Source organism: Leopardus geoffroyi, chromosome C1 (genome assembly GCF_018350155.1).
Source record: "Leopardus geoffroyi isolate Oge1 chromosome C1, O.geoffroyi_Oge1_pat1.0, whole genome shotgun sequence".
NCBI lineage: Eukaryota > Metazoa > Chordata > Mammalia > Carnivora > Felidae > Leopardus > Leopardus geoffroyi.
The window spans coordinates 118,860,102-118,977,730 of NC_059328.1; the positions used below are offsets into that span (position 1 = coordinate 118,860,102).

The following is a 117,629-nucleotide window of genomic DNA, read 5'->3' on the forward strand; positions in this document are numbered from 1 at the left end:
ATGTTAACAAACACAAGCAAAACCAAAGACCCACACAATCAAAAGGTTTTCGCTGATGCGTTCACAGAGCCTCCCGACCCCTTGGCAGTGACCTTTGGCCTCAGGTGTTTCTTAGCGTTTCCAGAGGGATACTTTCCAGTTGCTTCCAAACCAGTCTGCACGCTTGGGTGGCTCACTGTGTCCCCTCCGTTTTCCAGCCCCTGCTCGCTTAGTGCGTGCCGTCCCACAGATGCTTGGGGAGCGAGGGTCCTCACCAAGGCTGTGACACTCAGGGGCCACGGAGGTGAGCAAGCAGCCCTGCTCTGAACCCTCCTACCTCTGGCCCCAGGCACCACACCTCCAAAAAGGCTCTCAGGAATGGCAGATAGCCCCAGCTCTTGGTCTCGGCATGGTGGCCCATGACTTACTCAGGAAGTCTGTGCCAGCACGAAATCTCGCACCGAGAAGCTTCCGACACCGCCATCCCACCCGTGACATTTTATTTTTGAAAGGAAAGATCGTTACTTAAAGATATATACACCGTCCACATTCCGATTTTATCCTCTAGGAAGTTTAATTACAGAGATGGCTGGGATGCAAGTGGACACAGAGGACCACGGTGACGGGGGGAAAGCCGACGGAAGGAACTGACCTCCTGGAGGTTTCATCCTAGAATCAGGTACGAGTTGAGAGCTTTGTTCTGCAGAAGCTTCATCTCCTCCAGCACCTTTTCTCCCGCCTTCTCCTCTGGCTGTGCTTGTTCTTTGGCCTCTCTGCATATCAAACACCCAACAAGGACACATCAGGGCATTTGGTAACAGCTCCAGTCACCATCTCCCATCCCCCCACGCCCTTCTGCTGGCTCGGGGATAGCGCGGTGAAGGCTGGACGACTTGTTTCACATGTTTTTATACATGATTGATAGCATATATGTATATATGTACACACATATCTCAATGTACATAAACGTGTATGTATAACTACATGTATATATAAAAAACTATATTTAGGGATAATTTAGTTACCAGTGAAAACACTTGGCTGATAAGTGATGCAAACCTGGCTCCCGATCTTAGCTACACGCGTTTCTTAGCATGGCCAAGTTCCCTAATTCAGGCTCCGTTTCCAGACGTACAGACAGTGGGAATTCCCACCTCCCAATACCGTCGAGGTGAAGTGAGAAATTACTCCTAGACATCTTAGTATGATGTCTTCTGAATGCTCAGGCAGCGTTAGACGTTTCCTCACGTTTGTGAATGAAGCAGACACATAATATCTCCGACTGTGATGACGGCTCCAGAAGCGGGGGAATCAAGAGGGAGGGTTCTGCATCTGGATCAAGTGATGACTGGTGTGGAGCCCAGACTTTGGCTGGGCGTGGCAAGGGGGTTGTTGGGTAGAAGTTTCCAAATGTCTGGCAAGGAATGACCCAAGTGCATTTGGTTGAAAGGACAGATGTCTGAGGATGGTGAGCTCAGCTGGATGATGTGCCTAGTCAGGAGAATACGATATAAACTCAAGTGTTCCTGGAACGTTTTCTAAGCAGGGTGAAATGTAAAGTTCTGACAAATGCCTGGCAGTTTTGAGAAAGCAGAAATATCTGAAAATGAAGAATTAAAATGTTCCCTGATGCATGTCATAAAAATATTAATTGGTATCATTTAATGGAATCAATCTTAGGGGCGGTGCCTGGGTGGCTCAGTTGGTTGAGTGTCCAACTCTTGATTCGGCTCAGGTCATGATCCCAGGGTTGTGGGATCAAGCCCCACATTGGGTTCCGTGCTGAGCGTGGAGCCTGCTTGAGATTCTCTCTCTCTGTCTCTCTCTCTCTCTCTCTCTTGCTCCCTCTGCCCCTCTCCCCTGCTCATGCTCTCTCTCTAATAAAAAAATTAAAAAATTTAAATATATAAGTCTGTCTCCCTCTTTATTAGTAAAGATATTAATGGTTGAATGATACTATGAAAATCTCAGAAGTGTCAAATGATGTGTCAGCAACTAAAGTCACCCTCACAGTTTCTTGGACATTTTGCATGATTCCCCTTAGGGGGGTCTTGAGCAGGCTGAGATCACCACAAGGGCAGCAAAGAACCTCTCAGGGTAATTACAGCTGTTGAGGGAGAACACATGATTCTTTGCATCCCTGAAAACAGAATTTTCCAGAGACCAAACAGATAGCAGTCCTTATGGGAAATTATACACCACTGATGTGTTCTTTTTATTCTGTCTACCTCCTGGTTATGTGTGTGCGTGACAGTGGGGACGCTGGCAGCTTCTGCCTGAGGTTGAAGAGGTGAGGAAAAGGAACAAGTAGGGACAGAGAAGACAAAACAGCACAGGATAATGCTTGATACGAGCTGAAGAGAACCTGTGAATCAATGAACTTTCTAAAACCGTCTATGGGCTATCAACCTGTTGGAATAGTCTTCAGCCAATAAAATGATGATCACGTTAATAATTTTGCCATGTGAAAACATGTACATACAATAACGTAAACATAAAAATAGGTGAATTGAAAATGCCATGATAGGGGCGCCTGGGTGGCGCAGTCGGTGAAGCGTCCGACTTCAGCCAGGTCACGATCTCGCGGTCTGTGAGTTCGAGCCCCGCATCAGGCTCTGGGCTGATGGCTCGGAGCCTGGAGCCTGTTTCCGATTCTGTGTCTCCCTCTCTCTCTGCCCCTCCCCCGTTCATGCTCTGTCTCTCTCTGTCCCAAAAATAAATAAACCTTGAAAAAAAAAAAATTAAAAAAAAAAAAAAAGAAAATGCCATGATATGTCTATTGAAAGTGGGTCGAATGTTCTTGTATTTTTTAAGGTCTTTTTTGAAGTTTATTCATTTTTTTTTTTGAGAGAGAGAAAAAAACGTCTCTCACCCCTACATCTGTGTTTTTTGAAAAAAATTAAAAACTAATGTGATGTGCAGAAATGTTCAGAGGTCACTCTTAGTTTATTTTTGTGGTAAAGCAGCTGAAATATGTAAAAAAAATACCACTGGGTGAATATATAAAGTAATAACTTCTGTTTCATTTAATAATAATTTGATAATCAGGTGGCATTCAACATTTGCTCTGTAGTATAAAGGGTGAAAAACCACACTTAAGAGCACATGAGCAGAGAGGTATTACATATTACTCCATTCGTGTGGCAAGTCATTATTTGTCCAGGGGCAAGTTTTAAAATAGAAAAAAAGGGGCGCCTGGGTGGCTCAGTGGGTTGAATGTCCGACTTCTGCTCAGATCATGATCTCGCGGTCTGTAAGTTCAAGCCCCACATCGGGTGCTGTGCTGACAGCTCAGAGACTGGAGCCTGTTTTGGATTCTGTGTCTCCCTCTCCCCCACTCTCACTCTGTCTTTCTCTCTCTCAAAAATAAACAAATACTAAAAAAAAAAAAAAGAAGAGTCTCTTAAAAAAATAATAAAATAGAAAAAAAAGGGTTTTATTTAAAACCCTCAGTCAATTGTTTGAAACCTGAAACAAATGCAGTGCAAAGAGCATCTGTTTGTTGAGGTACACGAGGTTTGACATGTTGTGTTGTGTAAGATGATATTTCATTGGTAATTGACCAAAGCAGGCTCACTGAAATTCTATTTAACATTTTTCTACCTTAAATTTCCTTTTCCTAGAAACTGCTAAAAAATTTTCCGAGGAGTGTTGGTTTCTGTAGGCCTCTGAAACCATCACAAACAGGCCAAAGGAACCCCATACTAAGACATGTGGGGGGCGGGGTGGGGGTTAGTTCCTTTAAAAAAAGGCAAAGCCTCCCAAAACATTCCAAACAAAGTTCCAAGACAAACTGAGAAACTTATAACATATCTAAGAAAGGGTAATTATCCTTAATGTACAAGAGACACAGAAATAAACGACAAACAGATAAATGCTTCTGGCAAAAAAGGCAAAGCAAGCCCCTCGTTAAAGAAGAAAAATAGGGTGATAATATCAGCCTGGGAAACTATGTAACATCATTCGTACACACAGAAGTTAAAATGAAGACAACGAGAAGGTCTTTTTTAAATCTATCCTATTGCTAAAGAAGAAAAGAAAAATGATAGTTTTCCATGTTATTCAGGGCATTTGAATGTGGGCAGTCCTGACCTCTGCTGATGGAACTCTGAATGACAATTAGACTATATACAGTGATTCTCAATATGCAGTATGGAGTAAGCATGGAAATTTACTACAGCACAATCGCTAGCAGGAAAACACTGACAACTCAGAAGACAGTTAAATAACTTATGGTGGAATACAATGTCTACCTATATTTATAAATATATGTTTATGGTAGATTGATAAATAAAAGTGCAGAAGATGAAACATTATGAATAATATGTTAAATGTTATTAAAACATAAGTATATAATCAATATAATTATGTTAATATATATTAACATATTATATATAATGAATAATATAGATATTAAATAAGTAAATATTTGGAAGACCATACATCAGAATGTACAAGTTACTGTCTCTGGTGGTATTATTGTTTTTATTTTTTGTATTTTCTGATTTTTTAATAATAAAAAGGCATTTTTAAATTATTTATTTTTATCTTTATTATTATTTTTTTTTAAATCTGTCTTTATTTTTGAGAGAGAGACAGAGCACGAGAAGCAGAGGAGCAGAGAGAGTGGGAGACGCAGATTCTGAAGCAGGTTCCAGGCTCTGAGCTGTCAGCACAGAGCCCAACACGGGCTTGAACTCACGGAAGCGAGTTCATGACCTGAGCCGAAGTCAGACGCTTAACTGAGCCACCCAGGCGCCCCTATTTTTATTTTTTAACGTTTATTTATTTATTGAGAGAGAGAGAGAAACCACATTTGAGAGAGCAGGGGAGAGGCAGAGAGAGAGGGAGAAAGAATCCCAGGCAGGCTCTGCGCTGTCAGCACAGAGCCTGACATGGGGCTCGAACCCACAAACTGTGAAATCGTGACTGGAGCCAAAATCAAGAGTCAGATGTCTAACTGACTGAGCCATCCATGCGCCCCAAAAAGGCATTTTTTAAAAGAAAAAAGACATTTTAAACAATATTTTTAAGTTTATTTATTTTTGACAGAGAAAGAGAGCGAGAGAGAGCGGGGGAGGGGCAGAGAGAGAGGGAGACACAGAATCTGAAGCAGGCTCCAGGCTCTGAGCCGTCAGCACAAAGCCCAACTCGGGCTTGAACTCGCGCATGGTGAGAGCATGACCTGAGCCGAAGTCGGACGCCCAACCGACTGAGCCACCCAGGCGCCCCAAAAGAAAAACATTTTAAAAGCATACTTGGAATTTCAAACTTATAAACCATATGAACTATATCAGGTTATTTCCATTACAAAACTGTTCACCGAAACTAATGTTTTGAGGGATGACGATGTTTGCTTAGCTTTTTGGCCCCTGATGGAGAGGTGAAAGGAAACATTGCTGAGCATTATTAGCTCCCATCAAGCAACTGGCGAGACGTCCTCTCGTTGGTGTCTCACTTAATCCTCACGCCGTCTGTGAGGGACACTATGTTCTGCACGGTATAAACGAGGAACCCGAAGCTCAGTTACTGAGGTAAGGGACATGGCTGGAGATCTCACGTGTAACACATGGTGGGGCTGAGATGTGGCTACAGATGCCCCCCCCCCCAAACACACCTGTGAAATGAGATGATAAGCAAATGGAAAAATTGGGTTCAGGTCTTAAGTGTTCACTTACCAACCACATTTGAGGGCACGTAATTGTGCATAAACTAAGATATGTGCGAATCTCTCTTTTTTAAGCCTGAGGTATTTCGATTCGGACAACGTGACAATCATGCACTTCATATAGGACACATTCGATCGGAAGGCTGCCCCTTCCTAAGCATAAATCACATACTTACTTCTCCTTTTTGGTGTCCTTGTGGTCCAAGATAGGGAATTCTGCTTCAATTATTTCTGGAGTCAGTATAACTTCTACATTCTGTTCGCAGAGCTCACTGAAAAGGGAGAAGACGCTTAGCTGGCATGGATTTTCCTTCCCAAAATAAAATAGAGAAATATTCTGATCGTTTAAGAGTTACATAATTCTTGTGGCTTTCAAGGTTAGTTCTACCCACTTTTGTTGAGTATATGTAAAGAGAAGCATAAGGCTGGGGCACCTGGCTGGCTCAATCAGTTGAGCGTCCGACTCTTGATTTCAGCTCTGGCCATGATCTTACGGTCATGAAACTGAGCCGTGGAGCTTGCCTGAGATTCTCTCTCCCTCTCTCTCTGCCCCTCCCCTGCTTGCCTGTGTACTCTCTCTCTTTCTCAAAATAAATAAAGTTAAAAAAAAAAAAGAGTAGCATATAGCTGATAAATTGCTTTCCACCCAAAAACAATGGTAGGAATCGTTATTTATAAGCAGAGAATATAAGGGAATTTTTAAAGTGAGGTTACAGAATTCATATTCTTTTCAAGTGCACGTTTGAAAATGTGTACCAGTCTTGACCATATCTTACACCAAAATGAAAGCCTGAATGATTTCAATCTTCTGATATTATTCACAGTATGTTCTCTGGCCACCACGGAATTCAAGTAGAAACCAATGAGAAGAAGAGAACTAAAAAATCCACAATTGCTTTAAAAATGAAATAATATAGGGATGCTTGGGTGGCTCAGTTGGTTGGGTATCCAATTTTGGCTCAGGTCATGGTGTCCCAGTTCGTAAGTTGAAGCCCCATGTCAAGCTCTGTGATGACAGCTCAGAGCCTGGAGCCTGCTTCGGATTCTGTGTCTCCCTCTCTCTCTGCCCCTCCCCTGCTCATGCTCTGTCTGTCTGTCTCTCTCTCTCTCTCTCAAAGATAAATAAACATTAAAAATTTTTTAAATGAAATAATATATGGGAAGGCAAGCTGGTGCAGCCATTCTGGAAAACAGTATGGAGGTTCTTCAAAAAGCTAAACAGAGAACTACCCTACGACCCAGCAATTGCACTATTAGGCATTTATCCATGGGATACAGCTGTGCTGTTTCGAAGGGACACATGCACACCCATGTTTATAGCAGCACTATCAACAGTAGCCAAAGTACGGAAAGAGCCCAAATGTCCATCGATGGATGAATGGATAGAGAAGATGTGGTATAGGGGCGCCTGGGTGGCTCAGTCGGTTGGGCGGCCGACTTCAGCTCAGGTCATGATCTCGCGGTCCGTGAGTTCGAGCCCCGCGTCAGGCTCTGGGCTGAGAGCTCAGAGCCTGGAGCCTATTTCCGATTCTGTGTCTCCCTCTCTCTCTGACCCTCCCCCGTTCATGCTCCATCTCAAAAATAAATAAACGTTAAAAAAAAATTAAAAAAAAAAGATGTGGTATATATATACAATGGAGTATTACTCAGCAATCAAAAAGAATGAAATCTTGCCGTTTGCAACTACATGGATGGAATTGGAGGGTATTATGCTAAGTGAAATTAGTCAGAGAAAGACAAATATCATCTGACTTCACTCATATGAGGACTTTAAAACACAGAACAGATGAACACAAGGGAAGGGAAACAAAACATAAAAACAGGGAGGGGGACAAAACAGAAAGGTTACAGGAAGGGTTGTGGGGGGGGGATGGGCTAAATGGGTAAGGGCCACTAAGGAATCTACTCTTGAAATCATTGTTGCACTATATGCTAACTAATTTGGATGTAAATTTAGAAAAATAAAAAATAAAACAAGTTAAAAAAAAAGCCAGAAACACTATTCAGCAGTAGTAGACAGAAGAGTCATAGCAAGTTTCTGTTGTGGAAAGTACCCTCAAAAACCACAAAAGCTGTTCCAGTCCCATATGATTGAAAACTCACGATTCCTAAGCAGCCACAGGCGGGTGCTCTGCAAACATCATCTTCTTGTGAGCAGTTTCCTGTCTCTAAGATGCGGATGACGGCGAGACCTCATCGTGGGGGTAGATGAGACTGCGAGCAAAGTGCTGTGCCCGATACACAGGTAGTGCTTTAAATGTTTGTTATAATTACCACCCTCGTCATCGGCATCGGCATTATCACCTGTAATTTTGACAACTTGCGTGAAATAGATACTCTTATTCTCATTTCACAGATGCGGATACTGGGTCACGACAGTCCCCGCATCAGTGCTGAGTGGAGGGTCAGAGAAGTTTTCGCCTGCTGGGCATCTCCCCGTGGCCCCTGAACCTCGGGCAGATGCGTGCCATCCCGCCCTGGCTGCAGCGTCCTCACCAATGCCCGCAGGCAGTGGTTTGAATAGACAAGACTTCAACCTTCCCATTCAGACCTGGGTTCAGTTTCAAATGCTCAGGTATTGCCAAATGTCACGGCGTGTGGGCAGGTCTGAGAACTAGATGCGCGCCTCAGATATTTAGGATTTCACTAATGGATTATTTACATGTAAGAATGTTGACATGGGCACAATGACAGAAGATTCAAGGATGTATTTCTACCGGCTGTTGGACGCTCACCAGTAAAATCAAACTTAAGCGCCTTGGTTTGGGGCCTATAGTTGTATTTTTTTAATTAAAAAAATTTTTTTTTTTTAAACTTTAGAGTGAGAGTGTGAGGTGGAGGAGGAGGGGTAGAGAGAAAGACAGAGAGAGAATCTTAAACAGGCTTCGCGCTCAGCGTGGAGGCTGACGCAGGGCTCAGCTCGATCCCACAACCCTGGGATCATGACCTGGGCGGAATTCAGGAGTTGGATGCTTAACCAACTGAGCCACCCAGGCACCCCCTCTTCTTTATTTTAGAGGAGCCTATTGTTTTTTATGCCTCTCCAAATCCTACCCTTTTTCAAGTACTAACCCAAGTTCACATGACCACTGAAGCCTTCCAAGCCCACTTAGCACCACCTCTACTCTCTGGCTCCTTTGAGCTCCAGGGGCACCTAAAGATCAGCAAATGTGAGGCCGCAGAGACTGTCCATTCCCGACTGTGAATTCAGCATGTTATCCCCTAGGGAGGCCTGAACTCCTCGGGGTTGCAAGCTCGGACACCGTGTGCTCTTCTGAAATCTCTCACGGCACCTGGCTTATTTTTGTGACACAGACCACATGAGAAGCCAAAGGCAAAAAAAGTACCGTTCTGCTGTTTCCAATCTGTCTTCTTCTGGTAGGGCCTCAAGAACGGCGGGGGCATTTATAGGAAGCATAACAGAATTGAAGGGATCACATCTGTGGAGGAATCACACAGGCAGCCAGGATAAATGCTCACATTCACAGTCTTGGAGTGCCGACATAACTTTCTAAAACACTTTTACTTTGCCACAGGGGAGGACTTTACCCTTCTGTCCTTCGCTCCTGAACACCACCCATGTTTCCCTACAGACAAAGGCAGCAGGTGCAACAGGTAAGTAAAATCCGTGAGAATGCGGCCCAACAAGCCATTTCCCAGAGTTTAGAAACAGAACTTTCAAGCTGGTAGTGTCTAAAATAATGTCATTTCCTGGGGAGCCTGGGGTGAAATTTAGATAGCTCACTTTTCAATTCCTAATATTTCCCCCCATCTTTACAGTCTCCCTTTATTGTTCTATTCAATTTCAGACCTTCCCCCAACCCCCTTATATATTGCTTGGTATTATATATTTAGAGCTTTATATAAAAATTCCCGGGTATCGAGCACATTAAAATATTTAAAAGAGGGAGAAAAAATATTGTTATTTTAGAAGTTGACAACAGAATTCTGTTTCAAGATGGTAGCAGAGGCTTTTGCTTTTTTTCTTTCCTTTGGTCTCAATTACTTAAAAACCTTTAAAAATTGAACGCACAACAAAGAGGAAGAGAAAAAACATACGTGGGGTAAACGTTTTCAACAGTTTTCTGGAGTAAGTTTCTGGAGGCTGGGAAGAGTGTTGTCTCATGAACAAGTACACAGTGACAGAGCGTAGAACACGCAGGAAGGAAACCGACCTCCTACAAACGCTAGAGAGGTTGTGGGCTGATGGTGAGGCAGGAGGCAGGCACGGAAAAACAGGGGATTAACTGAAACCTCCTTGGCATGTGCACCTATGTCTTTGAAATAAGCTTTTTTCTCTTTGTTTTTTTTTTTTTCCTGTGCAAAAATGCACCTGCTTGCCAAGTGTAGAGAATGAATAAAACTAGGGCATATAGCTTTGCAGCTGTATAAAAGAGTGAGGAAGAGATCTATAAACTAATATGCAGCAATTTTCAGGAGATATTTTTTATAAGCAAAAAAAGCAACGTGCAGTAGAGCATATCTAGTGTGGCACTTTTTGTATAAGGCAGAAGGGGAAATGAGAAAAAAATATATATTCTGCTTAGCATCAGAAAAACTGCAAGAATGAGTCAGAAGACAGAGCTGGTTACTGACAAGGATGGGAGGGAGGTGGCCAGCATGGATACTTCTCTAAGTGTGCCTTTTTGTGTAGTTTTGAATTTGGAAAGCATGTCATTATTCTACATATTTAAAAAAAAAATAATGAGATTAAATCTATCACAGAGGGAAGCGGGAAAACCCCAAAGTGAAAGCAAACTGAAGCAAATAATATTTCACATGAATTCCACAATCACAGTGGAGGGAAAGAGAGAAAGAAAGAGGAAGAGGGAAGGAAAAAAGAAAGAAAAAAGAAGAAGGAAAGGAAGGAAGGAAGGAAGGAAGGGGAAAAAGGAAAAGAAAGAACTAATCTAAGAAACTTAGAAATATAGTAGTTGACTGTCCGGTCACAGTTTTGGTGGGATGTGGGTATAGGGGAAACTGAAGATAAACCTGAACTCTATTTATGATGCTTGTTTGTTGAAATGGTTATCGGTAAAGCAATTCTGAAACTATTTTGGACGTACTAGGGAACAGAGTAATGAGTAAATATGTTGGGAGCCAAGGTTCTCACAGCAGAAGGGACATACAAATACAGAATGGGGGACAGCAGGCAATAACTTTACGGGTAGGACTGGAGTTACAAGCATTGCTGCGAATCCATAATTTCTAAAATGTGTGTATGTGTGCTTATGCGCACACGTATACGTGTGTGTGTGCATGTGTGTATTTCCCCACCTATACTCCCTGGTGAGTCTGCTGAGAAGGCCAAGAAACAAACCCTCCAAGTAGCAATGTGAACCCCCAGCCCCCAGGTGTTGGGTTTTAACACCATTTCTTACTAAAGGGAGCCTGGGTGCTACCACCAGGGATTAGTCCTATCTACTGACTTCATGACAAAGGTCCTAATTGACAAGCCCACTGACTGCCAGTGTCGCAGGGGATTCCAGACGGGAAGAGGTGCTGAGAAGTAGAGAGCCCGGATGCCTCTCTCCAGAGTGCGAGCCGGTCTGGGAACACAGCCAGGCAAGCATTTCTCATAAGACCAAACGTACCTGATTTTTAAATTCTGAGACGGTGTTTCTTTAACTTTTTTGTGTGTATTAATATGTTCTTCTGGAATTGAAATGGTGGAGACAGTAGATGGTGGTTGGGCTCTTTGTTTTGCTTTGCTTGGTTTTAATGCCTTTCTTGGCAAAGCAAAACTCGGACGGCTCTAAAAACGGTTCTCAGAATTCTTCTGGACGTTTCACTCGTCTATAAAATCCGAAAGTTGGGGGGCACCTGGGTGGCTCACTTGGTTAAGCAACCAACTTCGGCTCAGGTCATGATCTCACAGTTCATGAGTTTGAGCCCTATGCGGGACTCTGTGCGGACAGCACAGAGCCTGGAGCCTGCTTCGGATTCTGTGTCTCTCTCTCTCTCTCTCTCTGCCCCTCCCCGCTCATGCTTTGTCTTTCTCAAAAATATATAAACATTAAAAAGAATTTTTAAAAAATCCAAAAGTTGGGGTGCTACTGGATTAGGTAATTTCTTCTGTTGCTGCTGACTCTCGAGATGTGTATGGAAGTCCTAGAGGCTCAACAAATTCTCACTGAATTTATTAAAGAGCAGAGAAGCCAAGCAAGCTTGTTTTGATTAGTATGAATACAAAAATGACTTGAAATAAACAAACAGTAAATAACCATATCGCATGGTTTGACAACAAACAGATAATTCTCAGGGGCAAAAGAAATATCTCATAAGTAATAGGTCATTTATCGAAGCAAAATGACTACAAAGTTGAAGTATCATTAATGGATTTGTAGAAACTTAAAAAAGAATACCATTATTATTTTGTAACTGCCTTTAAAAATAGAAACACGGGGAGCGCCTGGGTGGCTCAGTCGGTTAAGCGTCTGACTTCAGCTCAGGTCACGATCTCGCAGTCCGTGAGTTCGAGCCCCGCGTCGGGCTCTGGGCTGATGGCTCAGAGCCTGGAGCCTGCTTCCGATTCTGTGTCTCCCTCTCTCTCTCTGCCCCTCCCCCGTTCATGCTCTGTCTCTCTCTGTCTCAAAAATAAATAAACGTTAAAAAAAAATTTTTTTTTTAAAATAAATAAAAACACGGTCCAGAATCTGACATCATGGAAATCCATGATAAGGAAACGTAGAATCCTCTCTTGATTTTATAATCTGTTACGCAATTACGGTTTATTTTCAAACAAACTGGCCCCACAGAGCACCCAGGCACAGAAGTTGAAACTAACAACTCATAGTTGGAGAGTTTTCTTTAATTCATGTAGAGTTCATGTTTAATTCATGGTTAGTTCAAGCCCAAGGTAACTGCATTCTGACTGCTTTTTGAAAGAACAGCCTCTGGAAATTTTTCCAAGGACATGGGTTTTGAAGAAAAAAAAAATGGGATTTTTTTTCCCCCTTAATTCTTGAGACTTCTGCGTGCCAAAAGCTGGTGGACACTTCTTACCATCTATCCATTGGTCATTTTGCTTATTCGGTCTCCTGATGGTACTCCACAGCCAGCTATGCCTGGTTGACTGGTTACCTAGGTGAAGCGTCCCTACCCTACACCAAATGTGTGTCAAGGCGGTGGCAGACCATCGCCATCTGGTGGCGGGAGAGCCACTGCAAGATTTAGTGGCTGGGGGGAGGGCAGGGGGGAGGGTAGAAGGGCCGGGAAGAGTTATTATCAAGGATTGTGCTAGATGCTTCACATCGTCGTTTTACTTTGATCCACACAACAGTCCGGGTAGGACACCACTGCTGTCCCTGTTCACAGGTGAGGAAATTATTGCTCAAAGGGCTTCAGTAATAAGTAACTCGCCCAAGGACACAGAGTAGGTGACCCGCTAATGAGTTACAAAGGCAGGTCTCCAAGGGCTCCTCCAAGGCGTTCATTCTCTCTACAGTGCCATCGCTTCTCCTAATTCTGGAAATTTCAGATTTTAAAAACACGCTAAGGTGAAGAACAAAGATGTGGAGTTTATTTTGAGGTGGCTCCAGGATGGATGAAGTACCGCGGAACCCACAGAAAAGGAACTAATATCTTTGAGCCCCAACCAGGTCGCAAATCCTAGGCTGGGTGTTTTTTTGGTTTTTTTGGTTTTTGTTTTTTGGGTTTTTTTTTTTTTTTGTTTGTTTGTTTGTTTCCTGTTCATCTCCAGGCAGAGGAGAGTAGCTGAGAAGTGCTAATGAAATAACACCAAAGAAAGAGCATGTGGAAATGCCTGGGGAAGTGTGGCTGAACGTTGCTTAATTCAGAACCAGCCTTTCCTCTGGCAATGAAGGAAGAAGTACAATTCAGTGGTCTAGAGTCACAAACTGGCTTTCACCGATCCCCTCAAATACCTGGGGAAGGCGGGTGGACAGGGAGTCTATCAGGGTCACTGCACATCCAGTGACTCCCTGGTGGGAGTCAAGGGGCATAGTGTTCACCTGTGGATCCTGGATAGTGGCAAAGCTCAGGTTTCCCCGGCGGGGGGGGCCTCATTTTGGATCAAAGGACTTGAGCGAAAGGTGACTGCCTGCCGATGGCCATCATTGTGGATACTAGTCACATTCACTCACCAATAACCGATTTAACTATGCTTGTAAGGACAGTGGACTAAAGAAGCAAATCAGGGGCTCAGGAATGGGGTACTGACCAGCCAGAGTCCCAGAGAAAAGGCACCAGACTCCTCGTTTGAGATCTTAGGGCTCTGAAGAGGTGTTAAATAAGCAAACTAGCAAAAAATGTGGCTACTCTAGATTTCTTCTTTCTTTGGCCCAACAATATTCTCATCTACCCATTCTGTTTCTGCAGCTGTGGCACCTCTCAGGGAACGCCAGGCGGCGGCAGAGAGAGGAGTACGCGCTCTAGAATCGGATAGGGAGGGTGTTGAAGGCTCATCTTGGCAATTCAAACATGTTAAAACCTGGCCATGAATATTTCAGCTGAATTATATGGATTGGTTGTCCACGTTTATTGAAATATGGCCAACCAACCGCTTGGGACATTCATTTTTTTTTAACAAGTAGACCTCAATGATGATAATTCAAAATACGTGAATCAGTTATACACATCATATTTCTCCAACTAGCAAACTTCCCTCATGCACTTAAAGTAGGATTTGATACATTATTGGCATTTAACTTTGAGGATCTTAACCTCTGTGATCCGTGGGGCAAACATGCCCCTGGGAGACACACAGATGAGTTGTGGCTTACCTCTGTGTAGTCTCCGTCTTCGAAGTTTCCGGCAGGAATGAGAGGGCCAGGGGCTGGAACTTGCACCAGTTCATTATTCCAGGAATAATGTCCTGTAGGGAGAGCCGGCACAGGATCTGACATGTAAGGGAACTGTGTGGTGAGGTTAAAGTCTGGGAAGGACTTCCGTTTCACTCAACTGGCTTTTTTTGCAGTCTTAGAAGTTAAGTTCCAAAATGTATTTATGTATGCATTTATTTTAAATGTTTATTTTTGAGAGAGACAGCGTGTGAGCAGGGGAGAGGTGGAGAGAGAGGGGGACAGAGGATCCGAAGTGGGCTCTGTGCTGACAGCAGGGAACCTGACGTCGGGCTTGGTGTTTGATATCACAAACCAAGAAATCGTGACCTCAGCTGAAGTCAGATGCTCAACCGACTGAGCCACCCAGGCGCCCCAAGCCCCAAAATGTATAATTTCATGAAGTTTGACTGAAGTGTTCCGAGGTAAAGGACAATTTCTCTAGCAAAGGGCACTACACAATGCTGTATGGAACTTAAGTAGGGGTGAAGGAGACCTTTTCTCCCCCCTGATTCATCAGGCACACAAGAAAATTCTCCTGGTGATGGAGGACAGATTGGACCTTACAATCTGTCTGGTGAATGTGATGCTAAAGCAATATTCAAAGCTATGGGGGTTCATCAAATGGCATTTCGGGCGGGGCAAAGTGCCTGCAAATGCACAGAGATGCAAAGGAGAGCACTGTCAGGGGACCAACAGCTTGGCTGAGTGTAGGACTAGATGCGGCCTGGTGGGAAGTGAGTCTGGACAGGCAGGCTGGGCAGGAAGGGCCTAGCCAATGATCGGGGCTCACTGGGGCCGAGCCAATGAGCTCCAGCCGCGCCCTCGGGCAGCAGGGAGCACTGAAGGTTATTAAACTGGAAAACAAGACCCGATTTGTGTCAAGGGAAGGTTTCCAGGGAGGGCTGACCGCACAGTCAGTCCGTGGGGTGAAGTAGAAGGAGACTTGCCTGTTGTGTGGGGCACACTGGGGGATCCGGTGATGGGTAGATATGGGGCAGGAAGGAGAGGGAGGGATCAAGGACCACATGGGTCACTGCACAAGAGCATGGAGAACAGAAAGGCAAGTGGGCAGCCCAGGAAGGGGAGGTGGTATGAGATCTGACTGGCAGAAGCAGGGCAGAGACAATGATCTGAGTTAGGGACTTCTTGACTTTGAAGGGCCTGAGGGCCCCCTTTAAGAGATGTCTCTGGACATTCAGGTCAGGTTGGTCATCTCAGGGGAGAAGGAGTTCTCTGGAGCCTCTCCTGTACTGTGCACTGGTCACATTGCCACCTTGTCCATTCTGATGTTTCTGTACTTGTTGGAGCCAAAGAAAGAGGAGGTCAGGTCGTGAGGTTACACCAGGCACATGACCATCTTCTACATGGTTGAAATAGGAAGAAAATGAATAGTAGTCACAACTTTCACGGGTAAAAGAGAGTGATAACGTTGAAAGAATCGGCCACATGCTGCCTGAGACGTGGGCATGGAGGGGACAAGAGCGGCGCCGGGGCTGTGGCTGCAAACCTTCTTCTTGACTCCAGCTGTGACCCTCTATCCTTGTCCCCTGCCCTTCCCTGCAGCCCAGGGCCAGCCGCGACAGTGAGCCCACCGTTGGCATTACCGTGTGATGAAGAAACTGCTTTTGGGTGAGAGGAATGCTGGACCCCCTGTGGGACTCCTTGATGAACTTGTACTTGGGGTGAGGGCACAGATGGTAATCTATCAAGGTTTCTGCGTAGGTCAGAGGGTGCATCACAGGAAATAATCCTGGGTTGGGATTCTGGAGGAGAAAGACAGAGAGAAAGAGAGAAAAAAATCTCTTTTGTTTACCAGTTTCTAGGTCAGGCACAGGCCAGGCGACAGCGAGTGTTGTCCATGGCTCCTGCTAGCACTAACACTCTGGGTCCTCGTCAGCTCGTCTGGGAAAGAGAAGCAGCAGAAGAGACACGTCTTCAAATTGGTAGCAGCCACAGTCATTCATAAATGCCACTTTTCTGGTTTAAGAGCCTCAGTACATGCCATGTAGATTTACTAAGTTCTCGTGGAAACAAGTACAACTGAAATCATAGCTTAAAACAGCTTAAAGTTCTGCATTTATTTCTAAATTTGATGAATTAGGGGACTCTATTAGATAAGCAAACTGGCTTTAAAAAGCAAATAAGCTTCTGGGTTTGAAAACAAAAATAGCTTCTTGAAGACTACTTTAAAGACAAGACAAAGAAGAGGATGACATTTGATAGATCAGGAAATGTCAACATTTAACATTGTTTTGGTAATGTTTTTAATTCAGGAAGGCTCCATTTGGAAGCAGTATCTGGTTTTAAGGGAGATCCTGTTTTTTCCTAATTTTCCAACAGAACTAATGGAGGCCCAGAGCAATTATATCACAATAGGAAAATAGAGAGCCTTTTAATGTCCCTTCTGGGGCTTGTCCAACAAACCCTGCTCTTGTCCCACACAACAATGGAGCTTTTGTCCCTCATGGTTGTTTAATTTCAGATGTTTAAAAACCACTAACTTCACACTTGGTTCTTTTTGTATGCTTATCTGATTTTTATTTTTTCTTTATTATGTCTCTCTATATATTTAAAGTTTATTTATTTTTTATAATTTTTTAATGTTTATTTATTTTTGAGAAAGGTGGGTGAGGAGGAAGGACAGTAAGGAGGGGGGTGGTGGAGGAAGTGGGGGACATTTCGTGTTCCATTCAGTGCATTTCAGAAGGAGAACCCAAGGACGGAAGACAGAACGAGCCCCCCAGTCCTCATTGGGCGAACCAGGTCGTCTGTATATTACACCACAGAGATGCCCAAGGAGCAAGGAGGACTTTGGCCACCCCCAGCCAGGAAGCGGGGGAGACCGGCAGGACTGGAGAAGGGACAAAGGAACACAGCCCCACCTCAGGGGTAAAGAGAGCGATTGGAGGGTAATAGTCTGATAACTGCTGACTCCCACCACCAGGAGTCACCCCTGAGGTGACCGAAGGCCAATCGGGAAAGTGCCTGGGAAGGGACTCTAGGGGGAATTGGGGCAGGAGTGACGGAGACCTCAGTGGGGCTGGGTCACAGTGAGACTAGGAGACCGCGTGATGGCGGACAGGCCGGCTGCACCCTAGTCAGGTGGCGAGGAAAGCAACAGTGCTCAACACCAGGGAGGTGAAATTAGCTGCGTGGCCTTCAGGCGCCTCTCCTACCCTGCTTGATTGAGGGCCAGTGAAGTTGTGTGGCCGACTCTCTGGATGTGCCTTGGGGCCAAGGGTGATTAATGAAGGAAATGCTTTTGGAAATGGCAATATCACTATCTTTAATAGTTGTCATACTTCAGATTCCCCTGGGTGGCCATTGCCACCAGAGTAAGCGGCCTGAGTGGTCATCCCATAATTATTTTAATTCTCATTTTCCTCAGACTAACGCACGCATGTGGCAGCAACTCGTCCAGGCTGGAAGGGTTTGTGATGAAAAGCGATGGGGCTCCTGAAGACCATTCCTGTCCCCAGGACCATATCCCAGAGGCTGTTTCTTTCCATTATGTCTGAGTTTTATGCCTCCAATGGCCATTACTCTAAACATTATGCTTATTCTTCCAGTTCTCTATTACCAACCTCAGCCAGTAGCCATTGACTCATTCCTATGCGAGATAGGGATTTTGCTCATGTACACAAATGCTCCTTCCAATTTTGAAAATCACATTGTTATTTTTAGTGCTGCTGTGAGTTATCTTTGTGACTTGGAAGGATGCACTTATACCCCTATTTGTTGTTTCATTATCTTTGGCTGAGTATTTCAACTCCCCCCTCACATGCGATGAAAACATTACCATTCCTATGCTTTCTTGTAACCCTCCTGCCCTCTTCCACAGTCTTGCTTTCATGTCATGGAGATTGTTAACATCTGCCTTCTGGAACCACAGTCAAGACCTCCACACTTTGTTCATTAGTTGTCTTTGAAAGTTGGCAACTAATAAAGAGCATTTCTTTTGTCTTAACTGTGGAAATATGTTTCTCTGCCAGGCCAAGTAGAGGCTCAGATTATAGTTCTTTTTGTGTGTGTGTGAAGGTTCACTATCAGGTCACTGACAGAAAAAGAGTCCCAGTAGCAAGGCTAACTGGATCCCACTTTTTCTTTTATTTACCAGTAACTCTTAAAAATGACATCAAATTTAAGTTCGGTTTCCTATTTGGAACAAATATCGATTTTTAGTTGATTGTTTTCCCCCCTAAAGTTTACTTTGTTATTATTTTTTTAATGTGTATTTACTTATTTTGAGAGAAAGGCAGAGAGCGAGCAGGGAAGGGGCAGAGAGAGAGGGAGATAGAGAATCCCAAGCAGGCCCCACGCTGTCAGTGTAGAACCTGACATGGGATTCGAACTTACCAATGGTGAGATCATGACCTGAGCTGATACATAGAGTCGGATGCTTAACTGACTGAGACACCCAGGCACCCCATCAATTCTTTAAAAAAAAAAAATTTTTTTAAACATTTTATTTATTTTTGATGGACAGAGAAAGACAGAGCACAAGTGGAGGAGGGGCAGAGAGAGAGGGAGACACAGAATCTGAAGCAGGCTCCAGGTTCTGAGCTGTCAGCACAGAGCCTGACACGGGGCTCGAACTCACAAACCGCGAGATCATGACCTGAGCCGAAGTCGGACGCTTAACCTACTGAGCCACCAAGGCGCCCCTCCCCTCTAGAATTTATAATGGCTTTTTCTTTTGCCTGGATGATGTACCTTTCTCAGATCCTTGAATGTTTCCATCCTTTCGACTGCACTGTTAGTGTGTGGGGCCCACCCTTCCCTCTACACCTCTTTCCCAGAGCCCTTTACCTTTCCTTCTGCAGGCTGAATGCAGCAGGACTTCGCGATAATGCTTTCCAACTGGTATTTCTTTCCTTTGGTTTTTGTTTCTTTTCTTAGGGTTTCTAAATTCCTTCTTTTATAGCTATACTGATATAGAACTGACACACAATTAACTACACATATTAAGACTATGTAATTTGATGTCTTGATGGATGTTACATCTGTAAAACCACCAGAAAAATTACAAACATCTCAGGAGCGCTTGGGTGGTTCAGTCTGTTAAGCGACCGACTTCCGGCTCAGGTCATGATCTTGTGGTTCACGAGTTCGAGCCCCACATCGGGCTCTGTGCTGACAGCTCAGAGCCTGGAGCCTGCTTCGGATTCTGTGTCTCTCTCTCTCTCTGCTCTTCTCCTGCTTATGCTCTGACTCTCTCTCTCAAAAAAAAAAAAAAAAAAAAAAAACATTAAAAAAATTAAATTTAAAAAAATTTAAATTAAATTAAAAAAAAGATCAAGATTTTTCTTGATCACCCTCCAAACTTTTCTCTTGTCCCTTTGTAAGCTCTCTGTCCTTCCTCCCTGCTCCGCCATACCAATCCATCCAACTCATCACTACACAGTCAATAATCTGCTTTCTGTCTCTACAGATTACTTTAGATGTTCTAGATTTTTACACAAATTGAATCATACAGCCTGTATTCGTTTTTTGGTCTGATTTCTTTTACTCGGCAGAATTATTCTGAGAATCATCCATGTTGTTACATGTATCAAGAGCTCACTTTTTCTAGGTTACTCAAAAAAAAAAAAGAAAAGAAAAAAGAAAAAGAAATACCATAAGACCCAGCAATTCTACTTCTGGGTATTTACCCAAAGAAAATGAATACATTAATTTTAAAAGATATATGCACCCCTGTGTTCACTGCAGCATTTTTCACAACAGCCACCATATGGAAGCAGCCCATGTCCATCAATAGGTGAGTGGATAAAGAAGATACGGTACATACATACAAAGGAATACTAATCATAGAAAGAATGAAGTACGGCCATTTGCAACAATATGGATGGACCTAGAAGGTATTATGAAAAATGAAGTAAGTCAGACAGAGAAAGACAAATATGGAATGATTTCACTTACATGTGGAATCTGAAAACAAAACAAACAAGAAACCAGACTCTAAATACAGGAAGCAAACTGGTAGTTGCCAGAGGGAGGTGGGTGGGGAGATGGGTGAAACAGAAAAAGGGGACTAAGAGGCATAAATTTCCTGTTATAAAATAAACAGGGGCACCTGGGTGGCTCAGTCAGTTAAGCTTTTGACTTAGGCTCAGGTCATGATCTCACGGCTCATGAGTTCGAGCCCCGTGTCAGGCTCTGTGAGGACAGCTTGGAGCCTGGAGCCTGCTTCAGATTCTGTGTCTCCCTCTCTCTCTCTCTGCCCCTCCCCTGCTCATGGTCTGTCTGTCTCTCAAAAATAAACAAACATTAAAATTTTTTTTAAATAAATAAGTTATGGGGATGCAAAGTACAGCATAGGGAATATAGTCGATAATACTGTGATAACACTATACAGTGACAGATAGTGACTATACTTCTCACGGTGGGCACTCAGTCATAAATTAATGTTGGATCACTATGTTACACACCTGAAACTAATATAAAATTGCATCTCAACTATACTTCAGTTTTTAAAAAAGGAGTTTGGCTTTCAGCTCAGAGGAGGGAAGGGTACAGCTGTCTTCCATTGTCCCAAATCCAGGTTCATCTAACACCAGCCGCCTCCACCATGTGGCCCAAGTTCGACCGCAACAAGATCAAAGTCATATACCTGAGGCGCACTGGTGGCGAAGTTGGTGTCACACATGCCCTGGGCCCAAAGATCGGCCCCCTGCGTCCTTCTCCTAAGGCAGATGGTAACTAGAACAGTCTACGGATTATGGTGAAACTGACCATTCAGAACAGACAGCCCCAGATTGAAGTGGCACCTTCCTGCCTCTGCCCTGATTATCAAAGCCCTCAAGGAACCACCAAGAGACAGAAAGGAGCAGAAAAACAGTAAGCACGGTGGAAATATCACTTTTGATGAGAGCGTCAACATTGCCCAACAGATGCGGCGCCGATCTTTAGCCGGAGAACTCTCTGGAACCATTAAAGAGATCCCGGGGACTGCCCAGTCCGTGGGCTGCAATGCTGATGGCCGCCACCCTCATGACATCATAGATGACATCAATAGTGATGCGGTGAATGCCCAGCTAGTGAACAACAACAACGGAAAATATCTCAATAAAGGATCATTTGGCAAACCACCACCATCGCCACCAGTAACAACAAAAAAAGGGTTCATTGCTTTCTATTACTGAGGAGTGGTCTACTGGATAGTAATACTTCAGTCTGTTTATCCATTAACCTATTGGTGGTCACTCTTTTCCAGGTTGGGAAACATATAAAGCTGCTATGAGTATTCTTACTCAAGCCTCATGCTTCCATCTGTCTTGGGTAAATACCTAGGACCAGAATAGCTGGATCATATGATAGGTATATGTTTACTACTAACTTTTTACCTCTGTAAGAGACTGTCACACTGTTGTCCAAAGTAGTTGTACCATTGTACATTCTCACCAGCAGTCTTTTTAATTTTAGATATTCTAACGAGGTATCTCATTGTGGTTTTAACCTGTATTTTGCTAATAACGCATTATTTTGAGCACCTTTTCATGTACATATTTGTCACCTGTGTATTTCTGGTGGAGATCTTTTGTCCATTTTAAAATTGGGTTGTTGAGGCACGTGGGTGGCTCAGTCAGTTAAGCATCTGACTTTTGATTTCAGTTCAGGCCGTGATCTCATGGTCGTGAAATCAAGCCCCGAATCGGGCTCTGTGCTGGGCAGGGAGCCTGCTTAAGATTCTCTCTCTCTCCCTCTGTCCCTACCCTGCTCTATGGCATGCATGTGCTCTCTCACTCTCTCTCTCTCAAAAAATAAAAAATAAATTTGAGTTGTTTTCTTAGTATTGAGCTTTGAGAGTTCTTTCTATATTCTGGATAGAAGTCTTTTACCAGATATTGTGATTTCAAAGTGTTTTCTCCAAATCTGTGATTTATCTTTTCATTTTCTTAACAGTGTCTTTAGAAATGCAGGAATTCTTACTTTGGACAAATCTTATTAATCCATTTCCCCCCCCATTCATGGATTGTGGTTTTGGTGTTTAAGAAATCTTTGTCTAACCCAAGTACACACAGATGTTCTTCTATGTGTTTTCTAGAACTTTTCTAGTTTTTAGTTTTATATTTAGGTCTATGTTCCACTAATTTTTGTAAACAGTGTGAGGTACAGATTAAAGTTCTTTTATTTTATTTTTGGCAAATAGATACCCAAATATCCTAGCACTATTTCTTGAAAAGACTATCTTTTCTCCAATGAATTGTCTTTGAGCTTTGTCAAAAATTAACTGGCCATGTATGTATGAACACATTTATTTCTCGATTCTCAATTCTGTTCCATTGATCTGTTTGTCTGTTTTCATGCTGATACCATACTGTCGTGGTCAGTGTAGCTTTACAATACCCACTGAAGTCAGGTAATGTAAATCCTTCAACTTTGTTTTTCAAAGTTGTTTTGGATATATTTGCATTCCAAATAAATTTTAGAGTAAGCTTGTCAATTTCTTTAAAAGGGGAGGGGGGCTGCAAGCTTTTGAGTGGATTGTGTTAAATACTTTTACGTTACTTTGTACATGTGATGTCTTAGCAATATTAAATCTCCCAATCCATCAATATGGTGTATTTCACCATTTATTTAGATCTTCCTTGATTTCTCTCAGCAATTTTTCTTAATTTTGGTGTATTAGTCTTATACGCTCTTGTCAGGTTTATCCTTAAGTGTTTCATATTTTTTGGTGCTATTGTTCAGTGAAATGAATTTTAAAAATTTCAGTTTTGGACTGTTTGTTGCCAGTCTATAGAAATATAGCTGATTTTTGTGTCTTGATCCTATATCCTGCAATCTCGGTAAATTTACTTATTGGTTTTATCAGATTTTTGGATAGATTCAATTGTATGTTTTGCATGGACAATAATTTTGTTTCTGAATACAGATAGTTTTGCTTTTTCCTTTCAAATATAGAGGACTTTTATTTCTTTTTTCTTGACTTGTTACACTGGCTATAGTTACAATCTTAATAGAATTAGTAAGAGCAGACATCCTTGCCTTATTCCTGATCTTAGGGGGAAAGGATTCAATCATTTACCATTCAGTATTGTGCTAGCTCCAGGGTTTTTTTTTTTCATGTTTATTTATTTATTTTGAGAGATAGAAAGAGCGTGAGTGGGGGAGGAGAAGAGAGGATCACAAGCAGGCTCTGTACTGTCAGCACAAAGCCTGATGCATGGCTCGAATTCATGAGCCATGAGATCATGACCAGAGCAGAAACCAAGAGGTGGATGCTTGCCTGAACCACCCAGGTGGCCCTCCAGGTGTTTAACAGATATTCTTTATCAGGTTGAGAAAGTTCCCATCTGTCTGTCACTTACTGAGACTAAGTATCAGGAATGACAGACTGCTCCTCTGTACCTATAGAGATGCTCAAGTTGTTTTTCTTTTTTAGTCTGTTAAAATGGTGAAGTACCCTGAGTTCTGAACATTAAACTAATTTTGTGTTTCTTGCATAAGCCCCTATTTGCTCATGATACATTATTCTTTTTGTATGATGAACACGATTTGTTAAAATTTTATTTGCTTGTTCATGTATTTAATTATTTGCATCTATGCTCATGAAAGATATTTGTTGATCCTTTTCCTGTAATGTCTCTGTCTAGCTTTGGCATTAGAGTAATACTGACTTCTAGAATGAGTTGAGAAGTAATCTCCTCTTCCCTTTTCTGGAAGAGTTTTTGTGGATTTGGTATCATTTCTTCCTTAAAAGGATTGCTGAATTCCGCAGTGAAGGCATCTGTACCTACAGTTTTCTTTGTGGGAAGGCTTTTAATCAGCAATTCAATTTTTAAAATAGATATAGAGCTAGCAGAGTTATCTATCTCTTCTTGAATAAGATTTAATATTTTGTACCTTTTAAGGAATTTGTCCATTTAATTTGTTGAACTTACTGGCATGAAGTTTTTCATAACATTAACTTATTATCTTTTTAATATCTATAGCATCTGTAGTGATGTCACTTCTCTCAGTCCTGATATTGATAATTTATGCCTTTTAACCATTTTTTCCCTAATCAGTTAGATTACAGGTTTATCCAGTTTACGGATCTTCTCAAAGAACTAGTTTTTCTCTATTGCTTTTCTTTTTTCTGTTTCACTGGTTTTCAATCTAATCTTTGTTATTTCTCTTCTCTGATTAGTTTGGATTTCATCTGCTCTTCTTTTTTGAATTTCTAAAAGAGTAGCTGAGGACATTAATTTAAGTCCCACCCTTACTTTCTAATGTAGGTGTACAGCATTATAAAATTCCCACAAATTTTTTTTTGTTTTCATTTTCACTAAGTTAAAAATACTTTCCAATTTCTCTTTTGATTTCTTCCTTGGACTATAGGCCATTTAAAATTTTTTTAATGTTTATTTATTTTTTGGAGAGAGAGAGAGAGAGAGCAGGAGAGGGGCAAAGAGAGAGGGAGACACAGAATCCAAAGCAGGCTCCAGGCTCTGAACTGTCAGCATGAAGTCCAATGCAGGACTCGAGCCCATGAACTGTGCGATCATGACCTGAGCAGAAGTCGGATGCTTAACTGACTGAGCCATTCAGGTGCCCCAATATAGCCTATTTTATAGTATTTAATTGTTGAGACTTATTTTATGGTCCCAAATATGGTCTATCTTGGCAAACTTTCTGTATACACTTGAAGAGAATCTTCATTCTATTGCTTTTGGGTAGAGTATTCTAGCAATGCCAATTAGGTGAAGTTGATTGATAGTGGTATTTAAATATTTTATATCCTTACTGATTTTCTGTTTACTTCTTCTATCAACTATTGACAGGGGGGGTGGTATTGAAATCACCAACTATAATTGTGGATTTGTCTCTTTTTCCTTTGCATTTCAATGGGTTTTTGTTTCATGTATTTTGAAGCTCTGGTTATTAGGTGGATAAATATTTAGAATTGTTGTGTCCCTCTGATGAACTGCCCCTAACCTTAGGTTCCTAACCTAAGGCATGCTCTTAGTATTTGTGGAATTAATGAGTTAATAAGTAACTACCGATATTTTCCAAGGAAGTATGAGTGTGACTATGGAAAATTCCGGTAACTCCTTTAGACCAATTTCCTGTCTTTTAGAACGGGGAGGGGGTGGTAATGGGTGAATCTGGGGGAAAAAAGATTGAAAAGTGTTTTTCAAATCTTGCTGGGGGGAGCCCCACAGTTTTGCAGGGACATCTTCCTCAGGAGAGCCTTCTACCCCACTGCCATCCCAGCAAGTAAGTAGGATTCTAGGTCATTTTACCTATTGCCTTCTGACGTAAAATTTCAGCTGATGTGAGGACTGTAGTTCTAAATGAAGTTTGAAAATCTCTGAGTTAAACATCCTGTGAGTTTATCCCAGCTCTAAGATTCTAAGTCTCCAAGGAACACTCCTCTCAACCAATGTGACTGTGAAAAAATGCCCCATAATGGCTAATGTAGGAAAGCAACACAATTCAGAGGAAGAGCCCTGAGGCAAACAACCAGGAAATGGGCAGGTTTCTGTCCTACGTCTCCCACTAGCTGACTGAGAGACCTTTGGTGTTGAATATCAGCATCTCTGCCCACCTTAGAGACGGAGATTCCCATTTGGAGATTCTCCAAAGAAGACTTTCTCAACTAGTATCTAAGGTTGTTCTTGGTTGTATGTATGTGTGTGTCTGTCTTTAAAACATAAACCATAACTTGGGCAACTACTGTGGCATCTCACTGATGATCCCATCATTACATAGAACCTCATCAGATTTCCTGTCAGCGTTTCATTCACTTAGGACTTGGGTAGAAAGAAATATAAGGGTAGGAGAAGGGACCCCACGAGGGCAGATCAGCAGAAGTGGAGGCCTGGTGCGGGAGGAAAGTGCACCAAGTTTGGCAGGGAACTACGCAGGGACGCAGAGAAGGGGGTGTGGTCTTGTTGTTGGTCTCACATAGGCTTGGACTTAATTTGGAAGAAAATGGGGAGTCAGTGAAGAATGTGGAGCAGGACAGTAGCATGGTTAGGGTGTGCTTCAGGGAAGTTAATCAAGTGTGGCTACAGAAACAAAGTGGAACAGAAATCTGGGAGACAGAGGTAGAAGTATGGAAGGGATGCCCAAGGAAGAAATAAGGCATCCAGAGAGCTCTGAGTGATGAGGTTTGGGTTGATTTAACTTTCTCTTTCTGCTTTTCTTTCTTTCTTTCTTTCTTTCTTTCTTTCTTTCTTTCTTTCTTTTTCTTTCCTTCTTCTTCTTCTTCTTCTTCTTCTTCCTCTTTTTTTTTGAGAGAGAGGGAGAGAGTGGGGAGACTGCAAGCAGGGGAGGGGCAGGGAGAGAGAGAATCTTAAGCGGGCTCCGTGCCTAGCATAGAGCGCTGACTTGGGGCTCGATCTAACAACTGTGAGATAACAACCTGAGCTGAAAACAAGAGTCACATGCTTAACTGAGTGAGCCACTTACGTACCCTCTTCTTTTTTTTTAACCATCCACATATATATATATATATATATATATATATATAATATGAAATTAGAAATGACCATAAAGGTATTTTCATAAACATAAATAAATTCTGGAATTGCTAGAAGACAGGAACATTGACATTCTTCAAACAATAAATGCTGGCAATTGATTTCAAAGGTGAGATATCGCTTAACACTTGAAACTCCAAAGACAGAAAAATATTCCCAAGTAATGCTTCTGTTTTCTTATAGAGTAACTTTTGAAACAGAGGAACATACAACATGAGACTTCTGCCAGTTGTCACTTACAAAAATATAAAGCGGGTCATAATCTGGAGACCTGGTTAAGGCCTCAGGTGGTTTCATGCCCAAGACCGAGGTCTTGCCAGGGAGCTGAGTTGTGGCGTCCTGCTTGGGCAGAGTTATGATGGTGGTGGCTTCATCCTGTGAAGACACCAAGCAGCGTGTTAGTCTTGACACCAGGACAAGAGTGGAAACATAAGAGCACTTCCTTTTATTTTTAATGTTTATTTACTTATTTTTGAGACAGAGAGTGAGAACACGTAAGGGTGCTAGTGGAGGAGGAGCAGAGAGAGAGAGAGACAGAGAGAATCCCAAGCCTGACTCAGGGCTCGATCTCATGAACCATGAGATCGTGACCTGAGCCCAAATCAAGAGCTGATGCTCAACCAACGGAGACACCCAGGCCCCCCGAGAGAAATTCTTAAAGGTGGGGGTTGTGTTACCTCAGCCCCTTGCTTCAGGGTTCGAGCAAGCTTTTGAGGTCTGTAGCTCGTTGACGATCTCTGGACACAGAATGGCTGATACCCTTTAATTTTGTACAGCTGAGGAACCTGAGGTCAAAGAAGACAACTGACTAAATGCTCTTAAAACACCCGTTACCAATGAATGGGATCTCATTCTCAATAACAGCACTTCTGAGTTGCCCAACGGTAAAAGGAACACGAGTACCGGGTTGCAGCCATCACCTTGTGCAGCCAAGCACTAGTTTGGCCCAGCACTGGGGGACATTAGCGTAAGTCCCAAGCCCTGTTCCAGGTCCCTGCTCTGGGTCCCAGGACACATGTGCATTTGCCATTACTCTTCTGTACCACAGGGCTTATCTGTAGAAATACACCGAACACTGGTTAACAAACCAGTGATTTAAAATACTTAGATTTTCGAAACCAGAAGTGGCTGTATACCTCAAGAAAGGCTGACTAACTTCTGTTCACTTCACCTTGTGCTTTTTCTTAAAGTTTATAATATATGTAGTTCGGATAGCTTCACGCACGCGATATATACCATATAACCCCAGGGTAAAGAGAAACCACGTATGTTACACCTCACACATACCATCAAATGACAGCAGAAAAACACACGCAGTATGCTCTAGTGTATCAACTATAAAAGAACAAACCCAGTAATGCAATTCAAATTCAAGAATATTTTGTACACTTCATAAGAAACCCATTAGCTAATCCCGTATGACAGGTCTGACCTGCAGATTGAAGAAAGAGTAACTCTGCTTGATTTGAATTTCCGAAGATTTAATTGGGACTGGTCCAAGGCCATCAGGAGCCTAAAACGTGGAAATTCAAAAGACAAGGACACATAATCAACGCTGGGTGAAAGCGGCTACGCTTCTATTCCTCTACCTCCCGTCACCTTTCCCGTGACCACAGTTGCTACCTGATGTGTGAGGCATGGAGGCAGTGCTGACCAACCTCCCCTCGTCTCATAGTGTCTGTGATCCTTCTTCCTTTCCTATTGTTGTGGGTGCTGCAATATGCCACCCAGAATCCCCTTCAGGCTTAACGGACTCAGTCCTCCTACTTCAAGGAGTCCTCTCGACAGAAACAACTCTCAGGGGTCAGCCCTCTTCAGGGGTTGCTTTGGTTGAAGGGAGCTGCCTCCTTCAAGGTCCTGTGCCCCACCCAGAGAGGCCTGCCTACAACCTCAAGTTGAAACAAAGGTATAAATGCCGGGTGGCCTCGCTGCCCCAGCTTCAGAGCCCCTGGCGAGTTCAGCTGAGGCCTCTGCCCAGGAGGGCGGTTCTCCTCTCTCTGTCCTATGCCAGCTCCCGCTGCTTCCTTTCCCCAGGGGCTGATCCCCAAAGCATTACCTTCCTGCATGCTGTCTGCCTCCATCACCCAGAGAACCTGGAACACTGCCTGACATACTATGGACATTCGATAAATACTGTACTTCACCCAATCTGAGACACCATCATGAAATGAATCCGATGCAATGCTAACATGCCATCCATTATAAGACATTTCCCAATTTCAAAGATGGTAATAAAAAAGAATTGATGAGATAAAGTATCTATGGAATGAATTATACAATTCTTTATAAACAGGAGTGCTGAGCACTCTTTCATCAACCCTGAGTGGCAGAGAAGTCTTTGTAGGACTAAGATGCCAGATGGAATGTGTGAGATGGGAACGACTGCAAAATAATGAGATGCGCCCCACAGCACAGTGATCTCTTCATCCCTCTCACCCTTTGCGCCCCATTAATTATTAAGTGTGCTTATTAATGCTTGAAAATCACCGATTTATTATTCCCTAGGAATTCTGTAGTCTGATCTTTTAGGTCATTTAATTATCTAATGCAGAAAACACATGGAATTTCTAAAGTCAGTCCTGCAATTCTTGACTGCAATGTGTAAAAGTAAAAAATTAGGGGTGCCTGGGTGGCTCAGTCGGCTGAGCGTCTGACTTCAGCTCAGGTCATGATCTCGTGGTTCGTGAGTTCGAGCCCCGCATCGGGCTCTGTGCTGACAGCTCAGAGCCTGGAGCCTGCTTCAGATTCTGTCTCCCTCTCTCTCTGCCCCTCCCCTGCTCATGCTCTGTCTCTCCCTCTCTCAAAAATAAATAAACATAAAAAACATTTAAATTAAAAAAAAATAATTTGCCTGTGCACTTTCAACATCAATTTATTAAAAAAAATTTTTTTTTTAATGTTTATTTTTGAGAGAGACAGAGTGTGAGCAGGGAGGGGCTGCGAGACAGGGAGACACAGAATCCGAAGCAGACTCCAGGCTCTGAGCTGTCAGCACAGAGCCCGACGTGGGGCTCAAACCCACGAATCGTGAGATCATGACCTGGGCCGAAGTTGTCCGCTTAACCAACTGAGCCACCCAGGTGTCCCTCAGCATCAAATTAAAGATGCCTTTTATTGCTAAGGACATGAACTTAGGCTACATTTTATTACCAGCCATATGACCTTGTGTCTCAGTTTCCTCCTCCTCTGTAAAACAGTAAGCCTATCACATAGATTCGTTGAAGATTAAATGAACTGTTACAAGTGAGGCATTTCAGGCACTGCCTGATTCATGGTAAGTGCAATGTAAGAGTCAGCTATTATTTTTATTTTAATGCATCATCATGCCCATAAGGCAAGAAAATGAACTGTCCCACCTCTTTCCAGAGAGAGTGAGAGAGAAGGAGAGAGAGAAAGAAAGACAGAGAGAATTGAGAGTCTCATGGCTTAGAGTGTTAGACCCCGGGGCCACCCGTCCCTGGCTGCCCCATTGCCCATGCAGTGGGGCCCACCTCCCCAGGCCTGGCCTTCTCGGATTCTCCACCTGCCCTTCTGCTCTCAGGCCCGGTTCCCCGGGCTGCCCGGAGGGGTTCTTGCTGGCTTCCAGGCTAGAAACCACCCAGTGCAGATTACCAGGGAGCTCTGCACATGTGTGTCAGGGGCCAGGCAGGCGGCAGTAGATGATCCCTGGTTTCCCACTGGTCACAAGTCCCTGGGCACAGGTGTCCCCTGGGAGCTTCTCAGGGGGAGGTGAAGGGACAGAGACTGAGGTACGGCTTGCCTTGGTATCTGCCCAACAAGCATCTGCTCGCGCCCCGTCCCCACCCCACAGTCCAACAGCACCTACCAACTCGTTGGAGCTCTGAGGAGGACTGTACGATGGGAAGGCGAAGGGCAGCACTTTCTTGGGTGAGACAAAGAACGAGCTGGAATAATCATCTCGACTGATCTCGGACAGGAGGTGTCTGGACGAATTCTTATCTGTGGGTGAAAAACAAAAGAGCACTTCGGGGGAGTTCTTGGGGTATTTTTATGTGAAAACTACCATCTTTAGTTTCTTATTTGCCACCCACCAATTAGTGAATACGTGCGGCATGCCATTGTGGAAAAGAATAGAGGTCTGGGGTGCCTGGGTGGCTCAGTCAGTTAAGCATCTGACTTCTGCTCAGGTCATAATCTCACGGTTAATGAGTTCGAGCCTCGCATCGGGCTCTGTGCTGACAGCTCAGAGCCTGGAGCCTGCTTCTGATTCTGTTTCTCTCTCTTTCCTCTCTGCCCCTCCCTTACTCTCACTCTGTCTCTCGTTCTCTCTTAAAAATAAATAAACATTAAAAAATAAAAATTAAAAAAAATTTAAAAAAAAGAAAAGAAGTCTATGCATACGGTCCCATTTGTAGTTTTCTTTAGTTCTTTATCTCACCCCTTTTGCAATTCTTAAAAATTTCATTTTTTTACCTCCAAAAAAACTATAATTCCTAACGAAAGGATTGCTAATGAATATTCTTTGTCCTTGTCAGCAAAGAAACAGATCATATTAAAAAAAGACATATGAAGGGGCATTTGGGTGGCTCAGTTGCTTGAGCCCCCGACTTTGGCTCAGGTCATGATCTCACAGTTTGTGAGTTCGAGTCCTGAAATCTGGCTCTCTACTGTCATCGTAGAGCCCCCTTCAGATCCTCTGTCCCCCTCTCTCTCTGCTTCTCCCCCACTCATGTTCTCTCTCTCTCTTTCTCAAAAATATATAAACATTAAAAAAAACTAAAAAAAAAAAAAACCATGAAGACATTTTACATGGGTCCATATATAATTAACAGGTAAACTTTACAATACTTTAAAAAAGGGGGTGTTTGGATGGCTCAGTTAGTTGAGTGTCCGACTTCGGTTCACGTCATGATCTAATGGTTCACGAGTTTGGGCCCCGAGTCCAGCTCTGTGCTGACAGCTCAGAGTCTGGAACCTGTTTCGGATTCTGCGTCTCCCTCTCTCTCTGCCCCTCCCCCACTGGAGTTCTTGTCTCTCTCTCTCTCAAGAATAAACATTTAAAAAAATTAAAAAACAAAACAAAACAATACTTAAAGAGTTCCTTTATTAGAAACATCAATACCGGACATCAAAATAATATAGGAGGGGAACAAAGCATAATTAAAAAAAAATGTTTTATTTATTTTTGAGAGAGAGGGAGAGAGAGAGAGAGTGCACATGCACACATGAGTGGGGAAGGGGCAAAGAAAGAGGGGGACAAAGGATCCCAAGCAGGCTCTGCGCTGACAGCAGTGAGCCTGATGCAAGACTCAAACTCACGAACTTTGAGATCATGACCTGAGCCAAAGTCTGATGCCCAACTGACTGAGCCACCCAGGTGCCCCAAAAACATAGTTTCTTTTTAAAGTTTATTTATGTATTTACTTGAGAGAGACAGACAACGCGAGTGGGGGAGGGACAGACAGAGAGGGAGAGAGAGAATTTCAAGCAAGCTCTGCGATGCCAGAGCAAAGTCCGGAGTGGGGCTCGAACTCATGAAACCCTGAGATCATGACCTGAGCCCAAACCAAGAGCTGGATGCTTAACTGACTCAGCCACCCAGGTGCCCCAGAAAAAAAGCATAATTAAAGTGCAATAAAATGTTATGAAAAACAAAATACCCATCTGGATCTTGAAGGGGAGGAAGAACCGGGGATTCTCCCTCCCTTGGGGCTATGTGGGTCTCTGATTTGGGGGCCCTGCCTGCGACAAGTGATGGGCATGCCCAATGACTGTCGGGTGTGTCCATGGTGAAGGTCTGGACAGGCTGCTTGTCCTCTGCAGGACTCCAAGCCTCACACCTGCTGCCCTCCAGACCACACCCTCCTGTGGTGAAGCTCAGCCCACTATTTTGTGATAAATGGCAAGTATTTTCTTCCTCTGATAAAGGACTCAATAAACAGCACTGGATGAAGAAAAAAAAAAAAGGATTAAAATGCGATAAAATATTTTGAAAAAAATACCTATCCAGATCTTGAAGGAGAGGAAGAACAAAGAGCCAGGCTCGGAGGCCTCAGGCTAGGGAGGGCGGGAAGGGTCTGGAAGGACAGGGGCCTGCCCGTGGGTCTGCAAACAAGCCGCAGATGGAGAAGATGGTGACACAGCTTTTGGACTCCCAGAAACCACTGAGAGCGTGGCTCCAACAGCCCAGTCAACTCGGGTATCCAAGGACTGGAATGCCTTTAAGTAGCAAAGATGATATGAGATAAAAAGCTTTTTGTGCAAATGGTAGGTTGAGACAGCACCAGATGCAGCCACTCAGTCAGCAAGTAGGAATATGGACTACCCCGGTCTCTCTGATGACCCGACAGAACAGAGGGCACAAAACAAGAGATCAAACCATGCCCAGACTTTGTGGACGTTACACCTTGACCCGATTGGTCAGCCTTGCTAACTCTCGGTTGGGCATTTCAACCAAACCAGGCGGGGAAGTCTGATTCATGTCCTGGGTAGGCTGAAAGGTGGTCCCCTTAAAAGATGTGCACGTTCAGTTCCCCGGGAGCTGTGACTCCATCACCTTACATGATAAAAAGGACTTTGCAGGTGTGATTGAGTTAAGGATCTTGAGATGCGGAGAGTGTCCTGAGTGATCCAGGAGGGCCCAATGTTGTCACAGGATCCATGTAAGAGGGAGGCAGAAGGGTCACAGTCAGAGGAGATGTCACGACTGAAGCAAGAGGTCAGAGTGGTAGGAAGAAAAGTCCTCTGGAAGCTGGAAAGACCAGAACAGACTCTCGGCTGGAACCTCCAGAAGGAGCCAGCACCACTGACACCTTGATTTTAGACTCCTGACCTCCAGCAAAGTGCGATAATACATTTATGCTTGTTTTCAGCCATTAAGTTTGTGTCGCTTTGTTATGGTGGCCATAAAAAACAAAACAAAACAAAACCCTAATGGATGTGATTTATGAAACTGTTTTACCTCTATGCAGCTAACCTCATTACACAGAAGAATCATGTTCAGAGAACTTATGGCCGAAGCATCGTCGCACCTGACAGCTGTGCTTTACCTGATGTTATTGTCTGTCTTCCTTGGCTGAGCTTTCTGATTATGGTCTCTCTGTCCATGTTATGAATAGCACTCAGCATACTGAGTAACCTCCGATGAACCATGATCTGGAATGAGAAGGGACAGCTTCAGATTATTAAATTGGTACATGCTCATTTTGATGTACGAGTTAATTCATTTTCCCCAACCACGCTAAGGGCTGAGGCCTCGGCTCTAAGTCAGACTTCACAGGGAAAATGGCACGCTGCCCCAGGGTGAGGCCACAGGGACTTCAAGGTCTCGGCCATGTTGACTTGCCTGAATACAAACAAAGACCAAGTTGTCATCTGGCCTTGTCCCACCCAATTTATGAGCCCTGTTTTTCTATTTCCAGAGTGGAAAGAATGACTAGTCCCACATTCCTTCTTTTTAGTGTATCTGAATAATAATGTTCCTGCCGTGTTATTTTCAGAGTGGAGGGACCAAATAAATAGACGATTGTGTGGGAACAGGGCTGTGGATTTTGGGCAATGCTAACTGTCTATCACTGTGCTTTGCACCCAGAGCACCTGCTACTGGAGGTGAGTGCTACCTGTGCACAAAGCTGTGGCTGAAAGGACCATTCCTTCCATAATTAATACCCCTTTCCATCCTGTAAAGGACTCTATTTAACAAATAAATAGTACGACGTGCCAGTGCTGTGGCCAGTTCTGTTCAAGGTATTGCAGATACCATGAGATCAAACAATTGTCCTGCCTGCACAGAACTGATGTTCTAGGTGTGTGTGTGTGTGTGTGTGTGTGTGTGTGTGTGTGTATGTTGGTGTGTGTGTGCGGAGGTGATAACAATATTTAAATGAATCTACAGGATAAATACCATGAAGATGATAAAAGAGTAAATGCACAAGGGCATGACCGAGGGACTGGAAAGGGGGTTGGTCTGGCCACTGGTGCAAGAATAACTAGGCAAGACCTCACTGAGGAGGTGAGGCTTGATCTCAGACTTGATGAGGAGGAGAGAATGACCTGGGAAGAGAATTCAGAGCAGAGGAACCAGCGAGTATGAAGATCCTGTTTCAGGAACAAAGAAGACCTATTTAAGGGACAGAGAGAAGTCCAGTGTGGCCTTGGCCTTGACAAAAGTTGTGCACTTCATTCCGATTGCAATGGGAAGGCTCTGGAGGGTTTTACCAGGGGAGAGGTGTCGTCACCTTTAAGTTTTGGGAATGCTAGTCTGGCTGCCATGGAGGCACTGGAAGCAGGGAGAGCTGTTGCCCTGGTCCAGGCAGGGGATGAAGGGGCTGTGGCCGATCCAGGGAGATGGCAAGAAGTCATCAAACTGGGCGCGTATTTGTACATTGAGCTGACAGTCTTGCTGAGGAGTGAGGGAAAGACTGAGCCATCACTTAGAGCAAAGCACATGACTGCTGACAATACTTTTTCACACTAGAGGGCTCACCCCAGAAAGGCCGTGTGGTCCCGCTGCTGGGGAAGCCAGCCTGGCCAGTCTCACTGTTGTTTGCCCATTGTCAACACCTGTGCCCTCGTCCCTTGACAGTTTTGTGCTGCCTCTTTCCACCACTTTCTTCCCCACACTGGAGCATCTTGGGGCCACCTCTGTTCACACATGCAGAGCCCTACAGGGCCCTGGAGGTTGACACACAGGTCACCCATCAGCAGGCTCTGCCTCTCTCCCCCTAGATTGTCATCAGTCCACACTGAAAACACTGCTCGAGGGGCACCTGGGTGGCTCAGTAGGTTGAGGGTTCGACTTCGGTTCAGGTCACGATCTCGCAATCTGTGAGTTCGAGCCCCGCGTCGGGCTCTGTGCTGACAGTTCGGAGCCTGGAGCCTGCTTCGGATTCTGTGTCTCCCTCTCTCTCTGACCCTCCCCCACTCACGCTCTGTCTCTGTCTCTGTCTCTCAAAAATAAATAAACATTAAAAAAAATGTCCAGAAGAGGTGAATCCATAGAGACAGAAACAGATCAGTGGTTGCCAGGGACTGGGGGATGGAGAGGGGCTCCTAATGGGAACCAGGTTTCTCTTTGAGGTGATAAAAAATGTTCTAAAATTAATTGTTGATTGCCAAATCGTACACCTGAAACTAATAAAACATTGTATGTCAGCTATACTTCAATAAACTTTTAAAAAAATGTTCTTAAGTGTGGATGGTGATGGCTGTACCGCTCTGTAAATATATTAAAACCCACCAAACTGTCTACTTTACCAAGAGTGAGTTTTATGGTATGTGAATTATCCCTCAATAAAGCTGTTCTAAAAAAATTCACTGCTCGATTTCCTTGTGCTGAGGGCTACACGAATCGAAATTTCCATCTGGTGCTGGGACTCACCTTGCGTGCTGCTTGTTGAAACCGCCTTTGCGCCCTGAACCTGTTGACCCAAGTATTATTAATAAGTGGATCAAAATTAGGATGCAATTCCTTGATTTTCTGTGAACACAGAACACAGGCACATCTTAGATTTAAAATTTAACTCCAGGCATGAGCATTTAATAAAAACGTTTATTTAACTCCAGGCATGAGCATTTAATAAAGACTTCGATCCCAAATCAAATTATTATTTATTTGTTCTGCTACTGAATGAGCATTTATTCAGCACTTCAAGTGTATGTAGCAATATAGAGACTTCTTGCAGGGGGTGGGGGTGGCAAACGTGGGATTTGCGATTTGGGTTTTAAAAAATTTACAGTCTAGGGGCGCCTGGGTGGCTCGGTCGGTTAAGCATCCGACTTCGGCTCGGGTCATGATCTCACAGTTGGTGAGTCTGAGCCCTACGCTGGGCTCTGTGCTGACGGTTCAGAGCCTGGAGCCTGCTTCGGATTCTGTGTGTCTCTCTCTGTCCGTCTTCTGCTCACGCTGTCTCTCAAAATAAATAAATGTTTTTTTTTTTTTTAAAGGAAATTTTAGAGTCTAGAGAAGCTCAGGCAAATACATGCAACCCTGAAGAGGAAGAGACTTGCAGAGCAATCAGTCCCATGTGATGGGTGCTGGCACTGCCACATTGAGAGGCACAGATTCTATGACCCCCCCCAACTCCCCCCCTCCCCCAGTGCAGAAGGAGGAGTGCTCTGCTCAGCCCCGCCCTCAAGCACCACACAGTGCTTGCATATCGTGGCACAAAGTGTGTAGACTGGGGAGGAACGGGTGTCTGGGGGTGCACTGAGGCCAGCCAGAACCTCAGGCACTGTGGGTTCTTGAGCAGGGAAACGCTATGAAGAAAAAGGCATCAAACGTGAATCAGTCTCAGGGCATCTGGCTGCCTCAGTCGGCAGTGTGTGTGAGACTCCTGATCTCGGGGCTGTGGGTTCGAGCCCCAGGCTGGGTATACAGTGAATTAGTCTCACACTGGCATATGCAGTGGGCTGCAGGGGGCAGGGAGGACGGGCAGATATATGAACGAACAATCTGTTGGAATAGTTGAGGGTAAGACACGAAGGCTTGAGCTCACGTGTGCTTTCGTGGAGGAGCTATGGGCAAGACTTTGTGGCCAGATTAAATGTAGGGAGAAGAAAAGAGGTAAGAAAATTCAGAGGTGGCAAACCCAGGAATAAAAATCGAGAATGATGGGGGTGGGTAACATTAAGAATTGTTTTCATTTTCAAAATCAAAAATCGGGGTTTTAAAAAAATAAATAAAATAAAATAAAATAAAATAAAATAAAATAAAATAAATAAAAATTGGGGGTTTTAACCAGACACTATCACATGACAGAGGACTCTCGGGGGAGGGGCCACTGTCCCCTTTTTATGTTTGAGGACACTGAGGCACAGAGGCTAAGAGGGCTTTTCCCTGGTCCCAACTCTGTGGTAGAGCTGGGACCACGACTCTGGCTTCTGGCTTCCTGTCATGCAGGAGGCAAGGAACGAGGCCCTGGGACCCACCTCGAGGACCTGCAGAGGGGCTTAGAGAGCAAAGGGAAACAACAACAAAAAAGATCCAAAAAGGAGAAAGTAGAGAGGCAGAGAAGAGCCAAAGAATTTAAAGCTGTTCATTTCAAGGGTAACATTAATGAATGAGTTTTGATGCTTCGCTTGCAAAAACGTAGCAAAAAAAACCACTCTGAAAATGTACGTTAAAATGTAAATGTAAATTAAAAGTTAGCAAGCCTCTCTTAGTGGAAGTGTTTCTATAAAATTATTCAGTGTTTTAAAAATAAGCATTATAGGCCCCTGGGTGGCTCAGTCGGTTGAGCATCTGACTTCGGCTCAGGTCATGATCTCATGATTCGTGGGTTCGAGCCCCACATTGGGCTCTGTGCCGACAACTCAGAGCCTGGAGCCTGCTTCGGATTCTGTGTCTCCCTCGCTCTCTGCCCTTAACCCACTCGCATTCTGTCTCTGTCTCTCTCAAAAATAAATAAACATTTAACAAAAAAATAAATAAATAATAAAAATAAGCATCATAAAGGGCTACCAAAAATTAGGTCCCAAATAAAGGAAAGTTACCTACTTCTTCCAGATTATGAACAACCCGTTTGTGGCTGACTTCTGTCTTGAGGCGCTGAAATTCCTCATCCAAAATGGGATCTCCTCTATCTAGCTGGGTTTTTTAATCAACAAAAATATTAAAATTGAATACAAACGCGCACAACGTTGCATCTCTTTCAAACTGACAGCAACCCATCAAGTGATCGGCCACGCCCGCCATGAGGTCTGGCTGGGAGCCTGACAGAAGTTTCAGGTGACCATTATAATTACACTCACTGTTTCAACATAGGGGTTGGTTACAGACGCACGGACCCAGCACTTTGTTTTCATAACCAGGGGACAGTGGCTCTGGCAATCATTTCCAAGACATTTAAAATTCACAGAAAAGATTTTAGAAAACCGTGTAACTACGGGAGTGCAGAGATTTCATTTAAAAGAAATTTAATGTCTCAGTAAAGTTTCAAGCTCTTCAGAGCGGATTATCTCAGCATCAGGTTCAACAAAGGCCCCATAATCCCTCCCCCTCTCCTGGGCGGTGCAGGTGGATGGGGATCTGCCCCTTCCCTGGAGGAAGTGTCCGCCCAGGCTGCTCCCCTCCCTCACCTCCTGCTTCCCCTGAACCAGGAGCCCCGGGACACTGGGACACTCCCGGGAAGGCTGGCTGGCTGGGCTGGGATTGATATCCCCACATACACCTGCTTTCGGGGAAAAGGGGACTGTGCACACTGCAAAAACTTACTGGTTTTTACCTGTGGTTTTTATTATTTAAGTGACTTCTAAATCTAGCTTGCTTTGTGCATACGCTGTTTGCAATCATTTAAAAAAATTTCTTTTTAAATATTTATTTTTGAGAGAGTGAGACAGCGTGTGAGTGGGGCAGGGGCAGAGAGAGAGGGAGACACAGAATCCGAGGCAGGCTCCAGGCCTCTGAGCTGTCAGCACAGAGCCCGACTTGGGGCTCGAGCTCACAGTCCGAGAGGTGATGACCTGAGCCGAAGTCAGATGCTTAACTGACTGAACCACCCGGACGCCCCTGTTTGCAATCATTTCCAAAGTCCTAACTGAAAGAAAGGTGCTCTGATCACCACAGTAACATGAGAAACAAGAGAACTGTATTATTGTCACCAGGGGGTAAGCTGTGCAGCTTTGATGTGCACGTATCTGGGAGCTGACTGTGGATCTTAGCTTCAAAATACAGATTTTGTGGGGGAGACACCAGACCTCCACCATGACTAAAAATAAAATAAAATAAGCACCTTAAAGAAGGGAATGGCGAATAGGTTGGTAGCCAGAAGAGAGAGGAGGGTGGTGTATTACACGTTTATCAAGACTCCACTTATTTCCAGTGTGCATTTTGGAATTCACTATCATTGATCATCTCCCGAGGAAAAGCCCATCATCCTGCTATAATGCCTACTCCCTCCGCTCCCTCCACAGCCCCCTCCAGCTCTCTTTCATTCGCCTTTCTGCCACCTGCCTTGGGCCTCCAGGTGTTCCTTGCCGCTGGGTCACCTGCCAGGATTCGGCTGCCAGATGAAATCTCCCGGACACACAGAATAGGGTCTCTGCAACAGTCCACCTGCACTGGGGCTCAGGGTCCTGGTGGGTGTTGTTAAGGGTGTGACGGCCCCTTTCCTGCTCTACTCGGGCACCTTTGTGGATGCTCACTACTCTCTGCAGGCCTCTCTCCAGCCCCTGCTCATGGCTGTCTCTGCTTCCTGGATCAGAGAAGCCTTTTCTTCTGGGATTGCTCTTTGCTCTCCGTGTACAAACACGCCCAAGTCTGCCAACTCAGAAACCAACCTCCTTGACACTTCATCCCCCTCTAATGGTCCAGGCCCTGACTCCTCGCCCCTGCTCATCTCAACTTTTCAAGAAACCATCTACTCGCTTCCATACATTCTTGGGCAATTGAAATTTGGCTTTTTACCTCCGCATGTCTCCCAGGATTGCCGTCGCTAAGGCAAACAAAGGCCTCCGAATGGCCAAACGCCATGGGTTCTTCTCAGGCCCTGCCATCCTGGATCTCTCCCCCATCGGTTTTCTCATCCTGGATCTCTCCCCCATCGGTTTTCTCAGCGTTGTCCGTTTCTCCTGACCTCCCTGACCACTTCCCTTCTGTCTTCTCCATCGTCCGCTGCTCTTCCCTCAAATCAGGAGCTTCTCTAGATGTCCAGTCTTGAGTTACCAGCTTCTCGCACCATTCACTTTCCCCAGGTCACCGGGCTCCTCTGTGGTCTAGTGGCTACCTCTCTGCTGAGGCAGACTTGTTCCTTCAGCCGCCACCTGGATGCCCTCCAGTCCCCCCAACAACATGCCCCAAACTGAAATTTTCATCTTCCCCCTTCTTTGGTGTTTGGGATCTCATTTAAAATCGCCAGCAAGCATCGAGCTGGACACCTAGGAATCCTATCTTCTCCCTTTCTTTACCTTTTAATTACTGCAGTTGGTACATTTTAAATCATGTTTCTCTGCCCCTTCTGGACTGTGCTCTTCTTGAGGGCAGGAAAAGTGGCTTATTCTCCAGCAGGATTTCTTACAGACAGTGAGTATTCACTAAGCACACTTGCCACACGAATGCACAGTTAGGTTGGCCTGTCCACCAAATGCTGGCAATTCCAGCCCTAAAGGTCACATTGACCTGGTCGTGCCATGTCTGTATCACCTTCATCTCTAAAACAGTTAGAGAGGTGCCTGGGTGGCTCAGTTGGTTAAGCGTCTGACTTTGACTCAGGTCATGGTCTCGTGGTTTGTGAGTTCGAGCCCTGCGTAGGGTTTTGTGCTGACAGCTCAGAGCCTGGAGCCTGCTTCCGATTCTGTGTCGCCTCCTCTCTCTCTGCCCCTCCCATGCTCATGCTCTGTCTCTGTCTCTCAATAATAAATAAATGTTAAAAAAAAATACAAAAAATAAAAGTTAGAAAATATCATCAAAAAAATAAATAAGGGGCACCTGGGTGGCTGAGTTGGTTAAATGCTGGACTTCGGCTCAGGTCATGATCTCACCGTTCATGGCTTTGAGCCCCACATCAGGCTCTGTGCTGACAGCTCAGAGCCTAGAGCCTGCTTCAGATTCTATGTCTCCCTCTCTCTCTGCCCCTCCCCTGTTCACGCTCTCTCTCTCTCTCTCTCTCTCTCTCTCTCAAAAATAAACAAACATAAAAAAAAATTCTTTAAAGAAAACATCACCCACTGTAGGGTGGACAGAAAACTTGGTATTTTGTTTTGAAAATCACATATGGAGAAACTGATCTACTCATCAACCTAAATTTAAATGCCAATCTAATATGTGCCTTCCCTCAATGCTAAGATTAAGATTTACTAATGCAATGATTTTACATTCTTTTGTCTATCTCATGAAAAATAAAGAAAAGTAAGGTAAATTTATTCAGATACTTGACTTAGACTCTAATCAAGAAGAAAAAGGAGGAAGAAAAATGTATTCTATACGAGAAAAATATTCCTATCTGACAACATACCTATTTTTCCGCAGTCCCTCCTACCCAATGCTGCCACTGTGTGCGGCTCTGACTGTGGGAAGCACACACTCCCGGGCTGAAATATATGTGTTATGGCTGAATTATGTCCCCAAAAGTCATATGTTGCAATCTTAACCCCTAGTCACATCAGAATATGAATGTATTGGGAGATACAGTCTTTGAAGATGCAATCAAGTTAAAATGAGGTCATGGCGTGGGCCCTACTCCAGTGTGACTGGTGTCCTTTATAAGAGGAAATCTGGACACAGAAACTATGAAGTCACAGGGAAAAGACGATCATCTACAAGCCAATGAGAGGGATCATTCCCTCATGTCCCTTACAAGGAGCCAACCTTGCCAACACCTTGATCTTGGGCTTTCAGAACGGTGAGAAAATACATTTCCGTTGATCACACCACCCACTCTGTGGTACTTGGCTATGGCAGCCCCAGCAGGCCAACAGGACATGTGGTGATTCTGCAAGTCCTACCACCAAAGTCCGAGCCCCCGAGACAGGAGGTGCAAGTGAAGCCCTATCTCCTCTGGCCCGTGTGTGTCCTGTGCTTCGGCCACTACAGAACTGTCCCCAGTGTCCCCTGCACCTGTCCTCAGGGAACAACATCTCTCATGCCATGACAAGCCCAGGGGTGTGATCCAGCCCCGCCATTCCCGTCTCCATCCCCCACTCCCTGAATCCACAGGTGCCGCCTTGGCGACCCAGCCGTTGCTCCCTCCCCTCAACCGGTTTCCTGCTCTCTGTTTAGCCCCCTTGAGCATCTCTGACTTGGACCTTTTGTCTGGCTCTGGCATGGCTCCTGGCCACTGTCTTTGTGTCCCTCTTACTTTCATGCCCTGCAGAATATAGGACAGATGCACCTAATGTCCAGAATTCCAACCTGAACTTGAGGCATTTCCCTCCCTCTGAATTGAATGCCTCTGTCCTCTCTATTGCTTTTCAAAATCATACCGTGTCTTCCAGGAAGCTTTTCAATTAAATGAGTTCTCTCATCTCTCTGGCTTCGAAATCCCCACAATACTTAGTAGAGGTCTCTTGTGACACTTACGGCCGGCCTTGATTTATGGTTAACAATGAACTTGTCATCAGGTTCCTCCCCCCAACTTTAAGTTTTCTTTCTCCTGATGAGGCATCTTGCATATAGCCGGAATTCGACCTATCGAGTGCAATCAGCGACATCAAACTAACAGTGATTCTGACCTTGTATTTGGCGTTTTCTCTTTGCCGCTCTTCAATAAGGTCTTTTTTAAATTTTAAAGACACATGATCTTTACCAAGGTGCACCTGCCTGGGGAGAAAAAAAAAAAACAACAAAAAAACCAGCTTCCAGAACCGATCAGAATACCATGGTCGGCTTGGGGATGGAATGTCTTAGCTATACTCTACAACGGAAGAGGAGAGCAGAGACATTGGAGCAGGGCCATGGGGGGGCAGACACCGTGGCGACTAGAGCAACACAGCTGAGATGAAGAATGCGTTCTACAAAATGAAGCTTCTCTTCTAGCAACACGTGCTGGATCTTTATAAATAAATGAAACAAAAATCCGGACGCCCAACATCTCTAGTCATGAGGGAAATGGAAATCAGGACCACAGCGACTGGTGTACTGGTACGTCACACCCACGAAGATGTCAGTGACGATGATGATGGGAGCAACAAAGCAGGCACTGCCAAGGATGTGGGCCAACTGGAACCTTGGTTACACCGCTGACAGGAACGTTCAGTGGGGCAGCCACTGCGGAAAACGGTGTGGCGGTGGCACAAAAAGTTGAACATCGAGTTCCCACGCGACCAAGCAATTCCACTCCTAGGCATGTACCCAAGAGGACTGAAAAGATGCGCTCACACAAAAATTTGTGTGTGAATGTTCACAGCAGCGTTATTCATGACGGCCAAAAAATGAAGACCACCCAATGCCCATCAACCGAGAAACGGATAAACAAAACACCGCATGGCCATACAATGGAATAGTATGCAGCCATAAAAAGCAACAAAGCCCCGATAGATGCTATGATGTAGATGAACCCTTAAACCGTGTTAAATGAAAGAAGCCAGTTACAAAAGGCCATATGGGTGTGTATGATTCCATTTATTTTTTTTTTTAATGTCTATTTATTTTTGACAGAGACAGAGTGTGAGCTGGGGAGGGGCAGAGAGAGAGAGAGAGAAAGACAGGGAGACACAGAATCCGGGCTCTGACCTGTCAGCACAGAGCCCATCACAGGGCTCGAACTCATGAACCGTGAGATCACGACCTGAGCCAAAGGTGGGTGCTTACTGAGCCACCCAGGCGCCCCAGTATGATTCCATTTAAATGAAATGTCCAGGGGCGCCTGGGTGGCTCAGTCGGTTAAGCGTCTGACTTCGGCTCAGATCATGATCTCGCAGTCCGTGAGTTCGAGCCCTGCGTCAGGCTCTGTGCTGACAGCTCAGAGCCTGGAGCCTGTTTCAGATTCTGTGTCTCCCTCTCCCTGACCCTCCCCCGTTCATGCTTTGTCTCTCTCTGTCTCAAAAATAAATAAACGTTAAAAAAATTTTTTTTTAAATAAAAAATAAATGAAATGTCCGGAATAGGTGAATCTACAGAGATATAATAGTGGTCACCAAGTGCTGGGGGAGGGGAGAGGGGACTGGGGAGCGACTGCCTAATGGGTATGGGGTTTCTTTCTGGAGTGATGCAAATATTCTGGAGTCGAGTACTGGTGATGGCTGCACAGCCCCGTGAATACACAAAAAACTTCTGCATTGTACCCTTGAAAATGGCTAAGATGGTGAACTTTGCGTTTGGTGAATTTTACCACAGTTTAGAAAACTCTTGTATGGAGTGTATTGACTGTGGAGGCTGGCACATGTTCAAAAATAAATAGCAGCTATGATGAGAAGGAGAGTGAGGGAGAGTGAAGAGACCTAGAAGCTAAATACATATTGTATGACCTTTGGATGCTGGATTCTTCCTCTCCAAAAACAAACAAAAAAGCCAGATAGAAAGGATATTATTGAGACAACCGGGTAAATCTGCATATAGGTTGGAGATGATAATATTACGGTATCAATGTCAGCCTTCTTGGAAGTGATTATGGTAATGTTGGAGAATGTCCTTGTTCTTAGGAACTACACGCTCAAGTCCCTAAGAGTGAAGCCTCATGACATCTGCAACTTACTTTCCAATGGTTCAAAGAAAGACGCGTGTGAAGCGTGTGTATGTGGAGAAGGAGGAGTAGATATGGCATAATGTCAGGACCGGTGAACCCATGTCAAGTGTCTATGGGTGTTACTGGCAGGTTTAAAAAGCTTTCAACAAAAACAGCCGGGGGAAAACATGAAGTGAAGAACACAGCATACAAAACTGAATTTAGGATGTGACTTCAGGTATGTTGCGGAGAAGCACAGGAGGAAGGAAATACACCAGTGCTAATGGTGGTCATTAGCACATTATAGAGATTTTTTTTCCCCTTCTCTACACTTAAAAAATATGTATTTTTCAGGTTTTCGACAATGACAACATGATCATTTCTTATAATAGGGAAAGAGTATTTTAAAAAATGATCTGAAGGTACTTGGCGTTCTTCCCATTTAACGGAGGCCAGCCCGTGGATACAGACTGCCGCAGAAGCAGAGGTGCTTCCGTGAGAAACTAAGGGTGGTCCTCTGTGCAAGCAGGGGGGCCGCAGGGGGCATCTGTGAGGGCCCTGGGGCTCAGCGCACCTTCCTTCTGTCCAGGAAATGTGGAGGTGGGGCGTGGGATGAGGCGGCCTCTCAAAGACTCTAACAGTGTCTTTTTGAGCTCAATTCAAGAGTTCCTAAAGTTTACGTTAGTGGAGTCTGTGCACACAGATGCATCTGATATGAACTTGTAACAAATTGTGGAAAGGGCTCTATTTTGACTGCCGGAGCACAAGACAGAAGTCTCACGGCTGAGTTTTAGAACCGCCCCCCCCCAGGGCCTCTCCTAACCCCTAGCCCGCACTGCTGGGCTCCCCGCAAGGCCCCTGGGGCACACTGCCCAGGGCACAGGGGGCTAATGCTGGGGCAAGAGTTGGGGCACCTGCGAAGAGAGAGATGGGACGCTGGCAGCAGTGGCCGGAGGGAGCAGGGTCCTGGTTCTGCCACTGTCTGGTCACACTGAGGAAAGAACGTGTTTGCTCGCAATAATTTAGTCCTAATGGAAATGTCGGAGGGCCAGTGGAGGAGAGGGAATAATCAAACTTCTAAAAGGGCACAAAAAGCTGTTACATTTCATCATGTCTCATGTATAAAAAGCCATTACTAAAAAAAAAAAAAAGCCATTACTAAAAACACTGTATTTTCATTTGATATGAATAATTGCTCAATATTTACCACTTAAGGTGATTTTCCATCTCTTCATAAGTGTCCTGTCTGACTTTCTGTTCAAACAGTGCTTCCTTCATCTGTCTTGTTTTTGAAATCTCATTGCCTTGGTCCAAAACTGAGGGCAGAAGCAAACGATGATTATGCCAGAGTCAAATCAGAATCATCTGCTAAGACAAAAACACATTTCTTTCTTTTTTTTTTTTTTTTAATTTTTAATGTTTATTTTTGAGACAGAGAGAGACAGAGCATGAATGGGGCAGGGGCAGAGAGAGAGGGAGACACAGAATCGGAAGCAGGCTCCAGGCCCTGAGCCGTCAGCACAGAGCCCGACGCGGGGCTCGAACTCACAGACCGTGAGATCATGACCTGAGCCGAAGTCGGACGCTTAACCGACTGAGCCACCCAGGCGCCCCCAAAAACACATTTCTAATGGCAAAACACAACAGCAATCTCAGCTTCGTTGCTGCTGTTCATTAACAGTAAATGTGGCAAGCAGTGGGGCGCCTGGGTGGCTCAGCTGGTTGAGCGTCCGACTTCAGCTCAGGTCAGGATCTCGTGGTTCATGAGTTCGAGCCCTGCGTCGGGCTCTGGGCTGACAGCTGGGAGCCTGGAGCCTGCCTCGGATTCTGTGTCTCCCTCTCTCTCTGCCCCTCCCCCACTCTCATTTTGTCTCACTCTGTCTCTTAAAAATAAATAAATGTAAAAATAAAATTAAAAAAAAATTTTTTTTAAAAATGCGACAAGCAATAATTCTTTCCTGTTCCGCCAGGGGCTGATTTATAATGAATCGACCAGTTACCTTCTCTTAATTCTTTAATCTTCAATTTCCCTGGTTCTTGGTTTAAAACAGTTGCCACAGCAAACGGATTTGATAAATCCACTGGAAATCTCAAGTCGTGATATTCAATTTCCTGAGACCAAATCAGGAGGGAAAAGTCACTTATTTTGCTTCTCTATCATTCCTTCCAGCGTGTTGAGTGTAATGTGCACGTTACCTTAATCTTTGGGGGCTTTATTTTTGGTGGCAGGCGGTGAAAATTTATGTGTGTCATTGCCTTTTCTGGAGGAACATCCACTCTCTTAGAAAGAGCATTTAATCTTTCAAATTCTTCTAATCTATAGTTTAAAACAGGTATTAAATTAGTATATGATCCAACAACGCAAGGTTCCTATTTTTTAAAGGATTTTTTTAGGTAATCACTACACCCAATGTGGGGGCTCGAATTTACAACCCCGAGATCAGGAGTCACATGCTCTACTGACTGAGTCAGCCTGGTGCCCCACAAGCTTTCTATTTTTAATGTTCCTTCTGGTAATACCATGGCTTTTGGTCAATTAATGACTATATCTGCACTGAAAATAAATTTATGTGCTAAAACAGTGGTCTACTAGGACGCCGGGCTGGCTCAGTTGGTAGGGCACGGAACTCTTGATCTCAGGGTCGGGAGTTCAAGCCCCACGTTGGGCATGAAGCCTACTGAAAGAAAGGAAGAAAGAAAGAAAGAAAGAAAGAAAGAAAGAAAGAAAGAAAGCTTTATATTAAAAAAAAAGTAAAACAGTGGTCTACTAAAATAAATGCAATATCAGTATACCAGCGTATAATCATATGTGTCAAAATAGTCTACCAATGGGTGCTTTTATTTAGCTTCTCAAAGAATATAACAAGAGGACAATGTGACACACTGAAAAATGCTCTCACGGTCTAGTGTGATTCATTTCTAGGCTGTTGATTTTCAACAGCTAAATCTACTACATTAAAAAAAAATCTTATACTGATTTATCTTCCTAGTAAAAGAATGATTATGGCCACTGTTTACAGTAAGTTTTTTTTTTTTTTAGAAAGATAGAGTGCACGTGTGCACACACACACACACGCGTGTACGTGAGGGGGAGGGGCAGAGGGTGGGAGAGAGAAGAGAATCTCAAGCAAGCTCCACGCTCCGCTTGGACCCCAATGTGGGGCTTGATCCCAGGACCCTGGGATCATGACCTGAGCCAAAATCGAGAGTCAGATTCTCAATCAACTAAGTCACCCAGGCACTGCCAGGAAGATCTTTTAAAAAGCAACTCGGACTAATATTTGAGATCTTTTCTGCAACTGAAAATTGTCTTGGACATATGTAGGTATAGGCAGTGCTATTACCGTGCCTACAGAAAAGCTACTGGAATTATTTATTGTGAGATGTAGTAGAACTGCATCACGTTCAATACTGTGAGGCATTTCTTCAAGCTACAATATATGAACACTTGTTTTGCAAAATGACTTATGTCCACGATATTACAGAAAAAGGAATACCCTAACGTTTACTCATTCTTAATTTTTTTTAACGTTTATTTTTTTGAAAGAGAGAGATGGAGCACGAGCGGGGTGTGGGGGCGGGGCAGAGAGAGAGGGAGACACAGAATCTGAAGCAGGCTCCAGGCTCCGAGCTGTCAGCACAGAGCCCGATGCGGGGCTCGAACCCACGAACTGTGAGATTATGACCTGAGCCGAAGTCGGACGCTCAACCGACGGAGCCACCCAGGCGCCCCTAACGTTTATTCATTCTGACAATCACAATACACGTGCTGAACCCCTACCCCGACTGCACAACATGGGACACACCAGCAATCTCAAACTTAACATTGCCTACATAAGAGTATCTTGAAAGGTCGATAGCCTGAGAGAACATGCCCTTTGGCAAGACACACACTGACTGACGGGCTGCGACGTGCAGGGCAGAGGCAGCAGGTCAGGGGGCGAGCTGTGGCCCAGTGTCCACATCTCATCAGAGCGTTGACACCACCTCTGCTATAAACATTGGGAAACATTTTTGTTTCCACATCTTTGAAGGCGTGGAAAAACAGTCTCCTCACGCAATCTAACGGCTGACGATGGGAACGAAGGGGTCGAAGAAAATGGTAAATTTTAACAAGGAAGTTACTCGGGGAACTTGAGGAATTCCATCATACACCATATTCTGCAATGACAAAAACCAAACAAGACCCAGCAACCTATGAATCTTTCAGAGAACACTGAGGCCAGGATAATTTTCTTCCTTCATGGTGGAATTTATATGTTCTAGTACTATCTACAGTCTGGGGAGATACGTAGGTCTTGGGGCACAGTCCTTGAAAACATCAAGTGTGTACTAAATGAGGTATTAAATTCCAGCTGGGTGACCAAAACATAGTAGTTTAAAAACAGGGTATGTCTGCATTTGCATGGTGCTTCTACCGTACAACGCCCTCGTATATTTAAGAACATGTCTTGGGGGGGCTCAGTCCGTTAAGCGTCCGACTTGGGCTCAGGTCATGATCTCGCGGTCCGTGAGCTCGAGCCCTGTGTCGGGCTCTGTGCTGACAGCTCAGAGCCTGGAGCCTGTTTCGGATTCTGTGTCTCCCTCTCTCTCTGACCCTCCCCCCGTTCATGCTCTGTCTCTCTCTGTCTCAAAAATAAATAAACGTTAAAAAAAAAATTCAATAAAAAAAATAAAAAAAAAAAGAACATGTCTTGGGAAGCAACAATCCACTCAAGCGAGGTCTTTAAGAAAGCCATTTGTACATCACAGCATACGACATGAGACGGCAAATAGCATTTTGTGTGGCCAGTTACCTAATACCAGAAAAATTACTACGGTCTTTCCCTCATATCCAATGCTACTCGTTCATTGCCAGGATGATTTTATTTCTACCGTGGTTACTTGCGGGATTCGGGTTCAGCAGGCCACGCTAACATCCTACAGTTGATTTAGTCTGCTTTGAATTTTTAGGAAGAGTCATGAAATAAATATATAATCGTGGAGTTCGTTCATATTTTGATATGGGGGTGTTACTCTACTTTCAATATGCTTAATGATGTCAACGTGGGATGTGTATCTCTATGTGAAAAGGAAACTCCAGATATTTCTTTATCCTTTTCAAAACATCTGTAAGGATTTTCCTTATGCTGTGACAAGTTTTCCTTTAGCTTTTATACAAATCATGCATATTAGGAAAAATGTGTAACTTTAACCAGATATATTGGGATATAAAAATACAAGCTCACAATCAAATAGAAATAGAAGTTCAGAAAAAAATTTGTTACAAAGTAAAACTTAATCTCATTTCACACCTTTACTCTGTGAATCCTGATGAGTTTTAAAAAAAAAAAAAACCTCCCATGTGGCACATTTTCATTTTTGCCTTATGTTGAAGTCACTTGTTATACCTGACTTCTTTTAGCTCCTCTGCTGTGAGTGTCTTCAGAGTGTAGACTGTGTCCCATAGGGCTTTGCAATGGACACTGCGCACAGCAGGCACTCAACTAATTATAACGTCATATTGAGGCACCTGGGTGGCTCAATCAGCGTCCAACTTTGGCTCAGGTCATTATTTCACAGTTCATGAGTTCGAGCCCCACGTCGGGCTCTGTGCTGACAGCTTAGAGCTGGAGCCTGCTTTGGATTGTGTCTCCCTTTCTCTCTGTCCCTCCTCCTCCTTGTGACCCTCCCCCACTTGTGTTCTTTTTCTCTCTCAAAAATAAATAAACATTAAGAAAAATGATGTCATGTTGAAAATTTGAAAATAGTTATGCTGTTCCTGTCTTATGATTTACATTTAAAATAGAGTGTAGGGGGGCGCCTGAGTGGCTCAGTCAGTTAAAGCGTCCGACTTCAGCTCAGGTCACGATCTCGCGGTATGCGAGTTCGAGCCCCACGTCGGGCTCTGGGCTGATGGCTCAGCCTGGAGCCTGCTTCCGATTCTGTGTCTCCCTCTCTCTCTGCCCCTGCCCCGTTCATGCTCTGTCTCTCTCTGTCTCAAAAATAAATTAAAAAAAAAACGTTAAAAAAAATTTAAAATAGAGTGTAGAGGCACCTGGGTGGCTCAGTCAGTTAAACATCTGACTTTGGCTCAGGTCACGAGCTCACAGTATGGGAGTTCAAGCCCTGCATTGGGCTCTGCACTGATAGCTCAGAGCCTACTTGGGATTCTCTCTCAATCCCTCCCTCTCTGTCCCTCCCCCACTCTCTCTCTCTCTCTCTCAATAAATAAATAAACTTAAAAAAAATAAAAGATAAAATAGAGTGTAATACATACATACGATCATGTATGTAATGTGTAATGTACATGCATGAAATACATGCATAAGGTCAAAACTCAACCAGCCCAGCAGTAGTAATCAGTAAAAGCAAGTATCCCTCAAACCACCTTTTCTTGGTCATCTCTTCCCCTCTCAGTAGGAACAACTACCGCTACAAGCCTAGAGCTATTCTGTGCATTATTTTTTTTTTTTAATTTTTTTTTTAATGTTTATTTATTCTTGAGACAGATAGAGACAGAGCATGAACAGGGGAGGGTCAGAGAGAGAGGGAGACACAGAATCCGAAACAGGCTCCAGGCTCTGAGCTGTCAGCACAGAGCCCGACACGGGGCTCAAACTCACATACCGCGAGATCGTGACCTGAGCCGAAGTCGGACGCTTAACCGACTGAGCCACCCAGGCACCCCATATTTTAAAGAGTATTTTATGAAAGCTCATCATCTTACGTACGGTTGTAATGGCATTCTGCTACAAGAAAGAAAGAATGGGAAGAAATGGCAACTTAGGAATTACTTTAAACAAATTTTAGGAAGAAACAAAAGACATTCCAAAGCAGCCATACGGTAAAGCCACGTTGGGACAGCATGTTCCGGTGAAGACACATTCGTATGGTTGAGAGTTGAACTGTGAGATCCATAGCTGCATTTTTATTTGTGCAATCCCATAGTGAAATGGTGTGAACTTCACGGTCACATTCATCTTCCCGTTAGCCGGGATTAGTCCTGAGGGGAAAGAAAAGAGACGATTCTTTCTCATCTTGCGAAGTCCAGTCAAAGAGGCTGATACACAAACATGTTCTTCCCATGGTAAGTACAAGTATTTCCATGCTCTTTTCATTAAATCCATGTGAATCGACTTATACATGTTTACGCTGATCTTATTTACCAACTGCTATGTTAATCCTTCATAATAATTGACTGTCACTTATATAAATAGATATATGTCCATCAGCATTAGCGAGTCAGACGTGAACTCCCAGAACTATCATCTTTAAGCCAATTACCACTCGTCGATGTTAATGCTGTAAGCAACAAAAAATAGCTAGGAACACGCATAAAAGTTTCTGTCCAGGTAATTCAGTTTCCTGCATTTTGGTGTAATTGGATTCTCTCCTTCCAAATCTTTGGGAGGGACTACTGCTCTCTCTGAAGTCAAATATCCCAGCTTACCTTCTTTTTCTTTTCAATCTCTGATGCCAAAAGGGCTTAGTAAGTGCTCAATAACAGGGAAAGGGAAAGAAAAGGGAGAAAGAAAAGGAGGGAGAGAGGGAGGAAGGATCAATGTAGTAGATACAAGAAGGGTTAATGTTCTCTCTGATTTCCACTGAAGGCTCTTTGGTTTGCCTTCTAGATGATTCCTTATGCCCTCATGTGTCTGGTCTTTGCACTATCCCTGCAGAGGCCTTATACTTTCCCTCCAAATTGCTTGGCATACCCTCCTTCTCATCTACGCCGTCCTCTCACTCTTGTCCCGCTGTCTTCCTTGTTCTCTATGCACAACCACATGGACCTTTTATGTGCCTATCCAAGCATTCACTAAGCATTTACTGTGTTCCAGGCAACGTTTTAGGCACCTGAGAAACAGCAATAAACAAAACAAAATCCCAGATCTCACAGACTTTACATTCTAGCTGGGGACTGAAAGCAAACAAACAAATAGATGAATATAAAATATAAAGTCATGTTACGAATACCGCAAGAAAAGTAAAGCAGGGTATGGGGGAAGCAAGTGAAATGAAATGCTCCATTTGAGACATAATGAACAGGAGGCTTCTCTAGTGAGGAGATGTTGCAGCTGAGACCTGAAGGAAGGTCATACACATTGGGCTCCTGCTGCCTCAGGGCCTTGGCACATGCTATTCCCTTTCTCTAGATCTTCTTTTAGTTTTTGTTTTTTTTTTTTTGTTGTTTTTTTTTTTTAGAGACAGCAAGTAGGAGAAGGGGGAAGAGGGAGAGAGAACCTTAAGCAGACTCCACGCTCAGCACAGAGCCCGATATGGGGCTCGATCCCACAATCCTGGGATCATGACCCGAGCCAAAATCGAGAGTTGGATGCTCAACCGACTGAGCCACCCACGTGCCCCCTCTTTAAGTTTTTTAATCCTACTCTCTGAAATGACCTCTTTTTGCCATCTGCCTTCTCCTAGACTCAAACGTAGTTTTACAAAAGTAGGAACTTGCTCATTACTGTGTTCCCAGCTCAATAAATACTAGTTGAGTGAGTGAATGAACCAAGTTTCATTCACTCACTCAACCTCTGTATCCAGTGAAACTCCTCCTGACTCCTCATCCCTAGGAGCCTTCACTCCCTTAAACCTGTATCAGCCCAAGGGCCACCTGAACTGTTGCCTGCTCAAGTTTACAGCTCTCCCCCTGGACTGCACACCCCTAAGGCTGGCAGCAGGCCCCAAAGCTCATTTACCATCCCAGACCCTTAGCTCAGTGCTTCAGAAATAGGTATGGGTCAACTTCCTGAGAGCAGAAGTCTAAACCTTTAAATGACATCCACTAGTGACCCAAGAACTCCCTGCAGGGCAGAGTGAATCAGCAGAAGAGCTCGGTTCTATAGGCCAACCTAGGATCAGCTGAATACAAACTCATGTGCTACAGGTCCATACCTTGACCACCCACCCGGTCAGAAAATAAAACATCATCTGACCCGCAGTTCACTGGGGGGCTTTAGACTGCTTCTGCTCCGGCTCATTAACTTAAAATAATAAGAACAAGCTCTGGAGCAAGGATTAATGTTTGCCTTGACCTGGCTGATTTATTTTTAAGTGCTCCCGGCCCACACCTAATACATAAAACACACTGGAGGCGTAACCTGGGCAACCAGAGTGGACAATGCTTTTTCCATTAACGGGGACACCGGTTAGCACAGCTCCGTTAACGGAACTTGGTTGCGGCTGATTGTCAAATGTTAACAGCTCTTAAAGGTGTGCCTAGCAGTCCTGGCTTACTGCTTGGCAAAAACTAATGGTGGGAGGAAGGAGGGCAAGTGTCATGTTTTAACGGTAAGAACCCCCCCCTCCCCAATTACTACTTTATTTTAAAAAGCCCAAACCAGGATTTTATGGGTTCCGTCCACTCTGGGGGCAATTTCAGATCACTGCCTTAGATCAGCAGGGATACTGTTAAATTGCAGGGCAGTGAGGGTGTAGGGCAGAGAGAGAGAGGAGAGAAAAACTGAGAAATGAACTAGAGGCTAAGAAAATTCTAGTCTATCCGTAAAATGGCTATAACGAAGAAAACGTAGCAACACCGAAAAATACTATAATGATTCATGAAGTGACCAGAAAATACCACTGGATCTTTGCCTTGGTTTTTGTTTTTTTATATATTTTTGAGAGAGATAGAGAGTGCGAGCAGGGGACGGGCAGAGAGCAAGGGGGACAGAGGATCCAAAGCAGGCTCCATGCTGACAGCAGTAAGCTTGAAGCAGGACGCGAATTCACAAAACTATGACCTGAGCCGAAGTCTGATGCTCAACCGACTGAGCCACCCAGGCGCCCTGACCTTGATTATAATTATGTAAAGTATGCATAAACATGGCCAGCCGCCCACAGGAGATTTGTTAGGGTGGTTAGGCCCAGAATGGGGATCATTTTTTATTTTTATTTATTTATTATTTTTTGGGGGGGGATCATTTTTTAAACATTTCTTCTTTCACGTCCATATAGTGTCATTACAATATTGTTATCCTTTTTAAGTAACTTTTTATTTCAAATTCTCAGAAAGCACAGATCATCCTCCCTAAATTATCACAAAGCCCTCATGCTTGAAGTGTTAGTAAGTATTGGTTTTAATCTTCCAGGATTTAGGGTTTTACGAGCTGTGCGATGTGGGGTAAATTTCTTTATCTGCCTAAGGTTCGGGTAGGGATTTAATAGCGCATAGTTTAAAAACTGTCCATGAACAAGCCGTTGACAAATTCGGTGTTTTGGATTCACTGGATCACAGAAGGGAGGGCTTCGAGACTCACCACAATGAACCACATGCCATCCACAGGGACACTCACAGATCACTGCCACTGCCCAGGGTGTGTGGACAACAGAGACCCTGGCTCACTGGGCCCCATACGAGCTCTGTGACTTGGCTTGTTATGTTACCCGAGGCTCAATTTTCTCAGCTGTAGGATGGGACAAGGTTTAAAGGAGAAAACAGTGTACAAATCTGGGATAATGCTTACTTAGGAGGCAGTGTGTGTCCTATAAATGTGTCCTTCCCAACATTTGTGCCAAATATAATGAGTAATGACTTATTCTGTATTATATTATCGTTAAAATGTCGGGAGGAGGGGGCCCCCAGCTGGCTCAATCAGTGGAGTGTTAGACTCTTGATGTCGGGGTTGTGAGTTCCAGCCCCACGATGGGTATGGAGACTGTTTTTGTTGTTGTTAAAGTTAAAAAAAAACAAAAAAACAAAAAAACAAGATGTCAAGAAAAACTTACACAGTTGATTGTGGAACAACATGAGGGGGAAGAGCACTCACCCCCTGTGAAGTTGAACACCTACATACAACTTTTTTTTTTTGTTCATTTATTTATTTTGAGAGAGAGAGACACAGAGACAGCGCAAGTGGGGGAGGGGCAGAGAGAGGGAGACAGAGGATCCCAAGCAGACTCCGTACCTTCAGCGCAGAGCCCAATGAGGGGCTCAAATCCACGAAACTGTGAGATCATGACTCCAGCCGAAGCCAAGGGTCAGACGCTTAACCGACTGAGCCGCCCAGGCGCCCCTCCTACATATAATTTTTAACACCCCCAAAACATAATGACTCATAGCCTACTGTTGACCAGAAGCCTTACCAATAACATAAACAATTAACACATATTTATAAGTTCTATGTGTTTCATTTTATCTATTTTTTAATTAATTAATTAATTAATTAATTTTAAAATTTTTAAATTTACATCCAAGATAGTGAGCATATAGTGCAACAACGGTCTCAGGAGTAGATTCCTTAATGCCCTTTCCCCATTTAGCCCATCCCCTCTTCCCAAGTTCTATGTATTTTATACTGTATTCTTACCATAAAGCAAGTTAGAGAAAAGAAAATGTTATGGAGAAAATCATAAGGAAGAGAAAATATATTTACAGTTGTGCTGTACTTACTGAAAAAAAAATCTGCGTTGAAGTGGACCCAGACAGTTAAAATCGGTGTTGTTTAAGGGACAACTGTACCTATACCTAAAAAAGGAAGAGGCAACAGCCTCACGGTGCCAAGCCACTGGGATGGGTTTCCGAAAGCACCGGGTCTTTCTTTTTGCTTTCTTTTTCTTTTTGCTACCAAACTCAGGCTATTCTACAGGTCATGAGACAAGGACTGGGCTGCCCCTGGGAAGGTCTACTTAAAAATTTTTTTTTTGCATTTATTTTATTTTTGAGAGGCAGAGAGAGTCAGAGCACAAGTGGGGGAGGGGCAGAGAGAGAAGGAGACACAGAATCCGAAGCAGGCTCCGGGCTCCGAGCTGTCAGCACAGAGCCAGATGCAGGGCTCGAACCCACACACCGTGAAATCATGACCTGAGCCGAAGTCGGATGCTCAACCGACTGAGCCACCCAGGTGCCCCTGGGAAGGTCTACTTTAAATTTTAGGCCTGTGGACTTTCTGTAAAGGCGTGAAATATGAGCCCTGAGGCTTTCAGTTATCAGTTCGTTTCTAAGCTTCCTGGGAAGGGCCAACACTTGCTCAGCCGCAGCAGGTGCGGGACGGATGCTAACAGCCAGTTATCCCCGATCTTCCTTTAATCTTTCATTCTCTTCTCCCTCCAGCAAGCCTTTGTGACGGAAACTAGAAATAATCAGTAAAGTGAGAGTTTGGGGGGATCTTCCTTTTCCTCCCTGTCCACTAAGTACCCAAAATGCAGGCCATGGGAGCAGGATCAGAACAGCTTGGGGATCCTACCTGTGCTGATGGGAAGCTGAGGGGCAGTCCGAGCAGGAGGATGCTGGGAGAGGCAAGCCAGGCCACCAATTCATTTTCTGTCAAGCCTGTAACCTGCTGGCAGGGAGCAGTGAGTGTAGCACACCTATGTTACATGGCCACCGTCCTGGGCGCTGTCCAGCACACAAAGACAGCTCCGGGGAGGCCAGAGAGACTGGATGGGAATGCTTATAGCTGAACTCAAGAGCTGCACGAAGCATCATGCACAGCACCTGCACTCCCCATCGCTCACGGGGACACAGGGAGCCACCCCCTGAGCATACCCCCAGTTCGCCGACGCCTCAGCAAAGCCCAACTGTGCCACCACCCACCCTTCGCCATTTTCACAGCCAGTACCCATCCAGGCCAACCTGGCTTCCTTCCTTCTTTCCTTTTTTTTTTTTTTTTTTTTTTTAATATGGAATGCTTCACGAATTTGCATGCCATCCTTGTGCAGGGGCCATGCGGATCTTCCCTGTGTGGTTCCCAGAGGCGAGCCCTGGGCTTCCTTCCTGAGGAGGACAACCTGTTCCCTACTTGTGCTACTCCAACCCACTCTCCCCTCAGGAGCGTCATGAGGCCCCACCTCCTGCTGAGAGCCCTCCACTGGACTCCCTCCCAGCTCAGAACCAAACCCTAACTCCTACCATCCTGAGCTCCCCGGGGCCTCTCCAACTTGGTCTCCCCTTGGGAGACATGCTCCTCCAGACATGCTGGGCTTCCAACCTTATAGCGATGGTGGCTCCTGTGCTTAAAGCCCCCTTCCCCAGTTCCTGACCACCGACGAAAGCAGTCACCTGGTCACATCCCCTTATTTTGTTTTTCGTCACAACCACTTCCACCCCTTGGACAATGTCCTCCTTGTGTGCCTGTGTCTCTCCCCTGAACTGGGACATCAGAGAGGGAAGCAGGACTGTCTTGTTCCCTGGGGCAGCCCAGGGCCTATCAGTACCTGATGCACAAGTACTGAGTGCTTAGTTCTGGAACAAATGCAGATGGGGGGCCACAGGGCAGGAAGCAAACCCAGCAGCAGGAGGAACCAAGCCCAGCAGCATTTCTGGTACAAGACGGTGAAGCGAAGCTATTCTAACTAGAACACCCTGCTGGAAAACTCACCAAAACTCCAAGAAGCAAATGCATAAAATGGAAGAAAAGGAAAGTCTTCCCTTAAACAATCCCAAAGCCTGAAAAGCAGCACGCTTACCAAATACAGTAAAACCTCCGATTTCAAGTAACTTGTTCTGCGAGCGTTCCACAAGAGGAGCAAACATTTCTAATAAATTTCAACTTGACAAACGAGCCACGTCTTGCAATGGGAGTAGTGTGTGATGCCGAATGTCACATGATCACAACTGAGCCCATGGTTCTAGAAATTCGCTTTGACATACGAGTGCTTTGGAAGACAAGCATGTTCCGGAATGAATTATGCTAGCAAACCAAGGTTTTACTAGTGCAAAGTAAGGCATGGGAGTGTGCCGGGAGCTGGGAGGGCAACAAATTTCTCCGAGGATAAGGGGAATGGCCCCGAAAAAAAAAACAAAAAACCACTCACTAGTCTTTGATTAAAGAGATAAAACGTGGTATGTGGCTGGGCCCTGGAGAAGCAGGGATCAGGACAGAAGAGACGTGACCTCAGCATCCTAGAATAGCGGGGGAGGCAGCTGAAGAAGTAACTACATTGCCCTGACATTTCTATGGCCTTAGACCTGGGACCGGGAGGCTGGAGGTGACATGACGGGGACAGAGCAGAGCAAGTGACCACAGAATGACAGCACACAGCACAGAGGACGCACCCTGCCCTCGTGAGCCTGAGGCAGTGATGGGAGATGTCCTCCCAGGATGCCTGAGCCCACGGACTGTGGGCCAGACCCTGGTTCCAATCCCAGCTCTGCCCTTGGGCAACTTACCTAAACACTCCATGCCTCGGATTCCTCATATGCAAAGCGGACATAATAATAGCATCCAGTCATAAGTGTCACTGGGAGTATTAAATGAGCGGTGTTGAGGTGCTGGGGTGGCTCAGTCGGTTAAGCCTCTGACTCTTGATTTCAGCTCAGGTCATGATCTACCTCAAGGTCATGAGATCAAGCCCCACATCCAGCTCCATGCTGACAGCACAGAGCCTGCTTGGGATTCTCTCTCTCTCCCTCTCTCTGTCCCTTCCTCCACTCGTGCGTGCACTTGCGTGCATTCTCTCTCTCTCAAAATAAATATTTGTTAAAAATGAGCAGCACTGATGTCTGGCACGTGGTAAGCACCATATAAGCATCAGCTGCAATTGTAATTATTATCACCGCCATCATTTCTTTCCCCACGTTATCCTTCTGCTGGCAGCAGGCCCTACTCAACGCTGAGTAAAATGCTGAGTGGAACCAACATTTTGTGTTATGCACAAAAACTGAAAATTCAAAAATTAATCCACTTTGGAGGAGGAAGGGAACATAGGCAAAAGCCGGTAAAGAACACACATGCAAGGAAGGGAGAAACACAGGGAGAGCCGTGGCAGGGAGGAAGGAAGAATCCGTACACAATTAAATTATTTTCAAGAAGATAACAGATACCAGGGGCAAAGGGGAGCCAACCCATACACATAATTTATATGCCTGAGGGAAAGAACAAAGCAAATAGAAGATTAACGTATCCAGTTTTAATAGTTGAAAAATTTCCTAAAACGGGCGTCTGGGCGGCTCAGTCACTTAAGAATCCGACTTTGGCTCAGGTCATGATCTCACGGTTCGTGGGTTTGAGCCCCGCGTCGGGTTCTGTGCTGACCGCTTGAAGCCTGGAGCCTGCTTCGGATTGTGTGTCTCCCTCTCTCTCTGTCTCTCCCCTGCTCGTGCTGTCTCTCTCTCTCTCAAAAATGAATAAAAATTTAAAAAAAAAAGAAAAGAAAAAAAAGAAAAATGTCCTAAAATAATGAAAGTTCTTTCTCTCCAGACCAAAAGGACATGCGACGTTCAAGGAAAACAAATGATACAGAGCAACACCAATACATATCTTGGCAAATTACTTAACCTCAAGATTGAAACAAAAACAAAAAGGAAGAGAATTCTAAGGGCATCCAGAATTCACCTTGGGTGGGTAAAGATTCCGACCAGCCTCTGAATTCCTAGCAAGTTCAAAGCAAAGGGCAATCAAGCAACGTCTACAAAGTTCTGAGGTGACCAAAGCTGTACACCATGACTTTTAGACCCAGTCAAGTTGTCCTTCAAGATGACAGGCTGCAGGGACGTTGTCAAACACGCAGGCACTCTTGGTATGTTGCCTCCAGGAAACTTTGGTTAACAAGCCAAATTAATAAGCTGGATTACACAGTCCAGACAAGCCAGGAGAAAGGACGGACATGAAGAACTTAGAGTGGAGAAAACATGGAACAAGAATGGAGGGGACACCCTGGTTCCATTTAAATAGAAACTAAGCAACTGTGGCATTTATGGTCACAAGGCAGAATGCAAAGGCTGTAAACCCAGATAAGGAAAGATAGTATCACAGAACAGGAAGCCATAAGGAGCAGGGGTGGGTGGGGGGGGGGAGACAGTTATGGATGCTACTTCCCCTTTCTGCACCACCAAGACTCTAGCTGAACTTGAAGCATGCAGCTGAAGGAAGCAGTGGCTCTGACCTCTTAATCTCTCTTTTTTTTTTTTTAATTATTTTAATGTTCCTTTATTATTTTGAGAGAGAGACAAAGTGTGAGACACGGAGGGGCAGAGAGAGGGAGACACAGAATCCCAAGATGGCTCCAGGCTCTGAGCTGTCAGCACAGAGCCCGACGCGGGGCTCAAACCCACAAACTGTGAGATCATGACCTGAGCCAAAGTCGCATGGTTAACCGACTGAGCCACCCAGGTGACCTTTTATAATCTCGTTTCTTAATTTTTAGCAGTAAATTTTAGGAATATCACGTTTTTAAAGTTTTTATTTATTTAATTTGAAAGAGAGAGGGAGAGAGCACATGAGTGGGGGAGGGAAAGAGAGAAGGAGCAGAGAATCCCAAGCAGGCTCCACACTGTCAGTGCAGAGTCTGATGCAGGGCTCTATCCCACGAGCCATGAGATTATGACCTGAGTCAAAATCAAGAGTCAGATGCTTAACTGACTGAACCACCCAGTCAGGGTATAAGGTACCCTTAGGAGTATCACTTATATCAAGGAAGTTCATTAATTCCTTTGGCTTCACCTGTTGTTGTGTTTTTTTTTAATCAATATCAAGTAATGAAATATATTTTCATAACAAACATATTTCATTTTTATAAAGCCATTTCTTAAAGAAATACTTACGTTTGCTCATCTCGCTATCTCCCACACTTATTTACACCCAGAGCTTTTCTTGTTTCCCTCTGTCGTTGCTGTTGCCTGGTTTTGGGCAAGTCGCCTTTCCCATACCAGCCCCTTGGGACCCCCAGAAGGGCCTGTTCTGTAAGCAAAGCTGGCGTTCCCTTCCAGTCTCCCGGAAGACAGGCTTTTCCAGCAGGATAAAGGGTTGGGTCATGCTATCCTTGGCCTCTCCCTGGACCTCCCTGGGGCTGGCACTTCTGCATGGGCAGTAGAGGTACAGAGTTTGGTCAAAGCACAGGAGTTGGTCTCTGGGCGAAGTCCACTGAATGGTGTTGGTCAACTGAGCTCAAACCAGCCCAGACTGACATGCCACCAAATGATCATCTTGAGCAAGAGATACCTAAGGACCCTGAAGGCAAGGAGAATACACAAGGCCTGGTTGAGAGCTATTATTGATCTCCCTAACTTTTCTCTCACAAAAGAGAACGTTCTTAAACTCTTAGTCTTGTGATACAATTCTATTTGGCTTTCTCTCCTATTTCAAGGATCCTATATCGTTACTCTTCCAGCTTATGGGAGTGGTTGAGAGCTCGGGGTCTGGAGTCAGACAGACCTTGCTGCCTTGGGCGAAACATCTGGCCTCCCTGAGTCTGGGTGTGGTTGGCTGTAAAAAGGTGATGCTAAGAGTTCTCATCGGGTTGTAGAATGCAATGTAGTAGAGCATCCAGTGTGCTTAGGACAGCGCCTGTCACGTGCTTAACAATTAGCAAACGGAAGCGATCATTAACGTTACGCCAGCTACTCTATGTACAACCACCGTCATCCATCAAGGAGATACCAACCGCCAGGTAAAATGTAGCATTGCTACAACGTGACAGAACGGCCTCAGGGCTGTGCATAAAGAATTGCTACCTGCCTGTCCAGCTTTTCCTGCTTCCATTAGTTACTGCTATAAATTAGTTACATATATCCTTAAATAAGGGGCTTTAGGAACTCATTTGCATTTGATATATTGCCTGTCCCCAGTTGTTCTCACTTCCTCACCCTTAAGTCTGGTGCTCTAGAAAGTCATAGAAACATTTGATCTCTTGACTTTACTTCCCATAAGTGTTCTATTCTGATCTGGCATATGGGCCCTGGCTTTTCTCCAGTTTGCTGACCTGAAAGGTAATCAGAAGCATTTGGCTGGTGTATCTCACTCATTTCTATCACTTGCCAAAGATATATCTGTGTGTCTCCATTTCGCTATGTAGCCATATAATAAGCATTATTTTCTGGGATGAAGCTATTCACGATGGACCTAACTACCAATAAGAAACATTTTATGGGAGCCTCCTTTGTGTGCTGAAGATCCAAAGGTCTTACCATCCTCCTGACAATCCTGATCTGTCCCCTACTCAGTCTGTACTGGGATTGGGGGTCTTCTGTCTCACCCACCAACAGGTGTATAGTGAGGTGGGGAGAAGCAGGGGCAACCTTCCCTATTCATACTCTTGTCTGGAAGGAAGGGGTTTGCTCATGGATTCTCACCTGCCGGTGAGGCTTGTTACATGATAAAATACCTCAGCCAGTGGGGAAGGAGCCTTTGGAGAAAAAAGACGCAAAAAAAATGAGTTAACCCTCACTTCCTGTTGAAACTTAAATGGGTAAATGCTGGGGTATGGCCAGCACCATGGCAGGTGCTGCAGGAGTATGAATGAATCCAACGGAGATCACATGATTGGACTAGGGGTCAAGTCCCTCTGGCCCACCCAGAGTAAGAGGTGCATGGAGGTGCCTTGGACTTTGATACGTAGGGTGCACTCTTTATGGCATCCTAGTGCTCATCCAGGGGTAAGGGAAATTATTCTTTGCCAAGATGTGCTCCGGTCTGGGTTGCTTATAATCAAAAAGTAGTCTGGGTCCAAAGCGAGGGCAGAGGCTCTGGGATTACTCCCAAATCAGTATCACATTGTCATAAATTTGCATTTCATAAGAAAATGCAAAATATAAAATTATTTCCAAATGGCTGCTCTATGCCTCATCACTGGGGAAAAAAGAGAACAAAAGTATTAAAACTTTCTATAAGAACTCTGGGCAATAGTCCTCAGGAACTCTTGCTTAACTAGCCATTGTATGCTACAATTTACTATTTACATGAATTGCATGCATTCGTCTGAGGGTATGGGACACCAAGTGAATGCCCAGGATCTCCAAGTGTTCAAAAGTGAACAAATTCAACAATATTTTTTGTGTGTGTGGCATTTGGCTGCTCTCCAACACTAATAAAATGTATTGCTGCCTCTTCCAAAATTATCAACGGAGTGAGCGTTCTTGAGGCTTTAATTGTATATGATTTCTTGTCAGCACTGTAAAGAAGGTCACAAAATCCTTCACTCCTTTCCCCCAGTCTCAGGAAGATCTTGGCACAGTCAACAGATCCAGCTTCTGATAGCTATAGCACACACATGCATCTTAAGGACGCCCAGTGGGCAAATGGCCAGTTGAGTTAAAGTCAGGGGCACTATATGTCAGATTCGTATCTTGTAAATGGAATTAGCTTTATTCAAATTTTTTTCATTTGGCAAGCCTAAGCACGAAATGCCTGGAAGGCATGGATAAATGATGCTTCTAGCTCCTAGAGGAGAACTTGCTTTATAACCCCATGGACCATGGATGTCTCCACCGCCTCTAAAGATGTGTCTAAAACAGTGTCTATAACTATACGCCCTGTGTAAAATCAGCCCATGGTTCTTAGCCTATCTGGGTCCTATTTATAAAATGGGGGCAATAAGGACTTAACTGGCCGAAATGTGATCCCTGACTGTCCAACTGTATAAGACCTAGGAGTCAGGTCAGACGCCTGGCAAGTCAGAAAAGCCCAGCACCTGCCTGGGCTACGTGCACCTGACCTGCAGTCACCGTCCTCGCAGACAGAGCTTTTTTATTCCAGGTGAGTAAAAGTCATCAGCAAATTCCATAGCCTTGAAGATGTATCACAGACGCATCAGTACATTAACAAAGTGGGAAACCAAAGCAAGAAAATGCCAGAGAGACCAGTGGGCCAAAGAATGCACCAGGCCTCATAAAATGGCTACCGAGGAGGCTGAGCGGTCCAGCCTAGGAGACCTGCTTGTGTACAAGCACATCAGTCACATCAGCAACACCATCCATATGATGCAGAACATTTGAAATCGTGTAGGTGGATCCCCAAAGCTCAGGAGCCCTGGCTTGCTCACTCACTCATTCACTCACTCACAGCTTTGCTTGCCTCACACTCTCCAGATTTTCCTCCTGGTCTCTGTCCTGCACCCACTTCCCCCCCGGTGTCCTCTGAGTGCCTGTGTGCTCAGGTCTCCGTTCTCCATCCGCTTCTCTTCTCTGGCCACCCCTGCTCCCCGGGTGATGTCATCTCCAGACCCCCAGCAGTATGTTCCATCAGTACCTAGGTGACATCAAAACATATGTCCCTAGCTCCCACCTCTCTCTCGACTTCAAACTGGTATACCCAACTTAATTTCACTTAAGGAAGAATTTAAAAGATAAGCAACAAACAAAGCACCAGAGCAACGAAAGCTTATCAGGTGGATCAAAGAGCTCATGGCCCCATTTGTCTGAATTATGTGGCTGTGCAATTCATAATCTGAATGCTCAAGGACACACCTGCATGGTTTTTAAGTACAGTTGTCGTTCATCGATGCTCAGCACTTAATTGCTTATGTATGTAGTACACTGGTTTCACGAATAGGCCGTGTTTCAAAACCCTTCTCGTCGATTAATATTCTGTGTCTTGGGACAACAGTTCTTGGCAGAAGTATGACTTGGCCACAAGAACCTCTAGCTTTCTTCCAGATTCTCCCTTTCTTTTCCTTGGCACTGATAACCGGCTTAGTTCAGGCTCTCAAGGCCTACGCGATTTCATTCCCGATACGATGATTTCCTGGTTTCCTGCCTGCTCCCACCTCAGTCACAGCTGCACACTGCAGCTACACTGGCCTTCCTAAAAAACCGCTCCTATCACAACTGCTCAGAAATCTCGGTGGTTCCCTCTCTTCCCTTAACAGCTTTATAGACCATCAGGTGGGACAGGATCTTACTGGTGAACCTTGTCCAGTGATTACCAAGAACCACTGAGGAATGCCTATATCAGAATCACCTGGAGTTGCCTGTTACCAGTACAGAAAACCAGACCCTTCCCAGAGCTACTAAATGCAAACCACCAGGGATGGCTCCCTTGGCTTCATAGCTGTCCTAAATGTTCAACATCTTGGGGCACTGCCCTACTCTAAGCCCCATCTGCCGTCTGAGCCTTTGGTGAAGGTGAACTGGCTGCTTGATAAGAAGCCGATTTCATATTTAAGCGTCTCTGGTGATGTACCGGGAGCCACCCAGGCCAAGGCCGTTCCTTTCTACACCACGGTGATTCCTGTTACTGACACAGTTAGCCTGCCTCCAATACCTTTCTCTTCTTGAAGCACCCCCATCCCTGTTCCTGCCGTGACCTGATGCCCTCTCACTGGGATTTATCTGGATCTGTTTTAGCACGTGGCTTTCAGGGACAGTCCCAGAGGTCCAGTATGGTCTGATGGCCCAGGCCGGAAGAGGAACCCCTCCTCTTTCTTGCCATAATCTCTAAGCAGAGCCTGGACTAAGGTCTCAGGAGCTGGCTCACTTTACCAACTTACCTCGTGGGTCAAATTTTTATAACCTTTTGGAGTTAAGGCAAAAATTCAGTTTGTATTTCAGGAGGCAGGTGCACAGGCTTTGGAACCAGAATGACTGCTTTCAAGTCCCACCTCGGCCACTTACTACTGAGTGTCCCTGGATAAGTTATTTAAACACTTGGCACCTCATTTCTATGTCTATCAAATGGAAATAATAATTGTACCAATCTTACCCGGTTGTAGTGCAGATTAAATATACAGGTACATAGGGGCGCCTGGGTGGCTCAGTCAGTAAGCGTCTGACTTCAGCTCAGGTCATGATCTCACAGTTCGTGAGTTAGAGCCTCGCATTGGGCTCTGTGCTGACAGCTCGGAGCCTGGAGCCTGCTTCAGATTCTGTTGTCTCCCTCTCTCTCTGCCCCTCCCCCACTCACACTGTGTCTCTCTCTCAAAAATAAATAAACATTAAAAAAAATTTTTTTAATGTATAGGTACATGTACATATATAAAATGTATCTGTATCTATCACTTAGAATAGTGCCTGGCATATAATAGTTACTCAGTGTTACTATTATTACTCTACCAAAAAGCTTAGAGTGAGAACATCAACTATAATTAAAAGCAGAAATATAATATTATTTAGTACAATTTTGGTAACCACTTATTCTCTCTTCTTTTTAAAGCCTAAAAATAATAAACCTTCTCTCTGGAAAGAGAATCAAGTCCTGTTTTATGCAGTATAAATGGTAAAGCTACACTGAATTTCCAAAATCTCAGAATGGCTCCTGGTTCCCTAGGAAATAATCTATATACATTTCATAATTTAGAAGTAATTCAAAATTTCTGCTTTGAACACTCATCTATGCACTTGCAATCAGGAAATTAATGGATTCCTACCCAGACATTCAAAAACAAAACTATTTTAGTGTTCGCAGCAGACTGCTGTGGACAGATATTTAAAGCCCAAACCCAAACATCAAGAGACAGAAACTGGGAAGCAGAAATCACTTCAGATGGAGACGGCATTTCCAAAAGTCCTGAGCAGTGTCAGGATCTATGTCCTTTAGGGCAGGCAAAGATGGACTGGCCACACCACGTGCAGCAAATTCACAAGAGCTTTCAATAACATTCCAAACGTTTGGTAAGAAATAATGTTCCCATGTTATTTGAAATTGAATGAAAAGATGAATGCAAATCCAAGGATATACCAAGAGCCAAAATTAGAGTAGGAATGGATTAGTTTCCAACTTCAAGTGTTGATCGTGAAAGAGATTTACCTGGGTGCTATTATAAATTATCTGCATGACCCAAATGATCCCAAAGTGTCCTCATTCTCTAGTATCCAATCCCAATTTACAATATGTCAGGTACGTCAAATTTGCTATTGTTACACATGTGAAAAAACCATGTTCAAATGAAGCTTATTCTCTTTCATAACTTGAGGCCTACTCTCCAAATCCTCTCTGATCTGAGAACTCTGAGGAAATTGGAAACTTGAAACCTTGATTCTCCTTACCTGATAACGGGTCAACAGTAAAGGCTTCATGAGACTGAATCAGAGTGATATGAAACTCGAAATCTATAGGGCAGCTGCACTGTAAAGGGATAACATATTTTTTGCTGCAAAAGAAAACAAAACAAAAAGGAAAAAATTTTTTTTCTTTATAACTAGTTCTTTTGATATCAAGGAATAGACTCAAGTTACATAATAAAGAACCACAACAGGGGCGCCTGGGTGGCTCAGTCGGTGAAGCATCTGACTTCCGCTCAGGTCATGATGTCGTGGTTCGTGAGTTCAACCCCCTTGTGGGGCTCTGTGCTGACACCTCAGAGCCTGGAACCTGCTTCGGATTCTGTGTCTCCCTCTCTCTCTGCCCCTTCCCCCACTCATGCTCTCTTTCTCTCTCTCAAAAATAAACATTAAAAATATTTAAAAGACCATAGTCAATGCGGCTGTAGTAATTCCTGGGTGCCAGCTACTGTATACATTTCCCAGATATTAACTCTTCTAATCCCATGAGGCGGTACTGTGATCGATCATCCCCACTCACAGACAAGGCAACCAAGGCATGAGAGAACATAAGTGTCCTGTCTGAGGTGACACGGCTAGTTAATGGCAGAACTGGGATTCAAGGCAGGTCAACGGTGCCCAGTTTCCACACCCCAAATACCTCGGTCCTCACTGCCTCTTGAGTACCAGTGGGTTTATCCTGTGGACACTCAGTCACAGGGAAAGGGCTTCTCTGCCACACAACAGGCCCCAGGGAACCTAGGGAACACTGAATGGGCAGGCTTAACATAAAGAAGCCTGGGAAGCTCCTGGCCTTTACAGAGCTTAGAACTAGACCGTGTTGAAGAAACCACACTTCTGGCTGTGTGTGATGGAAATATGCCAGAGACTGTTTGGTAAGAAGGGCAAACAAGCAGTAGAGGACCCGGAGAGGGTCTGTGAATTCGGAAATGCTCCCTCAGCCAAGACCAGCCCAACTTCTAACCGGGCCTGCGGTGGTCCCTTAGGGCACTACAGGAGTCATTACAGCTGTGACATCTCTCAGAGAGGCCTGAGCTTCTCCTCATGTCCTCTCCTTCTATCAGGTGGGCCAGAGTTTGTGGGATGAGCAAGGCATGGAGAAGCCGAGTTCTCTACTTGTCCCCTGGCATCCTACAGACACAGAGCTGGGGAGGGTTATCTGGGCCCCTTTCAGCACCTGGACAGTGAGCTCCTCCACTAAGAGACTCAGCCCTGCCCTCTCTCCCTGACCTTTCTGCCTCCTCCCTTCTCTACCTCGTAACTCCCATGCCCTCACAGCCCATCTTGCCCTCCTGCCCAGTGATGGGTCCTTACTCCTTAAGCTTTCGACGAGAGCCTTCCTGCCCACTACACTTCTCCCTCACATCTCCCAGTCCTGGGGGAATATGACTGACTGTAAGCAGAGCGGCCAGACCAGCTAGCATGCTGCCTCCTGGGTGGTTGCCCATCCTGACCTAGTCTGTGTGGGGACCTTTCCCATCAGGACCCTCTTCTTTACCTGCCCAGCGCCTGTCTACCTGGGAGCCTCTAAGTCCTATGAGGGCAGAACTGAGTCTACTTACTTCTCTAGCGTAACCTCAAAAAAATTCCAGAGTCCTGCACAGGCCAAACATTCAACAAACATTTGTTGGAGCAGAGTAGAGTAACTCTTTTTTAGTAGTAATTCTGAGGATATAGTATAGCTCAAATGTGGTCTTAAAAATTATGCCACGGGGCAGCTGGGTGGCTCAGTTGGTTAAGCGTCCAACTTTGGCTCAGGTCATAATCTCGCGGTCCATGAGTTTGAGCCCTGCATCGGGCTCTGTGCTGACCGCTCGGAGCCTGGAGCCTGCTTCGGATTCTGTGTCTCCCTCTCCCTCTGCCCCTCCCCCACTCACACTCTGTCTCTCTGTCTCTCTCTCTCAAAAATAAATAAACATTAAAAAAAAAATTATGCCACGAGGGGCACCTGGGTAGCTCAGCCAACACTTGACTTTGGCTCAGGTCATGATCTCACGTTTCGGGGATTCGAGCCCCATGTCAGGCTCTACACTGACAGAGCAGAGCCAGCTTGGGATTCTGTCTCCCTCTCTTTCTGCCCCTCCCCTGCTTGCTATCTTTCAAGATAAATAAAAATAAACTTAAAAATTATGCCATGAGCATTTTTACTTGGGTTTAAGTTCATTCCCTTTTTTAAATTTCTGGAGTATCTCAAATGTAAAGAAAAATACAGAGGATAATATAATCGAGGTCACTCAGGGTGCCTGAGTGACTCAGTCGATGAACCAAGGTCATGATCTTGCAGTGTGTGGGTTCGAGGCCCACGTCGGGCTCTGTGCTGACAGCTCACAGCCTGGAGCCTGCTTCAGATTCTCTGTCTCCCTCTCTGTCTGCCCCTCCCCTGTTCTCTCTCCGTCTCTCTGTCTCTCTCTCTCTCTCTCTCAAAAATAAATAAACATTAAAAAAAAGGAGAGGTCCCTTTATCCATCATCAAGCTCTCAAATCTCCCGCTTTGGATAAATCAGTGTTTTATTTTCAAAGAAATAAAACACTGCAGAACACTTGAAGCTCCCTGTACAGCTCTCTGCCACCCTCTACTTCTTTTCTCTCCAGGAGTGATCCCTACCTCATCTCCGCTGTCTACCATCCTCAAGCATTTTTATAACACTGCCACATATGTATGTGCTCACGAAATATATAATATGGTATCACTTGTTTTCAACAATGTCATTCCAAAACTTGCTAATGTTGCTCAACACTCTGCAGATTTATCCCTGATACACAATTTCGAATCATGATACACGAAGTACTGTTCGTTCATTTCACTGGGGATGAAAATTCTAGTACATGACTATGTCACCCCTGTCCACCTACTCTCTCACTGGGGGCATTAGGTTGTTTGCACTTTTTTCACTATTGCAACGTGGCGGTGACAATCCTTGTGTGTGACTCACGCATCTGTACCAGAACTACTCCAGGTATAACCAACAAGTAGAATTGCTGGTTATGAGCAAAGCAAAATTAGCAACTTTACTAGACATAGCCCAAATGCTCTCCAAAGCCCTTTTACTGATGTCTACCTCCATGAGCAGCCTATGAGAGCAGCTCTTGCTTACCAACACAGGATTTTCAGACATTTTAACTCCTTCTGGCCCAATGGGGGTAAAGTGCTATCTCATTTTATTTTCATGTTCATTTCTTCGAGGTTGACCTTCTATTCAGAGGGAGACGTCTGGGTTTCTTCGTCTATGGACTATCGGTACATATCCTTTGCCTATTTTCCTATGAAGTTGTTCTGCTCTCTTGTCAATCTGTAAATTCTAGAAATTAATTCTGTCAATTATATCTAGTGATATAAATTCAAGTCAAGGATCATTATACATAGTAATCTCTTCAGCCAGCAGTGAGATGAACCCTTCATAGGTTTTTTTTTTTTTTTTTTTTACCAAACTCATAAACCCTGTCCTTGGTCAGACTCTCTAGAAGCAGCCAGTCCATCTTAACTCTCTGAGGTGCTTCCTAATTCTGAAACACAGGGCACATAAAGGTCATTACATTTTCAAGACGCGGGGGTCCCACTGAACATCAGCTGCTCCACAGCACTGGGGAGATAAAACTAACCGTACAAGTTACATATGCCCCTCAAGAAGTGAGCAGCCTTGGGGCGCCTGGGTGGCTTGATTGGTTGAGCATCCGATTCTTGATTTCGGCTCAGGTCATGATCTCACTGCTCGTGGGATCGAGCCCCACATGGGGCTCTGTGCTGATAGTGCGGAGCCTGCTTGGAATTCTCTCTCTCCCTCTCTCTGCCTCTCCTCTGCTCATGTTCTCTCCCAAAATAAACAAATAAACATTAAAAAAAGAAAAAAGAGGGGCGCCTGGGTGGCTCAGTCGGTTGAGCGCCCGACTTCGGCTCAGGTCATGATCTCGTGGTCCGTGAGTTTGAGCCCCGTGTCGGGCTCTGTGCTGACCGCTCAGAGCCTGGAGCCTGTTTTGGATGTTGTGTCTCCCTCTCTCTCTGACCTTCCCCCGTTCATGCTCTGTCTCTCTCTGTCTCAAAAATAAATAAACGTTAAAAAAAAATTAAAAAGAAAAAAAGAAAAAAGAATGAGTAGCCGTGGGTGATGGTCGATGTGAAGTCTAAACTGCTCAGATGTGGTCTCTGAAGACCAGGCTGGGGACTCCCACAGCCACATGAGTTGGATGGTGCTTGGGGCGTTAACCCCAGCCATCGGCTCAGAGCCACCCAGTGAGGTAAAGCCGGCTGCTCAAGAATCTTCTGCTAAGAGCTGCATGTTTGCATTTTCTGAACTAAAAAAAAAAAAAACAAAAAAACAAAAAAACCCAAAAACCCTGCCGGAGCTTTTATATATGCCCAATTTAAAACTAATTTTAGACCTCCGATAATTCCCATAGAAAAGGTGTAAGGGTATTTGTTTAGTGATGATTACGTGAAACCAAGTTCCTGATGCATTAACCAGTCTGGAAAAACAAACAATTCCTTAAGGGCACAGAATTCCAAGTACCCTGATTCTGAAGGAGACATTGCAGTGCAAGTAATACAGAATACAGATTTGTGTTCCTTACTGCAGCTCATATTATGGCTGTCGAATTCGCACAGATGACCACCAAAATCATAAATCAAGGACAGTCTGGATGACTTTGGGTCACAAAGAATTTTGACAAATATAAAGTTTAGTTTATTCAGAAATGTTTCCTGTTTGAAAAAAACAGAGTCCCATTAGATTCTAAGGGGACTTAGAAATTCTACACTAAATTCCTATGCTAAATACCATTAAAACCATAAAACAGACTCTTGACTATAGAAAACAAATTGAGGGTTGCTGGAGGGGAGGCGGGCGGGGGATGGGCTAAATGGATGGGTATGGGTGATGGGTATTAAGGAGGGCATTTGTGATGAGCACTGGGTTTTGTTTGTAAGTGATGAATCACTTAATTCTACTCCTGAAACAAATATTACACTGTATGTTAACTAACTGGAATTTAAATAAAAACGTGAAATAAACAAAAACAAAACACTGGTCTACACTGAAGAAACATGAATAAATATACATATCTTATGCCTATGGTTTCACAGGCACAAACAAGACCCTGAGTTCTTCTGTAACTTATAGAAAGCGGCCAGTTAAAAATCTCAAAGCAGATAGAAGTTAGTACTTTTGAAGTTAACCACAACTTTTATACCTGTTACTTTATTATTTAAACATTTTATTGGTTATGCTAAGGCTCTGTATAAATATCTATTAAGTACGTTAAAAGGATATACAAAAACATACTAAGTACTTCAAAAGAATTGTTCCCTATTTTGCGGCACCTGGGTGGCTCAGTCTGTTAAGCACCTGACTCTTGATTCGAGCTCGGGTCATGATCTCATGGTTTGTGGGTTCAAGCCCTGTATCAGGTTCACACTGATAGTGTGGAGCTTGCTTGGGATTCTCTCTCTCTCTCTCTTTCTCTGCCCCTCCCCCATTCACACTCTGTCTCTTTTTCAAAAATAAAAATTAAAAAAAAAACTTTTAGAAGCCACTTCCTTTCATTATCCCATCAGCAAGAGAAGCCTAGAAAATCCCAAGACCTTTCCTCAAATGTTACTGGCCTCCTCTCAAGCACTGCTATGCACACAGAGACAAAGGAAGAAATTTGGGGTCTGGCTAGTTATTTTTCTTTAAGCTTTAGATGTAAATTTTTGTATTCAGAGTGTGACCCCCAAAACAGAAAGAAAGCAGACATAATGATTAGTTGCCTGATAAACCAGACCCCACCTCCCACAAACAGGCAACAATTTGAAAAGACATAGAGTTGAGGGTAAATTACGTTTCAAATTTCAAAGTATGTCCTTTCATCTAGGATAACTTATGTTCGTATGAACTTTCATTTGCTGCTTATCTTATTTTCAAAGACACAATTAATCTCACCGGGACTGGAGCCTCAAACCAGAAGCAGAGTGGACCCGTGGTCCTTAATGATATAGTCAAATAAAGAAAAACACAAATTTACATGTTCAAGTAGCAGGCATTTAATTATTTTTTACACCTAGAGAATTAAACACCACCCTCCTTTTTAGCCTAAGCTTAGACCAAAACTGGAGGCAAAGAACAAGAAAGAGTCAAAGAATCAGGGAGATTTGATGTCTTTGTCTTGCTAGCCTGGCCTTTGAGCTCCTTTCTTGCCTTTGGTTCAACTCTTTTCTCAACCTAATTACTTAGTCCTCCCTGTTGGTAAAATCCCCCGTTCCCTGCTCTCATTCATGCCTCTGTAGTTTAGAAAAAGGTGCAACCCTAGGGAAAAATCAGAATTAAATGAGGTCACTTCTGCCTTCTTGGTAAAAGAAGTTAAGGCATTTCTCTAGGGGCTGGAATGGAACTGAATTCGGAAAAAGTTCGAGGTGACCATGACATGTTATCTGTCATCCGCAGAGATAATATGTGCCCTATTCATATTTTTTTTTTAAAAACAACACTTAAAAAATGGTAAGGCATACATAACATAAAATGTACCATTTTAACTATTTTTTTTTTCAACGTTTATTTATTTTTGGGACAGAGAGAGACAGAGCATGAACGGGGGAGGGGCAGAGAGAGAGGGAGACACAGAATCGGAAACAGGCTCCAGGCTCTGAGCCATCAGCCCAGAGCCCGACGCGGGGCTCGAACTCACGGACCGCAAGATCGTGACCTGGCTGAAGTCGGACGCTTAACCGACTGCGCCACCCAGGCGCCCCATTAACTATTTTTAAGTATACAGTTCGGTGACATTAGGCACATTCACACTGTTGTGTGACTATCACCACCATCCTTCTCCAGAACTCTTTTCATCCTGCAAAACTGATATGCTGTTCCCATTAAACACTAACTGCCCCTTCCTCCACACCCCCAGCCCCTGGCAGCCTCCACTCTTTCTACCTTCTGTCTCTGAATATGCCTGCTCTAAGCACCTCCTGTCAGTGGTCTCATACAATAATATATAATACCTTTTAAAAATTAAACATTAACTTCATTTTAAAATGAGAGTATTCAGATAAATAACAAATGTTAGAGAAAACTGCACCTTACAACTCACCAGAGGGATAATATGGGGTAAGAAAGGAAATTCAGGGGGTGCTCCTTTGAGTCGGAGCAGGGCCTGTGGCCGGAGACCAGAGAATAGGGACATCTGGCATCGAGCAAGAGAGTCACATTCAAGGGAAAGGAAGCAACTAAATCGAGACATGAAGGGAGATGAAAAGCCTCCTGCAGACTGCTTTTTCCTTTTGTTGAGAAAAATATAGCGTTTATTCGGAAAAGATAAGAGGATACACTAAAAACTACTGCTAGGCCTCTTCTTCTTTTAGAATAGAGGGCAGAAGGAACCTCACGCCAACTGTGTTTCCAAACATACTTCCTCAGAGCTAAGTGTCCTATAATGTCTGGCCTGACACAGCCAGCAGGGAGCCCAGCTGCCAGCTTCTAGTCTTATGGCTTACCCACCAGCAATTACTAGAACAAAAAGCTCACTTGGAAGAGGAGCAAGAAATGAATTTTTAAAGCCAAGCAACTTAAATTCAAATAATTCTGGTCTTGAAATGGTATTAGGATTTTTCATAAGAAATTTGGGGCATATTCAAGAGAAAGCAACTATTTAAGAAAAAAAGCGTCACGATTCAGTGGGCTGGTGGCTAGTTACTCTGTTCTAAGTGTTTTGACAGGCATTAAATCATCACATTCTAGAAACCACATTAAAAGTGTGTGTATGCGGGGCGCCTGGGTGGCTCAGTCAGTTGAGCGGCCGACTTCGGCTCAGGTCATGATCTCGCGGTCCGTGAGTTCGAGCCCCGCGTCGGGCTTTGTGCTGACAGCTCAGAGCCTGGAGCCTGTTTCAGATTCTGTGTCTCCCTCTCTCTGACCCTCCCCCGTTCATGCTCTGTCTCTCTCTATCTCAAAAATAAATAAAACGTTAAAAAAAAAAGTGTGTGTATGCACATGCGTGTGTAGGTATCACAAACCTTTGAAGTAGAACATGGAGTGCAACAACAGTGGTGACCAGATGTGGCTGCTTGGATATGTTTGGTGTGAGATGTAACAGCTGTATAAACCAAGTGAGGAGGAGGAGTGTCCAGAACCATGGAAACATGCCACCTTTAATTACCACCCCCGATGCACACGTTCATTTTTCAATTTAGCGGTATCTCTCCAGGACTGAAAACTATCCACAGGAACGTGCTTTGGGTAGACTTATGGAAACTCCCTGTGTTGTATTCTTAAATATCAGAATTAGGAACTGACCCATGAATATTTTTTGCAGCATTTAAAATGTAGAACATCTGGGGTGCCTGGGTGGCTCAGCTGGCTGGGTGTCCAACTCTTGATATATGCTCAGGTCCTGAGCTCGCGGTCGTGGGATCGGACCCAGGCCGGGCTCCTCGCTGAGCATGGAGGTTGCTTAGGATTCTCCCTCTCTTCCTCTCCCCGCTCTCAACTCCTGTGCGCGGGTGCATGCATGTGCCCTCACTCTCATAATAAATAAGTAAACATTAAAATAAATAAAACGTAGGGGTGCCTGGGTGGCTCAGTCAGTTGAGCGTCTGCCTTTCAGCTCAGGTCATGATCTCACGGTTCATGAGTTTAAGCCCCTCATTGGGCTCACTGCCGTCAGCACAAAGCCTGCTTCTTCAGATCCTCTGTCCTCCTCTCTCAAAAATAAAAAATAAACATTAAAAAAATTAAAATGTTCTACATTTTACTTATTTATTTTTTTTAAGTAGGCTTCATACCCAGTGCTAGGCTTGAACTCCCGGCCCTGAAATCAAGACCTGAGCTGACATCAAGAATTGGACACTTAACTGACTGAGCCACCCCGGTGCCCCTAAAAAGTAAAATATTTTCAAGTTCTTACTGCTTGGTCCGTGACACTAGCTTGGTAGTTTCACGTAAGTCACAACATTTATATACTGTTGAGTTTAAGGAATCATTTGAAAGACTAGAGGACCCTAAACTGAAACATGCCACCTTTAATTACTGCCCCCGATGCACACGTTCATTTGCTCTAGATGCCGGCTATACATTTGTGCCGCTCCTTTCCTGAGCCCCACGCAAACCATGTGAGCAGTTTTCCAAATAAATCTGTACAGAAACTAAGGGAGGAAAGCAGAGTATGAAAGCCAGGCTTCAATAGGGTCAATAGTGTTTTCCCCATTTTCAGTTTTCTAGACTTGCCATCACTTTCTCCAAGAGTCAAAAGTCTAGATTTCAACATTTTGTGAGACAAACTTGAAAAAAAAAATAATTTAGGCCTTCCGTTGAAAGTTCCCTTTGTTGGGGCGCCTGGGTGACTCAGTCAGTTAAGCATCCGACTTGGGCTCAGGTCATGATCTTGCGGTCTGTGGGTTCGAGCCCCGCATCGGGCTCTGTGCTGACAGCTCAAAGCCTGGAGCCTATTTCAGATTCTGTGTCTCCCTCTCTCTGACCCTCCCCCGTTCATGCTCTGTCTCTCTCTGTCTCAAAAATAAATAAACGTTAAAAAAAAAATTTAAAAAAATGAAAAGAAAGGAGAAAGCATTTATACCCTTTCATTATTAATATAGATCCTTATGGTTTAGGGGTGGGATGATTTTCTTTCCTGCTAAAATTCATAGAGACTGGGTCAAGATATTAGCTCAACAAAGGGATATTAAATCAAAGCCATTTTAACTATAAAATGTGGTAGAATTTTTCATATAGTAAACATTTAGGCTGTTAAGTGACAGCAATTTTTTAAGTCTGAATATCAGCTTTGAAGCAATTTTGAAATGCAAGTTCACGACGGCTCAATAATCCCAAGTAGGGGCCAAAATAAATTAAAGCACAAGTGTGTTGATGAGCTCAAGTTGCCTTTGTTAGAAAGTTTCCACAAAATGCTGCTGCTCCTTCAAGTCAACTCTGACTTTGGGATATGAGAAATGAGTCCCTAGAATGAGTAAGGAATGTGTTTCCCTGGATGAGCTAAGAAATGGGAATTATTCTCTTTGGGTAGCGAGGGCTCCCAAAAACCCTTCTGAAGATCAATTTTGTAGTCATTCTGGCACCGTCTTTCTAACTCAGGTATAGCTGGTCGGTGGGCCTTTCACACGGAGACTCTTTCCTGGCACAGTTCAAAAAGGACCTGGTTGTTGTCTATGCTGGGCACCTGCACTGTAGATCTTTCCCTCCAGTGCTAGTTTAAGGATGCACCTTCTCCCATGACCCACATGCTTTCAACTGTAGGGCAGTGAGAGAACTGAGTTTCATTCGGACATCCTACTCTGACTTTGGCCATTCCCACACTTTCTAAAATGAGGCATGAGGTTCAGTTCCTAAGGAAAAGCATCCTTTGGTAAATTCTTAAACTTGTATAAAAGTTCCAGAGGCTAAAATATCCTGGCTTTGGAATGGTGCAGCCAGGGACCGGTTCTACTGGTGTTGTTAATGTGACCCTGTGGTCTACACAGCATCTGTATCCCTGAGATAAACTCAAGAGTTCCACTTGCTTTAGAGCAACATGGCTGCCTTGTCTATGGCATGGCCCAGAGTGAAAAATGGGAAGTGACAGGGCATCCAGGGGAGGACCCAGGTGACTTTCACATAAGCTTGTCTAAAGCACACTAACCAAACAGTCAACAGAGTCAGCTTGGGGCAAGGAAGATCAGTTGATGCCCCATGGAGAGAACAACCGGTCAACTGACTGGGTTTGTTCCAGATTTCAACCAGTTATTTGGTAGCAGGTTGGCACCGCTAGAAAAACCAGAGAGTATGATGAATTAATATGAATTGTTTAGAACCACAAGAATGGAAAGATACCAAATTTCAGTACCTAAAAGCAGCAAGTTCTTCTTCACTTGCGCATATAGGAAGGGGAAAATCGTATTTTATCGGCAGCACTCTCTAAGATATCACGTGATGACGGAATTTAATCAGCCAGGGTGGTGAGACTAGTTATAAAGCAGAATTTCAAACTACAAAAGGGAAAGAGAGTTGAAAGTCCTCTGCACCCCAGTGTTTGATTTAGAGATGTTGGACAGAAGCCAGAATGCAATTTTTGGTTATTTACAGAAGCTGTCAAAAATATATTTTACCAGATCTCGAGCCACCATGGTTGTTTATGGGTAGCTGGCAAATGTCCACGTGGGATTTTATCTCAGCAAGGAAAATTTACAACCGTCAAATCCAGCCAGTGGAAATAGGGTTGATGAATATATGTGAGCCTACTTCATGACCTTGTGGAAAATGTGTGAAGGCTATCCAGTCCTCGGAGACGCGCTATCCAGGCCAGACTTGCTTCTCTCTAGAAGCAACCTCAAAGTAAGAAAGCAAATTTGGTGGTATTAAATGCAGGCCCTGTGACTTCTAGCCATTTTGTCTAAATTGATTCTATATGCAAAGGGAAAATATACCCTTTGAATCTACCTTCTGTTGGATTTATATTTTCCCATCACCTTTGTCATTGTAATTTTTCTTTAGCTGTAGAAATGGCTGCTTTACTCTGACATTTACAAATGCAAGTGCCCATTGGAACTCTCATACATTGCCAGTAGAAATTAAAAATGGTGCAGCCACTTTGGAAATTAGTTCCACAGTTCCTTGAAACACTACACACAGAGTTCCCATATTCCCTAGCAATTGCACTCCTAGGTATACACCCAACACAACTGAGCACATGTAGCCACATAAAAACATGCACACAAATGTTGCATTATCCAAGGTGGCCCAAAAGTGGAAACAATCAATATCCATCAACCGATGAAGGGATAAATAAAATGTGGTACTGGCACACAATGGAATATTACTTGGCAATAAAAAGGAATGAAGTGTTGATACATGTTGTAAGTTAGATGAACCTGGGACACATGATGCTAAGCGAAAGAAGTCAGTCACAAAAGACCATGTAATGTATGCTGCCATCATATGAACGTCCAGAATAGGCAAATTTATAGAGACAGAAAGTCAGAGTCTGCTTGAGACTAGGAAGTTTGAGGGGAAAAATGAAGAGTGGATAATGGGTATGGGTTTCCTTTTGGGGTAATGAAAATGTTCTAAAATTGATTGTGATTATGGCTGCATATACTAAAATCCATTGAACCGTACATGTTATTTTATTTATTATTTATTTTTTTGAATGTTTATTTATCTCGAGAGAGAGACAGATAAAGAGTGAGCAGGAGAGGGACAGAGAGAGAGGGAGACTGAGAATCTCAAGCAGGCTCCTCACTGTCAGTATGGAACCTGACACGGGGCTTGAACTCACGAACTGGGAGATCATGACCTGAGCTGAAACCAAGAGCCAGACGCTTAACCAATTGAGCCATCAGACGACCTGAACTGCACATTTTAAATCAGTAAGTTTTATGATATGTGAATTATATCTCAACAAAACTTGTTTTTTTGTTTTGTTTTGTTTTTAAGTATAAACGCCAAGACAAAAGAGCTCCTGATCCTGGACTTACAGCCACACCCTCCTCCCTGCCCTGCCCCTCTGTGCACTTGCTACTGGGCCACTCTCCCCAGCTGGGGCCCAGTACCTGCCTGGCTGTTCCAGAGCTTCACACACGCCCCTCAGCTGCTAGCCCAGCCGCTCAGTGTCGGAAGTCCACCTTCAACTTGGCCGCCGCCTTCCTGCTCCAAGCTTCTCATCCCGATTTCTCTGTATGCTGTCTACCTTTGTTCAAGCGTGAGCCAACCCGTCTGGGTCTCACGTGTGTGTTATTTAGGTGAAAATCTCTTGGGTGATGATGATGATGATGATGATGATGGTGATAGCTAATATGAATCAGGAGCTACATGCTAAGCACCGTTCTTAGTACTCGTAAGTATTAAAAACTTACAAATGTTGTTAACTATTAATAAGTCCTACTTTAATCTGCTTAATCCTCCAGAACAACTTTAAGAGGCAGAGACTCCTACGCACTGTATTTTACAGATGAGGATTCTAAGAGGCAGAGAGAGGCTGTTATTTTTCCGGGTCACACAGCCAGCATGCAGCAGAGGGAGCCTGGAGTAGACATGCAGACAGAACGGCTCCAGAGCCATCAGTGGGTCCGTGCTGTGGAACCCGACTCTTGGCTGCCTTGTCTCCTTTTCAGTGTTTATGCTGAAAGTCCTCAGAGGCCAGTCAAGTAACAAAAAGGAGTGAGGAGTGCTGTATGTGAGGTGATAAGGAGTGGTGGGGACTACGGTGAGCTGGCAAAGGCACTGCCCTCTAAATAGGCGGTTTCAGGCGCGCCTGGTGGCTCAGTCGGTTAAGCGTCCGACTCCTGGTTTTGGCTCAGGTCATGATCTCATGGTTTGTGAGATCGAGCCGCAAGTCGGGATCTGTGCTGATAGTGAGGAGGCCGCCTGGGATTCTCTCTCTCTCCCTCTCTGCCTTTCTCTCTCTCTCAAAATAAATACATAAACTTTAAAAAAAAATAAAGAGGCAGCTTGTGTTTTATCTCCATTGAACTAACTGTGATCATGCAGGACCGTGGGCCCAGTATTGCTGGATCTTTTTTTTTTTTTTTTTAATGCATTTTAAAATGTTTATTTACTTTTGAGAGAGACAGACAGCATGAGCAGGGGAGGGGCAGAGAGGCGGGGGGTGGGGGGGGGACAGAGGTCTGAAGCAGGCTCCATGTTGACAACAGTGACCTCATGAGGGGCTGGAACCCATGAACCGTGAGATCATGACCTGAGCTGAACTTGGATGCTTAACCGACTGAGCCACCCTGGCACCTTTTTTTCCTTTAAAAAAAAAAAAAGTAAAAATCTAAATTTTTATGTGAAATCTTTTGATTTTTAAATGTTGACAGTGAATTCAAGGTTAAAAAAACAAAACAAAACAAAACTGTGCGGGCCACCACCATCTGAACGAAACCAAACAGGTCAGCAGTTTAATTAAATCAGAAGGGACAAATTGGGGGCCAGCAGGTCCAATTCAGAGTGGATGAATGGACACATGGATGGATGGATGGATGGATGGATGGGTGAATGAATGAATGAAGCAATGACAAGTTGGGGACTAAAAACAGTCTTCAACAGACAAGCTTTGGTGGACTTTGTTCTCTTCCAACAATCTAAAACCTCCTTAGAAAACCATGCGGGGATTTAGGTTTTCCATGAGGAGGTACAAACGGAGAGGCCGAGGATGCGGAGCTAAGGTGGGAACAGAGAGAGCCAGAAGCAAGACTGCAAGCAGCCAGGCGCCCCCATCTCTAAAAGACACCAAGACAGGTGGACGCAGGGCAGAAGGAGGTGCTGACTGGAGTTGCCCCGGGGCAGGGCGGGGCAGGAAGGAGAGCTGGGTGAGGCGGGCACAGAAGCAGCTGGGACAAGTGTAGAGTTCAGCATGGGACATGCATCCCCGTCTAGTCCCCGCCCCGATCTCTCAAGCAGCCCCTGCAGAAACCGAAGGAGCAGTGTTGGGGGTGTTCCGTGTGCATAGAGGTGGCGGGGGGGGGGGGGGCTCACACTGAGGCAGAGAAAGAGCCAGAAGCCCACTGCCAGAGATGTTCCAATGGGCCGCACAGGTGAGGAAATACTGTGATAAGAACAAAAATGAGGCCTCAGGGAGACTGGTGGTCACGAATGAGGCGATCGCTTCTCATGGGTCTGAGCAGCAACTGGGAACAAGTATGCCCTTGTAGGGAGGAATATTTCATCACCGGTAATATTGAGAATTGTTGGTGTATGGTGCTATTCAAAAGGAGTCTGACTTCTAGAAGGTTTTGTCCTCTTCAGATATTTTTCCACGGGGACGCCTGGGTGGCTCAGTCGGTTAAGCGTCAAACTTCGGCTCAGGTCATGATCTCACGGTTTGTGAGTTCGAGCCCCGCGTCAGGCTCTGTGCTGACAGCCTGGAGGCTGCTTCGGATTCTGTGTCTCCCTCTCTCTCTGCTTCTCCCCTGCTCATGCTCTGTCTCTCTGTCTCAAAAATAAACACTAAAAAAAAAAAAAAAAACAAAAAAACAAAAAACAAAACAAAAAAATCCCACAACACCTCAGTTCAGAGATATCCTCCTCTAGAAAATCCTGTCTGAGCACTTCCCACCCCCTGTCCCAAATGCCCTCACTTCCCACTGCACTGGGTTAGGTGTCCTTGCTCTGAATACACCCACATTAGACATTAGGATTGTCTGCTTAGTCATGGCCTCAGCTCTTAAGCATCTCTGTGTACTCAGTACCTAACATGGTGCGTTGCACCCACTGGCATTCAGTAAACATCTAATGAATGAATGAATCCCAAATAAAGAACCCACCCAAAGGGTACCTTCAACCCTCAAGGTAGCCTACGATGAACAGAGAACATTTAAGGTGAAAACCATTTCAAATCCTTCCCTCCTGCCCTATAACCAGATGTTTTTAGATTGAACGAAGCAGAAGACAGTTTGGACAGTTATCAGTTGTTAAGTAAAGGGCATAAAGCCTTGGGAGGATACTGCCTGCTGCCAGTATGTGTGAAGGAAAAAAGGAGCATGCTTATCCTTTGACAGATTTTTAAAACTTTCACACCATTATACACAGTTTAATAAACTGTTTAGCTGAAATTTTCATTCTGGTTATAAATGAAGGGCATTATGTACAAAATAGTTTGGGAAAAGCTTCTCAGTAAGTTGGTAGATTTATGTACTAAGAATCACACTAATGTCTGCACTGTAAGCTACATTGTTTTCACCAGTTTATTAAACCATTGTTCTCAATTCCTTTTTTTTAACTTTTTTTTTTAATTTTTTTTTTTAACGTTTTATTTTTGAGGCAGGGAGAAACACAGCATGAACAGGGGAGGGTCAGAGAGAGGGAGACACAGAATCTGAAACAGGCTCCAGGCTCTGAGCTGTCAGCACAGAACCCGACGTGGGGCTCGAACTCACGGACCGCGAGATCATGACCCGAGCCGAAGTCGGCCGTCCAACCGACTGAGCCACCCAGGTGCCCCTTAACTTTTTTTTTAATGTTTATTTATTTTTGAGAGAGAGAGAGAGAGAAAGAGACAGAGTGTGAGCAGAAGAGGGCAGAGAGAGAGGGAAACAGAGAATCCAAAGCAGGCTCCAGGCTCTGAACTGTCAGCACACAGCCTGACACGGGGCTGGCACCCATGAACCATGAGATTGTCATCTGAGTGAAAGTTGGACGCTTGACCGACTGAGCCACCCAGGTGCCCCTGCCATTGTTCTCAATTCCTAAGCCTGGCTTATGACCCAAACAAAAAGTAATTTGAAATTTGTGGAGGGAAAAAAGGAAAGAAAGAAGGAGGGAGGGAGGGAAGGAAGGAAGGAAGGAAGGAAGGAAGGAAGGAAGGAAGGAAGGAATAAAGGAAGAAAAGAAGGATTCAAGAACTAGGAAGTTAGATAGTTCCTACTTTTCTACCACTTTGATTTTCATAAAAGTCACTATAGTCACCCATTTAAAGGAAATAGCTGTATTTGGCCTCAAAATGCATAGAGTGAGTGGGTCCTGCCAGGAGGGACTCAACTTTGCAGAGCACTTAGCACTGACAAGGACTGGGTGAAGACAGGAAGGGCTGAAGAGGGGGAGAGAGGAAATACTGGGATAGAGCTCTGGCAAAATGTGTTCCGGAAAATAAACAGAGGGCTGAAGAGCAAGGGGGCAAGAATATATGTCAGTGAAAATGTCAAAATCTGATAATACCCATCGTTCGGCAGTGGTATAGGCAGAGAGGAATTCTCCTGCGCTGCAGGTAGGCGTGTGAATGGGCATAGCCATTCTAGGAAACAAGCTGGTGTTACAAAGTTAACAGTGAACTTGTGGTAGACCATCCACTTGTAGATGCATACCCTGGAGAAACTCTAGAACATGTGCTCCACACCACGTGCAGGGATGTACATCAGCAGTGCTGGTCAAAGCAAGGCAGCTGGGTGGCTGAGCATCCGCTTTCAGGCTCGGGTCACGATCTCACTGTTCATGAATTCATAGTTCAAGCCCCGCATCGGACTCACTGCTGTCAGCATACAGCATGCTTCTTCAGATCCTCTGTCACCCCCACTCTTTGCCTCTCCCTCGCTCATGCTCTCTCTCAAAAATAAATAAAACGTTAAAAAAAACTAAAATAAAAAAAAAATCGTGGTCAATCCATTCAGTGGACACCAACTCTAGCTATGTGAGTTAACATGGCGAAACCACAAAACCCTAATGTGGAATAGAAAAAGCAAGTTGCAGGAGAACTTACATACAGTAAGATTCCACTTATATAAAGATCCCACACTGGCAAAACGAAACAACGTGTTACTTAGGGGTGCATGCGTATGTGGCAAAACTACTAAAATACATCAAAGAAATGATTATCACAAAAGTCCAAGTAGTAGCTGCAAAGTTACTGGTAATGTGTTATGTCTTGAAGGCAGTGTTCATTATATTATTATTGTTTAAACCTTACACATGACTGTATATTCTTCTGTGTGTATTATTTATTTGTAATTCTTAAAGAATTTAAGAAAAAAAGTATAGACGGATGGAGAGTCAGAGGTCATGGGAAGGTGTGTGGGCTGGGGGGCGCGTACGAGGAGAAGGTTACACGTCAGCTGAACTAAGGCCACTATTTCAGAATTAATTTGGGGGTTTCGCTCAAGGATGCCAAATGGTACTACAAAGGAAGGGCCATGAAGCTATACATATTAGTCTATAAGCGCTCCCTCATCCCAAAGGGTTCAGCTGGCTCTCTCTCTATCTAACCCTGCTATCTGGTCATTAGCAATTTGTACACATCCTGCTCAGTGCTGCTGCAGGCACTTGAACTCGCTTTCACCCCCAAAGCAGGCTGAAACCCAGTCTTTGTTCACCATCTGGACCTATAGCAAGAGACATCTAGTATCTGCCAGCTACTGGGTGGATTAACACCCTCCAGTGGCTAAATCACCTATAAGATATGGTCCAGGCTCTCTGCTGCCACCATGCCTTTGTACGTGCTATTTCCCCGCCTCAAATGTTCTACCACCCTATGGAGTCCTCTTAGGACAACCAGATGTCACCCCCAGAGAAGTGAGGAGTAATCACTCCCATTTCTCCAGTCAGCTTCATCTTCTGGGCCTATACAGGACCCCAAATGTGTCTCTAATACATACAGCACTTAGCGATCGATGTAATTAACCGATGCCAAGATTCTATCCCCATTAGACTCTGAGACATTCAGAATCAGAACCTTTGTCGATTTACCTTTTTGCCATGGGTGATACTCAAAGTGTCAATCAATCGGGACTTCTGGGCAGCACTCAAGTAGAGTGGCTATAAGGCTGAGGCCATGTCCTGCAGATGTCTCCCCCCGACCCCCAAATTGCCAGGTATCGACAACTTAGTTGCTGAATCATTCAAAGGTGGCACGGAGGGCAGGAAAGGGGCCAGGCAGCTGGGATGGAGGGACAGGAGCTCAGGATGGTATATATTTCCCAACCAGTATAGAAGTAGTAACAACTGGCATGGCCATTATATAGCTTTATCTAACAGCTCAGGATCCATCTTTTTATATCTCTAGGGACAGGTAGAGATATTTAGGTATGCGTAGTAAATATTTAATAAATATTTACTGGAAAAAAACAACAACAGGTACATGACACGGGAGACTATTTTCCCAATAAGACAGGGTCGAGAAATCTGAGACGTGGCTTGGACAGTAACTTTCTGTTCTTTTTGCTTTCCCACCCAAAGCAGAGTTTGGTTAATGGATGGGCACAAGATCCAAGTTGGTCCAATAAGACTCAATCCTGGGACTTTTGCTTGAACACCCCCAACCCCTCCAGTCCCTCCAACCCCTGTTGCCAACAGTGCTTAAAGCTTCTGGCAGCTTTCTTACCCCTGTGAAGGGGAAGCCTCTTGTGAAAGAAGCCTGCAGAGAGGGAAGCAGAACCAAGAAATGGAGAGAGGCAGGTTCCTGAAAGCTGATTTAAACCCCTAGAACCAGCCGTGCCTGAAGATCCACCTTGCAGCTGTCAGTTAAATGGCCCAATAAATTCCCTTCCTTGCTCACTATATTGTGACATGGGCTTTTGTTTTTGTTTTACCTTTCCGACCATTAAGTCCAGGCTGACTCAGCTAGAAAATTACAAATCTAGGAAAAATACAAATCTCAGTTTCTGTTATGCGTATCTCCTAACTTTTCATGACCTATGACGTTTTGGTAGGTCATCTTGGTAACTCACCTTTCACCAAGGAGAACATCTGATAGATTTATAAATGAGGGAAAGTCCAGTGTGTTCATGACAGGATAGGCATGGATAGGAATGAGCAAAGTGTCATCTCCCTAAAATTAATGGGAAAAAAAAGTCAAGTTTATCATACTGGAGGCTATAATTTTCAAAGGTGAACTTGTAGGCACTTTATTGCTTATGTTGTTTTCTATCGTTAAAAATATTTCCTTAAGAAAGTTGAGTGCTTGGGGCGCCTGGGTGGCGCAGTCGGTTAAGCGTCCGACTTCAGCCAGGTCACGATCTCGCGGTCCGTGAGTTCGAGCCCCACGTCGGGCTCTGGGCTGATGGCTCAGAGCCTGGAGCCTGTTTCCGATTCTGTGTCTCCCTCTCTCTCTGCCCCTCCCCTGTTCATGCTCTGTCTCTCTCTGTCCCAAAAATAAATAAACGTTGGAAAAAAAAAAAATTAAAAAAAAAAAAAAAAGAAAGTTGAGTGCTTAAACAGAACATTAGACATACTGAGCTTTCTTAGCTATAACCAAAATGTAGGAGATTCTAAGCACATTTCATTGAAGCGATATTCACTATTACCCAGGGGAGATGATGCCTTTGTGTAGACACAAAGACAGTAATCTATCGGCTTCTATTTCAGAAAATTAGAAGAAAACACAATCGGCAGTAGCCTGAGAGGAACAGAAACCATGATGGCAGCAGCTGATCCAGATGGCACCAAACAGTAAACAATGAACTGGTATAGGGCACATCTACTTCCGGCCCTGCCTAACGTATGACCTTGAACAAGACCGTTAACCTCTCCAGGCCTCGATTTTTCCTTTGCAAAATGGGAATAATTTCGCCTTCACTTTAAAGGTATTTTTTTTTATTTTTTTTTTTTAACGTTTATTTATTTTTGAGACAGAGAGAGACAGAGTATGAACAGGGGAGGGGCAGAGAGAGAGGGAGACACAGAATCCGAAACAGGCTCCAGGCTCTGAGCCGTCAGCCCAGAGTCCGACGTGGGGCTCGAACTCACGGACCGCGAGATCATGACCTGAGCTGAAGTCGGACGCTTAACTGACTGAGCCACCCAGGCGCCCCTAAAGGTATGTTTAAGAATGAAAGCCAGTGCTGGCCTGGAAGAGTTAAGAGCACTGCATAAATGCAAGGTATCATTATTAGCGCTACCATTAAGTAGCAGCAGACGTGCTGTGGCGCTCTGTATGTCTGCCCTCGAGATTTGTATTCTTGGTACAGATACTCCTTCTGAAAGCAATACTCTAATTTTTAGTTGAGCTTTTTTATTTTCTGTTTAAAAACTGAAACTCACTGGGGCGCCTGGGTGGCTCAGTAGGTTAAAGCGTCTGACTTCGGCTCAGGTCATGATCTCCCCAGTTCGTGAGTTCGGGCCCCACGCTGGGCTCTGTGCTGACAGCTCGGGGCCTGGAGCCTGCTTCGGATTCTGTGTCTCCCTTTTCTCTCCATGCCCCTCCCTCACTCGTGCTCTGTCTCTCTGTCTCTCAAAAATGAACAAATGTCTCAAAAATTTTTTAAAAATGAAAAAAAAAATTGAAACTCATTGATCACTAAAACATACTCTTCCAGTTTTAGTTTTGAAAAATTAAATTTAGTTCACCCGAAGTCTTCTTGACTTGCAAGAGCCAGACGTGGGAGAGCAAAGGGAAGTGTCGCGGTGGGGGGGACAGTCTGAAGAGAGGGATTGACAGCACGTGGAGCTGGGCTCCGGCTGGAGGCCACGGGATGAATTCACTGGCTTAGAAGAGGCTGACAGGGACTCACATGGTGCAGCCAGCTGGGGTCAGGCCACACAGGCTCCCACCTCCCTGCAGACCCCCAGGGCTGCCTCTGAGGGCCTTCCCACAGGACACCATCCGGTCCCTGGGGTTTATAATCACAAATTAGGGGTGTTGCTAATTTTGTAACCTAGCACTTAAAGGAGTATGTCGAAGCTACTTGAAAAAGTCCTTATCAACTCCTAGCGCTACACGATAAATGAGGTTTCTAGGCCAAGGCAGGCAGGAAACCTACAGCAAATGATGTCTCATGGCTCTGCCCTGGTTCTTTGTGGCTCTCACACCTGGGGCCCATGTCACTGGACAAGGACCCTCGTGCCACTCACGCCAACTGCCCAAGGAACACACGCACTGGGTGAGAACTTCACTTACCGTATCATTTCTTCATTCTTCCCTCAGGATGGAAGTCTTGACATCCTTCTGCCCCTTACCCCAAAAACACCAATTTTAAGAAAACTTACCTTGGGGCGCCTGGGTGGCGCAGTCGGTTAAGCGTCCGACTTCAGCCAGGTCACGATCTCGCGGTCCGTGAGTTCGAGCCCTGCGTCAGGCTCTGGGCTGACGCTCAGAGCCTGGAGCCTGTTTCCGATTCTGTGTCTCCCTCTCTCTCTGCCCCTCCCCCGTTCATGCTCTGTCTCTCTCTCTGTCCCAAAAATAAATAAAACGTTGAAAAAAAAATAAAATTTAAAAAAAAGAAAACTTACCTTACAGTGAACCCGAATGCAGTCGTAATAGTATCGCCACTCATCCGGAGAAAATGTAATGGTGATTGTGAGGGACAAGCCGGGGACAAGGTGGTGTTCCTAGAAGACAAGTAGGCTGTCATGGGGACAGGCCCCGTCCCAAGCCGACCTACCACCCAGAAAGCCACAACCTAACAAAGGACACAGTGGAGAATAGGTAACCGGACCACACTTACCTTTTTCACATACTTGATCTGAAAGTATTCGGTTTGAGGGGGTAAAATATGCACATGTGTGTCTTCATTGGAAATATTGACCAGATGCTGCGAGAAACAGAGAAGCATTCAGAGAAAACACAGTCTTATGTATCTGTGTACTTACCTCCTCATTTATTTAGACCTTACCTTGTTCCTGAAGGGATTTGAGGAGATAGAATTTTTTGTTTAACTTTCAAAAAGATTTGAAATGCATCACACCCCATTTAAAGAATAATAAAATAAACACAACCCCATGTAAAGGACAATAAAGCACACCCACGTGCCTTCTGCCCAGACTAGGGGCTTTAGGAGAGCCTGTAGCCCCCAGGAAGCTATCTGCTTGGGCACATGCCCCTCCTCCCCAGTCCTGACCAGTTACCTTGTGTGCTTTTTTGTTGAACTCTGTTAACCTCAAAAACAAAACTGCCAGGGGATGCCTGGTGGCTCAGTCAGTTGAGCGTCTGACTTTGGCTCAGGTCATGATCTCACCGTTTGTGAGTTCAAGCCCCACATCAGGCTTGCTGCTGTCAGCCTGTCAGCAGAGCCCGCTTTGGATCCTCTGTCCCCTTCTCTCTGTTCCTCCCCTGCTTGCAATCTCCCATAAATAAACAAAAATTTAAAAAACAAAACCAAACCTGCCAGTCATCTTGCCAGCAAAAATGGGTTTATTCAGAAACAGCAGAGAACTGCAAACCAGGATGTGCAGGCTACTGAAAAACCCATACACAAGTGCCCAGACTAAAGGAGAGGACTGCTCTCTTATAGAGGAAAGGGGGAAAGGGGGAGAGCAGTTATAAACAAAAAGTCCATTGGGGTAAACTCCACTGGAGTTTGAAGTGTAGGAGTTTTTCACTGGCTGAGCTGTGCTGGTCTCTCATTGGCTGGGCTGTTGCTAGGGCAGGAGGAAAACCTTCCTTTTTCCTGCTGAGATAGTAGCATAGTACCTAAGGTACTTCTCTTCCTATTGGGTGTGCAATTGCAGAGTGGTGGGGGCGTGAGAGCTCCCCCTGCTGGCCACCCGACTCCTTTCAGAACCAGGTTGCCTTTCATTAAGGAATTTTCACAACTCCATTCAGGCCTGTGACTCAACTAAGAAGCAGCCAGCCACCCGGTCATCTCCCACAGTTTCTGGAATTACATGCCACTGGTGCTGGGGGGCCCAGCAACACTTAGGTGGTCAAAAAAATCAGGAAAAAGGCCTGTGGCTAGGACAGCCTCCAATCCATCCCTGGGGCAAATGGGAAAGAAGTCCAGGTCGGGAATTCTCTGCCCATGAGGTAGGACAATATGATGGACAAATTAACTCGGTCTCCAAGTACAGGTGTCTTTCCTCCTTCTGCTTGAGATGGGACCAAGAACTTTGGAATCTGGGGGTTTGGGCTTCACCTGGGCAAGGAACAGTTAAGAGGAGTTTGGTTTCCAAAGTCTAGGCCAGAGGCTGGGCCTGTCACGGGGCCCATTGTCCAACACTGACGCCCTAAATTAAAATTCAGATATTACTTCCTGATGACGTTACAGTAGTGTTTGCATTTGTTAAAAGTTGTTTTTTGTCACCTCTGAACATGCCTAAAGTGACCCTGTGTTTTGGCGTATCTTTTCTTTTTTTTAATATGCTAAAAGCCTTAAAAAAAAAAAAAAAAAAAAAACTAAAAAAGTTCTCCAGGCCACTCCTGACCTCCAAGGAGCCTGCAGAGGGGCAGTTTTGGTGAAGGTGTGGGCTCCTGGGGCCCTGCTCTTGAGAGGGGGTCTTTCAACAGAGACTGGGGGGACAGGTATGCTGGGACCCAGGATGCCTGGGGCCTGTGTTCATCACACCCAGAACCCTGGGGTGGTAGGACCTGCCTGGAGGTGGAGAGGTAGCCATGCAGCCCCAGGACCTGGAAGCCTTGACAAAGAACTCGGCCCCCTGGGGTGCCTGGGTGTCTCAGTGGGTTGAGCATCTGACTTAGGCTCACGTCATGATCTTGCAGTTCATGAGTTTGAGCCCCACGTCGGGCTCACTGCTGTCAGAGCAAAGCCCACTTGGGATCCGCTATCCCCCTCTCTCTGCCCCTCCCCTGCTTACAGTCACTCAAAAATAAACAAACATTAAAAAAAAAAAATGAACTCTATGCCCATGCTTGTCATCAAGGGAAGCCCTCGCGTTGGGAGTCCAAGAATTGGGAGTAGAGGTGGTTTATATTGTCTGTCACTTAAGAAAAAAAAAATCCAGTATGAGGATAGGGCAACAAACAAGGGTGGTAGGGACTGCTTTTACTGTGTATCCCAGGTATGTATTTCTTAGAAGAAATCAGTAATCTGCACTCTAGGAGTACTTAGTGCACACTGCAAGATCCTAACCCAGAGTCCATACTCCAGAGGTGGCTACTAAAAGCACTTCAATCCTGTTCACCTAAACTGACACTAGAGGGTTTTCAATATAAGCATAAGGGATGTTCAGGGTATACGTACTAACTAGGAACATCATACAGGCATTCCCGCTCTTAAACAAAAGGCACAGGAGAACCTGGTGAGCCCAGAGCCCAGTGTCCTTTACAGTGACCTCCAAAGACCCAGGACTCCTTTAGGTCTTGCGTTTTGCACAGCACAAAACATGTTGTTAGCCCATTGGAAGGGTGGCCAATCTTACCCACAGATGCTCCTGCATCTGCTGCCAGCAAAGCTTCCCTGCAAGGAGCTAATGGCTGGGCCTTCCTGGAGACTGCGAGTATGGAAATTCCTTTTTGCCTGCTTGCTAGTAAGTGTCTGATGCGTGGCACAATTTCTTCTTGGGCCTGTTTGCATTGCAGCAGATAAACCTGGTAGTGAGGCTGCTGGGAGGGGACCGGTGGCTCCCATCTCCCATCGGGGTCAGATTATCAATATGCACCTGGCAATGAGACATAACTTCATGGACTTAGGTCAGTTTGCAATCAGCAGCATCACGGGCTATAGAGAGGTCTGTCCTCAAAGCTCCTGAGGTGGCTCAGCTGTTCCAGTCTTCCTGAATGGGAGGAGACAGAAGCTGGCTCTCCCGAGACTGGAGATGCGGCCAGCACCTGTGGGTGAGGGCCCAGCCACAATTTGATTTTAAAAAATACAGAAGGGGCGGGCGCCTGGGTGGCTCGGTCGGTTGAGCGTCTGACTCTTGATTTCGGCTCAGGTCATGATCTCGCGGTTCGTGGGATCAAGCCCCCTATCAGGCTCTGCACTGACAGAGTGGAGCCTGCTTGGGATTCTCTCTCCCTCTCTGTCTCTACCCCTGCCCTACTCGTGCTCTGGGTCTCTCTCTCTCAAAATAAATAAATAAGCATTTTAAAAAAAGTAGAAACCTGATGCTTCCTCCAACCTGAGTGTGGCAGAGCAAATTCAAACACGCCCACTACTCATTTGTAGGTGAAGCCTATGCTTTGGAACTCAGGAGGTAATATCTGCATTGTCAAATGAATAAAAAAATAGCAATAAGAAAATACTGAATTAATTTCTTAAATAATTAAACAACATAGATCCCATTTATGATCATAAAAGATGTATTCTTTGGCTATACATTGCAGGGGGGTGGGGAGGATCTTAAAGGCTGCAATAGGGAATTGAAAACTAAGACTATTATTTCAGAAAGCCTGAAGCAACTGTTAATTTATGTAAGATAAGTCTGTATAGGCTAACAACTTTGTTTTGGGCTGGCCGCGGCAACACTGCTTGTCTCATGAGAAAATGGAGTAATGATTTATTTAACAAATATAGTTTCCCAAACAAAATCTTTCTTCCAAGGGGGTAAAAAGAATTTAAGAGGTCTTTGTTTTGAGAAACACTATTTCCAATTTTGAAGTAAGTTGAAGCATTGATCTCAATATGAATCCAAGCAAAATGCTCTCAATCCTTTAACCAGATCTGGATCAATCTCAAATGTTAATGAACAATTTATTGTGGTTTTAAACCCACATTCAACCATTCCATTCTTGGGAAATTTGCATAGTTTCCTGTAGCAACACCAAGATAAAAACAGAGCTGGATTTTCCCCGTGTTTGGCAAGAATCTCAAGGTAATTGCCTTAGGCTTCCGCTTAACTCTGCTGGTGGAAACAGGAGGCTTGGCTCTCCCAAGATCTCCCAGAAGGCTATTAAGATGAAATCATTTTTCACATGTATCTATTCCTGTTTGTACAAAAGAGATGATCTCTATTCTTCAACAGAATGAAGCTTTCACCTCCCTCCCCAAACCCTACAGTCCAGGCATGCTAGTATCCAAACATGCAGCATGGATCCTGAACCTCTCAACGTCTTCCTTTATGCCCTGAATATCCTTTTCCCACTCTCTTTCCTTCTGGGCTATATCAAGTGGCTTCTCCTCCTCATGCTTATCTTTTTGTTTTTAAGATTTTCTTTTTTACGTAATCTCTACACCCAGTGTGGGGCTCAAACTTATAACCCCAAGATCAAGAGTCACATGTTCTGGGGTGCCTGGGTAGCTCAGTCAGTTAAGCCTCCAACTCTTGACTTCAGCTCAGGTCATGATCTCACGGTCTGTGAGTTCAAGCCCCACGTTGGGCTCTCCACTGACAGTGTGGAGCCTACTTGAGATTCTCAATCTCTTTCTCTCTCTGCCCCTCCATCCCCCTCAAAAATAAATAAATAAACAATAAAAAAAAAAAAAGAGTCACCTGCTTTACCAACTGAGCCAGCCAGATGCCCCCACAAGATTTTTTTTTAAATCATGACCATCCTGGCCTAAATATCTTCAACATCATAAGTCATTAGGGAGATGCAAATAAAATGTGCAAATACACAAAAATACAAATAAAGTAGTGAGTTGAACGGTGGCCTCATGTTCATATCCTATGAACATGTTAGGCATGTTCATATCCTAACACCTGGAGCCTGTGAATGTGATCTTATTTGACAAAAGGATCATTGTGGGTGTTATTAAGTTAAGGACCTTGAGATTCAATCATCCTGAATTACCCAGGTAGGCCTCAGTCCAATAACCTGTCTGTGTACGAGAAGAGAAGACAGAGAGTCAGAGAGGGCCATGGGAAGGCAGAGGCAGAGAGTGGAGTCATGTAGCCACAAGCCAAGCAACACCTGCCAGAAGCTGCCGGAGGCGAAACTACATTCTCCCCAAGAACCTCTGGAGGGAGCACAGCTCTGCCGACACCTTGATTTCGGACTCTGACCTCCAGAATAAATCTCTGGCTTACTAAGATCCTCAATTTGTGGTTATTTGTTAGAGCAGCCACAGAAAACTAACATACCATGTAACCCAACAATTCTACTCCTTGGTATACATCCAGGAGGACTGAAAATAAGTCCACGCAAAAACACGTACACAAGTGTCCCTAAGAGTGCTATTCATAGGAGGCTCAAAGTTGAAACCCAGACGTCCATCGGATGAATGGCTAAACAAAACATGGTATAGGCATACAATGGAACAGTATTCAGTCATGGAAAGGCAGGAAGTACTGATAGATGCCACAAGTCGGATGAGCCTGGGAAACATTAGGCCAAATGACAGAAGCCAGTCACACAAGACTACATGTTATATGATTCCACTTATATGAAATGTCCAGAGTAGTTAAATCTATACCAATGGAAAGCAGATTAGTGGGCGCCTGGGGTAAAGGTAGACTGGGTGAAGGAATAAGGAGAGTGAGGGTGCTGGGGGGGTGGGGAGTGAATTGTTTATTCATTAATTATTATAAACAGCGAGGAACTATGAAAGATAATTATTTTAATTCTACCCTACCACCGTTGAGGCAGCAAACCTAATATCAGGAAAAGTAAGCTTCAAAATCAATTATTAACCTGGGTCTTTGATGCTGTGTTCTAAGAAATGTGTCCTCATTAGTTGGGGTGGGGGGGGGATTTCCTATTCACCATTCTAAATTCTAACCCTTTTTCCGAGGGGAAACACTTGGCACCTAACAGATTTCTCTCCGGATTCATTCTCTCTACCCACTTTGAGGCACGAGGACTCACGGAAATGGCGTTGTTTGTTGGGGACTGCCTGATAGAAACCTGACTTCACTTCCTGACGGCTTGGCCATGTGTCAGCTTCTTCTCCTTGCCCTGAGCAATCCAACACAATACTTGGAGTTCTTTCTTAAAGTGACCCACTCTAAGACATGGCTTCTAAGAATGCATCACGTCTAAAAGTAGAGACTCTTGAGGGATCTGGTGACAGAGCCAGAGCGGGGAACATCGTGTACAAAGCCAGAGTCTCAGAGGGCCCATGTGAAGAGAGCCCACTTCTGCCCCACTCCCAACACATGTGCAGATGCCATTGTGGCTCAGATCCAGAACCCAGTGGGAGTAGTTCTGAGATGTCCTGCTCCGGTGTGACTTTAGGGGGTCGATGTGAGGTCATTGAGGTTGTAGAGGTGACTTAAATGTTCAGGTCCCTAGAAGCATAGAAGTTAGGGATGCTGTGGCCACCCAGAGCCCACCCCAGTTTGAACACGCCATCGATGAAGGGCACCCACGAAGCTCTGTGGTGGACTGAAGTCCGTCCTTTCAACTGTCCCTTCTGGAACCTGTCCAGTGGAGCTGACCCTTGCCACCAGACCCAGCTAGAATCTCTCTGGTCAGAATGGATGAATTAGGCATGGGCATCAGACCTGAACAGGTGGAACAGAACCCTCACCAGAGCCTCTTAGGAAAGGGATACCCCTTTCCCTGGTGGTGTAGGCTTGGAGCAAGCAGGCACTGGTTTAGAGGAAGGCAGCCGGAAAGTCAAAGTCGGTCTCTATCACTTCCTAGCTGTGTGTTCTTGAGCCAACTATTTAACCTCCTGGAATCCTGGTTTCCTCGTCTATAGACTGAGAATAATAGTACAACCTCCACAGAGCGAGTGTAAGGACGAAATTGAATCATGGGAGGCACAGGGCACCCAGCTCCTAGCCCCTAAGAGCCAGTTAGCAATGACACCCATTCGAAAAGAATGCCATGAGGAGCCTTTGGCGGGAGAAAGTAGCTTGTCCAAGGACACTGGTACAACTTTAAAATTTCTCATCCTAGAACCATCTTTCTGGCCCAATTGACATTCGTGCTTCTGCAGATTATGCTGCTCTTTAAATGAATAATATAGATGCAGAACATTCACGTCATTTCATTACTATGATTAGTTATCCCACTGAAAAAATACCTACCAGAATCTGTTGGTGTTGTTCTTCTACTTGATAGCCTCCAAAATGCACTACGCCAGGTTTTGCCTGTATGACCTTATTATTCAGAAGTTTTGCATAAACCTCTATAAAAGCAATGTAAACAAGTACATCAGGAGATGAGACATAAAAGAAAATCTTAAATAAAAGAAGATCCTGTTAAGGTGGGCTCTCTTTAGGATATTTTAAGCCTATGAAAGTTTCAGACAGAGGATACAGATGTGAACAAGATTAGTGATCTATTCCAAATGAACTGTACTGCTTCTCCCTATTTTTACACATTGTTTGGGAGATATTATCATCACAATACAAATTCACATGTGCTGTTGACCACTTAGTGAAATAATCTGCTCTTCACGTTTTGTGCAAGTCTTCAAAATAAAATGCGAGCTTGTAAAAAGCACGCGCCTTATCTTTGCTGCTTCGTATAACACCAAGATTACCTAGCATGCGATGAATATCCAAACACCAAGTGTTAGTTTTCTAATGTGTGTTTAACTGTTATTATTTCATTTCCTCAGAATAGAATTACAATGTGATAGAATAATTGTAAAGCTCTGAATAATTATCGCTCTGGACAGAAAAGTCTCCAACTGCTATTACTATAATGTGAATGCCTTTTCCTTTTCTTTTCTTTTCTTTTCTTTTCTTTTCTTTTCTTTTCTTTTCCTTTCCTTTCCTTTCCTTTCCTTTCCTTTCCTTTCTTTTCTTTTCTTTTCTTTTTTTCAGTTTTGAGAACAAGGTTGAAACAGCTGATCTCTTTTACAAAAGGGTACAGGCTCAGTCCCTTAAGTGTCTAACTATTGATTTGGGCTCAGGTCATGATCTCACAGTTGGTGAGTTCCAGCCCCACGTTGGGTTCTGCGCTGACAGTGTGGAGCCTGCTTGGGATTCCCTCTCTCTGCTCCTCCCCCGCTTGCTCTCTAGCTCTTTCTCAAAATAAATAAAAATTAAAAAAAAAAGTGTCACTGTTTCAAAGAAGACATCCAGATGGCCAACAGACACATGAAAACATACTCAACGTCACTCATCATCAGGGAAATACAAATCAAAACCACACAGATACCACCTCACGCCGGTCAGAGTGGCTAAAATTAACAACTCAGGAAACAACAGATGCTAGCGAGGATGTGGAGAAACAGGAACCCTCTTGGACTGTTGGTGGGAATGCAACCTGGTGCAGCCACTCTGGAAAACCGTGTGGAGGTTCCTCAAAGAAAAATTAAAAGTAGAACTACCCTATGACCCAGCAATAGCACTGCTAGGAATTTATCCAAAGGATACAGGAGTGCTGATGCATAAGGGCACATGTACCCCAATGTTTATAGCAGTACTTTCAACAATAGCCAAATTATGGAAAGAGCCTAAATGTCCATTAACTGATGAGTGGATAAAGAAGATGTGGTTTACGTATGCAATGGAATACTACTTGGCAATGAGAAAAAATGAAATCTGGCCATTTGTAGCAACGTGGATGGAACTGGAGGGTATTATGCTAAGTGAAATGAGTCAGTCAGGGAAAGACAGATACCATATGTTTTCACTCCTATGTGGAACCTGAGAAACTTAACAGAAGACCACGGGGGAAGGGGAGGGGAAAAAAAGAATTACAGAGAGGGAGGGAGGCAAACCATAAGAGACTCTTAAATACAGAGAACAAACTGAGGGTTGATGAGGGGATGAGGAGCGGGGGAGGGGACATGGGTGATGGGCGTTGAGGAGGGCACTTGTCGGGATGAGCACTGGGTGTTTTATGTAAGCGATGAATCACGGGAATCTACTCCCGAAAACAAGCGCACACTGTATGCTCTGTATGTTAGCCAACTTGACAATAAAATATATTAAAAAAAAAAAAAAAGCATCCAGGTCTACACAACTTTTCCCAGCTCTTCATTCAGGCAGGAGCTGAGATGTGTAGGAGGCACTGGGAACCCACTACCCCATTGTCTCTGTGCCTTTAGCGCTGATGTCAGGCATTTGTTCGCAATCCTCACTCCAACCCTGCACAGCAGGTATTATTTCCATTGTGCAGATGAAGGCGCTGAGACTCAACAAGATTAAGCAACTTGCCCACGGCTGGTAGTTGAAAATCAAGCCCAGGTCTGATTCCAGCTGCTAGACTGCCTCCTTCAATACGAATGCACCATCCAATTTCTCACCAACGGTGACTTTTCACCTTTGGCTATATCCACACCCTGTGGGCCACAGATCCCCTATCCTGCTCCTTAGCCCAGTGTGATTCTTGTAAACATCTAGAGCGAGTGTGAAATGGTTGGTGTTCTTGCTCCTCACCAGGTGAGCTGAACACTGTCATCAGCTTTGGGCCAAAGTAAAGGGCTGGAATGGGGTAAGGATGGTCTTTCTGGGTATAGATGATCTCTGTCGGTTATCTGATCATTTTTTTAAGTACTGAAATGAACATTATTTGGTAATTTTTAAAAGATTTTATTTTTAAGTAATCTCTATACCCAAGGTGGGGCTTGAATTCACGACCCTGAGATCAAGATTCGCACGTTCCTCTGAGTGAGCCAGCCAGGTGCCCCATTTGAAAAAACTTTTTTCAAGTTTATTTATTTATTTTTGAGAGAGAGAGAGAGCACACGCACATGAGCACGAGGGATGGGCAGGGAGAGAAGGGGAGAGAGAATCCCAGGCAGGCTCCACCTGGAGCCCTTGGAGCCCAACATGGGGCTTGATCTCCCAACTGACCATGAGATCATGGCCTGAGCTGAAATCAAGAGTCAGAAGCCTCACCGACTGAGCCACCCAGGCACCCCTATTTGGTAAATTTTTTAGATGCTGGATATTTTGCTTTTGTTTTTAGAGCCACAAACAGGTGTAAAATAGGCATTGCTCAGCTAATACCCCCAGAAATAGTTGAGTATATTAATCTGCATTCAATAAGTTCTACGGTAATGAAAGAGCCACACCAAATTACTGCATTTCCAGCATTTGCGATGGGCCTTGCAAGATGAATTGGAAGCCAGCTAGTGTGATGGTAGAGAGCTGGACATTGGGCTACAACGACTGAACACCACCTCCCCACTCAGCTGTGCCGCCTTGGGGAATTCGTTTGACCTCTCTGATTGTCAGCTTTCCCAACAGTAAAATGAAAATAGAACGCTGATTTTGTGCAGAATGAGTGAGAATAACGTAGGCCGAATGGTTAGCCTTCTACATAATCACTAGAGGATCTACCAGGCTTTCCATGTACATGGAATGGGAGAGATGTGCACGGATAAAAGCAAGGGGGTATTAAGTGCATGTGGTCTTGAAGGAGCAGGAGTAATGGTGTGGCTGCAGCTGGGGGTGAGAGGTACAGAGCATGGTAGGCCTGGGGGGTGGGGCCGAGTAGGCAAGTTCACATCCACGGCAGAGGAGGCCAAACGCCAAGGGAAAGAATCGCAGCTCTATTCCGTATGCAAGGGAACCGCTGAGAGCATCTGAGCAGAACAGGGGCAGGGACAGCCGTGATTCCACAAAGGAAACTGACAGGGTGTGAAGGTCGGAAGGAGGAGAGCACTACAATATCCTAGTGACCTGCTGAGGCAGTGGGGACAGATAGGTAAGATATTTGAGGAAGTGGGAGCAGCAGAACTTGGTGACTCATGTACACCGCAAGGACCTATCACGTGAGTGGATGGGCCTAAATAGAACCATTGTTCTTAATAATAAAACCTATTGTAAGCCTATAAGACAATATAGAGAGATCAGCACCAAAAATTTCTTTGTGCTTTCTGGACTTTGGATCCTCTGCGATCCAACTTACTTGATTAGATTCCAACTTACTTGATTCTAGAAGGTGATTAGGTACTGGAGTTCTTTTCTTAGGCTCCTCCACGAGGCTCCTCAAAAGGAGGGGAGATACGTTAGTAAATGGTTCTTTGGCACTGTTCAGTTCTCTGCTGGGGGTTTTCACCACTGCCATTTTATCATGAAAAATTGAGTCTCCTTTTTAGAGCCAAAGGTCACTTCCTGGGAAGAAAACAGTAGCAGTATGAGAAACCATGCACATTTTTTTTTTTTCTCAATCTTTAACAAACGTACCTCTGTGGTTGTGCGGTTAACTGTGGCCCAGGCCCTCCCTCCCTCCCTGCCTTTGCCAGCCACTCCATTCCCACACAGGGCTGTCCCATTAATCTGGAGTCACATATCACACCCCAATCTCCTGCCGTCGCTCAAAACCCTTCGGTGGCCCTTAATTTTCAAGAGCTTTTCCCAAACTCTAGTCCTGAGATGCTTTGGGCTCCCGAAGGGAAAAATAAAGGCACTCACAATCAAAAAAATCAGAAAATGTTGAAGTAAATAGTTAAACAGGCCTCTTCTGAGATTTCTCCAAATCAGTTTCTTAGTTGCAGTGTGACCATGAAACCCTTTAACATTTGGAGACACTATTTATAAGACACTGGCATTTTTGAGCCACCTTCCTGGGCCCCTCTCTGGGGTGAAAAGGAGACAGGGTAGCCAATAGGCCCCCTCCACCACCAGGGGGTGCATTCCTAGGGGCTCTGTCCCAGGACCTAGGGTCCCGGTTCATGTTGACCCTTTGTCAGACTTGCTTTTCCTTAACATTCATTTTAAGTTCCACCCTCTTCATAAAGGCCACACTGACCCCAACACCCTTCAACATACTTTACAACTACTGCCTCTACTACTCATGAGGTATGAATGATTTATTGCCATGTACAAGCCGAGGCATCTTGGTATCTTCTACAGCTAAGTCTCTAAACTGGGGGTCCTTGGACAAGCAAGCTTGGGGGGGCTGCTCTGTGATGCCTCTGAGACTGAATGTAAAATCCGGTCTGGATCTTTATGTGCTTGCTTTTTTTTTTTTTTTTTTTTTTCTGGAGAAGACTCATAGCTTTAGATTCTCCGGAGTCCACAACAGCAAGCAAAATACAGTGACTATACTGAAGCAGGTGTTTACCAATCATTTTCTGAAAATTTCTCCTTTCCCCTTACCCCCAGCCCCAGCATCTCTGAAGATTCCCTACTCCTCAGCACAGCCTCTACCTCACCTGCTTCGTTCCCTTTCATCCCTTCAACACCTGCCTCAAAGTTCACTTTCCAGCCCCCTCTCCTTGGGGCCCCTGAAATTCCCCGCCTGTACTTCAGGCAGGAACCGTTTTCAGGAGAGCTCTCCTATTCCAGTTCACTCACTCCAGGGTGAACTTGTCTCTTTTCACACACCCCCATCCTTGGTCTCCTGGCCCCATCCTCTACCCGCAGGCCCTCTCATCCTAGCCAGATGCCTGCTCCCCCTCAGCGCCCCTTCACTCCATCTCCGGCTACGGGTAGGGGTCGACCCCAGCCCCATGCACTACCCACATCCTCACTTAACCCTTTAGGTCCGACCTCTCCTCTGACCACCTGCTCGCAGTTCAGGCAGCCTCAGCAGCTCAGCGGCGGCCAAGGGGGCACCCCTAACCCCAGGTCCCAGGCCGCTCACACAGGAGGTGGTTCCGGGGCGGGATTCGGCCGGCGCCGGCGCCAGCCACCGTCGCCATGACAACTAGGACGCGCTCCCAGGGTCTGCGGCCGGACGCGACCAAACTCCCCAGGGACGTGGGGGCGGGGCGGATACGGGCGGCAGGCGCTCGAGCTCCGGAGGCCGCTGGTGACTTCTGGGGACTCGAAGCAGTCTGTGCGGCCTGGGCAAGAACAGAGAGAACGACTTAGGAGGTGCGAGGGCAATGGATTTCCGAAGGGAAATGGGAAAGTCATAAAAGTATAAAAAAGTATAAACTGGAATCCTGCGAGAGCAGATGGCGGAGAGCGGCTGGCCCCCCAAGGGGCGGGGCCTCCTGAGCTCAGTGGGTGGAGCTTCCCGCCAGACATTCATTCACCCAATCACTTAATTCTTCAATATATTTTGTTTTCCGTTTTCTGTTATGGTAAATTTCAAACATATACGAAGGTAGGCAAATAGTATGATGAAGCTTCAACACCCATCTGTAACAATGATCAAATTACGGCCAGTCTTTGTTTCCTCTATACCTTCCCCCATTCCCTGTATTCTTTTGAAAATCTCAGGCATCATTTCATCCATAAATATTTCAGAATATACCTCCAAAAGATAAAAATTCTTAAAAAAAAAAAAAAGAGTACAACCACAATGCCAGTACCTTAATAAGTTACAGTGATTTAACATCTTCACTTACCCAATACTCAATAGTTCCACAAATGACTTACATGTCATGTTTAGAGTTGCCAGTCTGAATCAGAATTCGAATAAAACCCACACGTTACAACAGACTGATATGTCTTTAGGTGTCTTTTAACCAACATGTTCTCCCTCCATTTCTTTTTGTTGTTGTTGCAACTCATTCACTGAAGAAACTGTTTGTGTTCTGATACTGGTCTTTAGGAGTCATACACCATGAAGCTGGACCTGCCCCCCCTAGACCTCCTGCCCTGTCTACTCACCCTGCCCACCCATGGACATTATTCCATACACAGACAGCTTGGGCTTCTCTCTTCCCAGGAATTGTCCTTGTCTCATTTTTTCATTATATGACTTGACACTTGCGTGATATTATTTATGGCTTCATGTCGATAAGAAATTATAGCAGGAATCCAATAAGAATACCTGCCTTTCCCACACCCACATCACTTGTTGTGCTCTATGTGGTCCCCGCCTCCCCCACACACACTCACAATGGGAATATTTACTTTTCCCATCATCCTATTTTCCAATCCCTCCCCCACTGCCATCATCACTGGTTAAAAATCTGCCCATCTTTCAAGGCTGGTGCTAGAGATGGTATATTTTCTACCCTCCTTGAAGCCCTCTGAACCAGAAGGACTGTTTCCTTCCTCCGGGTTCCCACACACTTTCTTCTATCGTCTTTTTGGGCACTTATCTTTTTATATGTTGCACCTCTTACTACTTGTATGTCTTAAACTGTGAAATTCTTATCAAGAGGGAGCTATGCCTTATCTTTGGATCTCCCACAGCCCTTGACACAGATCTTTGTTTATGGTGATTACCCAGTAACTGTTGGCCAAGTGGATGAAAAAAATCTATCTGCTTATACAGTAGGTTGTTTTAGTTCTTTCTGTTTTGTTGCCCCAACAAAGTTGTAGATTTTAGAACAAGTACTGTGTTTCCCACAGTCCCAGACCTTTCTACTCCAGCTTAAATCATCAAATGCTTGTTTCCATATACTTTTTAGTGGGTCTTGGGTAAGACCCATTAAGATCCTTAGTTTTTTTAATTTTTAATTTAATTTTATTTTTTAACGTTTATTTATTTTTGAGACAGAGAGACAGAGCATGAATGGGGGAGGGGCAGAGAGAGAGGGAGACACAGAATCCGAAACAGTCTCCAGGCTCTGAGCCGTCAGCACAGAGCCCGACGCGGGGCTCGAACTCACGGACTGCGAGATCATGACCTGAGCCGAAGTCAGACACTGAACTGACCAAGCCACCCAGGCGCCCCTAGTTTTTTTTAATTTAAAAAATCCTTATTTTTTTTTCCTTAGGTATATTTGGCAATGTCCCTATTTCATATGTAAAGATAGACACAAACATAGATATATAGATATCGATATTGATATAAGATGTAGGTTCTCTGCACAGTTCACCAAAGTGCATATTATAGTGTAATGGACATTTCTGGTTGTGTACTCCCACCTTCCAGCTTTGATCAGGCTTCTCCCCAGTCCCTGATCCCCAGATCCCACTTCCAGCAGTAGATGCTGGTTAGTCTATGCTGGTCATGGAAACTTCTGTCCTCTTGCCCACCACTGATTTACTGTTGAGTATGTAACCCAATTCTGGCCACAGAGACATTAGGAAAAGGCTTCCGGGAAACTTCTGGAAAATACATAAACAGATAATGTTTCATAAATACAGTATCTTTCTCTTTCTGGACATTGTAGTATCCAGAAGTGATTCCTTGGAAATGCAGCAGCCATCAGAGGCCAGGAGGGGCCTGAGGGTGAAGGTGAAGCTGGTGAGGATTAGCAGGGCAAGAAGACAGGAAGAAGATTCTGGACCTGCATGACATCATCTCACCTCTGCTTGTCTGGTGCCCGCATCCCATTATCTCCTTTCAACTGAAATCGTTCTGACATACAATGATTTCTAGGCACTCACTACTCAAAGCGTGCACTTTAGCACAGGAACCTGTTAGAAATGCAGAATTTCAGGTCACCCAGACCTACTGAATCAGAACCTAAATATAAATAACATCCCCCAGGGGCGCCTGGGTGGCTCAGTCGGTTAAGCGTCTGACTTCAGCTCAGGTCACGATCTCGCGGTCTGTGAGTTCGAGCCCCGTGTGGGGCTCTGGGCTGATGGCTCAGAGCCTGGAGCCTGCTTCCGATTCTGTGTCTCCCTCTCTCTCTGCCCCTCCCCTATTCATGCTCTGTCTCTCTCTGTCTCAAAAATAAATAAACGTTTAAAAAAAATTTTTAATAAATAACATCCCCCAGAGATTCACAGACACATTTTAAAGTTTGAGAATCACTAAACCAATGACCTACAATTACAGCTGTTTTCCACGATCAATTATTTAACCAATTCATTTATGTATTTCACATTTATTTCACTGAGAGTTTGCGGTGAGCAGAATACAAAGGTATCCCAACCTCTGCCAAACTAAGTCAATGAAATGAGTGTAATAACAGACACAGAAGCTATAAACAATAAGCTTCAGAAGCACAGGGAACAGCTCGTTTCCTTCCTTAAAACTCATCTGTGGCTTTATATTGTACGGAAAAGAAAATGCAAAACCCTTAACATAACTTTCAAGGCTTGGCAGAACCTTACTTCTGGCCTTCTCTCTCCTCCTTCTCTCACCACACCCCACGGTGCATCCCCTGGTGTGCTGGGTTAAAGCTGGCTGAAAATTCTGACACTCCTCTCATGGAGAGGTGGGGTCCCTGGGCCCTGCCCATGAATCTAGGTAGGTCTGTGACTGCTTTAACCTCCCAGTCCAAGCCTGCCTGAATTTGGGACTGCAACATCTGTAGGAAGTAATAAAATGGTGGTTGTTTCAAGCATGCAAGCTTTGGGATAGATATAGCTGCAGCGATCAATAACCCGAAACTCGCCAGTTCCTTCTCAGCCTAAGGATCCCTTCCTTAGAGGGGCGTTTCCTGGCTTCCTTTTCTAAATCAGGCCCTACCCCAACCCCACCACCCTCTCTCCCAGCACTGGGTGCTCTCCCTTCAATACACTTACTGCAGCGAGTGATTCTAGACCAATGGGCTTACCTCTCTGATGTCTGTCTTCCTGATGTCTACCTCTTCTGAAGTCAGCTGATGGCCTGACTTGTTCACTACTGTATACTTATCACCTTGCACTCTGCCTGGCACATGGGAGGACCTCCAAAATATTTGTAGGATCAGGCCATTAATGAGTCATGCCAACAGAGATCTAAATTTCTACATACGTATACATATATTATATGTATATGTACATGCATATGTATATATATTTGGAATATTTATATATTTGGAATATATATATATATATTTGTATATATTTGGAATATGAATGATATACTCATACAGTTCAAAATACCCACATAATGCCTGGACTTCCTCACAACATGGCCACTGGATTCCAAGGACAAGTGTCCCAGGACAGAGCCAGGCATAAGCTAGCCGTATGACCTAGCCTTGAAAGTTGCGTAGTTCTGCTTTCACTTCATTCTACCCATTGAGGCCATTCTCAAAGACCCACTCTTTTATAAGAGGGAACATAGACTTGTAGGGGCCAAGATGGGTCACTTTGTCAGGAAGATTATTTTGAATTAAAAAGCAATCATGGAGCCCCTGGGTGGCTCAGTCAGTTAAGCATCCTACTTCGGCTCAGGTCATGATCTCACAGTTCACAAGTTCGAGCCCCGGGTCTGGCTGTGTGCTGACAGCTCGGAGCCTGGAGCCTGCTTTGGATTCTGTGTCTCCCTCTCTCTCTACCCCTCCCCGGCTCTCTCTGTCTCTCTCAAAAATAAATAAACATTAGAAAAAAATTTTTTAAGCAATCAAGGGGCACTTGGGTGGCTCAGAGGGTTAAGTGTCCTGCTCTGGATTTCAGCTCAGTTCATGATCTCACTATTCATGGGATCGAGCCCCGAGTTGGACTCTGCACTGGCAGCCCAGAACCTGCTTGGGATTCTCTCTCTCTCCCTTCTTCCCTCTCTCTGTTTCTCCCTCTGCCCTTCCCCTGCTCGTGCACCACGTGCACTCTCTCTCTCAAAATAAATAAATAAACATTTAAAAACATCAACAAATAAAAAGAAATCAATACCCAGAAGATTCAAGAAAAGTTCTTTATCTCCCCCTCAGCTCCCTGAAAAGAATGTAGCTAAAGGAATTGCTCTAGGAAGGGAGCTATCACTAAGCACAACTACCTTATACTATGAACTGGGTACGACAGACAGGGGGGACCCAGCAAGGCCTGTTTGATCAAAGTTGTCTATGCCCCCCTGTTTCTGAGGGGCCCAGCAAATGTTTGTTTACAGGAAACATTTATTCTTTTTCATCTTCCTATGAATTTATTTTCTTCCCTTTGAAGTCCCAGACCCCTATCCCCTCCTCCTTAGTTCAGAATGACGTACATAACTTACTTTGCCTGTCTTTGGAATTTCTTGTCTGTCTGGATTCCCTGAATGTATGTCATTAAGTTTTATTTTCCCCTTTTAATCGGTCTCATGTCCATTTGATTCTTAGTCCAGCTAGTAGGATCTCAGCAGGCAGAGTAAATGCTTCCTCCCTAGCACACTCCACCTCTCAATAGAAAAGTGTCAACATCTTTGGGGTGATGGTGGGGTTGTCCGGAGCTCACAGCCAAGAAAGAATTCTTGAAGACATCTTTGGTGCAAAAAGATGATTTTATTAAAGCATGGGGACAGGACCCATGGGCAGAAAGAGGTGCACTGGGGTCATGACCAGTGACTAGTTATATACTATGAAGTTGGGGAGGTAAAGTCGAATGGGAGTCCTCCAGAGGGACTTTGATATGCTAAAGAGGAGAGGAGGAAGGGGCAAGAGAACCACCTGCAAACAGAGCCTGAACCACGCATTCGTCCACCCTGAAGGACACTCTGTCTCTGGATTCTCTGTCACATAAGCCAGCACCCAGCCTTATTGCTACGTCAGCCAGTTTGAGTTGGTTTGTCCATTGTCTGCAGCCAAATGCATCTTATCTTGTATATCCAGACAATTTAATTGTACTGATTTTTTTTCAACCTCATACCGCTGAAAGATGGGTATTATTTGGCCCATTACGCAGATGAGGAAATTGAGGCCTGGAGGGTTAAAGTAACTGCCTGATAGCACATGGCTAATTGATGACTAAGTCAGGATTTAAATCCAGGTTTGTTTGTTGCCAGCATTCTTTTCTGAATGCCAGGCCAAATTGCCTAATCAGGCCGAAACGTGGGGAGCCTCTGGGAGGTCGGGCATAACTCATCATTTTTTGCTCCATCCGGAGAAGATAAGGCCTTGGGAACACTGGCAACATTGTCTTTCAGATTTGGTTTTATTTGCCCTTTTTTTATTTGATCTGTTTTAACAAATATATTTCATAGAAATATTTAAAAGGATGCTGACGGGGCGCCTGGGTGGCTCAGTCGGTTAAGCATCCGACTTCGGCTCAGGTCGTGATCTCTCAGTTCGTGAGTTCGAGCCCCACATTGGGCTCTGTGCTGACGGCTTGGAGCCTGGAGACTGCTTTGGATTCTGTGTCTCCTTCTCTCTCTGCCCCTCCCCTACTTGTGCTCTGTCTCTCTCTATCAAAAATAAATAATAAAAATGTAAAAAATTTTTAATTAAAAAAATAAATAAATAAAATAAAAGGATGCTGACAAATGGAGGCGGAAAATAAGAAAAGTAAAGGAAAAACTGCTTTCCTGAGAAAGCCAGCCCACATTTCCAGAGTGTAAACAGTGAGCCTGGACCATAAAAACCTCATTAAAATGTCAGTGTTCTACCTTTGTACTTCAGCACTGAATGGGAAATCATGCTTGCCCCATTATTTATGGCTCATCAATAATACATTAGCTCGGCTCCAGAAAAGCTCACATTCAAGAGAGGACAGACCTCTTTGTTTGGTTTATTGACCAGCTGAAGGGGCAGAGCAAGTTCATGTCATCGGTGTGTTCATTTGGTGAAGGCCCCCAACCTCCAGGGACAGCCAGCTCCTCACTCCTTCACAATGTCCTCCTCATCCCCTACCCCTAGTCCCTTCTGCTCACATGTCACTTTCCCAGGGAGACTTCCTGAAGTGTATGCCAGGGGAAATTGTTACAAGTGACAGGAATGGATTAGTGACAGAATGGATTCAAAAGTAAAACAAAGGTTAAAAACATATCTACCTGTCTATCTTCTGTCAAGAGAGGCTTTAGTCACAGTCGCCTCTAGGTGCCAGAGGATGGGGTTAGGATTTTGTCTTTCTTTGTCTCTGGGTTCTCCACTCAACGTTGACTTCATTTCCAGCCAAAATGGCTTCATGATACGGGAGGGCCGCCATCTTGCTACTGGCTTGAGTATAATGCTAATGCCTAGGTTTGGTGGCGCCACTCTTATTGGCCCAGCATCAGTCAAGAAGGTGAGGGAGTATGAAGCAAGCTGAAACCCTGCAAATCACCCCCTCCACCACCACCACCAGGTGGGATATGTGTGACATGCCTCAGGCCCTCCTAGCTATGGAAGAACAAGAGAAAAGAAAGAAAACAAATGGTTAACTGATAGAGATCACAGTCAGGAAGGACACTAGTCTCCAATTAGTTTACAAATGTCTTAGTAAATGACAAGAAAAAGGCAATCTTATCAATAGTCTAATCTCCAGAAACCTATAGGTTTCCTGGAGCCCCAACATCACCCTTCGATAGTGATGTGGGGAAAGAAGGCAAGAAGGAAATGGCAGAGAAAATTAAATTTCCTCATAACCTGCAGCCCGTTGACAAATACTGGAGGCAAATACAGAGTATAACATTTCTCCAGGAACCTTCTACCGTGCTAATGTTAATGACCTCCTAGAGGGAAAACAACCTTAGCTTGACCATAGCAAGGCCTCAAGTAGCTTAGGAGTCCTCTTTAGCATCTCAAAGCCCTCTGGAGGCTTGCCAGTTGACTTTACCTCTCCAACTTCATAGTACATAACTATATAACCAGTGCAGGTCTTTCTGCCCATGGGTCCTATCCCTGTGCTTTAATAAAATCACCTTTTTGCACCAAAGAGGCCTCCAGAATTCTTTCTTGGTCGGCAGCTCCAAACCCCCATCACTCCAAAACCCCATCAATGAGCCCAACCCTGAAAGCAGTCATTGTGGTTAGTTGCCGGTGGTGCCTCTCCTTGCTGAGGTCTGGGTCATATGCTCACCTCTGGGCTGCTGTTGATGGAAGTCCCACCCAAGCCACAAGGTCAGAGAGTAGGGGAGGGGAAGGGAGATCCTTATACCAGAAGAGGGATTAGAGGCTGGCCAGATACAGCAGATGTCTGTTAGGTTGAACCTTATAAAATGATCGATATTCAAATATATTTTATGTGCAAGAATGGTGACTGATATGGCTCAGCCTCATACATTAACCCACGAGGCTTGGTTCGGTCCTTAGTACATGCTCCCACGGAATGTATCACAGTTCACAGTACCATCCACTGTATATTCTGGAGTTGCTCACTTCAGCTGACCGACTGGTTTGTGAACTGTGTGGTTATGCAGGCCTCTCAAGTCTTGACCACCAGCCTCCATCATCTTGCCAGCCACCCCCCCCCCCCAGGAGGGGTTGCAACTGAGTACCACAGGCTTTGTGTACAGGGTTGAGGTTGCCACGGGCAATTTCCCCAGGCCTCTATCATTCTGGCACAGCCACCTGGAACAGAGTAGGAGCTCAATGAATATTCATCAAATGAATGCACTTAATTAGTTCTCCAACAAGTGTTTGTTGCTTTTGGAAAAATGCAAAAACAAAACAAAACAAAACCAACCTAATTTCTTGTTGGAGAAGTAATTTAAAATAAAATCTCCAGCCAACCGGGTGAACCGTCTCCCCCAAATGAAGAAAAGAATGAATCAGTTTTATTGTTTAAAAAAATTTTTTAGGGGCGCCTGGGTGGCGCAGTCGGTTAAGCGTCCGACTTCAGCCAGGACACGATCTCGCGGTCCGTGAGTTCGAGCCCCGCGTCGGGCTCTGGGCTGATGGCTCAGAGCCTGGAGCCTGTTTCCGATTCTGTGTCTCCCTCTCTCTCTGCCCCTCCCCCGTTCATGCTCTGTCTCTCTGTCCCAAAAATAAATAAACGTCGAAAAAAAAAAAAATTAAAAAAAAAAAAATTTTTTTAATGTTTGTTTATTTTTGAGAGACAGAGAGAGACAGAGTGTGAGCGAGGGAGGGGCAGAGAGAGAGAAAGACAGAGAACCTGAAGAGGCTCCAGGCCCTGAGCCGTCAGCACAGAGCCCTACGCGGGGCTCAAACTCACAAGCAGCGAGATCATGACCTGAGCCGAAGTCGGACGCTCAATCGACTGAGCCAGCCAGGCACCCCAATCAGTTTTATTGTTAAGCATTAGATCAGGCTGTGATGCACGTCGCTGAGAATCCCCAAAACAGATGCAAAGACAAATAAGAAATCTTACCGTTGTATGGAACCCAGGCAGATACAATTCATTACACGCAAGTTAATTGTCTTTATCCAAAGGAAAAATAAAACTTCTCATATTTTTTTGACAAACAGGAAATTACAGCTTGGAGCCAAATGCCTGAGCCAACCTCCATGGTGACAGCCGGGGCACCATCATGCCTTGATGTCCACATTTCACGGAGATGTATCCACGGCCTTCAAGAAAGGCATTTCTGGGATGCAAAACTGGCAATAAGCTTATTTCACTTTTAAAAAGATTTACATACATCTCAAAGAGATGGAGATTTCTAATTACAAGGTTTCTAAAGGAAATGCTAAGATATGGGAGAGGAGAAAAGATCTCTTCCCCTTGGAGCTCCAGGGAAGTTTCTAAATTTAATTTTTGGAGGATTGTATTGTAGGGGAGGGAAAAATCTTTTACCCTCTACCTTCCCAGGTTCAATGGCTGAAGCTTGCAAATCAATCTGATAAAAGACAGCCTATACAGGGGCAAAAGCAGATGAGCTGGAATTTCACAAGGAAATGAGATTCAGGAAGGTGGCCAGATGATTGAAGTGTATATACCATTTTAGGCTAAACAAAGGAAAAGGGGGTTGGGGACTTCTGGGCTGGGGGGGCGAGTTATGAGAAGGGGAGGGGGGCAGATGCATGGTAAATAAGGTTTGTCTTCTTATGTGGACAAGAGTCTTTTAGGTGATAAGAGTTGTCTCGGGGATAGCTCTTTTCCCGGTCTGGAGACTTTTTTACAAATGTAAATTTCCTTTACAAATGTAAATTTCCTTTACAAAAAAGCATGTTTTATACTTTATTATTAGGTAGTGGGAGGTGGGGTAAAGAGCTTTTCCTGTAGCTGCTAGTTGTCAATTGCTTTTGGGTCAAAATAACCCTTAGACTGAGATGCCTGGGTGGCTCAGTCATTTAAGCATGTGGTTCCTGAGGTCAAGCCCAGCGCTGGGCTGTGCACTGACAGTGTGGAGCTTGCTTGGGATTCTCTGCCTCTCTCTCTCTTTCTCAAAAATAAATAAATAAACATTAAAAAAAATCCTCACACATATTTCGGTGCCCTTCAGTTTTTACCCTTACATTCTGCCTCACTGGGGTAATAAGAATATCTGCATGAAATCAATGGAGAACAAGTTAGTTACCCTAGAACCAAATGCAGGACCTTCCATCCCCAGGGTAACTTCTTTATTATTATTTTTTTATTTTTGTTAATGTTTATTTATTTTTGAGAGAGACGGAGCACGAAGGGGGGGAGGGGCAGAGAGAGAAGGAGACACAGAATCGGAAGCAGGCTCCAAGCTCTGAACTGTCAGTGCAGAACTTGACACAGGGCTCGAACTCAGGAACTGTGAGATTATGACCTGAGCTGAAGTCGGACACTTACCCGGCTGAGCCACTCAGGCGCCCCAGGGTAACCTCTAATTACTGTTAGGAGAACATGAACCTCCAGTGTTTGGGGTGATCATGACTTACGTGTGTATGCCCCACTCTACCTGCAGGGGTACTAGGAGAAGAGGGTTAGAATCGAGATATAGAAAGTCATCAGAATCAAAGAGAGGACCCCTCTCATGGGGGCTGTAATGAAGTTTAAAGGATTTTTAGCGTGGTATTTCCCCACAGTCCCCATAATGGTATTTATGGTCTCACACACTCTTCCAAAATCTTCTCATTCCTCCATAAAGAGGTTGAGTCTGTGCTGTCTTCCCTTGAACCTGGGCACGCTTTTGTGGTTGTCTGGATGTCAAGAGTGAGCCCTCTTGCTCAACTAGACCGCAACGGTTATAACCAGAAATAGACAAGACCCCTTAACTCAGCTCTAACTAAAACCCATTGTGCTTATTCCTTATCACACTTTCTTGAGGCTTTGACAAAGACATTTTGCAATAACTGGAACATTCCAACCACCAGTCTAGAGCAACCGAATGCCTAGAAGACCACTCCACATATCCCCTTCCCCTCCTGTGATCCTGTGCTGAGCACATACTGACCCCCATCTCTCACACACAGGCCCCCATCTCTCTCTGTAAACCTCTAGTATCCATCTTTCGGGCTAAGAGGTTGGTTGTTAAGGCTTAAGCTTGCCACCTCCCCCTGCTGCTGGCACCCAAAATAAACTTATTTTCCTTTCTCTTTCCAAGCCCTAGTCTCTGGAGTTATTGGCTTGTCTTGCCACGGGTTTATCTGAGTTTGTTCAGCAAAGGTGTTGGCCAACTCAGCCAGGAGCTGTGCTTTCCAGGCCCCTGGGGATCCCACTGGGACAACCAGCTGGTCCCAGCAGAACGTTGGGGCTCATTTGTTCCTTTCCTCAGTTAACAATTATGAAAATTGGTAACATGGACTATAGAAAGCCACAGCAGTAGCACCGTGTGATTTCCAGGGCTCGCTCATCAATTACAACACAGTTTCCGTCTGCTCTTTCTTGGGATGCACACCTTTGGGATCCTGAGCCGCTACCTGAAGCTGCCTGTCCCTGAGACCACTCTGTGTGAAGAAAAAAAATCCAGAGTTTCAGTACCAGCAAGCCTACCTCCCAAATGTGTGATCTTGAGCTACAGTCTCATCATATCTCAGTTTCTTCATCTGTTAAATGGGTATAATGATATTTCCAAGTGGGGTTGATGAGGTTTGAAGTGTTGGGGTTTGGAGCCAATGGCCAAGAAGGAATTGAGACATTTTTGGTTCAAAAAGGTGGTTTTCTTATTTTTTTTATGTTTGTTTATTTTTGAAAGAGAGAGAGAGAGAAAGCATGAGCGGGGAGGGGCAAAGGGAGAGGGAGACACAGAATTCGAAGCAGGCTCCAGGCTCCGAGCTGCAAGTCAGCACAGAGCCCGACGTGGGGCTCAAACTCACAGACCATGAGATCATGACCTCAGCCAAAGTTGGACACTCAACCGACTGAGCCACCCAGGCACCCCCAAAAAAGGTGGTTTCATTAAAGCAAAGCACGGGGACGAGACCCGTGGACAGAAAGAGCTGCACTTGGGTTGTGAGGAGTGACTGATTATATAAGATGTTCTATCCTGTGGAGGGGAGGGTGATGCTACGGCTCCAGGAAATTGAGTCTATAGGTTTCTGGAGATTGCTTTTTTTTTGTTGTTGTAAATCATTAAGACAATTGCAAACTGGTGGAGAGTCACGTCCTGCGAGCCTGTGATCTCTATCAGTTAACCACTTGTTTTTCACTTTCCTTTGTTCTTGGGCAGCCAGGAGCGCCTGAGGAATGTCACACATACCCCCCTTGGAGGGAGTTTGTGGGGGTGGGGGTGTTAACTTGTGTTTTACCCTCAGCTTTCCTTTGTTCCCTCATCAGGATTTTTCTCCTTTTGCCTCATCCCTCCCAAACCCATTTTCTACGTTTTCCATCCAGCAGGTAAACTATGTGAATAGTTTCTTTCTCCCGTCTGTCCGCCTCGTCTCTGGCATTGGGCTGTGTTCAACCAATGCAAAACATCTCCAGGAGATCTGGGGATGGAACAGGAGGGGTCAGGGCATTTATCTGACCTCCTGACCCCTTTGCCAGGGCCACGGTTTTGACAGTGGCTGCATCGCTCTATGCATTGCTCACCCTATGGGTGAGTCTAGGACAGCTCTTGCCAGCTTCGGGGACACTGTTTTCTCTCCTTGCCCCTTGTTATAGAAAACGTTATCTGACAGTTATTAAAATGGTAAGGAAGAATTCATTCAAGACTTACAATAGTGGTATTGCAAGAAGGGAGAGAGACGGAGCCCAACTTGGAACAAAGCAAGAACAAGTGGGGATTTATGGCCAAGGAGCACAGGGAGGGGGCAGTGGATGGAAGATCCCTAAGAGGAGATACCAAGGTGGGGGTGGGGATTGTTGCTAACAGGATTTAACAGGATTCTTGCTGAAGGCAGGCCGGGATTGAGACATCAGAGGTGGGAATGAGGGACCTGATTAGATATCAAGTTTGGTCAGCCATCAAGAGTTGGAAGGATTCTCACTAAGCTGAAGACGGCCAGACTCTTGCTAAGACTGGGCTGGGCAGGCCAGAGACAGAGGGCACCAAAGTCAAGTCCTAGTCAAGAAACAGGCCCTGAGGAGCTGAGCTCAAGTTTCCTCAAGGAGAGAGTCTTTGCCATTCTTTTGGCCCACTGTTGTTGGTCCCTGGAACCTTATTGTCCCTCATCGGTGCCCTTAAACTTGCCCACACCTCTGCTCCTTTAACGGTTCTTTCTTTAAATTCGGCTGACTTTCGTCAGTGAAACTTTTTGAGCCAAGGGTTCTCCCTCTCCTGCCAGACCTCCTGCTGGGCCTGCCTGCCCCATGGGGTTTTGAGGGTCAAACAAGATGATACATGCAAAAGCACGGTAAGGAAGTCATCTTTTTAAAAATATTTTTTTAGGGGCGCCTGGGTGGGTCAGTCGGTTAAGCATCCGACTTCGGCTCAGGTCACAATCTCGCGGTCTGTGAGCTCGGGCTCGGAGCCTGGAGCCTGCTTCTGATTCTGTGTCTCCCTCTCTCTCTGCCCCTCCCCCGTTCATGCTCTGTCTCTCTCTGTCTCAAAAATAAATAAACAACGTTAAAAAAAATTTTTTTTAATAAAAAATATATATATATATTTTTTTAATTTTGGGGCGCCTGAGTGGCTCAGTCAGTTAAGCCTCTGACTTCAGCTCAGGTCATGATCTTGCACTCTGTGAGTTCGAGCCCCACATTGGGCTCTCTGCTGACAGCTCAGAGCCTGGAGCCTGCTTTGGATTCTGTGTCTCCTTCTCTCTCTGCCCCTCTGCCTCTCATGCTCCCTCTCTCCCTATCTCTCTAAAAAAATAAACATTAAAAAAAAAAACTTTAAAATACTTTTTTTATTTTGGGGAGAGCGCAAGGGGGGAGGGGCAGAGAGAGGGGGCAGAGGGTCTGAAGCAGGCTTTGTGTTAACAGGCATGACAGCAACGAGTCCCATGTGGGGTTGGAACTCACAAACCATGTCCGACGCGATGCTCAACCGCTCAACCAACTGAGCCACCCGGGTGCCCCAGGAAGTCATCTTCACGATTGAGAGGAACCCTAGTCCAGTGCAAAGGGCAAAGGGCAGAGGCTTTGCGCTCAGTCCTGGGTTTAAATCTTTCCCCCCTGTCCCTTGTTAGCTGTGTTGTTGCAGGTGAGTGCCTAAGCCTCGAGTGTCATCAACCAATCAAGGAAAGTAAATATCCCTCATACAGGCGGGAAGGATTGGCTACATGACCTATCCCAAGTTCCTAAAAGGTTCTCCAGCTCCTGGCAGGTACTAAATACGTTGTTCTTTTGCTACCTCTTCCCTCCACTCCTATCATGGGGTTGTTTTCTCAGACGTGTTTTGCAAAACCACTAACCGTGGCTTGTAAATGGGCTTCTCACCAAGCACTTGAGACCCTTTTCTCAATGCTCAGAGAGGCCGCCTCCCATTTAAGGAAGAATAGCTTGCCGCAGGCCAGAAATTTATTAAATTGCCCAGAACAAATGTCGCTCTGCTTTGTTACTGGCAATCTGTATACGGCACAGATTACATTTTTGTGTATTGTTTTCTTGAAAAATTTTTTCCATCAAAAAAGCAATACATACAGCGGTTTACAGAAGATGTTCAAGCAACATGGAAGTCTAATCAGTAAGAATGGCAAGTCCTTACAGCATCTTCTTTCAGATGCACATTTAGGGTGTTGGGGTTTGAGGGGCCCAGGAAGCAACATTCTTTCTAGCCTGAATCTTGAACCATTTAAGAATTAAGGTTAAGACAGATGAGGCCAGGGGCTCCTGAGTGGCTCAGGCTTAGGTTAAGCGTTGGACTCTTTGATTTCAGCTTGCAAGTTTGTGAGTTTGAGCCCCGCATCGGGCTCTGTGCTGACAGTGTGGAGCCTGCTTGGGATTTTCCCTTTCTCTCTCTGCCCCTCTCCCCAGCTTGTGCTTTCTCTCTCTCAAAATAAATAAATAAACTTTAAAAAAAAACGTAAGACAGATGAGGCCAAATATCACTTTCATGGGTAATAAAGTCAATCTTGGAGAATGTGGTTTATACTTACAGGCAAGAGGGTTTTCTAGCACCGGACTGCAGAATTACATAGACCACCACCCTATCACTGGTGATACTGGCTCACAAGGGCAGAGTTGACCTGCAGTGACAGCCTGGCTACAGCAATCCAGTGACAGGCTCTCTGCAGGTGGGGGACCTGTCAAAGGCAAGGGAGGGGGGGGGGAGGTGCAGAACCTCATGCCAGTCCTTATCCTAAATGTGTGAATCACATAGAGCTCCCCCACCGGTGTGTGTGTGTGTGTGTGTGTGTGTGTGTGTGTGTGTGTCTGTGTTGGGGGGAGGGCGTTACTGAGCAGGTAGAGAAAGGTCAGGAGGGTTATACTCATGGCTGCACTCCTGGAGGAAGGAAATATCAAGGTGGGGCTAAGTGTTCCCCTTCCACATACATTATGTCCTGTTCTCTGG

The 117,629-nt window shown here is 44.8% G+C and overlaps 1 protein-coding gene and 2 pseudogenes across 9 annotated transcripts; 1 reads left to right on the top strand and 2 right to left on the bottom strand.

The window, feature by feature from the left end:
• Positions 1–528: 528 nt before the first annotated feature.
• Positions 529–102,386, bottom strand: CFAP221 (cilia and flagella associated protein 221). Of its 9 annotated transcripts, none has more exons than XM_045479525.1 (24): positions 102,054–102,383; positions 100,394–100,575; positions 96,590–96,690; positions 89,446–89,532; positions 89,231–89,329; positions 86,731–86,831; positions 67,605–67,708; positions 51,806–51,965; positions 47,177–47,297; positions 46,981–47,092; positions 46,188–46,296; positions 43,050–43,137; positions 38,380–38,469; positions 36,262–36,360; positions 33,932–34,037; positions 30,748–30,881; positions 28,354–28,434; positions 27,599–27,706; positions 27,162–27,296; positions 16,056–16,214; positions 14,392–14,483; positions 8,995–9,087; positions 5,824–5,919; positions 529–752 (listed from the first exon to the last, which is right to left on the bottom strand). In XM_045479525.1, the coding sequence occupies exons 2-24, from the start codon at positions 100,530–100,532 to the stop codon at positions 644–646; spliced, it is 2,523 nt and encodes an 840-aa protein (XP_045335481.1). In that variant the 5' UTR covers positions 100,533–100,575; positions 102,054–102,383; the 3' UTR covers positions 529–643. The 9 variants fall into 9 exon arrangements, with proteins under 9 accessions (XP_045335481.1, XP_045335477.1, XP_045335478.1 ...); XM_045479521.1 differs by having other exon boundaries at positions 100,394–100,579; XM_045479522.1 differs by having other exon boundaries at positions 100,394–100,579; positions 101,960–102,070.
• On the top strand, positions 20,708–21,748 carry LOC123598808 (annotated as a pseudogene).
• Positions 57,581–57,674, bottom strand: LOC123600190 (annotated as a pseudogene).
• Positions 102,387–117,629: the final 15,243 nt, after the last annotated feature.

Bases quoted from the DNA above. Each gene is read 5' to 3' on its own strand.
- CFAP221 (XM_045479525.1), bottom strand. From the start codon at position 100,532: ATGGCAGTGGTGAAAACCCCCAGCAGAGAACTGAACAGTGCCAAAGAA. The intron at 47,298-51,805 runs GTATGGCTGCTT...TTTAAACTATAG, and splicing joins TGTCCCAACGTGGCTTTACC to ATTAGAAGAATTTGAAAGAT. The intron at 753-5,823 runs GTAAGTATGTGA...TTTGATATGCAG, and splicing joins AAGGACACCAAAAAGGAGAA to AGAGGCCAAAGAACAAGCAC.